Source organism: Phalangium opilio, unplaced genomic scaffold (assembly GCF_054372755.1).
Source record: "Phalangium opilio isolate 3A_F unplaced genomic scaffold, DU_Popi_V2 ptg000063l_1, whole genome shotgun sequence".
Classification (NCBI taxonomy): Eukaryota; Metazoa; Arthropoda; class Arachnida; order Opiliones; family Phalangiidae; genus Phalangium; species Phalangium opilio.
Genome location: NW_028324180.1, coordinates 7980969 through 8125147, shown reverse-complemented (window position 1 = coordinate 8125147; position 144179 = coordinate 7980969).

Genomic DNA, 144179 nt, shown 5'->3' with positions numbered 1-144179 from the left:
TCAAAGCTAAGTTGAACAATGTAATGATTTAAATCATTTTCGAGATATTTCCCAGGTTTCGTTTCTTTTAAGACTAGTTTAAAAGGCCGTTCCCAGTATACGCTAGATGGTTTCTGATAGTATTTTATAGGGCTATTAACATATTTAAACTAAATGAAGATCGTATGTGCCAGATTTAAGATATTCAACTTTCAAAGCTAAGTTGAACAATGTAATAATTTAAATCATTTTCGAGATGTTTCCCAGGTTTCGTTTCATTTATGACTTGTTTAAAAGGCCGTTCCCAGTATACGCTAGATGGTTTCTGATAGTATTTTATAGGGCTATTAACATATTTAAACTAAATGAAGATCGTATGTGCCAGATTTAAGATATTCAACTTTCAAAGCTAAGTTGAACAATGTAATGATTTAAATCATTTTCGAGATATTTCCCAGGTTTCGTTTCATTTAAGACTAGTTTAAAAGGCCGTTCCCAGTATACGCTAGATGGTTTCTGATAGTGTTTTATAGGGCTATTAACATATTTAAACTAAATGAAGATCGTATGTGCCAGATTTAAGATATTCAACTTTCAAAGCTAAGTTGGACAATGTAATAGTTTAATTCATTTTCGAGATTCTCCTCAGGTTTCATTCATATATGACTAATTTATATGGAAGTTCATGGTATACGCTAGACGGTTTCTGGTAGTGTTTTATAAGGCTAATTACATATTTAAACTAAATGAAGATCGTATGTGCCAGATTTAAGATATTCAACTTTCAAAGCTAAGTTGAACCATGTAATGATTTAAATCATTTTCGAGATATTTCCCAGGTTTCGTTTCATTTAAGACTAGTTTAAAAGGCCGTTCCCAGTATACGCTAGATGGTTTCTGATAGTGTTTTATAGGGCTATTAACATATTTAAACTAAATGAAGATCGTATGTGCCAGATTTAAGATATTCAACTTTCAAAGCTAAGTTGAACAATGTAATGATTTAAATCATTTTCGAGATATTTCCCAGGTTTCGTTTCATTTATGACTTGTTTAAAAGGCCGTTCCCAGTATACGCTAGATGGTTTCTGATAGTGTTTTATAGGGCTATTAACATATTTAAACTAAATGAAGATCGTATGTGCCAGATTTAAGATATTCAACTTTCAAAGCTAATTTGGACAATGTAATAATTTAAATCATTTTCGAGATTCTCCTCAGGTTTCATTCATATATGACTAATTTATATGGAAGTTCATGGTATACGCTAGACGGTTTCTGGTAGTGTTTTATAAGGCTAATTACATATTTAAACTAAATGAAGATCGTATGTGCCAGATTTAAGATATTCAACTTTCAAAGCTAAGTTGAACAATGTAATGATTTAAATCATTTTCGAGAAATTTCCCAGGTTTCGTTTCATTTATGACTAGTTTAAAAGGCCGTTCCCAGTATACGCTAGATGGTTTCTGATAGTGTTTTATAGGGCTATTAACATATTTAAACTAAATGAATATCGTATGTGCCAGATTTAAGATATTCAACTTTCAAAGCTAAGTTGAACAATGTAATAATTTAAATCATTTTCGAGATGTTTCCCAGGTTTCGTTTCATTTATGACTTGTTTAAAAGGCCGTTCCCAGTATACGCTAGATGGTTTCTGATAGTGTTTTATAGGGCTATTAACATATTTAAACTAAATGAAGATCGTATGTGCCAGATTTAAGATATTCAACTTTCAAAGCTAATTTGGACAATGTAATAATTTAAATCATTTTCGAGATTCTCCTCAGGTTTCATTCATATATGACTAATTTATATGGAAGTTCATGGTATACGCTAGACGGTTTCTGGTAGTGTTTTATAAGGCTAATTACATATTTAAACTAAATGAAGATCGTATGTGCCAGATTTAAGATATTCAACTTTCAAAGCTAAGTTGAACAATGTAATGATTTAAATCATTTTCGAGAAATTTCCCAGGTTTCGTTTCATTTATGACTAGTTTAAAAGGCCGTTCCCAGTATACGCTAGATGGTTTCTGATAGTGTTTTATAGGGCTATTAACATATTTAAACTAAATGAATATCGTATGTGCCAGATTTAAGATATTCAACTTTCAAAGCTAAGTTGAACAATGTAATGATTTAAATCATTTTCGAGATATTTCCCAGGTTTCGTTTCATTTATGACTTGTTTAAAAGGCCGTTCCCAGTATACGCTAGATGGTTTCTGATAGTGTTTTATAGGGCTATTAACATATTTAAACTAAATGAAGATCGTATGTGCCAGATTTAAGATATTCAACTTTCAAAGCTAAGTTGGACAATGTAATAGTTTAATTCATTTTCGAGATTCTCCTCAGGTTTCATTCATATATGACTAATTTATATGGAAGTTCATGGTATACGCTAGACGGTTTCTGGTAGTGTTTTATAAGGCTAATTACATATTTAAACTAAATGAAGATCGTATGTGCCAGATTTAAGATATTCAACTTTCAAAGCTAAGTTGAACCATGTAATGATTTAAATCATTTTCGAGATATTTCCCAGGTTTCGTTTCATTTAAGACTAGTTTAAAAGGCCGTTCCCAGTATACGCTAGATGGTTTCTGATAGTGTTTTATAGGGCTATTAACATATTTAAACTAAATGAAGATCGTATGTGCCAGATTTAAGATATTCAACTTTCAAAGCTAAGTTGAACAATGTAATGATTTAAATCATTTTCGAGATATTTCCCAGGTTTCGTTTCATTTATGACTTGTTTAAAAGGCCGTTCCCAGTATACGCTAGATGGTTTCTGATAGTGTTTTATAGGGCTATTAACATATTTAAACTAAATGAAGATCGTATGTGCCAGATTTAAGATATTCAACTTTCAAAGCTAATTTGGACAATGTAATAATTTAAATCATTTTCGAGATTCTCCTCAGGTTTCATTCATATATGACTAATTTATATGGAAGTTCATGGTATACGCTAGACGGTTTCTGGTAGTGTTTTATAAGGCTAATTACATATTTAAACTAAATGAAGATCGTATGTGCCAGATTTAAGATATTCAACTTTCAAAGCTAAGTTGAACAATGTAATGATTTAAATCATTTTCGAGAAATTTCCCAGGTTTCGTTTCATTTATGACTAGTTTAAAAGGCCGTTCCCAGTATACGCTAGATGGTTTCTGATAGTGTTTTATAGGGCTATTAACATATTTAAACTAAATGAATATCGTATGTGCCAGATTTAAGATATTCAACTTTCAAAGCTAAGTTGAACAATGTAATGATTTAAATCATTTTCGAGATATTTCCCAGGTTTCGTTTCATTTATGACTTGTTTAAAAGGCCGTTCCCAGTATACGCTAGATGGTTTCTGATAGTGTTTTATAGGGCTATTAACATATTTAAACTAAATGAAGATCGTATGTGCCAGATTTAAGATATTCAACTTTCAAAGCTAAGTTGGACAATGTAATAGTTTAATTCATTTTCGAGATTCTCCTCAGGTTTCATTCATATATGACTAATTTATATGGAAGTTCATGGTATACGCTAGACGGTTTCTGGTAGTGTTTTATAAGGCTAATTACATATTTAAACTAAATGAAGATCGTATGTGCCAGATTTAAGATATTCAACTTTCAAAGCTAAGTTGAACCATGTAATGATTTAAATCATTTTCGAGATATTTCCCAGGTTTCGTTTCATTTAAGACTAGTTTAAAAGGCCGTTCCCAGTATACGCTAGATGGTTTCTGATAGTGTTTTATAGGGCTATTAACATATTTAAACTAAATGAAGATCGTATGTGCCAGATTTAAGATATTCAACTTTCAAAGCTAAGTTGAACAATGTAATGATTTAAATCATTTTCGAGATATTTCCCAGGTTTCGTTTCATTTATGACTTGTTTAAAAGGCCGTTCCCAGTATACGCTAGATGGTTTCTGATAGTGTTTTATAGGGCTATTAACATATTTAAACTAAATGAAGATCGTATGTGCCAGATTTAAGATATTCAACTTTCAAAGCTAATTTGGACAATGTAATAATTTAAATCATTTTCGAGATTCTCCTCAGGTTTCATTCATATATGACTAATTTATATGGAAGTTCATGGTATACGCTAGACGGTTTCTGGTAGTGTTTTATAAGGCTAATTACATATTTAAACTAAATGAAGATCGTATGTGCCAGATTTAAGATATTCAACTTTCAAAGCTAAGTTGAACAATGTAATGATTTAAATCATTTTCGAGAAATTTCCCAGGTTTCGTTTCATTTATGACTAGTTTAAAAGGCCGTTCCCAGTATACGCTAGATGGTTTCTGATAGTGTTTTATAGGGCTATTAACATATTTAAACTAAATGAATATCGTATGTGCCAGATTTAAGATATTCAACTTTCAAAGCTAAGTTGAACAATGTAATAATTTAAATCATTTTCGAGATGTTTCCCAGGTTTCGTTTCATTTATGACTTGTTTAAAAGGCCGTTCCCAGTATACGCTAGATGGTTTCTGATAGTGTTTTATAGGGCTATTAACATATTTAAACTAAATGAAGATCGTATGTGCCAGATTTAAGATATTCAACTTTCAAAGCTAAGTTGGACAATGTAATAATTTAAATCATTTTCGAGATTCTCCTCAGGTTTCATTCATATATCTGACTAATTTATATGGAAGTTCATGGTATACGCTAGACGGTTTCTGGTAGTGTTTTATAAGGCTAATTACATATTTAAACTAAATGAATATCGTATGTGCCAGATTTAAGATATTCAACTTTCAAAGCTAAGTTGAACAATGTAATAATTTAAATCATTTTCGAGATGTTTCCCAGGTTTCGTTTCATTTATGACTTGTTTAAAAGGCCGTTCCCAGTATACGCTAGATGGTTTCTGATAGTGTTTTATAGGGCTATTAACATATTTAAACTAAATGAAGATCGTATGTGCCAGATTTAAGATATTCAACTTTCAAAGCTAAGTTGGACAATGTAATAATTTAAATCATTTTCGAGATTCTCCTCAGGTTTCATTCATATATCTGACTAATTTATATGGAAGTTCATGGTATACGCTAGACGGTTTCTGGTAGTGTTTTATAAGGCTAATTACATATTTAAACTAAATGAATATCGTATGTGCCAGATTTAAGATATTCAACTTTCAAAGCTAAGTTGAACAATGTAATAATTTAAATCATTTTCGAGATGTTTCCCAGGTTTCGTTTCATTTATGACTTGTTTAAAAGGCCGTTCCCAGTATACGCTAGATGGTTTCTGATAGTGTTTTATAGGGCTATTAACATATTTAAACTAAATGAAGATCGTATGTGCCAGATTTAAGATATTCAACTTTCAAAGCTAAGTTGAACAATGTAATGATTTAAATCATTTTCGAGATATTTCCCAGGTTTCGTTTCATTTATGACTTGTTTAAAAGGCCGTTCCCAGTATACGCTAGATGGTTTCTGATAGTGTTTTATAGGGCTATTAACATATTTAAACTAAATGAAGATCGTATGTGCCAGATTTAAGATATTCAACTTTCAAAGCTAAGTTGGACAATGTAATAATTTAAATCATTTTCGAGATTCTCCTCAGGTTTCATTCATATATGACTAATTTATATGGAAGTTCATGGTATACGCTAGACGGTTTCTGGTAGTGTTTTATAAGGCTAATTACATATTTAAACTAAATGAAGATCGTATGTGCCAGATTTAAGATATTCAACTTTCAAAGCTAAGTTGAACAATGTAATGATTTAAATCATTTTCGAGAAATTTCCCAGGTTTCGTTCATTTATGACTAGTTTAATAGGCCGTTCCCAGTATACGCTAGATGGTTTCTGATAGTGTTTTATAGGGCTATTAACATATTTAAACTAAATGAAGATCGTATGTGCCAGATTTAAGATATTCAACTTTCAAAGCTAAGTTGAACAATGTAATGATTTAAATCATTTTCGAGATATTTCCCAGGTTTCGTTTCATTTAAGACTAGTTTAAAAGGCCGTTCCCAGTATACGCTAGATGGTTTCTGATAGTATTTTATAGGGCTATTAACATATTTAAACTAAATGAAGATCGTATGTGCCAGATTTAAGATATTCAACTTTCAAAGCTAAGTTGAACAATGTAATAATTTAAATCATTTTCGAGATGTTTCCCAGGTTTCGTTTCATTTATGACTTGTTTAAAAGGCCGTTCCCAGTATACGCTAGATGGTTTCTGATAGTGTTTTATAGGGCTATTAACATATTTAAACTAAATGAAGATCGTATGTGCCAGATTTAAGATATTCAACTTTCAAAGCTAAGTTGAACAATGTAATGATTTAAATCATTTTCGAGATATTTCCCAGGTTTCGTTTCATTTATGACTTGTTTAAAAGGCCGTTCCCAGTATACGCTAGATGGTTTCTGATAGTGTTTTATAGGGCTATTAACATATTTAAACTAAATGAAGATCGTATGTGCCAGATTTAAGATATTCAACTTTCAAAGCTAAGTTGGACAATGTAATAGTTTAATTCATTTTCGAGATTCTCCTCAGGTTTCATTCATATATGACTAATTTATATGGAAGTTCATGGTATACGCTAGACGGTTTCTGGTAGTGTTTTATAAGGCTAATTACATATTTAAACTAAATGAAGAACGTATGTGCCAGATTTAAGATATTCAACTTTCAAAGCTAAGTTGAACCATGTAATGATTTAAATCATTTTCGAGATATTTCCCAGGTTTCGTTTCATTTAAGACTAGTTTAAAAGGCCGTTCCCAGTATACGCTAGATGGTTTCTGATAGTGTTTTATAGGGCTATTAACATATTTAAACTAAATGAAGATCGTATGTGCCAGATTTAAGATATTCAACTTTCAAAGCTAAGTTGAACAATGTAATGATTTAAATCATTTTCGAGATATTTCCCAGGTTTCGTTTCATTTATGACTTGTTTAAAAGGCCGTTCCCAGTATACGCTAGATGGTTTCTGATAGTGTTTTATAGGGCTATTAACATATTTAAACTAAATGAAGATCGTATGTGCCAGATTTAAGATATTCAACTTTCAAAGCTAAGTTGGACAATGTAATAGTTTAATTCATTTTCGAGATTCTCCTCAGGTTTCATTCATATATGACTAATTTATATGGAAGTTCATGGTATACGCTAGACGGTTTCTGGTAGTGTTTTATAAGGCTAATTACATATTTAAACTAAATGAAGATCGTATGTGCCAGATTTAAGATATTCAACTTTCAAAGCTAAGTTGAACCATGTAATGATTTAAATCATTTTCGAGAAATTTCCCAGGTTTCGTTCATTTATGACTAGTTTAATAGGCCGTTCCCAGTATACGCTAGATGGTTTCTGATAGTGTTTTATAGGGCTATTAACATATTTAAACTAAATGAAGATCGTATGTGCCAGATTTAAGATATTCAACTTTCAAAGCTAAGTTGAACAATGTAATGATTTAAATCATTTTCGAGATATTTCCCAGGTTTCGTTTCATTTAAGACTAGTTTAAAAGGCCGTTCCCAGTATACGCTAGATGGTTTCTGATAGTATTTTATAGGGCTATTAACATATTTAAACTAAATGAAGATCGTATGTGCCAGATTTAAGATATTCAACTTTCAAAGCTAAGTTGAACAATGTAATAATTTAAATCATTTTCGAGATGTTTCCCAGGTTTCGTTTCATTTATGACTTGTTTAAAAGGCCGTTCCCAGTATACGCTAGATGGTTTCTGATAGTGTTTTATAGGGCTATTAACATATTTAAACTAAATGAAGATCGTATGTGCCAGATTTAAGATATTCAACTTTCAAAGCTAAGTTGAACAATGTAATGATTTAAATCATTTTCGAGATATTTCCCAGGTTTCGTTTCATTTATGACTTGTTTAAAAGGCCGTTCCCAGTATACGCTAGATGGTTTCTGATAGTGTTTTATAGGGCTATTAACATATTTAAACTAAATGAAGATCGTATGTGCCAGATTTAAGATATTCAACTTTCAAAGCTAAGTTGGACAATGTAATAGTTTAATTCATTTTCGAGATTCTCCTCAGGTTTCATTCATATATGACTAATTTATATGGAAGTTCATGGTATACGCTAGACGGTTTCTGGTAGTGTTTTATAAGGCTAATTACATATTTAAACTAAATGAAGATCGTATGTGCCAGATTTAAGATATTCAACTTTCAAAGCTAAGTTGAACCATGTAATGATTTAAATCATTTTCGAGATATTTCCCAGGTTTCGTTTCATTTAAGACTAGTTTAAAAGGCCGTTCCCAGTATACGCTAGATGGTTTCTGATAGTGTTTTATAGGGCTATTAACATATTTAAACTAAATGAAGATCGTATGTGCCAGATTTAAGATATTCAACTTTCAAAGCTAAGTTGAACAATGTAATGATTTAAATCATTTTCGAGATATTTCCCAGGTTTCGTTTCATTTATGACTTGTTTAAAAGGCCGTTCCCAGTATACGCTAGATGGTTTCTGATAGTGTTTTATAGGGCTATTAACATATTTAAACTAAATGAAGATCGTATGTGCCAGATTTAAGATATTCAACTTTCAAAGCTAATTTGGACAATGTAATAATTTAAATCATTTTCGAGATTCTCCTCAGGTTTCATTCATATATGACTAATTTATATGGAAGTTCATGGTATACGCTAGACGGTTTCTGGTAGTGTTTTATAAGGCTAATTACATATTTAAACTAAATGAAGATCGTATGTGCCAGATTTAAGATATTCAACTTTCAAAGCTAAGTTGAACAATGTAATGATTTAAATCATTTTCGAGAAATTTCCCAGGTTTCGTTTCATTTATGACTAGTTTAAAAGGCCGTTCCCAGTATACGCTAGATGGTTTCTGATAGTGTTTTATAGGGCTATTAACATATTTAAACTAAATGAATATCGTATGTGCCAGATTTAAGATATTCAACTTTCAAAGCTAAGTTGAACAATGTAATAATTTAAATCATTTTCGAGATGTTTCCCAGGTTTCGTTTCATTTATGACTTGTTTAAAAGGCCGTTCCCAGTATACGCTAGATGGTTTCTGATAGTGTTTTATAGGGCTATTAACATATTTAAACTAAATGAAGATCGTATGTGCCAGATTTAAGATATTCAACTTTCAAAGCTAAGTTGGACAATGTAATAATTTAAATCATTTTCGAGATTCTCCTCAGGTTTCATTCATATATGACTAATTTATATGGAAGTTCATGGTATACGCTAGACGGTTTCTGGTAGTGTTTTATAAGGCTAATTACATATTTAAACTAAATGAATATCGTATGTGCCAGATTTAAGATATTCAACTTTCAAAGCTAAGTTGAACAATGTAATAATTTAAATCATTTTCGAGATGTTTCCCAGGTTTCGTTTCATTTATGACTTGTTTAAAAGGCCGTTCCCAGTATACGCTAGATGGTTTCTGATAGTGTTTTATAGGGCTATTAACATATTTAAACTAAATGAAGATCGTATGTGCCAGATTTAAGATATTCAACTTTCAAAGCTAAGTTGAACAATGTAATGATTTAAATCATTTTCGAGATATTTCCCAGGTTTCGTTTCATTTATGACTTGTTTAAAAGGCCGTTCCCAGTATACGCTAGATGGTTTCTGATAGTGTTTTATAGGGCTATTAACATATTTAAACTAAATGAAGATCGTATGTGCCAGATTTAAGATATTCAACTTTCAAAGCTAAGTTGGACAATGTAATAATTTAAATCATTTTCGAGATTCTCCTCAGGTTTCATTCATATATGACTAATTTATATGGAAGTTCATGGTATACGCTAGACGGTTTCTGGTAGTGTTTTATAAGGCTAATTACATATTTAAACTAAATGAAGATCGTATGTGCCAGATTTAAGATATTCAACTTTCAAAGCTAAGTTGAACAATGTAATGATTTAAATCATTTTCGAGAAATTTCCCAGGTTTCGTTCATTTATGACTAGTTTAATAGGCCGTTCCCAGTATACGCTAGATGGTTTCTGATAGTATTTTATAGGGCTATTAACATATTTAAACTAAATGAAGATCGTATGTGCCAGATTTAAGATATTCAACTTTCAAAGCTAAGTTGAACAATGTAATGATTTAAATCATTTTCGAGATATTTCCCAGGTTTCGTTTCATTTATGACTTGTTTAAAAGGCCGTTCCCAGTATACGCTAGATGGTTTCTGATAGTGTTTTATAGGGCTATTAACATATTTAAACTAAATGAAGATCGTATGTGCCAGATTTAAGATATTCAACTTTCAAAGCTAAGTTGGACAATGTAATAATTTAAATCATTTTCGAGATTCTCCTCAGGTTTCATTCATATATGACTAATTTATATGGAAGTTCATGGTATACGCTAGACGGTTTCTGGTAGTGTTTTATAAGGCTAATTACATATTTAAACTAAATGAAGATCGTATGTGCCAGATTTAAGATATTCAACTTTCAAAGCTAAGTTGAACAATGTAATGATTTAAATCATTTTCGAGAAATTTCCCAGGTTTCGTTTCATTTATGACTAGTTTAAAAGGCCGTTCCCAGTATACGCTAGATGGTTTCTGATAGTGTTTTATAGGGCTATTAACATATTTAAACTAAATGAAGATCGTATGTGCCAGATTTAAGATATTCAACTTTCAAAGCTAAGTTGAACAATGTAATGATTTAAATCATTTTCGAGATATTTCCCAGGTTTCGTTTCATTTAAGACTAGTTTAAAAGGCCGTTCCCAGTATACGCTAGATGGTTTCTGATAGTATTTTATAGGGCTATTAACATATTTAAACTAAATGAAGATCGTATGTGCCAGATTTAAGATATTCAACTTTCAAAGCTAAGTTGAACAATGTAATGATTTAAATCATTTTCGAGATATTTCCCAGGTTTCGTTTCATTTATGACTTGTTTAAAAGGCCGTTCCCAGTATACGCTAGATGGTTTCTGATAGTGTTTTATAGGGCTATTAACATATTTAAACTAAATGAAGATCGTATGTGCCAGATTTAAGATATTCAACTTTCAAAGCTAAGTTGGACAATGTAATAATTTAAATCATTTTCGAGATTCTCCTCAGGTTTCATTCATATATGACTAATTTATATGGAAGTTCATGGTATACGCTAGACGGTTTCTGGTAGTGTTTTATAAGGCTAATTACATATTTAAACTAAATGAAGATCGTATGTGCCAGATTTAAGATATTCAACTTTCAAAGCTAAGTTGAACAATGTAATGATTTAAATCATTTTCGAGAAATTTCCCAGGTTTCGTTTCATTTATGACTAGTTTAAAAGGCCGTTCCCAGTATACGCTAGATGGTTTCTGATAGTGTTTTATAGGGCTATTAACATATTTAAACTAAATGAAGATCGTATGTGCCAGATTTAAGATATTCAACTTTCAAAGCTAAGTTGAACAATGTAATGATTTAAATCATTTTCGAGATATTTCCCAGGTTTCGTTTCATTTATGACTAGTTTAAAAGGCCGTTCCCAGTATACAATAGATGGTTTCTGATAGTGTTTTATAGGGCTATTAACATATTTAAACTAAATGAAGATCGTATGTGCCAGATTTAAGATATTCAACTTTCAAAGCTAAGTTGGACAATGTAATAATTTAAATCATTTTCGAGATTCTCCTCAGGTTTCATTCATATATGACTAATTTATATGGAAGTTCATGGTATACGCTAGACGGTTTCTGGTAGTGTTTTATAAGGCTAATTACATATTTAAACTAAATGAATATCGTATGTGCCAGATTTAAGATATTCAACTTTCAAAGCTAAGTTGAACAATGTAATAATTTAAATCATTTTCGAGATGTTTCCCAGGTTTCGTTTCATTTATGACTTGTTTAAAAGGCCGTTCCCAGTATACGCTAGATGGTTTCTGATAGTGTTTTATAGGGCTATTAACATATTTAAACTAAATGAAGATCGTATGTGCCAGATTTAAGATATTCAACTTTCAAAGCTAAGTTGGACAATGTAATAATTTAATTCATTTTCGAGATTCTCCTCAGGTTTCATTCATATATGACTAATTTATATGGAAGTTCATGGTATACGCTAGACGGTTTCTGGTAGTGTTTTATAAGGCTAATTACATATATAAACTAAATGAAGATCGTATGTGCCAGATTTAAGATATTCAACTTTCAAAGCTAAGTTGAACCATGTAATGATTTAAATCATTTTCGAGATATTTCCCAGGTTTCGTTTCATTTAAGACTAGTTTAAAAGGCCGTTCCCAGTATACGCTAGATGGTTTCTGATAGTATTTTATAGGGCTATTAACATATTTAAACTAAATGAAGATCGTATGTGCCAGATTTAAGATATTCAACTTTCAAAGCTAAGTTGAACAATGTAATGATTTAAATCATTTTCGAGATATTTCCCAGGTTTCGTTTCATTTATGACTTGTTTAAAAGGCCGTTCCCAGTATACGCTAGATGGTTTCTGATAGTGTTTTATAGGGCTATTAACATATTTAAACTAAATGAAGATCGTATGTGCCAGATTTAAGATATTCAACTTTCAAAGCTAAGTTGAACAATGTAATGATTTAAATCATTTTCGAGATATTTCCCAGGTTTCGTTTCATTTATGACTAGTTTAAAAGGCCGTTCCCAGTATACAATAGATGGTTTCTGATAGTGTTTTATAGGGCTATTAACATATTTAAACTAAATGAAGATCGTATGTGCCAGATTTAAGATATTCAACTTTCAAAGCTAAGTTGGACAATGTAATAATTTAAATCATTTTCGAGATTCTCCTCAGGTTTCATTCATATATGACTAATTTATATGGAAGTTCATGGTATACGCTAGACGGTTTCTGGTAGTGTTTTATAAGGCTAATTACATATTTAAACTAAATGAATATCGTATGTGCCAGATTTAAGATATTCAACTTTCAAAGCTAAGTTGAACAATGTAATAATTTAAATCATTTTCGAGATGTTTCCCAGGTTTCGTTTCATTTATGACTTGTTTAAAAGGCCGTTCCCAGTATACGCTAGATGGTTTCTGATAGTGTTTTATAGGGCTATTAACATATTTAAACTAAATGAAGATCGTATGTGCCAGATTTAAGATATTCAACTTTCAAAGCTAAGTTGGACAATGTAATAATTTAATTCATTTTCGAGATTCTCCTCAGGTTTCATTCATATATGACTAATTTATATGGAAGTTCATGGTATACGCTAGACGGTTTCTGGTAGTGTTTTATAAGGCTAATTACATATATAAACTAAATGAAGATCGTATGTGCCAGATTTAAGATATTCAACTTTCAAAGCTAAGTTGAACCATGTAATGATTTAAATCATTTTCGAGATATTTCCCAGGTTTCGTTTCATTTAAGACTAGTTTAAAAGGCCGTTCCCAGTATACGCTAGATGGTTTCTGATAGTATTTTATAGGGCTATTAACATATTTAAACTAAATGAAGATCGTATGTGCCAGATTTAAGATATTCAACTTTCAAAGCTAAGTTGAACAATGTAATGATTTAAATCATTTTCGAGATATTTCCCAGGTTTCGTTTCATTTATGACTTGTTTAAAAGGCCGTTCCCAGTATACGCTAGATGGTTTCTGATAGTGTTTTATAGGGCTATTAACATATTTAAACTAAATGAAGATCGTATGTGCCAGATTTAAGATATTCAACTTTCAAAGCTAAGTTGAACAATGTAATGATTTAAATCATTTTCGAGATATTTCCCAGGTTTCGTTTCATTTATGACTAGTTTAAAAGGCCGTTCCCAGTATACAATAGATGGTTTCTGATAGTGTTTTATAGGGCTATTAACATATTTAAACTAAATGAAGATCGTATGTGCCAGATTTAAGATATTCAACTTTCAAAGCTAAGTTGGACAATGTAATAATTTAAATCATTTTCGAGATTCTCCTCAGGTTTCATTCATATATGACTAATTTATATGGAAGTTCATGGTATACGCTAGACGGTTTCTGGTAGTGTTTTATAAGGCTAATTACATATTTAAACTAAATGAATATCGTATGTGCCAGATTTAAGATATTCAACTTTCAAAGCTAAGTTGAACAATGTAATAATTTAAATCATTTTCGAGATGTTTCCCAGGTTTCGTTTCATTTATGACTTGTTTAAAAGGCCGTTCCCAGTATACGCTAGATGGTTTCTGATAGTGTTTTATAGGGCTATTAACATATTTAAACTAAATGAAGATCGTATGTGCCAGATTTAAGATATTCAACTTTCAAAGCTAAGTTGGACAATGTAATAATTTAATTCATTTTCGAGATTCTCCTCAGGTTTCATTCATATATGACTAATTTATATGGAAGTTCATGGTATACGCTAGACGGTTTCTGGTAGTGTTTTATAAGGCTAATTACATATATAAACTAAATGAAGATCGTATGTGCCAGATTTAAGATATTCAACTTTCAAAGCTAAGTTGAACCATGTAATGATTTAAATCATTTTCGAGATATTTCCCAGGTTTCGTTTCATTTAAGACTAGTTTAAAAGGCCGTTCCCAGTATACGCTAGATGGTTTCTGATAGTATTTTATAGGGCTATTAACATATTTAAACTAAATGAAGATCGTATGTGCCAGATTTAAGATATTCAACTTTTAAAGCTAAGTTGAACAATGTAATGATTTAAATCATTTTCGAGATATTTCCCAGGTTTCGTTTCATTTATGACTAGTTTAAAAGGCCGTTCCCAGTATACAATAGATGGTTTCTGATAGTGTTTTATAGGGCTATTAACATATTTAAACTAAATGAATATCGTATGTGCCAGATTTAAGATATTCAACTTTCAAAGCTAAGTTGAACAATGTAATAATTTAAATCATTTTCGAGATGTTTCCCAGGTTTCGTTTCATTTATGACTTGTTTAAAAGGCCGTTCCCAGTATACGCTAGATGGTTTCTGATAGTGTTTTATAGGGCTATTAACATATTTAAACTAAATGAAGATCGTATGTGCCAGATTTAAGATATTCAACTTTCAAAGCTAAGTTGGACAATGTAATAATTTAAATCATTTTCGAGATTCTCCTCAGGTTTCATTCATATATGACTAATTTATATGGAAGTTCATGGTATACGCTAGACGGTTTCTGGTAGTGTTTTATAAGGCTAATTACATATTTAAACTAAATGAAGATCGTATGTGCCAGATTTAAGATATTCAACTTTCAAAGCTAAGTTGAACAATGTAATGATTTAAATCATTTTCGAGAAATTTCCCAGGTTTCGTTTCATTTATGACTAGTTTAAAAGGCCGTTCCCAGTATACGCTAGATGGTTTCTGATAGTGTTTTATAGGGCTATTAACATATTTAAACTAAATGAAGATCGTATGTGCCAGATTTAAGATATTCAACTTTCAAAGCTAAGTTGAACAATGTAATGATTTAAATCATTTTCGAGATATTTCCCAGGTTTCGTTTCATTTATGACTAGTTTAAAAGGCCGTTCCCAGTATACAATAGATGGTTTCTGATAGTGTTTTATAGGGCTATTAACATATTTAAACTAAATGAAGATCGTATGTGCCAGATTTAAGATATTCAACTTTCAAAGCTAAGTTGGACAATGTAATAATTTAAATCATTTTCGAGATTCTCCTCAGGTTTCATTCATATATGACTAATTTATATGGAAGTTCATGGTATACGCTAGACGGTTTCTGGTAGTGTTTTATAAGGCTAATTACATATTTAAACTAAATGAATATCGTATGTGCCAGATTTAAGATATTCAACTTTCAAAGCTAAGTTGAACAATGTAATAATTTAAATCATTTTCGAGATGTTTCCCAGGTTTCGTTTCATTTATGACTTGTTTAAAAGGCCGTTCCCAGTATACGCTAGATGGTTTCTGATAGTGTTTTATAGGGCTATTAACATATTTAAACTAAATGAAGATCGTATGTGCCAGATTTAAGATATTCAACTTTCAAAGCTAAGTTGGACAATGTAATAATTTAATTCATTTTCGAGATTCTCCTCAGGTTTCATTCATATATGACTAATTTATATGGAAGTTCATGGTATACGCTAGACGGTTTCTGGTAGTGTTTTATAAGGCTAATTACATATATAAACTAAATGAAGATCGTATGTGCCAGATTTAAGATATTCAACTTTCAAAGCTAAGTTGAACCATGTAATGATTTAAATCATTTTCGAGATATTTCCCAGGTTTCGTTTCATTTAAGACTAGTTTAAAAGGCCGTTCCCAGTATACGCTAGATGGTTTCTGATAGTATTTTATAGGGCTATTAACATATTTAAACTAAATGAAGATCGTATGTGCCAGATTTAAGATATTCAACTTTCAAAGCTAAGTTGAACAATGTAATGATTTAAATCATTTTCGAGATATTTCCCAGGTTTCGTTTCATTTATGACTTGTTTAAAAGGCCGTTCCCAGTATACGCTAGATGGTTTCTGATAGTGTTTTATAGGGCTATTAACATATTTAAACTAAATGAAGATCGTATGTGCCAGATTTAAGATATTCAACTTTCAAAGCTAAGTTGAACAATGTAATGATTTAAATCATTTTCGAGATATTTCCCAGGTTTCGTTTCATTTATGACTAGTTTAAAAGGCCGTTCCCAGTATACAATAGATGGTTTCTGATAGTGTTTTATAGGGCTATTAACATATTTAAACTAAATGAAGATCGTATGTGCCAGATTTAAGATATTCAACTTTCAAAGCTAAGTTGGACAATGTAATAATTTAAATCATTTTCGAGATTCTCCTCAGGTTTCATTCATATATGACTAATTTATATGGAAGTTCATGGTATACGCTAGACGGTTTCTGGTAGTGTTTTATAAGGCTAATTACATATTTAAACTAAATGAATATCGTATGTGCCAGATTTAAGATATTCAACTTTCAAAGCTAAGTTGAACAATGTAATAATTTAAATCATTTTCGAGATGTTTCCCAGGTTTCGTTTCATTTATGACTTGTTTAAAAGGCCGTTCCCAGTATACGCTAGATGGTTTCTGATAGTGTTTTATAGGGCTATTAACATATTTAAACTAAATGAAGATCGTATGTGCCAGATTTAAGATATTCAACTTTCAAAGCTAAGTTGGACAATGTAATAATTTAATTCATTTTCGAGATTCTCCTCAGGTTTCATTCATATATGACTAATTTATATGGAAGTTCATGGTATACGCTAGACGGTTTCTGGTAGTGTTTTATAAGGCTAATTACATATATAAACTAAATGAAGATCGTATGTGCCAGATTTAAGATATTCAACTTTCAAAGCTAAGTTGAACCATGTAATGATTTAAATCATTTTCGAGATATTTCCCAGGTTTCGTTTCATTTAAGACTAGTTTAAAAGGCCGTTCCCAGTATACGCTAGATGGTTTCTGATAGTATTTTATAGGGCTATTAACATATTTAAACTAAATGAAGATCGTATGTGCCAGATTTAAGATATTCAACTTTCAAAGCTAAGTTGAACAATGTAATGATTTAAATCATTTTCGAGATATTTCCCAGGTTTCGTTTCATTTATGACTTGTTTAAAAGGCCGTTCCCAGTATACGCTAGATGGTTTCTGATAGTGTTTTATAGGGCTATTAACATATTTAAACTAAATGAAGATCGTATGTGCCAGATTTAAGATATTCAACTTTCAAAGCTAAGTTGAACAATGTAATGATTTAAATCATTTTCGAGATATTTCCCAGGTTTCGTTTCATTTATGACTAGTTTAAAAGGCCGTTCCCAGTATACAATAGATGGTTTCTGATAGTGTTTTATAGGGCTATTAACATATTTAAACTAAATGAAGATCGTATGTGCCAGATTTAAGATATTCAACTTTCAAAGCTAAGTTGGACAATGTAATAATTTAAATCATTTTCGAGATTCTCCTCAGGTTTCATTCATATATGACTAATTTATATGGAAGTTCATGGTATACGCTAGACGGTTTCTGGTAGTGTTTTATAAGGCTAATTACATATTTAAACTAAATGAATATCGTATGTGCCAGATTTAAGATATTCAACTTTCAAAGCTAAGTTGAACAATGTAATAATTTAAATCATTTTCGAGATGTTTCCCAGGTTTCGTTTCATTTATGACTTGTTTAAAAGGCCGTTCCCAGTATACGCTAGATGGTTTCTGATAGTGTTTTATAGGGCTATTAACATATTTAAACTAAATGAAGATCGTATGTGCCAGATTTAAGATATTCAACTTTCAAAGCTAAGTTGAACAATGTAATGATTTAAATCATTTTCGAGATATTTCCCAGGTTTCGTTTCATTTATGACTAGTTTAAAAGGCCGTTCCCAGTATACAATAGATGGTTTCTGATAGTGTTTTATAGGGCTATTAACATATTTAAACTAAATGAAGATCGTATGTGCCAGATTTAAGATATTCAACTTTCAAAGCTAAGTTGGACAATGTAATAATTTAAATCATTTTCGAGATTCTCCTCTGGTTTCATTCATATATGACTAATTTATATGGAAGTTCATGGTATACGCTAGACGGTTTCTGGTAGTGTTTTATAAGGCTAATTACATATTTAAACTAAATGAATATCGTATGTGCCAGATTTAAGATATTCAACTTTCAAAGCTAAGTTGAACAATGTAATAATTTAAATCATTTTCGAGATGTTTCCCAGGTTTCGTTTCATTTATGACTAGTTTAAAAGGCCGTTCCCAGTATACAATAGATGGTTTCTGATAGTGTTTTATAGGGCTATTAACATATTTAAACTAAATGAATATCGTATGTGCCAGATTTAAGATATTCAACTTTCAAAGCTAAGTTGAACAATGTAATAATTTAAATCATTTTCGAGATGTTTCCCAGGTTTCGTTTCATTTATGACTTGTTTAAAAGGCCGTTCCCAGTATACGCTAGATGGTTTCTGATAGTGTTTTATAGGGCTATTAACATATTTAAACTAAATGAAGATCGTATGTGCCAGATTTAAGATATTCAACTTTCAAAGCTAAGTTGGACAATGTAATAATTTAAATCATTTTCGAGATTCTCCTCAGGTTTCATTCATATATGACTAATTTATATGGAAGTTCATGGTATACGCTAGACGGTTTCTGGTAGTGTTTTATAAGGCTAATTACATATTTAAACTAAATGAAGATCGTATGTGCCAGATTTAAGATATTCAACTTTCAAAGCTAAGTTGAACAATGTAATGATTTAAATCATTTTCGAGAAATTTCCCAGGTTTCGTTTCATTTATGACTAGTTTAAAAGGCCGTTCCCAGTATACGCTAGATGGTTTCTGATAGTGTTTTATAGGGCTATTAACATATTTAAACTAAATGAAGATCGTATGTGCCAGATTTAAGATATTCAACTTTCAAAGCTAAGTTGAACAATGTAATGATTTAAATCATTTTCGAGATATTTCCCAGGTTTCGTTTCATTTATGACTAGTTTAAAAGGCCGTTCCCAGTATACAATAGATGGTTTCTGATAGTGTTTTATAGGGCTATTAACATATTTAAACTAAATGAAGATCGTATGTGCCAGATTTAAGATATTCAACTTTCAAAGCTAAGTTGGACAATGTAATAATTTAAATCATTTTCGAGATTCTCCTCAGGTTTCATTCATATATGACTAATTTATATGGAAGTTCATGGTATACGCTAGACGGTTTCTGGTAGTGTTTTATAAGGCTAATTACATATTTAAACTAAATGAATATCGTATGTGCCAGATTTAAGATATTCAACTTTCAAAGCTAAGTTGAACAATGTAATAATTTAAATCATTTTCGAGATGTTTCCCAGGTTTCGTTTCATTTATGACTTGTTTAAAAGGCCGTTCCCAGTATACGCTAGATGGTTTCTGATAGTGTTTTATAGGGCTATTAACATATTTAAACTAAATGAAGATCGTATGTGCCAGATTTAAGATATTCAACTTTCAAAGCTAAGTTGGACAATGTAATAATTTAATTCATTTTCGAGATTCTCCTCAGGTTTCATTCATATATGACTAATTTATATGGAAGTTCATGGTATACGCTAGACGGTTTCTGGTAGTGTTTTATAAGGCTAATTACATATATAAACTAAATGAAGATCGTATGTGCCAGATTTAAGATATTCAACTTTCAAAGCTAAGTTGAACCATGTAATGATTTAAATCATTTTCGAGATATTTCCCAGGTTTCGTTTCATTTAAGACTAGTTTAAAAGGCCGTTCCCAGTATACGCTAGATGGTTTCTGATAGTATTTTATAGGGCTATTAACATATTTAAACTAAATGAAGATCGTATGTGCCAGATTTAAGATATTCAACTTTCAAAGCTAAGTTGAACAATGTAATGATTTAAATCATTTTCGAGATATTTCCCAGGTTTCGTTTCATTTATGACTTGTTTAAAAGGCCGTTCCCAGTATACGCTAGATGGTTTCTGATAGTGTTTTATAGGGCTATTAACATATTTAAACTAAATGAAGATCGTATGTGCCAGATTTAAGATATTCAACTTTCAAAGCTAAGTTGAACAATGTAATGATTTAAATCATTTTCGAGATATTTCCCAGGTTTCGTTTCATTTATGACTAGTTTAAAAGGCCGTTCCCAGTATACAATAGATGGTTTCTGATAGTGTTTTATAGGGCTATTAACATATTTAAACTAAATGAAGATCGTATGTGCCAGATTTAAGATATTCAACTTTCAAAGCTAAGTTGGACAATGTAATAATTTAAATCATTTTCGAGATTCTCCTCAGGTTTCATTCATATATGACTAATTTATATGGAAGTTCATGGTATACGCTAGACGGTTTCTGGTAGTGTTTTATAAGGCTAATTACATATTTAAACTAAATGAATATCGTATGTGCCAGATTTAAGATATTCAACTTTCAAAGCTAAGTTGAACAATGTAATAATTTAAATCATTTTCGAGATGTTTCCCAGGTTTCGTTTCATTTATGACTTGTTTAAAAGGCCGTTCCCAGTATACGCTAGATGGTTTCTGATAGTGTTTTATAGGGCTATTAACATATTTAAACTAAATGAAGATCGTATGTGCCAGATTTAAGATATTCAACTTTCAAAGCTAAGTTGGACAATGTAATAATTTAATTCATTTTCGAGATTCTCCTCAGGTTTCATTCATATATGACTAATTTATATGGAAGTTCATGGTATACGCTAGACGGTTTCTGGTAGTGTTTTATAAGGCTAATTACATATATAAACTAAATGAAGATCGTATGTGCCAGATTTAAGATATTCAACTTTCAAAGCTAAGTTGAACCATGTAATGATTTAAATCATTTTCGAGATATTTCCCAGGTTTCGTTTCATTTAAGACTAGTTTAAAAGGCCGTTCCCAGTATACGCTAGATGGTTTCTGATAGTATTTTATAGGGCTATTAACATATTTAAACTAAATGAAGATCGTATGTGCCAGATTTAAGATATTCAACTTTTAAAGCTAAGTTGAACAATGTAATGATTTAAATCATTTTCGAGATATTTCCCAGGTTTCGTTTCATTTATGACTAGTTTAAAAGGCCGTTCCCAGTATACAATAGATGGTTTCTGATAGTGTTTTATAGGGCTATTAACATATTTAAACTAAATGAATATCGTATGTGCCAGATTTAAGATATTCAACTTTCAAAGCTAAGTTGAACAATGTAATAATTTAAATCATTTTCGAGATGTTTCCCAGGTTTCGTTTCATTTATGACTTGTTTAAAAGGCCGTTCCCAGTATACGCTAGATGGTTTCTGATAGTGTTTTATAGGGCTATTAACATATTTAAACTAAATGAAGATCGTATGTGCCAGATTTAAGATATTCAACTTTCAAAGCTAAGTTGGACAATGTAATAATTTAATTCATTTTCGAGATTCTCCTCAGGTTTCATTCATATATGACTAATTTATATGGAAGTTCATGGTATACGCTAGACGGTTTCTGGTAGTGTTTTATAAGGCTAATTACATATATAAACTAAATGAAGATCGTATGTGCCAGATTTAAGATATTCAACTTTCAAAGCTAAGTTGAACCATGTAATGATTTAAATCATTTTCGAGATATTTCCCAGGTTTCGTTTCATTTAAGACTAGTTTAAAAGGCCGTTCCCAGTATACGCTAGATGGTTTCTGATAGTATTTTATAGGGCTATTAACATATTTAAACTAAATGAAGATCGTATGTGCCAGATTTAAGATATTCAACTTTCAAAGCTAAGTTGAACAATGTAATGATTTAAATCATTTTCGAGATATTTCCCAGGTTTCGTTTCATTTATGACTTGTTTAAAAGGCCGTTCCCAGTATACGCTAGATGGTTTCTGATAGTGTTTTATAGGGCTATTAACATATTTAAACTAAATGAAGATCGTATGTGCCAGATTTAAGATATTCAACTTTCAAAGCTAATTTGGACAATGTAATAATTTAAATCATTTTCGAGATTCTCCTCAGGTTTCATTCATATATGACTAATTTATATGGAAGTTCATGGTATACGCTAGACGGTTTCTGGTAGTGTTTTATAAGGCTAATTACATATTTAAACTAAATGAAGATCGTATGTGCCAGATTTAAGATATTCAACTTTCAAAGCTAAGTTGAACCATGTAATGATTTAAATGATTTTCGAGATATTTCCCAGGTTTCGTTTCATTTAAGACTAGTTTAAAAGGCCGTTCCCAGTATACGCTAGATGGTTTCTGATAGTATTTTATAGGGCTATTAACATATTTAAACTAAATGAAGATCGTATGTGCCAGATTTAAGATATTCAACTTTCAAAGCTAAGTTGAACAATGTAATGATTTAAATCATTTTCGAGATATTTCCCAGGTTTCGTTTCATTTATGACTAGTTTAAAAGGCCGTTCCCAGTATACAATAGATGGTTTCTGATAGTGTTTTATAGGGCTATTAACATATTTAAACTAAATGAATATCGTATGTGCCAGATTTAAGATATTCAACTTTCAAAGCTAAGTTGAACAATGTAATAATTTAAATCATTTTCGAGATGTTTCCCAGGTTTCGTTTCATTTATGACTTGTTTAAAAGGCCGTTCCCAGTATACGCTAGATGGTTTCTGATAGTGTTTTATAGGGCTATTAATATATTTAAACTAAATGAAGATCGTATGTGCCAGATTTAAGATATTCAACTTTCAAATCTAAGTTGGAAAATGTATTAATTTAAATCATTTTCGAGATTCTCCTCAGGTTTCATTCATATATGACTAATTTATATGGAAGTTCATGGTATACGCTAGACGGTTTCTGGTAGTGTTTTATAAGGCTAATTACATATTTAAACTAAATGAAGATCGTATGTGCCAGATTTAAGATATTCAACTTTCAAAGCTAAGTTGAACCATGTAATGATTTAAATCATTTTAGAGATATTTCCCAGGTTTCGTTTCATTTAAGACTAGTTTAAAAGGCCGTTCCCAGTATACGCTAGATGGTTTCTGATAGTATTTTATAGGGCTATTAACATATTTAAACTAAATGAAGATCGTATGTGCCAGATTTAAGATATTCAACTTTCAAAGCTAAGTTGAACAATGTAATGATTTAAATCATTTTCGAGATATTTCCCAGGTTTCGTTTCATTTATGACTTGTTTAAAAGGCCGTTCCCAGTATACGCTAGATGGTTTCTGATAGTGTTTTATAGGGCTATTAACATATTTAAACTAAATGAAGATCGTATGTGCCAGATTTAAGATATTCAACTTTCAAAGCTAAGTTGGACAATGTAATAATTTAAATCATTTTCGAGATTCTCCTCAGGTTTCATTCATATATGACTAATTTATATGGAAGTTCATGGTATACGCTAGACGGTTTCTGGTAGTGTTTTATAAGGCTAATTACATATTTAAACTAAATGAAGATCGTATGTGCCAGATTTAAGATATTCAACTTTCAAAGCTAAGTTGAACCATGTAATGATTTAAATCATTTTCGAGATATTTCCCAGGTTTCGTTTCATTTAAGACTAGTTTAAAAGGCCGTTCCCAGTATACGCTAGATGGTTTCTGATAGTATTTTATAGGGCTATTAACATATTTAAACTAAATGAAGATCGTATGTGCCAGATTTAAGATATTCAACTTTCAAAGCTAAGTTGAACAATGTAATAATTTAATTCATTTTCGAGATTCTCCTCAGGTTTCATTCATATATGACTAATTTATATGGAAGTTCATGGTATACGCTAGACGGTTTCTGGTAGTGTTTTATAAGGCTAATTACATATTTAAACTAAATGAAGATCGTATGTGCCAGATTTAAGATATTCAACTTTCAAAGCTAAGTTGAACCATGTAATGATTTAAATCATTTTCGAGATATTTCCCAGGTTTCGTTTCATTTAAGACTAGTTTAAAAGGCCGTTCCCAGTATACGCTAGATGGTTTCTGATAGTATTTTATAGGGCTATTAACATATTTAAACTAAATGAAGATCGTATGTGCCAGATTTAAGATATTCAACTTTCAAAGCTAAGTTGAACAATGTAATGATTTAAATCATTTTCGAGATATTTCCCAGGTTTCGTTTCATTTATGACTAGTTCAAAAGGCCGTTCCCAGTATACAATAGATGGTTTCTGATAGTGTTTTATAGGGCTATTAACATATTTAAACTAAATGAATATCGTATGTGCCAGATTTAAGATATTCAACTTTCAAAGCTAAGTTGAACAATGTAATAATTTAAATCATTTTCGAGATGTTTCCCAGGTTTCGTTTCATTTATGACTTGTTTAAAAGGCCGTTCCCAGTATACGCTAGATGGTTTCTGATAGTGTTTTATAGGGCTATTAATATATTTAAACTAAATGAAGATCGTATGTGCCAGATTTAAGATATTCAACTTTCAAAGCTAAGTTGGAAAATGTATTAATTTAAATCATTTTCGAGATTCTCCTCAGGTTTCATTCATATATGACTAATTTATATGGAAGTTCATGGTATACGCTAGACGGTTTCTGGTAGTGTTTTATAAGGCTAATTACATATTTAAACTAAATGAAGATCGTATGTGCCAGATTTAAGATATTCAACTTTCAAAGCTAAGTTGAACCATGTAATGATTTAAATCATTTTCGAGATATTTCCCAGGTTTCGTTTCATTTAAGACTAGTTTAAAAGGCCGTTCCCAGTATACGCTAGATGGTTTCTGATAGTATTTTATAGGGCTATTAACATATTTAAACTAAATGAAGATCGTATGTGCCAGATTTAAGATATTCAACTTTCAAAGCTAAGTTGAACAATGTAATGATTTAAATCATTTTCGAGATATTTCCCAGGTTTCGTTTCATTTATGACTTGTTTAAAAGGCCGTTCCCAGTATACGCTAGATGGTTTCTGATAGTGTTTTATAGGGCTATTAACATATTTAAACTAAATGAAGATCGTATGTGCCAGATTTAAGATATTCAACTTTCAAAGCTAAGTTGGACAATGTAATAATTTAAATCATTTTCGAGATTCTCCTCAGGTTTCATTCATATATGACTAATTTATATGGAAGTTCATGGTATACAATAGACGGTTTCTGGTAGTGTTTTATAAGGCTAATTACATATTTAAACTAAATGAAGATCGTATGTGCCAGATTTAAGATATTCAATTTTCAAAGCTAAGTTGAACCATGTAATGATTTAAATCATTTTCGAGATATTTCCCAGGTTTCATTTCATTTAAGACTAGTTTAAAAGGCCGTTCCCAGTATACGCTAGATGGTTTCTGATAGTATTTTATAGGGCTATTAACATATGTAAACTAAATGAAGATCGTATGTGCCAGATTTAAGATATTCAACTTTCAAAGCTAAGTTGAACAATGTAATAATTTAATTCATTTTCGAGATTCACCTCAGGTTTCATTCATATATGACTAATTTATATGGAAGTTCATGGTATACGCTAGACGGTTTCTGGTAGTGTTTTATAAGGCTAATTACATATATAAACTAAATGAAGATCGTATGTGCCAGATTTAAGATATTCAACTTTCAAAGCTAAGTTGAACCATGTAATGATTTAAATCATTTTCGAGATATTTCCCAGGTTTCGTTTCATTTAAGACTAGTTTAAAAGGCCGTTCCCAGTATACGCTAGATGGTTTCTGATAGTATTTTATAGGGCTATTAACATATTTAAACTAAATGAAGATCGTATGTGCCAGATTTAAGATATTCAACTTTCAAAGTTAAGTTGAACAATGTAATGATTTAAATCATTTTCGAGATATTTCCCAGGTTTCGTTTCATTTATGACTTGTTTAAAAGGCCGTTCCCAGTATACGCTAGATGGTTTCTGATAGTGTTTTATAGGGCTATTAACATATTTAAACTAAATGAAGATCGTATGTGCCAGATTTAAGATATTCAACTTTCAAAGCTAAGTTGGACAATGTAATAATTTAAATCATTTTCGAGATTCTCCTCAGGTTTCATTCATATATGACTAATTTATATGGAAGTTCATGGTATACGCTAGACGGTTTCTGGTAGTGTTTTATAAGGCTAATTACATATTTAAACTAAATGAAGATCGTATGTGCCAGATTTAAGATATTCAACTTTCAAAGCTAAGTTGAACCATGTAATGATTTAAATCATTTTCGAGATATTTCCCAGGTTTCGTTTCATTTAAGACTAGTTTAAAAGGCCGTTCCCAGTATACACTAGATGGTTTCTGATAGTATTTTATAGGGCTATTAACATATTTAAACTAAATGAAGATCGTATGTGCCAGATTTAAGATATTCAACTTTCAAAGCTAAGTTGAACAATGTAATGATTTAAATCATTTTCGAGATATTTCCCAGGTTTCGTTTCATTTATGACTAGTTTAAAAGGCCGTTCCCAGTATACAATAGATGGTTTCTGATAGTGTTTTATAGGGCTATTAACATATTTAAACTAAATGAATATCGTATGTGCCAGATTTAAGATATTCAACTTTCAAAGCTAAGTTGAACAATGTAATAATTTAAATCATTTTCGAGATGTTTCCCAGGTTTCGTTTCATTTATGACTTGTTTAAAAGGCCGTTCCCAGTATACGCTAGATGGTTTCTGATAGTGTTTTATAGGGCTATTAATATATTTAAACTAAATGAAGATCGTATGTGCCAGATTTAAGATATTCAACTTTCAAAGCTAAGTTGGAAAATGTATTAATTTAAATCATTTTCGAGATTCTCCTCAGGTTTCATTCATATATGACTAATTTATATGGAAGTTCATGGTATACGCTAGACGGTTTCTGGTAGTGTTTTATAAGGCTAATTACATATTTAAACTAAATGAAGATCGTATGTGCCAGATTTAAGATATTCAACTTTCAAAGCTAAGTTGAACCATGTAATGATTTAAATCATTTTCGAGATATTTCCCAGGTTTCGTTTCATTTAAGACTAGTTTAAAAGGCCGTTCCCAGTATACGCTAGATGGTTTCTGATAGTATTTTATAGGGCTATTAACATATTTAAACTAAATGAAGATCGTATGTGCCAGATTTAAGATATTCAACTTTCAAAGCTAAGTTGAACAATGTAATGATTTAAATCATTTTCGAGATATTTCCCAGGTTTCGTTTCATTTATGACTTGTTTAAAAGGCCGTTCCCAGTATACGCTAGATGGTTTCTGATAGTGTTTTATAGGGCTATTAACATATTTAAACTAAATGAAGATCGTATGTGCCAGATTTAAGATATTCAACTTTCAAAGCTAAGTTGGACAATGTAATAATTTAAATCATTTTCGAGATTCTCCTCAGGTTTCATTCATATATGACTAATTTATATGGAAGTTCATGGTATACGCTAGACGGTTTCTGGTAGTGTTTTATAAGGCTAATTACATATTTAAACTAAATGAAGATCGTATGTGCCAGATTTAAGATATTCAACTTTCAAAGCTAAGTTGAACCATGTAATGATTTAAATCATTTTCGAGATATTTCCCAGGTTTCGTTTCATTTAAGACTAGTTTAAAAGGCCGTTCCCAGTATACGCTAGATGGTTTCTGATAGTGTTTTATAGGGCTATTAACATATTTAAACTAAATGAATATCGTATGTGCCAGATTTAAGATATTCAACTTTCAAAGCTAAGTTGAACAATGTAATAATTTAAATCATTTTCGAGATGTTTCCCAGGTTTCGTTTCATTTATGACTTGTTTAAAAGGCCGTTCCCAGTATACGCTAGATGGTTTCTGATAGTGTTTTATAGGGCTATTAATATATTTAAACTAATGAAGATCGTATGTGCCAGATTTAAGATATTCAACTTTCAAAGCTAAGTTGGACAATGTAATAATTTAAATCATTTTCGAGATTCTCCTCAGGTTTCATTTATATATGACTAATTTATATGGAAGTTCATGGTATACGCTAGACGGTTTCTGGTAGTGTTTTATAAGGCTAATTACATATTTAAACTAAATGAAGATCGTATGTGCCAGATTTAAGATATTCAACTTTCAAAGCTAAGTTGAACAATGTAATGATTTAAATCATTTTCGAGATATTTCCCAGGTTTCGTTTCATTTATGACTAGTTTAAAAGGCCGTTCCCAGTATACGCTAGATGGTTTCTGATAGTATTTTATAGGGCTATTAACATATTTAAACTAAATGAAGATCGTATGTGCCAGATTTAAGATATTCAACTTTCAAAGCTAAGTTGAACCATGTAATGATTTAAATCATTTTCGAGATATTTCCCAGGTTTCGTTTCATTTAAGACTAGTTTAAAAGGCCGTTCCCAGTATACGCTAGATGGTTTCTGATAGTATTTTATAGGGCTATTAACATATTTAAACTAAATGAATATCGTATGTGCCAGATTTAAGATATTCAACTTTCAAAGCTAAGTTGAACAATGTAATAATTTAAATCATTTTCGAGATGTTTCCCAGGTTTCGTTTCATTTATGACTTGTTTAAAAGGCCGTTCCCAGTATACGCTAGATGGTTTCTGATAGTGTTTTATAGGGCTATTAATATATTTAAACTAAATGAAGATCGTATGTGCCAGATTTAAGATATTCAACTTTCAAAGCTAAGTTGGAAAATGTATTAATTTAAATCATTTTCGAGATTCTCCTCAGGTTTCATTCATATATGACTAATTTATATGGAAGTTCATGGTATACGCTAGACGGTTTCTGGTAGTGTTTTATAAGGCTAATTACATATTTAAACTAAATGAAGATCGTATGTGCCAGATTTAAGATATTCAACTTTCAAAGCTAAGTTGAACAATGTAATGATTTAAATCATTTTCGAGATATTTCCCAGGTTTCGTTTCATTTATGACTAGTTTAAAAGGCCGTTCCCAGTATACGCTAGATGGTTTCTGATAGTATTTTATAGGGCTATTAACATATTTAAACTAAATGAAGATCGTATGTGCCAGATTTAAGATATTCAACTTTCAAAGCTAAGTTGAACAATGAAATGATTTAAATCATTTTCGAGATATTTCCCAGGTTTCGTTTCATTTATGACTTGTTTAAAAGGCCGTTCCCAGTATACGCTAGATGGTTTCTGATAGCGTTTTATAGGGCTATTAACATATTTAAACTAAATGAAGATCGTATGTGCCAGATTTAAGATATTCAACTTTCAAAGCTAAGTTGAACAATGTAATGATTTAAATCATTTTCGAGATATTTCCCAGGTTTCGTTTCATTTATGACTAGTTTAAAAGGCCGTTCCCAGTATACGCTAGATGGTTTCTGATAGTATTTTATAGGGCTATTAACATATTTAAACTAAATGAAGATCGTATGTGCCAGATTTAAGATATTCAACTTTCAAAGCTAAGTTGAACCATGTAATGATTTAAATCATTTTCGAGATATTTCCTAGGTTTCGTTTCATTTAAGACTAGTTTAAAAGGCCGTTCCCAGTATACGCTAGATGGTTTCTGATAGTATTTTATAGGGCTATTAACATATTTAAACTAAATGAAGATCGTATGTGCCAGATTTAAGATATTCAACTTTCAAAGCTAAGTTGAACAATGTAATGATTTAAATCATTTTCGAGATATTTCCCAGGTTTCGTTTCATTTATGACTTGTTTAAAAGGCCGTTCCCAGTATACGCTAGATGGTTTCTGATAGTGTTTTATAGGGCTATTAACATATTTAAACTAAATGAAGATCGTATGTGCCAGATTTAAGATATTCAACTTTCAAAGCTAAGTTGGACAATGTAATAATTTAAATCATTTTCGAGATTCTCCTCAGGTTTCATTCATATATGACTAATTTATATGGAAGTTCATGGTATACGCTAGACGGTTTCTGGTAGTGTTTTATAAGGCTAATTACATATTTAAACTAAATGAAGATCGTATGTGCCAGATTTAAGATATTCAACTTTCAAAGCTAAGTTGAACAATGTAATGATTTAAATCATTTTCGAGATATTTCCCAGGTTTCGTTTCATTTATGACTAGTTTAAAAGGCCGTTCCCAGTATACGCTAGATGGTTTCTGATAGTATTTAAAGGGCTATTAACATATTTAAACTAAATGAAGATCGTATGTGCCAGATTTAAGATATTCAACTTTCAAAGCTAAGTTGGACAATGTAATAATTTAAATCATTTTCGAGATTCTCCTCAGGTTTCATTTATATATGACTAATTTATATGGAAGTTCATGGTATACGCTAGACGGTTTCTGGTAGTGTTTTATAAGGCTAATTACATATTTAAACTAAATGAAGATCGTATGTGCCAGATTTAAGATATTCAACTTTCAAAGCTAAGTTGAACAATGTAATGATTTAAATCATTTTCGAGATATTTCCCAGGTTTCGTTTCATTTATGACTAGTTTAAAAGGCCGTTCCCAGTATACGCTAGATGGTTTCTGATAGTATTTTATAGGGCTATTAACATATTTAAACTAAATGAAGATCGTATGTGCCAGATTTAAGATATTCAACTTTTAAAGCTAAGTTGAACCATGTAATGATTTAAATCATTTTCGAGATATTTCCCAGGTTTCGTTTCATTTATGACTAGTTTAAAAGGCCGTTCCCAGTATACGCTAGATGGTTTCTGATAGTATTTTATAGGGCTATTAACATATTTAAACTAAATGAAGATCGTATGTGCCAGATTTAAGATATTCAACTTTCAAAGCTAAGTTGAACCATGTAATGATTTAAATCATTTTCGAGATATTTCCCAGGTTTCGTTTCATTTAAGACTAGTTTAAAAGGCCGTTCCCAGTATACGCTAGATGGTTTCTGATAGTATTTTATAGGGCTATTAACATATTTAAACTAAATGAATATCGTATGTGCCAGATTTAAGATATTCAACTTTCAAAGCTAAGTTGAACAATGTAATAATTTAAATCATTTTCGAGATGTTTCCCAGGTTTCGTTTCATTTATGACTTGTTTAAAAGGCCGTTCCCAGTATACGCTAGATGGTTTCTGATAGTGTTTTATAGGGCTATTAATATATTTAAACTAAATGAAGATCGTATGTGCCAGATTTAAGATATTCAACTTTCAAAGCTAAGTTGGAAAATGTATTAATTTAAATCATTTTCGAGATTCTCCTCAGGTTTCATTCATATATGACTAATTTATATGGAAGTTCATGGTATACGCTAGACGGTTTCTGGTAGTGTTTTATAAGGCTAATTACATATTTAAACTAAATGAAGATCGTATGTGCCAGATTTAAGATATTCAACTTTCAAAGCTAAGTTGAACAATGTAATGATTTAAATCATTTTCGAGATATTTCCCAGGTTTCGTTTCATTTATGACTAGTTTAAAAGGCCGTTCCCAGTATACGCTAGATGGTTTCTGATAGTATTTTATAGGGCTATTAACATATTTAAACTAAATGAAGATCGTATGTGCCAGATTTAAGATATTCAACTTTCAAAGCTAAGTTGAACAATGAAATGATTTAAATCATTTTCGAGATATTTCCCAGGTTTCGTTTCATTTATGACTTGTTTAAAAGGCCGTTCCCAGTATACGCTAGATGGTTTCTGATAGCGTTTTATAGGGCTATTAACATATTTAAACTAAATGAAGATCGTATGTGCCAGATTTAAGATATTCAACTTTCAAAGCTAAGTTGAACCATGTAATGATTTAAATCATTTTCGAGATATTTCCTAGGTTTCGTTTCATTTAAGACTAGTTTAAAAGGCCGTTCCCAGTATACGCTAGATGGTTTCTGATAGTATTTTATAGGGCTATTAACATATTTAAACTAAATGAATATCGTATGTGCCAGATTTAAGATATTCAACTTTCAAAGCTAAGTTGAACAATGTAATGATTTAAATCATTTTCGAGATATTTCCCAGGTTTCGTTTCATTTATGACTTGTTTAAAAGGCCGTTCCCAGTATACGCTAGATGGTTTCTGATAGTGTTTTATAGGGCTATTAACATATTTAAACTAAATGAAGATCGTATGTGCCAGATTTAAGATATTCAACTTTCAAAGCTAAGTTGGACAATGTAATAATTTAAATCATTTTCGAGATTCTCCTCAGGTTTCATTCATATATGACTAATTTATATGGAAGTTCATGGTATACGCTAGACGGTTTCTGGTAGTGTTTTATAAGGCTAATTACATATTTAAACTAAATGAAGATCGTATGTGCCAGATTTAAGATATTCAACTTTCAAAGCTAAGTTGAACCATGTAATGATTTAAATCATTTTCGAGATATTTCCCAGGTTTCGTTTCATTTAAGACTAGTTTAAAAGGCCGTTCCCAGTATACGCTAGATGGTTTCTGATAGTATTTTATAGGGCTATTAACATATTTAAACTAAATGAAGATCGTATGTGCCAGATTTAAGATATTCAACTTTCAAAGCTAAGTTGAACAATGTAATGATTTAAATCATTTTCGAGATATTTCCCAGGTTTCGTTTCATTTATGACTAGTTTAAAAGGCCGTTCCCAGTATACAATAGATGGTTTCTGATAGTGTTTTATAGGGCTATTAACATATTTAAACTAAATGAATATCGTATGTGCCAGATTTAAGATATTCAACTTTCAAAGCTAAGTTGAACAATGTAATAATTTAAATCATTTTCGAGATGTTTCCCAGGTTTCGTTTCATTTATGACTTGTTTAAAAGGCCGTTCCCAGTATACGCTAGATGGTTTCTGATAGTGTTTTATAGGGCTATTAATATATTTAAACTAAATGAAGATCGTATGTGCCAGATTTAAGATATTCAACTTTCAAAGCTAAGTTGGAAAATGTATTAATTTAAATCATTTTCGAGATTCTCCTCAGGTTTCATTCATATATGAGTAATTTATATGGAAGTTCATGGTATACGCTAGACGGTTTCTGGTAGTGTTTTATAAGGCTAATTACATATTTAAACTAAATGAAGATCGTATGTGCCAGATTTAAGATATTCAACTTTCAAAGCTAAGTTGAACAATGTAATGATTTAAATCATTTTCGAGATATTTCCCAGGTTTCGTTTCATTTATGACTAGTTTAAAAGGCCGTTCCCAGTATACGCTAGATGGTTTCTGATAGTATTTAAAGGGCTATTAACATATTTAAACAAAATGAAGATCGTATGTGCCAGATTTAAGATATTCAACTTTCAAAGCTAAGTTGGACAATGTAATAATTTAAATCATTTTCGAGATTCTCCTCAGGTTTCATTTATATATGACTAATTTATATGGAAGTTCATGGTATACGCTAGACGGTTTCTGGTAGTGTTTTATAAGGCTAATTACATATTTAAACTAAATGAAGATCGTATGTGCCAGATTTAAGATATTCAACTTTCAAAGCTAAGTTGAACAATGTAATGATTTAAATCATTTTCGAGATATTTCCCAGGTTTCGTTTCATTTATGACTAGTTTAAAAGGCCGTTCCCAGTATACGCTAGATGGTTTCTGATAGTATTTTATAGGGCTATTAACATATTTAAACTAAATGAAGATCGTATGTGCCAGATTTAAGATATTCAACTTTCAAAGCTAAGTTGAACCATGTAATGATTTAAATCATTTTCGAGATATTTCCCAGGTTTCGTTTCATTTATGACTAGTTTAAAAGGCCGTTCCCAGTATACGCTAGATGGTTTCTGATAGTATTTTATAGGGCTATTAACATATTTAAACTAAATGAAGATCGTATGTGCCAGATTTAAGATATTCAACTTTCAAAGCTAAGTTGAACCATGTAATGATTTAAATCATTTTCGAGATATTTCCCAGGTTTCGTTTCATTTAAGACTAGTTTAAAAGGCCGTTCCCAGTATACGCTAGATGGTTTCTTATAGTATTTTATAGGGCTATTAACATATTTAAACTAAATGAATATCGTATGTGCCAGATTTAAGATATTCAACTTTCAAAGCTAAGTTGAACAATGTAATAATTTAAATCATTTTCGAGATGTTTCCCAGGTTTCGTTTCATTTATGACTTGTTTAAAAGGCCGTTCCCAGTATACGCTAGATGGTTTCTGATAGTGTTTTATAGGGCTATTAATATATTTAAACTAAATGAAGATCGTATGTGCCAGATTTAAGATATTCAACTTTCAAAGCTAAGTTGGAAAATGTATTAATTTAAATCATTTTCGAGATTCTCCTCAGGTTTCATTCATATATGACTAATTTATATGGAAGTTCATGGTATACGCTAGACGGTTTCTGATAGTGTTTTATAAGGCTAATTACATATTTAAACTAAATGAAGATCGTATGTGCCAGATTTAAGATATTCAACTTTCAAAGCTAAGTTGAACAATGTAATGATTTAAATCATTTTCGAGATATTTCCCAGGTTTCGTTTCATTTATGACTAGTTTAAAAGGCCGTTCCCAGTATACGCTAGATGGTTTCTGATAGTATTTTATAGGGCTATTAACATATTTAAACTAAATGAAGATCGTATGTGCCAGATTTAAGATATTCAACTTTCAAAGCTAAGTTGAACAATGAAATGATTTAAATCATTTTCGAGATATTTCCCAGGTTTCGTTTCATTTATGACTTGTTTAAAAGGCCGTTCCCAGTATACGCTAGATGGTTTCTGATAGTATTTTATAGGGCTATTAACATATTTAAACTAAATGAAGATCGTATGTGCCAGATTTAAGATATTCAACTTTCAAAGCTAAGTTGAACAATGTAATGATTTAAATCATTTTCGAGATATTTCCCAGGTTTCGTTTCATTTAAGACTAGTTTAAAAGGCCGTTCCCAGTATACGCTAGATGGTTTCTGATAGTATTTTATAGGGCTATTAACATATTTAAACTAAATGAAGATCGTATGTGCCAGATTTAAGATATTCAACTTTCAAAGCTAAGTTGAACAATGTAATGATTTAAATCATTTTCGAGATATTTCCCAGGTTTCGTTTCATTTATGACTAGTTTAAAAGGCCGTTCCCAGTATACAATAGATGGTTTCTGATAGTGTTTTATAGGGCTATTAACATATTTAAACTAAATGAATATCGTATGTGCCAGATTTAAGATATTCAACTTTCAAAGCTAAGTTGAACAATGTAATAATTTAAATCATTTTCGAGATGTTTCCCAGGTTTCGTTTCATTTATGACTTGTTTAAAAGGCCGTTCCCAGTATACGCTAGATGGTTTCTGATAGTGTTTTATAGGGCTATTAATATATTTAAACTAAATGAAGATCGTATGTGCCAGATTTAAGATATTCAACTTTCAAAGCTAAGTTGGAAAATGTATTAATTTAAATCATTTTCGAGATTCTCCTCAGGTTTCATTCATATATGAGTAATTTATATGGAAGTTCATGGTATACGCTAGACGGTTTCTGGTAGTGTTTTATAAGGCTAATTACATATTTAAACTAAATGAAGATCGTATGTGCCAGATTTAAGATATTCAACTTTCAAAGCTAAGTTGAACAATGTAATGATTTAAATCATTTTCGAGATATTTCCCAGGTTTCGTTTCATTTATGACTAGTTTAAAAGGCCGTTCCCAGTATACGCTAGATGGTTTCTGATAGTATTTAAAGGGCTATTAACATATTTAAACAAAATGAAGATCGTATGTGCCAGATTTAAGATATTCAACTTTCAAAGCTAAGTTGGACAATGTAATAATTTAAATCATTTTCGAGATTCTCCTCAGGTTTCATTTATATATGACTAATTTATATGGAAGTTCATGGTATACGCTAGACGGTTTCTGGTAGTGTTTTATAAGGCTAATTACATATTTAAACTAAATGAAGATCGTATGTGCCAGATTTAAGATATTCAACTTTCAAAGCTAAGTTGAACAATGTAATGATTTAAATCATTTTCGAGATATTTCCCAGGTTTCGTTTCATTTATGACTAGTTTAAAAGGCCGTTCCCAGTATACGCTAGATGGTTTCTGATAGTATTTTATAGGGCTATTAACATATTTAAACTAAATGAAGATCGTATGTGCCAGATTTAAGATATTCAACTTTCAAAGCTAAGTTGAACCATGTAATGATTTAAATCATTTTCGAGATATTTCCCAGGTTTCGTTTCATTTATGACTAGTTTAAAAGGCCGTTCCCAGTATACGCTAGATGGTTTCTGATAGTATTTTATAGGGCTATTAACATATTTAAACTAAATGAAGATCGTATGTGCCAGATTTAAGATATTCAACTTTCAAAGCTAAGTTGAACCATGTAATGATTTAAATCATTTTCGAGATATTTCCCAGGTTTCGTTTCATTTAAGACTAGTTTAAAAGGCCGTTCCCAGTATACGCTAGATGGTTTCTTATAGTATTTTATAGGGCTATTAACATATTTAAACTAAATGAATATCGTATGTGCCAGATTTAAGATATTCAACTTTCAAAGCTAAGTTGAACAATGTAATAATTTAAATCATTTTCGAGATGTTTCCCAGGTTTCGTTTCATTTATGACTTGTTTAAAAGGCCGTTCCCAGTATACGCTAGATGGTTTCTGATAGTGTTTTATAGGGCTATTAATATATTTAAACTAAATGAAGATCGTATGTGCCAGATTTAAGATATTCAACTTTCAAAGCTAAGTTGGAAAATGTATTAATTTAAATCATTTTCGAGATTCTCCTCAGGTTTCATTCATATATGACTAATTTATATGGAAGTTCATGGTATACGCTAGACGGTTTCTGATAGTGTTTTATAAGGCTAATTACATATTTAAACTAAATGAAGATCGTATGTGCCAGATTTAAGATATTCAACTTTCAAAGCTAAGTTGAACAATGTAATGATTTAAATCATTTTCGAGATATTTCCCAGGTTTCGTTTCATTTATGACTAGTTTAAAAGGCCGTTCCCAGTATACGCTAGATGGTTTCTGATAGTATTTTATAGGGCTATTAACATATTTAAACTAAATGAAGATCGTATGTGCCAGATTTAAGATATTCAACTTTCAAAGCTAAGTTGAACAATGAAATGATTTAAATCATTTTCGAGATATTTCCCAGGTTTCGTTTCATTTATGACTTGTTTAAAAGGCCGTTCCCAGTATACGCTAGATGGTTTCTGATAGCGTTTTATAGGGCTATTAACATATTTAAACTAAATGAAGATCGTATGTGCCAGATTTAAGATATTCAACTTTCAAAGCTAAGTTGAACAATGTAATGATTTAAATCATTTTCGAGATATTTCCCAGGTTTCGTTTCATTTATGACTAGTTTAAAAGGCCGTTCCCAGTATACGCTAGATGGTTTCTGATAGTATTTTATAGGGCTATTAACATATTTAAACTAAATGAAGATCGTATGTGCCAGATTTAAGATATTCAACTTTCAAAGCTAAGTTGAACCATGTAATGATTTAAATCATTTTCGAGATATTTCCCAGGTTTCGTTTCATTTATGACTAGTTTAAAAGGCCGTTCCCAGTATACGCTAGATGGTTTCTGATAGTGTTTTATAGGGCTATTAACATATTTAAACTAAATGAAGATCGTATGTGCCAGATTTAAGATATTCAACTTTCAAAGCTAAGTTGAACAATGTAATGATTTAAATCATTTTCGAGATATTTCCCAGGTTTCGTTTCATTTATGACTTGTTTAAAAGGCCGTTCCCAGTATACGCTAGATGGTTTCTGATAGTGTTTTATAGGGCTATTAACATATTTAAACTAAATGAAGATCGTATGTGCCAGATTTAAGATATTCAACTTTCAAAGCTAAGTTGGACAATGTAATAATTTAAATCATTTTCGAGATTCTCCTCAGGTTTCATTCATATATGACTAATTTATATGGAATTTCATGGTATACGCTAGACGGTTTCTGGTAGTGTTTTATAAGGCTAATTACATATTTAAACTAAATGAAGATCGTATGTGCCAGATTTAAGATATTCAACTTTCAAAGCTAAGTTGAACCATGTAATGATTTAAATCATTTTCGAGATATTTCCCAGGTTTCGTTTCATTTAAGACTAGTTTAAAAGGCCGTTCCCAGTATACGCTAGATGGTTTCTGATAGTATTTTATAGGGCTATTAACATATTTAAACTAAATGAAGATCGTATGTGCCAGATTTAAGATATTCAACTTTCAAAGCTAAGTTGAACAATGTAATGATTTAAATCATTTTCGAGATATTTCCCAGGTTTCGTTTCATTTATGACTAGTTTAAAAGGCCGTTCCCAGTATACAATAGATGGTTTCTGATAGTGTTTTATAGGGCTATTAACATATTTAAACTAAATGAATATCGTATGTGCCAGATTTAAGATATTCAACTTTCAAAGCTAAGTTGAACAATGTAATAATTTAAATCATTTTCGAGATGTTTCCCAGGTTTCGTTTCATTTATGACTTGTTTAAAAGGCCGTTCCCAGTATACGCTAGATGGTTTCTGATAGTGTTTTATAGGGCTATTAATATATTTAAACTAAATGAAGATCGTATGTGCCAGATTTAAGATATTCAACTTTCAAAGCTAAGTTGGAAAATGTATTAATTTAAATCATTTTCGAGATTCTCCTCAGGTTTCATTCATATATGAGTAATTTATATGGAAGTTCATGGTATACGCTAGACGGTTTCTGGTAGTGTTTTATAAGGCTAATTACATATTTAAACTAAATGAAGATCGTATGTGCCAGATTTAAGATATTCAACTTTCAAAGCTAAGTTGAACAATGTAATGATTTAAATCATTTTCGAGATATTTCCCAGGTTTCGTTTCATTTATGACTAGTTTAAAAGGCCGTTCCCAGTATACGCTAGATGGTTTCTGATAGTATTTAAAGGGCTATTAACATATTTAAACTAAATGAAGATCGTATGTGCCAGATTTAAGATATTCAACTTTCAAAGCTAAGTTGGACAATGTAATAATTTAAATCATTTTCGAGATTCTCCTCAGGTTTCATTTATATATGACTAATTTATATGGAAGTTCATGGTATACGCTAGACGGTTTCTGGTAGTGTTTTATAAGGCTAATTACATATTTAAACTAAATGAAGATCGTATGTGCCAGATTTAAGATATTCAACTTTCAAAGCTAAGTTGAACAATGTAATGATTTAAATCATTTTCGAGATATTTCCCAGGTTTCGTTTCATTTATGACTAGTTTAAAAGGCCGTTCCCAGTATACGCTAGATGGTTTCTGATAGTATTTTATAGGGCTATTAACATATTTAAACTAAATGAAGATCGTATGTGCCAGATTTAAGATATTCAACTTTCAAAGCTAAGTTGAACCATGTAATGATTTAAATCATTTTCGAGATATTTCCCAGGTTTCGTTTCATTTATGACTAGTTTAAAAGGCCGTTCCCAGTATACGCTAGATGGTTTCTGATAGTATTTTATAGGGCTATTAACATATTTAAACTAAATGAAGATCGTATGTGCCAGATTTAAGATATTCAACTTTCAAAGCTAAGTTGAACCATGTAATGATTTAAATCATTTTCGAGATATTTCCCAGGTTTCGTTTCATTTAAGACTAGTTTAAAAGGCCGTTCCCAGTATACGCTAGATGGTTTCTGATAGTGTTTTATAGGGCTATTAATATATTTAAACTAAATGAAGATCGTATGTGCCAGATTTAAGATATTCAACTTTCAAAGCTAAGTTGGAAAATGTATTAATTTAAATCATTTTCGAGATTCTCCTCAGGTTTCATTCATATATGACTAATTTATATGGAAGTTCATGGTATACGCTAGACGGTTTCTGGTAGTGTTTTATAAGGCTAATTACATATTTAAACTAAATGAAGATCGTATGTGCCAGATTTAAGATATTCAACTTTCAAAGCTAAGTTGAACAATGTAATGATTTAAATCATTTTCGAGATATTTCCCAGGTTTCGTTTCATTTATGACTAGTTTAAAAGGCCGTTCCCAGTATACGCTAGATGGTTTCTGATAGTATTTTATAGGGCTATTAACATATTTAAACTAAATGAAGATCGTATGTGCCAGATTTAAGATATTCAACTTTCAAAGCTAAGTTGAACAATGAAATGATTTAAATCATTTTCGAGATATTTCCCAGGTTTCGTTTCATTTATGACTTGTTTAAAAGGCCGTTCCCAGTATACGCTAGATGGTTTCTGATAGCGTTTTATAGGGCTATTAACATATTTAAACTAAATGAAGATCGTATGTGCCAGATTTAAGATATTCAACTTTCAAAGCTAAGTTGAACAATGTAATGATTTAAATCATTTTCGAGATATTTCCCAGGTTTCGTTTCATTTATGACTAGTTTAAAAGGGCGTTCCCAGTATACGCTAGATGGTTTCTGATAGTATTTTATAGGGCTATTAACATATTTAAACTAAATGAAGATCGTATGTGCCAGATTTAAGATATTCAACTTTCAAAGCTAAGTTGAACAATGAAATGATTTAAATCATTTTCGAGATATTTCCCAGGTTTCGTTTCATTTATGACTTGTTTAAAAGGCCGTTCCCAGTATACGCTAGATGGTTTCTGATAGCGTTTTATAGGGCTATTAACATATTTAAACTAAATGAAGATCGTATGTGCCAGATTTAAGATATTCAACTTTCAAAGCTAAGTTGAACAATGTAATGATTTAAATCATTTTCGAGATATTTCCCAGGTTTCGTTTCATTTATGACTAGTTTAAAAGGCCGTTCCCAGTATACGCTAGATGGTTTCTGATAGTATTTTATAGGGCTATTAACATATTTAAACTAAATGAAGATCGTATGTGCCAGATTTAAGATATTCAACTTTCAAAGCTAAGTTGAACAATGTAATGATTTAAATCATTTTCGAGATATTTCCCAGGTTTCGTTTCATTTATGACTAGTTTAAAAGGCCGTTCCCAGTATACAATAGATGGTTTCTGATAGTGTTTTATAGGGCTATTAACATATTTAAACTAAATGAATATCGTATGTGCCAGATTTAAGATATTCAACTTTCAAAGCTAAGTTGAACAATGTAATAATTTAAATCATTTTCGAGATGTTTCCCAGGTTTCGTTTCATTTATGACTTGTTTAAAAGGCCGTTCCCAGTATACGCTAGATGGTTTCTGATAGTGTTTTATAGGGCTATTAATATATTTAAACTAAATGAAGATCGTATGTGCCAGATTTAAGATATTCAACTTTCAAAGCTAAGTTGGAAAATGTATTAATTTAAATCATTTTCGAGATTCTCCTCAGGTTTCATTCATATATGACTAATTTATATGGAAGTTCATGGTATACGCTAGACGGTTTCTGGTAGTGTTTTATAAGGCTAATTACATATTTAAACTAAATGAAGATCGTATGTGCCAGATTTAAGATATTCAACTTTCAAAGCTAAGTTGAACCATGTAATGATTTAAATCATTTTCGAGATATTTCCCAGGTTTCGTTTCATTTAAGACTAGTTTAAAAGGCCGTTCCCAGTATACGCTAGATGGTTTCTGATAGTATTTTATAGGGCTATTAACATATTTAAACTAAATGAAGATCGTATGTGCCAGATTTAAGATATTCAACTTTCAAAGCTAAGTTGAACAATGTAATGATTTAAATCATTTTCGAGATATTTCCCAGGTTTCGTTTCATTTATGACTTGTTTAAAAGGCCGTTCCCAGTATACGCTAGATGGTTTCTGATAGTGTTTTATAGGGCTATTAACATATTTAAACTAAATGAAGATCGTATGTGCCAGATTTAAGATATTCAACTTTCAAAGCTAAGTTGGACAATGTAATAATTTAAATCATTTTCGAGATTCTCCTCAGGTTTCATTCATATATGACTAATTTATATGGAAGTTCATGGTATACGCTAGACGGTTTCTGGTAGTGTTTTATAAGGCTAATTACATATTTAAACTAAATGAAGATCGTATGTGCCAGATTTAAGATATTCAACTTTCAAAGCTAAGTTGAACAATGTAATGATTTAAATCATTTTCGAGATATTTCCCAGGTTTCGTTTCATTTATGACTAGTTTAAAAGGGCGTTCCCAGTATACGCTAGATGGTTTCTGATAGTATTTTATAGGGCTATTAACATATTTAAACTAAATGAAGATCGTATGTGCCAGATTTAAGATATTCAACTTTCAAAGCTAAGTTGAACAATGAAATGATTTAAATCATTTTCGAGATATTTCCCAGGTTTCGTTTCATTTATGACTTGTTTAAAAGGCCGTTCCCAGTATACGCTAGATGGTTTCTGATAGCGTTTTATAGGGCTATTAACATATTTAAACTAAATGAAGATCGTATGTGCCAGATTTAAGATATTCAACTTTCAAAGCTAAGTTGAACAATGTAATGATTTAAATCATTTTCGAGATATTTCCCAGGTTTCGTTTCATTTATGACTAGTTTAAAAGGCCGTTCCCAGTATACGCTAGATGGTTTCTGATAGTATTTTATAGGGCTATTAACATATTTAAACTAAATGAAGATCGTATGTGCCAGATTTAAGATATTCAACTTTCAAAGCTAAGTTGAACAATGTAATGATTTAAATCATTTTCGAGATATTTCCCAGGTTTCGTTTCATTTATGACTAGTTTAAAAGGCCGTTCCCAGTATACAATAGATGGTTTCTGATAGTGTTTTATAGGGCTATTAACATATTTAAACTAAATGAATATCGTATGTGCCAGATTTAAGATATTCAACTTTCAAAGCTAAGTTGAACAATGTAATAATTTAAATCATTTTCGAGATGTTTCCCAGGTTTCGTTTCATTTATGACTTGTTTAAAAGGCCGTTCCCAGTATACGCTAGATGGTTTCTGATAGTGTTTTATAGGGCTATTAATATATTTAAACTAAATGAAGATCGTATGTGCCAGATTTAAGATATTCAACTTTCAAAGCTAAGTTGGAAAATGTATTAATTTAAATCATTTTCGAGATTCTCCTCAGGTTTCATTCATATATGACTAATTTATATGGAAGTTCATGGTATACGCTAGACGGTTTCTGGTAGTGTTTTATAAGGCTAATTACATATTTAAACTAAATGAAGATCGTATGTGCCAGATTTAAGATATTCAACTTTCAAAGCTAAGTTGAACCATGTAATGATTTAAATCATTTTCGAGATATTTCCCAGGTTTCGTTTCATTTAAGACTAGTTTAAAAGGCCGTTCCCAGTATACGCTAGATGGTTTCTGATAGTATTTTATAGGGCTATTAACATATTTAAACTAAATGAAGATCGTATGTGCCAGATTTAAGATATTCAACTTTCAAAGCTAAGTTGAACAATGTAATGATTTAAATCATTTTCGAGATATTTCCCAGGTTTCGTTTCATTTATGACTTGTTTAAAAGGCCGTTCCCAGTATACGCTAGATGGTTTCTGATAGTGTTTTATAGGGCTATTAACATATTTAAACTAAATGAAGATCGTATGTGCCAGATTTAAGATATTCAACTTTCAAAGCTAAGTTGGACAATGTAATAATTTAAATCATTTTCGAGATTCTCCTCAGGTTTCATTCATATATGACTAATTTATATGGAAGTTCATGGTATACGCTAGACGGTTTCTGGTAGTGTTTTATAAGGCTAATTACATATTTAAACTAAATGAATATCGTATGTGCCAGATTTAAGATATTCAACTTTCAAAGCTAAGTTGAACAATGTAATAATTTAAATCATTTTCGAGATGTTTCCCAGGTTTCGTTTCATTTATGACTTGTTTAAAAGGCCGTTCCCAGTATACGCTAGATGGTTTCTGATAGTGTTTTATAGGGCTATTAATATATTTAAACTAAATGAAGATCGTATGTGCCAGATTTAAGATATTCAACTTTCAAAGCTAAGTTGGAAAATGTATTAATTTAAATCATTTTCGAGATTCTCCTCAGGTTTCATTCATATATGAGTAATTTATATGGAAGTTCATGGTATACGCTAGACGGTTTCTGGTAGTGTTTTATAAGGCTAATTACATATTTAAACTAAATGAAGATCGTATGTGCCAGATTTAAGATATTCAACTTTCAAAGCTAAGTTGAACAATGTAATGATTTAAATCATTTTCGAGATATTTCCCAGGTTTCGTTTCATTTATGACTAGTTTAAAAGGCCGTTCCCAGTATACGCTAGATGGTTTCTGATAGTATTTAAAGGGCTATTAACATATTTAAACTAAATGAAGATCGTATGTGCCAGATTTAAGATATTCAACTTTCAAAGCTAAGTTGGACAATGTAATAATTTAAATCATTTTCGAGATTCTCCTCAGGTTTCATTTATATATGACTAATTTATATGGAAGTTCATGGTATACGCTAGACGGTTTCTGGTAGTGTTTTATAAGGCTAATTACATATTTAAACTAAATGAAGATCGTATGTGCCAGATTTAAGATATTCAACTTTCAAAGCTAAGTTGAACAATGTAATGATTTAAATCATTTTCGAGATATTTCCCAGGTTTCGTTTCATTTATGACTAGTTTAAAAGGCCGTTCCCAGTATACGCTAGATGGTTTCTGATAGTATTTTATAGGGCTATTAACATATTTAAACTAAATGAAGATCGTATGTGCCAGATTTAAGATATTCAACTTTCAAAGCTAAGTTGAACCATGTAATGATTTAAATCATTTTCGAGATATTTCCCAGGTTTCGTTTCATTTATGACTAGTTTAAAAGGCCGTTCCCAGTATACGCTAGATGGTTTCTGATAGTATTTTATAGGGCTATTAACATATTTAAACTAAATGAAGATCGTATGTGCCAGATTTAAGATATTCAACTTTCAAAGCTAAGTTGAACCATGTAATGATTTAAATCATTTTCGAGATATTTCCCAGGTTTCGTTTCATTTAAGACTAGTTTAAAAGGCCGTTCCCAGTATACGCTAGATGGTTTCTGATAGTATTTTATAGGGCTATTAACATATTTAAACTAAATGAATATCGTATGTGCCAGATTTAAGATATTCAACTTTCAAAGCTAAGTTGAACAATGTAATAATTTAAATCATTTTCGAGATGTTTCCCAGGTTTCGTTTCATTTATGACTTGTTTAAAAGGCCGTTCCCAGTATACGCTAGATGGTTTCTGATAGTGTTTTATAGGGCTATTAATATATTTAAACTAAATGAAGATCGTATGTGCCAGATTTAAGATATTCAACTTTCAAAGCTAAGTTGGAAAATGTATTAATTTAAATCATTTTCGAGATTCTCCTCAGGTTTCATTCATATATGACTAATTTATATGGAAGTTCATGGTATACGCTAGACGGTTTCTGGTAGTGTTTTATAAGGCTAATTACATATTTAAACTAAATGAAGATCGTATGTGCCAGATTTAAGATATTCAACTTTCAAAGCTAAGTTGAACAATGTAATGATTTAAATCATTTTCGAGATATTTCCCAGGTTTCGTTTCATTTATGACTAGTTTAAAAGGCCGTTCCCAGTATACGCTAGATGGTTTCTGATAGTATTTTATAGGGCTATTAACATATTTAAACTAAATGAAGATCGTATGTGCCAGATTTAAGATATTCAACTTTCAAAGCTAAGTTGAACAATGAAATGATTTAAATCATTTTCGAGATATTTCCCAGGTTTCGTTTCATTTATGACTTGTTTAAAAGGCCGTTCCCAGTATACGCTAGATGGTTTCTGATAGCGTTTTATAGGGCTATTAACATATTTAAACTAAATGAAGATCGTATGTGCCAGATTTAAGATATTCAACTTTCAAAGCTAAGTTGAACAATGTAATGATTTAAATCATTTTCGAGATATTTCCCAGGTTTCGTTTCATTTATGACTAGTTTAAAAGGCCGTTCCCAGTATACGCTAGATGGTTTCTGATAGTATTTTATAGGGCTATTAACATATTTAAACTAAATGAAGATCGTATGTGCCAGATTTAAGATATTCAACTTTCAAAGCTAAGTTGAACCATGTAATGATTTAAATCATTTTCGAGATATTTCCTAGGTTTCGTTTCATTTAAGACTAGTTTAAAAGGCCGTTCCCAGTATACGCTAGATGGTTTCTGATAGTATTTTATAGGGCTATTAACATATTTAAACTAAATGAAGATCGTATGTGCCAGATTTAAGATATTCAACTTTCAAAGCTAAGTTGAACAATGTAATGATTTAAATCATTTTCGAGATATTTCCCAGGTTTCGTTTCATTTATGACTTGTTTAAAAGGCCGTTCCCAGTATACGCTAGATGGTTTCTGATAGTGTTTTATAGGGCTATTAACATATTTAAACTAAATGAAGATCGTATGTGCCAGATTTAAGATATTCAACTTTCAAAGCAAAGTTGGACAATGTAATAATTTAAATCATTTTCGAGATTCTCCTCAGGTTTCATTCATATATGACTAATTTATATGGAAGTTCATGGTATACGCTAGACGGTTTCTGGTAGTGTTTTATAAGGCTAATTACATATTTAAACTAAATGAAGATCGTATGTGCCAGATTTAAGATATTCAACTTTCAAAGCTAAGTTGAACCATGTAATGATTTAAATCATTTTCGAGATATTTCCCAGGTTTCGTTTCATTTAAGACTAGTTTAAAAGGCCGTTCCCAGTATACGCTAGATGGTTTCTGATAGTATTTTATAGGGCTATTAACATATTTAAACTAAATGAAGATCGTATGTGCCAGATTTAAGATATTCAACTTTCAAAGCTAAGTTGAACAATGTAATGATTTAAATCATTTTCGAGATATTTCCCAGGTTTCGTTTCATTTATGACTAGTTTAAAAGGCCGTTCCCAGTATACAATAGATGGTTTCTGATAGTGTTTTATAGGGCTATTAACATATTTAAACTAAATGAATATCGTATGTGCCAGATTTAAGATATTCAACTTTCAAAGCTAAGTTGAACAATGTAATAATTTAAATCATTTTCGAGATGTTTCCCAGGTTTCGTTTCATTTATGACTTGTTTAAAAGGCCGTTCCCAGTATACGCTAGATGGTTTCTGATAGTGTTTTATAGGGCTATTAATATATTTAAACTAAATGAAGATCGTATGTGCCAGATTTAAGATATTCAACTTTCAAAGCTAAGTTGGAAAATGTATTAATTTAAATCATTTTCGAGATTCTCCTCAGGTTTCATTCATATATGAGTAATTTATATGGAAGTTCATGGTATACGCTAGACGGTTTCTGGTAGTGTTTTATAAGGCTAATTACATATTTAAACTAAATGAAGATCGTATGTGCCAGATTTAAGATATTCAACTTTCAAAGCTAAGTTGAACAATGTAATGATTTAAATCATTTTCGAGATATTTCCCAGGTTTCGTTTCATTTATGACTAGTTTAAAAGGCCGTTCCCAGTATACGCTAGATGGTTTCTGATAGTATTTAAAGGGCTATTAACATATTTAAACTAAATGAAGATCGTATGTGCCAGATTTAAGATATTCAACTTTCAAAGCTAAGTTGGACAATGTAATAATTTAAATCATTTTCGAGATTCTCCTCAGGTTTCATTTATATATGACTAATTTATATGGAAGTTCATGGTATACGCTAGACGGTTTCTGGTAGTGTTTTATAAGGCTAATTACATATTTAAACTAAATGAAGATCGTATGTGCCAGATTTAAGATATTCAACTTTCAAAGCTAAGTTGAACAATGTAATGATTTAAATCATTTTCGAGATATTTCCCAGGTTTCGTTTCATTTATGACTAGTTTAAAAGGCCGTTCCCAGTATACGCTAGATGGTTTCTGATAGTATTTTATAGGGCTATTAACATATTTAAACTAAATGAAGATCGTATGTGCCAGATTTAAGATATTCAACTTTCAAAGCTAAGTTGAACCATGTAATGATTTAAATCATTTTCGAGATATTTCCCAGGTTTCGTTTCATTTATGACTAGTTTAAAAGGCCGTTCCCAGTATACGCTAGATGGTTTCTGATAGTATTTTATAGGGCTATTAACATATTTAAACTAAATGAAGATCGTATGTGCCAGATTTAAGATATTCAACTTTCAAAGCTAAGTTGAACCATGTAATGATTTAAATCATTTTCGAGATATTTCCCAGGTTTCGTTTCATTTAAGACTAGTTTAAAAGGCCGTTCCCAGTATACGCTAGATGGTTTCTGATAGTATTTTATAGGGCTATTAACATATTTAAACTAAATGAATATCGTATGTGCCAGATTTAAGATATTCAACTTTCAAAGCTAAGTTGAACAATGTAATAATTTAAATCATTTTCGAGATGTTTCCCAGGTTTCGTTTCATTTATGACTTGTTTAAAAGGCCGTTCCCAGTATACGCTAGATGGTTTCTGATAGTGTTTTATAGGGCTATTAATATATTTAAACTAAATGAAGATCGTATGTGCCAGATTTAAGATATTCAACTTTCAAAGCTAAGTTGGAAAATGTATTAATTTAAATCATTTTCGAGATTCTCCTCAGGTTTCATTCATATATGACTAATTTATATGGAAGTTCATGGTATACGCTAGACGGTTTCTGGTAGTGTTTTATAAGGCTAATTACATATTTAAACTAAATGAAGATCGTATGTGCCAGATTTAAGATATTCAACTTTCAAAGCTAAGTTGAACAATGTAATGATTTAAATCATTTTCGAGATATTTCCCAGGTTTCGTTTCATTTATGACTAGTTTAAAAGGCCGTTCCCAGTATACGCTAGATGGTTTCTGATAGTATTTTATAGGGCTATTAACATATTTAAACTAAATGAAGATCGTATGTGCCAGATTTAAGATATTCAACTTTCAAAGCTAAGTTGAACAATGAAATGATTTAAATCATTTTCGAGATATTTCCCAGGTTTCGTTTCATTTATGACTTGTTTAAAAGGCCGTTCCCAGTATACGCTAGATGGTTTCTGATAGCGTTTTATAGGGCTATTAACATATTTAAACTAAATGAAGATCGTATGTGCCAGATTTAAGATATTCAACTTTCAAAGCTAAGTTGAACAATGTAATGATTTAAATCATTTTCGAGATATTTCCCAGGTTTCGTTTCATTTATGACTAGTTTAAAAGGCCGTTCCCAGTATACGCTAGATGGTTTCTGATAGTATTTTATAGGGCTATTAACATATTTAAACTAAATGAAGATCGTATGTGCCAGATTTAAGATATTCAACTTTCAAAGCTAAGTTGAACCATGTAATGATTTAAATCATTTTCGAGATATTTCCCAGGTTTCGTTTCATTTATGACTAGTTTAAAAGGCCGTTCCCAGTATACGCTAGATGGTTTCTGATAGTGTTTTATAGGGCTATTAACATATTTAAACTAAATGAAGATCGTATGTGCCAGATTTAAGATATTCAACTTTCAAAGCTAAGTTGAACAATGTAATGATTTAAATCATTTTCGAGATATTTCCCAGGTTTCGTTTCATTTATGACTTGTTTAAAAGGCCGTTCCCAGTATACGCTAGATGGTTTCTGATAGTGTTTTATAGGGCTATTAACATATTTAAACTAAATGAAGATCGTATGTGCCAGATTTAAGATATTCAACTTTCAAAGCTAAGTTGGACAATGTAATAATTTAAATCATTTTCGAGATTCTCCTCAGGTTTCATTCATATATGACTAATTTATATGGAAGTTCATGGTATACGCTAGACGGTTTCTGGTAGTGTTTTATAAGGCTAATTACATATTTAAACTAAATGAAGATCGTATGTGCCAGATTTAAGATATTCAACTTTCAAAGCTAAGTTGAACCATGTAATGATTTAAATCATTTTCGAGATATTTCCCAGGTTTCGTTTCATTTAAGACTAGTTTAAAAGGCCGTTCCCAGTATACGCTAGATGGTTTCTGATAGTATTTTATAGGGCTATTAACATATTTAAACTAAATGAAGATCGTATGTGCCAGATTTAAGATATTCAACTTTCAAAGCTAAGTTGAACAATGTAATGATTTAAATCATTTTCGAGATATTTCCCAGGTTTCGTTTCATTTATGACTAGTTTAAAAGGCCGTTCCCAGTATACAATAGATGGTTTCTGATAGTGTTTTATAGGGCTATTAACATATTTAAACTAAATGAATATCGTATGTGCCAGATTTAAGATATTCAACTTTCAAAGCTAAGTTGAACAATGTAATAATTTAAATCATTTTCGAGATGTTTCCCAGGTTTCGTTTCATTTATGACTTGTTTAAAAGGCCGTTCCCAGTATACGCTAGATGGTTTCTGATAGTGTTTTATAGGGCTATTAATATATTTAAACTAAATGAAGATCGTATGTGCCAGATTTAAGATATTCAACTTTCAAAGCTAAGTTGGAAAATGTATTAATTTAAATCATTTTCGAGATTCTCCTCAGGTTTCATTCATATATGACTAATTTATATGGAAGTTCATGGTATACGCTAGACGGTTTCTGGTAGTGTTTTATAAGGCTAATTACATATTTAAACTAAATGAAGATCGTATGTGCCAGATTTAAGATATTCAACTTTCAAAGCTAAGTTGAACAATGTAATGATTTAAATCATTTTCGAGATATTTCCCAGGTTTCGTTTCATTTATGACTAGTTTAAAAGGCCGTTCCCAGTATACGCTAGATGGTTTCTGATAGTATTTTATAGGGCTATTAACATATTTAAACTAAATGAAGATCGTATGTGCCAGATTTAAGATATTCAACTTTCAAAGCTAAGTTGAACAATGAAATGATTTAAATCATTTTCGAGATATTTCCCAGGTTTCGTTTCATTTATGACTTGTTTAAAAGGCCGTTCCCAGTATACGCTAGATGGTTTCTGATAGCGTTTTATAGGGCTATTAACATATTTAAACTAAATGAAGATCGTATGTGCCAGATTTAAGATATTCAACTTTCAAAGCTAAGTTGAACAATGTAATGATTTAAATCATTTTCGAGATATTTCCCAGGTTTCGTTTCATTTATGACTAGTTTAAAAGGCCGTTCCCAGTATACGCTAGATGGTTTCTGATAGTATTTTATAGGGCTATTAACATATTTAAACTAAATGAAGATCGTATGTGCCAGATTTAAGATATTCAACTTTCAAAGCTAAGTTGAACCATGTAATGATTTAAATCATTTTCGAGATATTTCCCAGGTTTCGTTTCATTTAAGACTAGTTTAAAAGGCCGTTCCCAGTATACGCTAGATGGTTTCTGATAGTATTTTATAGGGCTATTAACATATTTAAACTAAATGAAGATCGTATGTGCCAGATTTAAGATATTCAACTTTCAAAGCTAAGTTGAACAATGTAATGATTTAAATCATTTTCGAGATATTTCCCAGGTTTCGTTTCATTTATGACTAGTTTAAAAGGCCGTTCCCAGTATACAATAGATGGTTTCTGATAGTGTTTTATAGGGCTATTAACATATTTAAACTAAATGAATATCGTATGTGCCAGATTTAAGATATTCAACTTTCAAAGCTAAGTTGAACAATGTAATAATTTAAATCATTTTCGAGATGTTTCCCAGGTTTCGTTTCATTTATGACTTGTTTAAAAGGCCGTTCCCAGTATACGCTAGATGGTTTCTGATAGTGTTTTATAGGGCTATTAATATATTTAAACTAAATGAAGATCGTATGTGCCAGATTTAAGATATTCAACTTTCAAAGCTAAGTTGGAAAATGTATTAATTTAAATCATTTTCGAGATTCTCCTCAGGTTTCATTCATATATGAGTAATTTATATGGAAGTTCATGGTATACGCTAGACGGTTTCTGGTAGTGTTTTATAAGGCTAATTACATATTTAAACTAAATGAAGATCGTATGTGCCAGATTTAAGATATTCAACTTTCAAAGCTAAGTTGAACAATGTAATGATTTAAATCATTTTCGAGATATTTCCCAGGTTTCGTTTCATTTATGACTAGTTTAAAAGGCCGTTCCCAGTATACGCTAGATGGTTTCTGATAGTATTTAAAGGGCTATTAACATATTTAAACTAAATGAAGATCGTATGTGCCAGATTTAAGATATTCAACTTTCAAAGCTAAGTTGGACAATGTAATAATTTAAATCATTTTCGAGATTCTCCTCAGGTTTCATTTATATATGACTAATTTATATGGAAGTTCATGGTATACGCTAGACGGTTTCTGGTAGTGTTTTATAAGGCTAATTACATATTTAAACTAAATGAAGATCGTATGTGCCAGATTTAAGATATTCAACTTTCAAAGCTAAGTTGAACAATGTAATGATTTAAATCATTTTCGAGATATTTCCCAGGTTTCGTTTCATTTATGACTAGTTTAAAAGGCCGTTCCCAGTATACGCTAGATGGTTTCTGATAGTATTTTATAGGGCTATTAACATATTTAAACTAAATGAAGATCGTATGTGCCAGATTTAAGATATTCAACTTTCAAAGCTAAGTTGAACCATGTAATGATTTAAATCATTTTCGAGATATTTCCCAGGTTTCGTTTCATTTATGACTAGTTTAAAAGGCCGTTCCCAGTATACGCTAGATGGTTTCTGATAGTATTTTATAGGGCTATTAACATATTTAAACTAAATGAAGATCGTATGTGCCAGATTTAAGATATTCAACTTTCAAAGCTAAGTTGAACCATGTAATGATTTAAATCATTTTCGAGATATTTCCCAGGTTTCGTTTCATTTAAGACTAGTTTAAAAGGCCGTTCCCAGTATACGCTAGATGGTTTCTGATAGTATTTTATAGGGCTATTAACATATTTAAACTAAATGAATATCGTATGTGCCAGATTTAAGATATTCAACTTTCAAAGCTAAGTTGAACAATGTAATAATTTAAATCATTTTCGAGATGTTTCCCAGGTTTCGTTTCATTTATGACTTGTTTAAAAGGCCGTTCCCAGTATACGCTAGATGGTTTCTGATAGTGTTTTATAGGGCTATTAATATATTTAAACTAAATGAAGATCGTATGTGCCAGATTTAAGATATTCAACTTTCAAAGCTAAGTTGGAAAATGTATTAATTTAAATCATTTTCGAGATTCTCCTCAGGTTTCATTCATATATGACTAATTTATATGGAAGTTCATGGTATACGCTAGACGGTTTCTGGTAGTGTTTTATAAGGCTAATTACATATTTAAACTAAATGAAGATCGTATGTGCCAGATTTAAGATATTCAACTTTCAAAGCTAAGTTGAACAATGTAATGATTTAAATCATTTTCGAGATATTTCCCAGGTTTCGTTTCATTTATGACTAGTTTAAAAGGCCGTTCCCAGTATACGCTAGATGGTTTCTGATAGTATTTTATAGGGCTATTAACATATTTAAACTAAATGAAGATCGTATGTGCCAGATTTAAGATATTCAACTTTCAAAGCTAAGTTGAACAATGAAATGATTTAAATCATTTTCGAGATATTTCCCAGGTTTCGTTTCATTTATGACTTGTTTAAAAGGCCGTTCCCAGTATACGCTAGATGGTTTCTGATAGCGTTTTATAGGGCTATTAACATATTTAAACTAAATGAAGATCGTATGTGCCAGATTTAAGATATTCAACTTTCAAAGCTAAGTTGAACAATGTAATGATTTAAATCATTTTCGAGATATTTCTCAGGTTTCGTTTCATTTATGACTAGTTTAAAAGGCCGTTCCCAGTATACGCTAGATGGTTTCTGATAGTATTTTATAGGGCTATTAACATATTTAAACTAAATGAAGATCGTATGTGCCAGATTTAAGATATTCAACTTTCAAAGCTAAGTTGAACCATGTAATGATTTAAATCATTTTCGAGATATTTCCCAGGTTTCGTTTCATTTATGACTAGTTTAAAAGGCCGTTCCCAGTATACGCTAGATGGTTTCTGATAGTATTTTATAGGGCTATTAACATATTTAAACTAAATGAAGATCGTATGTGCCAGATTTAAGATATTCAACTTTCAAAGCTAAGTTGAACCATGTAATGATTTAAATCATTTTCGAGATATTTCCCAGGTTTCGTTTCATTTAAGACTAGTTTAAAAGGCCGTTCCCAGTATACGCTAGATGGTTTCTGATAGTATTTTATAGGGCTATTAACATATTTAAACTAAATGAATATCGTATGTGCCAGATTTAAGATATTCAACTTTCAAAGCTAAGTTGAACAATGTAATAATTTAAATCATTTTCGAGATGTTTCCCAGGTTTCGTTTCATTTATGACTTGTTTAAAAGGCCGTTCCCAGTATACGCTAGATAGTTTCTGATAGTGTTTTATAGGGCTATTAATATATTTAAACTAAATGAAGATCGTATGTGCCAGATTTAAGATATTCAACTTTCAAAGCTAAGTTGGAAAATGTATTAATTTAAATCATTTTCGAGATTCTCCTCAGGTTTCATTCATATATGACTAATTTATATGGAAGTTCATGGTATACGCTAGACGGTTTCTGGTAGTGTTTTATAAGGCTAATTACATATTTAAACTAAATGAAGATCGTATGTGCCAGATTTAAGATATTCAACTTTCAAAGCTAAGTTGAACAATGTAATGATTTAAATCATTTTCGAGATATTTCCCAGGTTTCGTTTCATTTATGACTAGTTTAAAAGGCCGTTCCCAGTATACGCTAGATGGTTTCTGATAGTATTTTATAGGGCTATTAACATATTTAAACTAAATGAAGATCGTATGTGCCAGATTTAAGATATTCAACTTTCAAAGCTAAGTTGAACAATGTAATGATTTAAATCATTTTCGAGATATTTCCCAGGTTTCGTTTCATTTATGACTTGTTTAAAAGGCCGTTCCCAGTATACGCTAGATGGTTTCTGATAGCGTTTTATAGGGCTATTAACATATTTAAACTAAATGAAGATCGTATGTGCCAGATTTAAGATATTCAATTTTCAAAGCTAAATTGGACAATGTAATAATTTAAATCATTTTCGAGATTCTCCTCAGGTTTCATTCATATATGACTAATTTATATGGAAGTTCATGGTATACGCTAGACGGTTTCTGGTAGTGTTTTATAAGGCTAATTACATATTTAAACTAAATGAAGATCGTATGTGCCAGATTTAAGATATTCAACTTTCAAAGCTAAGTTGAACCATGTAATGATTTAAATCATTTTCGAGATATTTCCCAGGTTTCGTTTCATTTAAGACTAGTTTAAAAGGCCGTTCCCAGTATACGCTAGATGGTTTCTGATAGCGTTTTATAGGGCTATTAACATATTTAAACTAAATGAAGATCGTATGTGCCAGATTTAAGATATTCAACTTTCAAAGCTAAGTTGGACAATGTAATAATTTAATTCATTTTCGAGATTCTCCTCAGGTTTCATTCATATATGACTAATTTATATGGAAGTTCATGGTATACGCTAGACGGTTTCTGGTAGTGTTTTATAAGGCTAATTACATATATAAACTAAATGAAGATCGTATGTGCCAGATTTAAGATATTCAACTTTCAAAGCTAAGTTGAACCATGTAATGATTTAAATCATTTTCGAGATATTTCCCAGGTTTCGTTTCATTTATGACTTGTTTAAAAGGCCGTTCCCAGTATACGCTAGATGGTTTCTGATAGTGTTTTATAGGGCTATTAACATATTTAAACTAAATGAAGATCGTATGTGCCAGATTTAAGATATTCAACTTTCAAAGCTAAGTTGGACAATGTAATAATTTAAATCATTTTCGAGATTCTCCTCAGGTTTCATTCATATATGACTAATTTATATGGAAGTTCATGGTATACGCTAGACGGTTTCTGGTAGTGTTTTATAAGGCTAATTACATATTTAAACTAAATGAAGATCGTATGTGCCAGATTTAAGATATTCAACTTTCAAAGCTAAGTTGAACCATGTAATGATTTAAATCATTTTCGAGATATTTCCCAGGTTTCGTTTCATTTAAGACTAGTTTAAAAGGCCGTTCCCAGTATACGCTAGATGGTTTCTGATAGTATTTTATAGGGCTATTAACATATTTAAACTAAATGAAGATCGTATGTGCCAGATTTAAGATATTCAACTTTCAAAGCTAAGTTGAACAATGTAATAATTTAAATCATTTTCGAGATGTTTCCCAGGTTTCGTTTCATTTATGACTTGTTTAAAAGGCCGTTCCCAGTATACGCTAGATGGTTTCTGATAGTGTTTTATAGGGCTATTAACATATTTAAACTAAATGAAGATCGTATGTGCCAGATTTAAGATATTCAACTTTCAAAGCTAAGTTGGACAATGTAATAATTTAATTCATTTTCGAGATTCTCCTCAGGTTTCATTCATATATGACTAATTTATATGGAAGTTCATGGTATACGCTAGACGGTTTCTGGTAGTGTTTTATAAGGCTAATTACATATATAAACTAAATGAAGATCGTATGTGCCAGATTTAAGATATTCAACTTTCAAAGCTAAGTTGAACCATGTAATGATTTAAATCATTTTCGAGATATTTCCCAGGTTTCGTTTCATTTATGACTTGTTTAAAAGGCCGTTCCCAGTATACGCTAGATGGTTTCTGATAGTGTTTTATAGGGCTATTAACATATTTAAACTAAATGAAGATCGTATGTGCCAGATTTAAGATATTCAACTTTCAAAGCTAAGTTGGACAATGTAATAATTTAAATCATTTTCGAGATTCTCCTCAGGTTTCATTCATATATGACTAATTTATATGGAAGTTCATGGTATACGCTAGACGGTTTCTGGTAGTGTTTTATAAGGCTAATTACATATTTAAACTAAATGAAGATCGTATGTGCCAGATTTAAGATATTCAACTTTCAAAGCTAAGTTGAACAATGTAATGATTTAAATCATTTTCGAGATATTTCCCAGGTTTCGTTTCATTTATGACTAGTTTAAAAGGCCGTTCCCAGTATACGCTAGATGGTTTCTGATAGTATTTTATAGGGCTATTAACATATTTAAACTAAATGAAGATCGTATGTGCCAGATTTAAGATATTCAACTTTCAAAGCTAAGTTGAACAATGTAATGATTTAAATCATTTTCGAGATATTTCCCAGGTTTCGTTTCATTTATGACTTGTTTAAAAGGCCGTTCCCAGTATACGCTAGATGGTTTCTGATAGCGTTTTATAGGGCTATTAACATATTTAAACTAAATGAAGATCGTATGTGCCAGATTTAAGATATTCAATTTTCAAAGCTAAGTTGGACAATGTAATAATTTAAATCATTTTCGAGATTCTCCTCAGGTTTCATTCATATATGACTAATTTATATGGAAGTTCATGGTATACGCTAGACGGTTTCTGGTAGTGTTTTATAAGGCTAATTACATATTTAAACTAAATGAAGATCGTATGTGCCAGATTTAAGATATTCAACTTTCAAAGCTAAGTTGAACCATGTAATGATTTAAATCATTTTCGAGATATTTCCCAGGTTTCGTTTCATTTAAGACTAGTTTAAAAGGCCGTTCCCAGTATACGCTAGATGGTTTCTGATAGTATTTTATAGGGCTATTAACATATTTAAACTAAATGAAGATCGTATGTGCCAGATTTAAGATATTCAACTTTCAAAGCTAAGTTGAACAATGTAATAATTTAAATCATTTTCGAGATGTTTCCCAGGTTTCGTTTCATTTATGACTTGTTTAAAAGGCCGTTCCCAGTATACGCTAGATGGTTTCTGATAGTGTTTTATAGGGCTATTAACATATTTAAACTAAATGAAGATCGTATGTGCCAGATTTAAGATATTCAACTTTCAAAGCTAAGTTGGACAATGTAATAATTTAATTCATTTTCGAGATTCTCCTCAGGTTTCATTCATATATGACTAATTTATATGGAAGTTCATGGTATACGCTAGACGGTTTCTGGTAGTGTTTTATAAGGCTAATTACATATTTAAACTAAAAGAAGATCGTATGTGCCAGATTTAAGATATTCAACTTTCAAAGCTAAGTTGAACAATGTAATGATTTAAATCATTTTCGAGATATTTCCCAGGTTTCGTTTCATTTATGACTAGTTTAAAAGGCCGTTCCCAGTATACGCTAGATGGTTTCTGATAGTATTTTATAGGGCCATTAACATATTTAAACTAAATGAAGATCGTATGTGCCAGATTTAAGATATTCAACTTTCAAAGCTAAGTTGAACAATGTAATGATTTAAATCATTTTCGAGATATTTCCCAGGTTTCGTTTCATTTAAGACTAGTTTAAAAGGCCGTTCCCAGTATACGCTAGATGGTTTCTGATAGTATTTTATAGGGCTATTAACATATTTAAACTAAATGAAGATCGTATGTGCCAGATTTAAGATATTCAACTTTCAAAGCTAAGTTGAACAATGTAATAATTTAAATCATTTTCGAGATGTTTCCCAGGTTTCGTTTCATTTATGACTTGTTTAAAAGGCCGTTCCCAGTATACGCTAGATGGTTTCTGATAGTGTTTTATAGGGCTATTAACATATTTAAACTAAATGAAGATCGTATGTGCCAGATTTAAGATATTCAACTTTCAAAGCTAAGTTGGACAATGTAATAATTTAATTCATTTTCGAGATTCTCCTCAGGTTTCATTCATATATGACTAATTTATATGGAAGTTCATGGTATACGCTAGACGGTTTCTGGTAGTGTTTTATAAGGCTAATTACATATTTAAACTAAATGAAGATCGTATGTGCCAGATTTAAGATATTCAACTTTCAAAGCTAAGTTGGACAATGTAATAATTTAATTCATTTTCGAGATTCTCCTCAGGTTTCATTCATATATGACTAATTTATATGGAAGTTCATGGTATACGCTAGACGGTTTCTGATAGTATTTTATAGGGCCATTAACATATTTAAACTAAATGAAGATCGTATGTGCCAGATTTAAGATATTCAACTTTTAAAGCTAAGTTGAACAATGTAATGATTTAAATCATTTTCGAGATATTTCCCAGGTTTCGTTTCATTTATGACTAGTTTAAAAGGCCGTTCCCAGTATACAATAGATGGTTTCTGATAGTGTTTTATAGGGCTATTAACATATTTAAACTAAATGAATATCGTATGTGCCAGATTTAAGATATTCAACTTTCAAAGCTAAGTTGAACAATGTAATAATTTAAATCATTTTCGAGATATTTCCCAGGTTTCGTTTCATTTATGACTTGTTTAAAAGGCCGTTCCCAGTATACGCTAGATGGTTTCTGATAGTGTTTTATAGGGCTATTAATATATTTAAACTAAATGAAGATCGTATGTGCCAGATTTAAGATATTCAACTTTCAAAGCTAAGTTGGACAATGTAATAATTTAAATCATTTTCGAGATTCTCCTCAGGTTTCATTCATATATGACTAATTTATATGGAAGTTCATGGTATACGCTAGACGGTTTCTGGTAGTGTTTTATAAGGCTAATTACATATTTAAACTAAATGAAGATCGTATGTGCCAGATTTAAGATATTCAACTTTCAAAGCTAAGTTGAACAATGTAATGATTTAAATCATTTTCGAGATATTTCCCAGGTTTCGTTTCATTTATGACTAGTTTAAAAGGCCGTTCCCAGTATACGCTAGATGGTTTCTGATAGTATTTTATAGGGCTATTAACATATTTAAACTAAATGAAGATCGTATGTGCCAGATTTAAGATATTCAACTTTCAAAGCTAAGTTGAACAATGTAATGATTTAAATCATTTTCGAGATATTTCCCAGGTTTCGTTTCATTTATGACTTGTTTAAAAGGCCGTTCCCAGTATACGCTAGATGGTTTCTGATAGCGTTTTATAGGGCTATTAACATATTTAAACTAAATGAAGATCGTATGTGCCAGATTTAAGATATTCAATTTTCAAAGCTAAGTTGGACAATGTAATAATTTAAATCATTTTCGAGATTCTCCTCAGGTTTCATTCATATATGACTAATTTATATGGAAGTTCATGGTATACGCTAGACGGTTTCTGGTAGTGTTTTATAAGGCTAATTACATATTTAAACTAAATGAAGATCGTATGTGCCAGATTTAAGATATTCAACTTTCAAAGCTAAGTTGAACCATGTAATGATTTAAATCATTTTCGAGATATTTCCCAGGTTTCGTTTCATTTAAGACTAGTTTAAAAGGCCGTTCCCAGTATACGCTAGATGGTTTCTGATAGTATTTTATAGGGCTATTAACATATTTAAACTAAATGAAGATCGTATGTGCCAGATTTAAGATATTCAACTTTCAAAGCTAAGTTGAACAATGTAATAATTTAAATCATTTTCGAGATGTTTCCCAGGTTTCGTTTCATTTATGACTTGTTTAAAAGGCCGTTCCCAGTATACGCTAGATGGTTTCTGATAGTGTTTTATAGGGCTATTAACATATTTAAACTAAATGAAGATCGTATGTGCCAGATTTAAGATATTCAACTTTCAAAGCTAAGTTGGACAATGTAATAATTTAATTCATTTTCGAGATTCTCCTCAGGTTTCATTCATATATGACTAATTTATATGGAAGTTCATGGTATACGCTAGACGGTTTCTGGTAGTGTTTTATAAGGCTAATTACATATTTAAACTAAAAGAAGATCGTATGTGCCAGATTTAAGATATTCAACTTTCAAAGCTAAGTTGAACAATGTAATGATTTAAATCATTTTCGAGATATTTCCCAGGTTTCGTTTCATTTATGACTAGTTTAAAAGGCCGTTCCCAGTATACGCTAGATGGTTTCTGATAGTATTTTATAGGGCCATTAACATATTTAAACTAAATGAAGATCGTATGTGCCAGATTTAAGATATTCAACTTTCAAAGCTAAGTTGAACAATGTAATGATTTAAATCATTTTCGAGATATTTCCCAGGTTTCGTTTCATTTAAGACTAGTTTAAAAGGCCGTTCCCAGTATACGCTAGATGGTTTCTGATAGTATTTTATAGGGCTATTAACATATTTAAACTAAATGAAGATCGTATGTGCCAGATTTAAGATATTCAACTTTCAAAGCTAAGTTGAACAATGTAATAATTTAAATCATTTTCGAGATGTTTCCCAGGTTTCGTTTCATTTATGACTTGTTTAAAAGGCCGTTCCCAGTATACGCTAGATGGTTTCTGATAGTGTTTTATAGGGCTATTAACATATTTAAACTAAATGAAGATCGTATGTGCCAGATTTAAGATATTCAACTTTCAAAGCTAAGTTGGACAATGTAATAATTTAATTCATTTTCGAGATTCTCCTCAGGTTTCATTCATATATGACTAATTTATATGGAAGTTCATGGTATACGCTAGACGGTTTCTGGTAGTGTTTTATAAGGCTAATTACATATTTAAACTAAATGAAGATCGTATGTGCCAGATTTAAGATATTCAACTTTCAAAGCTAAGTTGGACAATGTAATAATTTAATTCATTTTCGAGATTCTCCTCAGGTTTCATTCATATATGACTAATTTATATGGAAGTTCATGGTATACGCTAGACGGTTTCTGATAGTATTTTATAGGGCCATTAACATATTTAAACTAAATGAAGATCGTATGTGCCAGATTTAAGATATTCAACTTTTAAAGCTAAGTTGAACAATGTAATGATTTAAATCATTTTCGAGATATTTCCCAGGTTTCGTTTCATTTATGACTAGTTTAAAAGGCCGTTCCCAGTATACAATAGATGGTTTCTGATAGTGTTTTATAGGGCTATTAACATATTTAAACTAAATGAATATCGTATGTGCCAGATTTAAGATATTCAACTTTCAAAGCTAAGTTGAACAATGTAATAATTTAAATCATTTTCGAGATATTTCCCAGGTTTCGTTTCATTTATGACTTGTTTAAAAGGCCGTTCCCAGTATACGCTAGATGGTTTCTGATAGTGTTTTATAGGGCTATTAATATATTTAAACTAAATGAAGATCGTATGTGCCAGATTTAAGATATTCAACTTTCAAAGCTAAGTTGGAAAATGTATTAATTTAAATCATTTTCGAGATTCTCCTCAGGTTTCATTCATATATGACTAATTTATATGGAAGTTCATGGTATACGCTAGACGGTTTCTGGTAGTGTTTTATAAGGCTAATTACATATTTAAACTAAATGAAGATCGTATGTGCCAGATTTAAGATATTCAACTTTCAAAGCTAAGTTGAACAATGTAATAATTTAAATCATTTTCGAGATGTTTCCCAGGTTTCGTTTCATTTATGACTAGTTTAAAAGGCCGTTCCCAGTATACGCTAGATGGTTTCTGATAGCGTTTTATAGGGCTATTAACATATTTAAACTAAATGAATATCGTATGTGCCAGATTTAAGATATTCAACTTTCAAAGCTAAGTTGGACAATGTAATAATTTAAATCATTTTCGAGATGTTTCCCAGGTTTCGTTTCATTTATGACTAGTTTAAAAGGCCGTTCCCAGTATACGCTAGATGGTTTCTGATAGTATTTAAAGGGCTATTAACATATTTAAACTAAATGAAGATCGTATGTGCCAGATTTAAGATATTCAACTTTCAAAGCTAAGTTGGACAATGTAATAATTTAAATCATTTTCGAGATTCTCCTCAGGTTTCATTTATATATGACTAATTTATATGGAAGTTCATGGTATACGCTAGACGGTTTCTGGTAGTGTTTTATAAGGCTAATTACATATTTAAACTAAATGAAGATCGTATGTGCCAGATTTAAGATATTCAACTTTCAAAGCTAAGTTGAACAATGTAATGATTTAAATCATTTTCGAGATATTTCCTAGGTTTCGTTTCATTTATGACTAGTTTAAAAGGCCGTTCCCAGTATACGCTAGATGGTTTCTGATAGTATTTTATAGGGCTATTAACATATTTAAACTAAATGAAGATCGTATGTGCCAGATTTAAGATATTCAACTTTCAAAGCTAAGTTGAACCATGTAATGATTTAAATCATTTTCGAGATATTTCCCAGGTTTCGTTTCATTTATGACTAGTTTAAAAGGCCGTTCCCAGTATACGCTAGATGGTTTCTGATAGTATTTTATAGGGCTATTAACATATTTAAACTAAATGAAGATCGTATGTGCCAGATTTAAGATATTCAACTTTCAAAGCTAAGTTGAACCATGTAATGATTTAAATCATTTTCGAGATATTTCCCAGGTTTCGTTTCATTTAAGACTAGTTTAAAAGGCCGTTCCCAGTATACGCTAGATGGTTTCTGATAGTATTTTATAGGGCTATTAACATATTTAAACTAAATGAATATCGTATGTGCCAGATTTAAGATATTCAACTTTCAAAGCTAAGTTGAACAATGTAATAATTTAAATCATTTTCGAGATGTTTCCCAGGTTTCGTTTCATTTATGACTTGTTTAAAAGGCCGTTCCCAGTATACGCTAGATAGTTTCTGATAGTGTTTTATAGGGCTATTAATATATTTAAACTAAATGAAGATCGTATGTGCCAGATTTAAGATATTCAACTTTCAAAGCTAAGTTGGAAAATGTATTAATTTAAATCAATTTCGAGATTCTCCTCAGGTTTCATTCATATATGACTAATTTATATGGAAGTTCATGGTATACGCTAGACGGTTTCTGGTAGTGTTTTATAAGGCTAATTACATATTTAAACTAAATGAAGATCGTATGTGCCAGATTTAAGATATTCAACTTTCAAAGCTAAGTTGAACAATGTAATGATTTAAATCATTTTCGAGATATTTCCCAGGTTTCGTTTCATTTATGACTAGTTTAAAAGGCCGTTCCCAGTATACGCTAGATGGTTTCTGATAGTATTTTATAGGGCTATTAACATATTTAAACTAAATGAAGATCGTATGTGCCAGATTTAAGATATTCAACTTTCAAAGCTAAGTTGAACAATGTAATGATTTAAATCATTTTCGAGATATTTCCCAGGTTTCGTTTCATTTATGACTAGTTTAAAAGGCCGTTCCCAGTATACGCTAGATGGTTTCTGATAGTATTTTATAGGGCTATTAACATATTTAAACTAAATGAAGATCGTATGTGCCAGATTTAAGATATTCAACTTTCAAAGCTAAGTTGAACAATGTAATGATTTAAATCATTTTCGAGATATTTCCCAGGTTTCGTTTCATTTATGACTAGTTTAAAAGGCCGTTCCCAGTATACGCTAGATGGTTTCTGATAGTATTTTATAGGGCTATTAACATATTTAAACTAAATGAAGATCGTATGTGCCAGATTTAAGATATTCAACTTTCAAAGCTAAGTTGAACCATGTAATGATTTAAATCATTTTCGAGATATTTCCCAGGTTTCGTTTCATTTATGACTAGTTTAAAAGGCCGTTCCCAGTATACGCTAGATGGTTTCTGATAGTATTTTATAGGGCTATTAACATATTTAAACTAAATGAAGATCGTATGTGCCAGATTTAAGATATTCAACTTTCAAAGCTAAGTTGAACAATGTAATAATTTAAATCATTTTCGAGATGTTTCCCAGGTTTCGTTTCATTTATGACTTGTTTAAAAGGCCGTTCCCAGTATACGCTAGATGGTTTCTGATAGTGTTTTATAGGGCTATTAATATATTTAAACTAAATGAAGATCGTATGTGCCAGATTTAAGATATTCAACTTTCAAAGCTAAGTTGGAAAATGTATTAATTTAAATCATTTTCGAGATTCTCCTCAGGTTTCATTCATATATGACTAATTTATATGGAAGTTCATGGTATACGCTAGACGGTTTCTGGTAGTGTTTTATAAGGCTAATTACATATTTAAACTAAATGAAGATCGTATGTGCCAGATTTAAGATATTCAACTTTCAAAGCTAAGTTGAACAATGTAATGATTTAAATCATTTTCGAGATATTTCCCAGGTTTCGTTTCATTTATGACTAGTTTAAAAGGCCGTTCCCAGTATACGCTAGATGGTTTCTGATAGTATTTTATAGGGCTATTAACATATTTAAACTAAATGAAGATCGTATGTGCCAGATTTAAGATATTCAACTTTCAAAGCTAAGTTGAACAATGTAATGATTTAAATCATTTTCGAGATATTTCCCAGGTTTCGTTTCATTTATGACTTGTTTAAAAGGCCGTTCCCAGTATACGCTAGATGGTTTCTGATAGCGTTTTATAGGGCTATTAACATATTTAAACTAAATGAAGATCGTATGTGCCAGATTTAAGATATTCAACTTTCAAAGCTAAGTTGAACAATGTAATGATTTAAATCATTTTCGAGATATTTCCTAGGTTTCGTTTCATTTATGACTAGTTTAAAAGGCCGTTCCCAGTATACGCTAGATGGTTTCTGATAGTATTTTATAGGGCTATTAACATATTTAAACTAAATGAAGATCGTATGTGCCAGATTTAAGATATTCAACTTTCAAAGCTAAGTTGAACCATGTAATGATTTAAATCATTTTCGAGATATTTCCCAGGTTTCGTTTCATTTATGACTAGTTTAAAAGGCCGTTCCCAGTATACGCTAGATGGTTTCTGATAGTATTTTATAGGGCTATTAACATATTTAAACTAAATGAAGATCGTATGTGCCAGATTTAAGATATTCAACTTTCAAAGCTAAGTTGAACCATGTAATGATTTAAATCATTTTCGAGATATTTCCCAGGTTTCGTTTCATTTAAGACTAGTTTAAAAGGCCGTTCCCAGTATACGCTAGATGGTTTCTGATAGTATTTTATAGGGCTATTAACATATTTAAACTAAATGAATATCGTATGTGCCAGATTTAAGATATTCAACTTTCAAAGCTAAGTTGAACAATGTAATAATTTAAATCATTTTCGAGATGTTTCCCAGGTTTCGTTTCATTTATGACTTGTTTAAAAGGCCGTTCCCAGTATACGCTAGATAGTTTCTGATAGTGTTTTATAGGGCTATTAATATATTTAAACTAAATGAAGATCGTATGTGCCAGATTTAAGATATTCAACTTTCAAAGCTAAGTTGGAAAATGTATTAATTTAAATCAATTTCGAGATTCTCCTCAGGTTTCATTCATATATGACTAATTTATATGGAAGTTCATGGTATACGCTAGACGGTTTCTGGTAGTGTTTTATAAGGCTAATTACATATTTAAACTAAATGAAGATCGTATGTGCCAGATTTAAGATATTCAACTTTCAAAGCTAAGTTGAACAATGTAATGATTTAAATCATTTTCGAGATATTTCCCAGGTTTCGTTTCATTTATGACTAGTTTAAAAGGCCGTTCCCAGTATACGCTAGATGGTTTCTGATAGTATTTTATAGGGCTATTAACATATTTAAACTAAATGAAGATCGTATGTGCCAGATTTAAGATATTCAACTTTCAAAGCTAAGTTGAACAATGTAATGATTTAAATCATTTTCGAGATATTTCCCAGGTTTCGTTTCATTTATGACTAGTTTAAAAGGCCGTTCCCAGTATACGCTAGATGGTTTCTGATAGTATTTTATAGGGCTATTAACATATTTAAACTAAATGAAGATCGTATGTGCCAGATTTAAGATATTCAACTTTCAAAGCTAAGTTGAACAATGTAATGATTTAAATCATTTTCGAGATATTTCCCAGGTTTCGTTTCATTTATGACTTGTTTAAAAGGCCGTTCCCAGTATACGCTAGATGGTTTCTGATAGCGTTTTATAGGGCTATTAACATATTTAAACTAAATGAAGATCGTATGTGCCAGATTTAAGATATTCAACTTTCAAAGCTAAGTTGAACAATGTAATGATTTAAATCATTTTCGAGATATTTCCCAGGTTTCGTTTCATTTATGACTAGTTTAAAAGGCCGTTCCCAGTATACGCTAGATGGTTTCTGATAGTATTTTATAGGGCTATTAACATATTTAAACTAAATGAAGATCGTATGTGCCAGATTTAAGATATTCAACTTTCAAAGCTAAGTTGAACCATGTAATGATTTAAATCATTTTCGAGATATTTCCCAGGTTTCGTTTCATTTATGACTAGTTTAAAAGGCCGTTCCCAGTATACGCTAGATGGTTTCTGATAGTATTTTATAGGGCTATTAACATATTTAAACTAAATGAAGATCGTATGTGCCAGATTTAAGATATTCAACTTTCAAAGCTAAGTTGAACAATGTAATGATTTAAATCATTTTCGAGATATTTCCCAGGTTTCGTTTCATTTATGACTAGTTTAAAAGGCCGTTCCCAGTATACGCTAGATGGTTTCTGATAGTATTTTATAGGGCTATTAACATATTTAAACTAAATGAAGATCGTATGTGCCAGATTTAAGATATTCAACTTTCAAAGCTAAGTTGAACCATGTAATGATTTAAATCATTTTCGAGATATTTCCCAGGTTTCGTTTCATTTATGACTAGTTTAAAAGGCCGTTCCCAGTATACGCTAGATGGTTTCTGATAGTATTTTATAGGGCTATTAACATATTTAAACTAAATGAAGATCGTATGTGCCAGATTTAAGATATTCAACTTTCAAAGCTAAGTTGAACCATGTAATGATTTAAATCATTTTCGAGATATTTCCCAGGTTTCGTTTCATTTAAGACTAGTTTAAAAGGCCGTTCCCAGTATACGCTAGATGGTTTCTGATAGTATTTTATAGGGCTATTAACATATTTAAACTAAATGAATATCGTATGTGCCAGATTTAAGATATTCAACTTTCAAAGCTAAGTTGAACAATGTAATAATTTAAATCATTTTCGAGATGTTTCCCAGGTTTCGTTTCATTTATGACTTGTTTAAAAGGCCGTTCCCAGTATACGCTAGATAGTTTCTGATAGTGTTTTATAGGGCTATTAATATATTTAAACTAAATGAAGATCGTATGTGCCAGATTTAAGATATTCAACTTTCAAAGCTAAGTTGGAAAATGTATTAATTTAAATCAATTTCGAGATTCTCCTCAGGTTTCATTCATATATGACTAATTTATATGGAAGTTCATGGTATACGCTAGACGGTTTCTGGTAGTGTTTTATAAGGCTAATTACATATTTAAACTAAATGAAGATCGTATGTGCCAGATTTAAGATATTCAACTTTCAAAGCTAAGTTGAACAATGTAATGATTTAAATCATTTTCGAGATATTTCCCAGGTTTCGTTTCATTTATGACTAGTTTAAAAGGCCGTTCCCAGTATACGCTAGATGGTTTCTGATAGTATTTTATAGGGCTATTAACATATTTAAACTAAATGAAGATCGTATGTGCCAGATTTAAGATATTCAACTTTCAAAGCTAAGTTGAACAATGTAATGATTTAAATCATTTTCGAGATATTTCCCAGGTTTCGTTTCATTTATGACTTGTTTAAAAGGCCGTTCCCAGTATACGCTAGATGGTTTCTGATAGCGTTTTATAGGGCTATTAACATATTTAAACTAAATGAAGATCGTATGTGCCAGATTTAAGATATTCAATTTTCAAAGCTAAGTTGGACAATGTAATAATTTAAATCATTTTCGAGATTCTCCTCAGGTTTCATTCATATATGACTAATTTATATGGAAGTTCATGGTATACGCTAGATGGTTTCTGATAGTATTTTATAGGGCTATTAACATATTTAAACTAAATGAATATCGTATGTGCCAGATTTAAGATATTCAACTTTCAAAGCTAAGTTGAACAATGTAATAATTTAAATCATTTTCGAGATGTTTCCCAGGTTTCGTTTCATTTATGACTTGTTTAAAAGGCCGTTCCCAGTATACGCTAGATAGTTTCTGATAGTGTTTTATAGGGCTATTAATATATTTAAACTAAATGAAGATCGTATGTGCCAGATTTAAGATATTCAACTTTCAAAGCTAAGTTGGAAAATGTATTAATTTAAATCAATTTCGAGATTCTCCTCAGGTTTCATTCATATATGACTAATTTATATGGAAGTTCATGGTATACGCTAGACGGTTTCTGGTAGTGTTTTATAAGGCTAATTACATATTTAAACTAAATGAAGATCGTATGTGCCAGATTTAAGATATTCAACTTTCAAAGCTAAGTTGAACAATGTAATGATTTAAATCATTTTCGAGATATTTCCCAGGTTTCGTTTCATTTATGACTAGTTTAAAAGGCCGTTCCCAGTATACGCTAGATGGTTTCTGATAGTATTTTATAGGGCTATTAACATATTTAAACTAAATGAAGATCGTATGTGCCAGATTTAAGATATTCAACTTTCAAAGCTAAGTTGAACAATGTAATGATTTAAATCATTTTCGAGATATTTCCCAGGTTTCGTTTCATTTATGACTTGTTTAAAAGGCCGTTCCCAGTATACGCTAGATGGTTTCTGATAGCGTTTTATAGGGCTATTAACATATTTAAACTAAATGAAGATCGTATGTGCCAGATTTAAGATATTCAATTTTCAAAGCTAAGTTGGACAATGTAATAATTTAAATCATTTTCGAGATTCTCCTCAGGTTTCATTCATATATGACTAATTTATATGGAAGTTCATGGTATACGCTAGACGGTTTCTGGTAGTGTTTTATAAGGCTAATTACATATTTAAACTAAATGAAGATCGTATGTGCCAGATTTAAGATATTCAACTTTCAATGCTAAGTTGAACCATGTAATGATTTAAATCATTTTCGAGATATTTCCCAGGTTTCGTTTCATTTATGACTTGTTTAAAAGGCCGTTCCCAGTATACGCTAGATGGTTTCTGATAGCGTTTTATAGGGCTATTAACATATTTAAACTAAATGAAGATCGTATGTGCCAGATTTAAGATATTCAATTTTCAAAGCTAAGTTGGACAATGTAATAATTTAAATCATTTTCGAGATTCTCCTCAGGTTTCATTCATATATGACTAATTTATATGGAAGTTCATGGTATACGCTAGACGGTTTCTGGTAGTGTTTTATAAGGCTAATTACATATTTAAACTAAATGAAGATCGTATGTGCCAGATTTAAGATATTCAACTTTCAATGCTAAGTTGAACCATGTAATGATTTAAATCATTTTCGAGATATTTCCCAGGTTTCGTTTCATTTAAGACTAGTTTAAAAGGCCGTTCCCAGTATACGCTAGATGGTTTCTGATAGTATTTTATAGGGCTATTAACATATTTAAACTAAATGAAGATCGTATGTGCCAGATTTAAGATATTCAACTTTCAAAGCTAAGTTGAACAATGTAATAATTTAAATCATTTTCGAGATGTTTCCCAGGTTTCGTTTCATTTATGACTTGTTTAAAAGGCCGTTCCCATTATACGCTAGATGGTTTCTGATAGTGTTTTATAGGGCTATTAACATATTTAAACTAAATGAAGATCGTATGTGCCAGATTTAAGATATTCAACTTTCAAAGCTAAGTTGGACAATGTAATAATTTAATTCATTTTCGAGATTCTCCTCAGGTTTCATTCATATATGACTAATTTATATGGAAGTTCATGGTATACGCTAGACGGTTTCTGGTAGTGTTTTATAAGGCTAATTACATATATAAACTAAATGAAGATCGTATGTGCCAGATTTAAGATATTCAACTTTCAAAGCTAAGTTGAACCATGTAATGATTTAAATCATTTTCGAGATATTTCCCAGGTTTCGTTTCATTTATGACTTGTTTAAAAGGCCGTTCCCAGTATACGCTAGATGGTTTCTGATAGTGTTTTATAGGGCTATTAACATATTTAAACTAAATGAAGATCGTATGTGCCAGATTTAAGATATTCAACTTTCAAAGCTAAGTTGGACAATGTAATAATTTAAATCATTTTCGAGATTCTCCTCAGGTTTCATTCATATATGACTAATTTATATGGAAGTTCATGGTATACGCTAGACGGTTTCTGGTAGTGTTTTATAAGGCTAATTACATATTTAAACTAAATGAAGATCGTAAGTGCCAGATTTAAGATATTCAACTTTCAAAGCTAAGTTGAACAATGTAATGATTTAAATCATTTTCGAGATATTTCCCAGGTTTCGTTTCATTTATGACTAGTTTAAAAGGCCGTTCCCAGTATACGCTAGATGGTTTCTGATAGTATTTTATAGGGCTATTAACATATTTAAACTAAATGAAGATCGTATGTGCCAGATTTAAGATATTCAACTTTCAAAGCTAAGTTGAACAATGTAATGATTTAAATCATTTTCGAGATATTTCCCAGGTTTCGTTTCATTTATGACTTGTTTAAAAGGCCGTTCCCAGTATACGCTAGATGGTTTCTGATAGCGTTTTATAGGGCTATTAACATATTTAAACTAAATGAAGATCGTATGTGCCAGATTTAAGATATTCAACTTTCAAAGCTAAGTTGGACAATGTAATAATTTAATTCATTTTCGAGATTCTCCTCAGGTTTCATTCATATATGACTAATTTATATGGAAGTTCATGGTATACGCTAGACGGTTTCTGGTAGTGTTTTATAAGGCTAATTACATATTTAAACTAAATGAAGATCGTATGTGCCAGATTTAAGATATTCAACTTTCAAAGCTAAGTTGAACAATGTAATGATTTAAATCATTTTCGAGATATTTCCCAGGTTTCGTTTCATTTATGACTAGTTTAAAAGGCCGTTCCCAGTATACGCTAGATGGTTTCTGATAGTATTTTATAGGGCCATTAACATATTTAAACTAAATGAAGATCGTATGTGCCAGATTTAAGATATTCAACTTTCAAAGCTAAGTTGAACAATGTAATGATTTAAATCATTTTCGAGATATTTCCCAGGTTTCGTTTCATTTATGACTAGTTTAAAAGGCCGTTCCCAGTATACAATAGATGGTTTCTGATAGTGTTTTATAGGGCTATTAACATATTTAAACTAAATGAATATCGTATGTGCCAGATTTAAGATATTCAACTTTCAAAGCTAAGTTGGACAATGTAATAATTTAAATCATTTTCGAGATTCTCCTCAGGTTTCATTCATATATGACTAATTTATATGGAAGTTCATGGTATACGCTAGACGGTTTCTGGTAGTGTTTTATAAGGCTAATTACATATTTAAACTAAATGAAGATCGTAAGTGCCAGATTTAAGATATTCAACTTTCAAAGCTAAGTTGAACAATGTAATGATTTAAATCATTTTCGAGATATTTCCCAGGTTTCGTTTCATTTATGACTAGTTTAAAAGGCCGTTCCCAGTATACGCTAGATGGTTTCTGATAGTATTTTATAGGGCTATTAACATATTTAAACTAAATGAAGATCGTATGTGCCAGATTTAAGATATTCAACTTTCAAAGCTAAGTTGAACAATGTAATGATTTAAATCATTTTCGAGATATTTCCCAGGTTTCGTTTCATTTATGACTTGTTTAAAAGGCCGTTCCCAGTATACGCTAGATGGTTTCTGATAGCGTTTTATAGGGCTATTAACATATTTAAACTAAATGAAGATCGTATGTGCCAGATTTAAGATATTCAATTTTCAAAGCTAAGTTGGACAATGTAATAATTTAAATCATTTTCGAGATTCTCCTCAGGTTTCATTCATATATGACTAATTTATATGGAAGTTCATGGTATACGCTAGACGGTTTCTGGTAGTGTTTTATAAGGCTAATTACATATTTAAACTAAATGAAGATCGTATGTGCCAGATTTAAGATATTCAACTTTCAAAGCTAAGTTGAACCATGTAATGATTTAAATCATTTTCGAGATATTTCCCAGGTTTCGTTTCATTTAAGACTAGTTTAAAAGGCCGTTCCCAGTATACGCTAGATGGTTTCTGATAGTATTTTATAGGGCTATTAACATATTTAAACTAAATGAAGATCGTATGTGCCAGATTTAAGATATTCAACTTTCAAAGCTAAGTTGAACAATGTAATAATTTAAATCATTTTCGAGATGTTTCCCAGGTTTCGTTTCATTTATGACTTGTTTAAAAGGCCGTTCCCAGTATACGCTAGATGGTTTCTGATAGTGTTTTATAGGGCTATTAACATATTTAAACTAAATGAAGATCGTATGTGCCAGATTTAAGATATTCAACTTTCAAAGCTAAGTTGGACAATGTAATAATTTAATTCATTTTCGAGATTCTCCTCAGGTTTCATTCATATATGACTAATTTATATGGAAGTTCATGGTATACGCTAGACGGTTTCTGGTAGTGTTTTATAAGGCTAATTACATATTTAAACTAAATGAAGATCGTATGTGCCAGATTTAAGATATTCAACTTTCAAAGCTAAGTTGAACAATGTAATGATTTAAATCATTTTCGAGATATTTCCCAGGTTTCGTTTCATTTATGACTAGTTTAAAAGGCCGTTCCCAGTATACGCTAGATGGTTTCTGATAGTATTTTATAGGGCCATTAACATATTTAAACTAAATGAAGATCGTATGTGCCAGATTTAAGATATTCAACTTTCAAAGCTAAGTTGAACAATGTAATGATTTAAATCATTTTCGAGATATTTCCCAGGTTTCGTTTCATTTATGACTAGTTTAAAAGGCCGTTCCCAGTATACAATAGATGGTTTCTGATAGTGTTTTATAGGGCTATTAACATATTTAAACTAAATGAATATCGTATGTGCCAGATTTAAGATATTCAACTTTCAAAGCTAAGTTGGACAATGTAATAATTTAAATCATTTTCGAGATTCTCCTCAGGTTTCATTCATATATGTCTAATTTATATGGAAGTTCATGGTATACGCTAGACGGTTTCTGGTAGTGTTTTATAAGGCTAATTACATATTTAAACTAAATGAAGATCGTATGTGCCAGATTTAAGATATTCAACTTTCAAAGCTAAGTTGAACAATGTAATAATTTAAATCATTTTCGAGATGTTTCCCAGGTTTCGTTTCATTTATGACTTGTTTAAAAGGCCGTTCCCAGTATACGCTAGATGGTTTCTGATAGTGTTTTATAGGGCTATTAACATATTTAAACTAAATGAAGATCGTATGTGCCAGATTTAAGATATTCAACTTTCAAAGCTAAGTTGGACAATGTAATAATTTAATTCATTTTCGAGAAATTTCCCAGGTTTCGTTTCATTTATGACTAGTTTAAAAGGCCGTTCCCAGTATACGCTAGATGGTTTCTGATAGTATTTTATAGGGCTATTAACATATTTAAACTAAATGAAGATCGTATGTGCCAGATTTAAGATATTCAACTTTCAAAGCTAAGTTGAACAATGTAATGTTTAAATCATTTTCGAGATATTTCCCAGGTTTCGTTTCATTTATGACTTGTTTAAAAGGCCGTTCCCAGTATACGCTAGATGGTTTCTGATAGCGTTTTATAGGGCTATTAACATATTTAAACTAAATGAATATCGTATGTGCCAGATTTAAGATATTCAACTTTCAAAGCTAAGTTGGACAATGTAATAATTTAAATCATTTTCGAGATGTTTCCCAGGTTTCGTTTCATTTATGACTTGTTTAAAAGGCCGTTCCCAGTATACGCTAGATGGTTTCTGATAGTGTTTTATAGGGCTATTAACATATTTAAACTAAATGAAGATCGTATGTGCCAGATTTAAGATATTCAACTTTCAAAGCTAAGTTGGACAATGTAATAATTTAAATCATTTTCGAGATTCTCCTCAGGTTTCATTCATATATGACTAATTTATATGGAAGTTCATGGTATACGCTAGACGGTTTCTGGTAGTGTTTTATAAGGCTAATTACATATTTAAACTAAATGAATATCGTATGTGCCAGATTTAAGATATTCAACTTTCAAAGCTAAGTTGAACAATGTAATAATTTAAATCATTTTCGAGATGTTTCCCAGGTTTCGTTTCATTTATGACTTGTTTAAAAGGCCGTTCCCAGTATACGCTAGATGGTTTCTGATAGTGTTTTATAGGGCTATTAACATATTTAAACTAAATGAAGATCGTATGTGCCAGATTTAAGATATTCAACTTTCAAAGCTAAGTTGGACAATGTAATAATTTAATTCATTTTCGAGATTCTCCTCAGGTTTCATTCATATATGACTAATTTATATGGAAGTTCATGGTATACGCTAGACGGTTTCTGGTAGTGTTTTATAAGGCTAATTACATATTTAAACTAAATGAATATCGTATGTGCCAGATTTAAGATATTCAACTTTCAAAGCTAAGTTGAACAATGTAATAATTTAAATCATTTTCGAGATGTTTCCCAGGTTTCGTTTCATTTATGACTTGTTTAAAAGGCCGTTCCCAGTATACGCTAGATGGTTTCTGATAGTGTTTTATAGGGCTATTAACATATTTAAACTAAATGAAGATCGTATGTGCCAGATTTAAGATATTCAACTTTCAAAGCTAAGTTGGACAATGTAATAATTTAATTCATTTTCGAGATTCTCCTCAGGTTTCATTCATATATGACTAATTTATATGGAAGTTCATGGTATACGCTAGACGGTTTCTGGTAGTGTTTTATAAGGCTAATTACATATTTAAACTAAATGAAGATCGTATGTGCCAGATTTAAGATATTCAACTTTCAAAGCTAAGTTGGAAAATGTATTAATTTAAATCATTTTCGAGATATTTCCCAGGTTTCGTTTCATTTATGACTTGTTTAAAAGGCCGTTCCCAGTATACGCTAGATGGTTTCTGATAGTGTTTTATAGGGCTATTAACATATTTAAACTAAATGAAGATCGTATGTGCCAGATTTAAGATATTCAACTTTCAAAGCTAAGTTGAACAATGTAATGATTTAAATCATTTTCGAGATATTTCCCAGGTTTCGTTTCATTTAAGACTAGATTAAAAGGCCGTTCCCAGTATACGCTAGATGGTTTCTGATAGTATTTTATAGGGCTATTAACATATTTAAACTAAATGAAGATCGTATGTGCCAGATTTAAGATATTCAACTTTCAAAGCTAAGTTGAACAATGTAATAATTTAAATCATTTTCGAGATGTTTCCCAGGTTTCGTTTCATTTATGACTTGTTTAAAAGGCCGTTCCCAGTATACGCTAGATGGTTTCTGATAGTGTTTTATAGGGCTATTAACATATTTAAACTAAATGAAGATCGTATGTGCCAGATTTAAGATATTCAACTTTCAAAGCTAAGTTGGACAATGTAATAATTTAATTCATTTTCGAGAAATTTCCCAGGTTTCGTTTCATTTATGACTAGTTTAAAAGGCCGTTCCCAGTATACGCTAGATGGTTTCTGATAGTATTTTATAGGGCTATTAACATATTTAAACTAAATGAAGATCGTATGTGCCAGATTTAAGATATTCAACTTTCAAAGCTAAGTTGAACAATGTAATGATTTAAATCATTTTCGAGATATTTCCCAGGTTTCGTTTCATTTATGACTTGTTTAAAAGGCCGTTCCCAGTATACGCTAGATGGTTTCTGATAGCGTTTTATAGGGCTATTAACATATTTAAACTAAATGAAGATCGTATGTGCCAGATTTAAGATATTCAACTTTCAAAGCTAAGTTGGACAATGTAATAATTTAAATCATTTTCGAGATTCTCCTCAGGTTTCATTCATATATGACTAATTTATATGGAAGTTCATGGTATACGCTAGACGGTTTCTGGTAGTGTTTTATATGGCTAATTACATATTTAAACTAAATGAATATCGTATGTGCCAGATTTAAGATATTCAACTTTCAAAGCTAAGTTGAACAATGTAATAATTTAAATCATTTTCGAGATGTTTCCCAGGTTTCGTTTCATTTATGACTTGTTTAAAAGGCCGTTCCCAGTATACGCTAGATGGTTTCTGATAGTGTTTTATAGGGCTATTAACATATTTAAACTAAATGAAGATCGTATGTGCCAGATTTAAGATATTCAACTTTCAAAGCTAAGTTGGACAATGTAATAATTTAATTCATTTTCGAGATTCTCCTCAGGTTTCATTCATATATGACTAATTTATATGGAAGTTCATGGTATACGCTAGACGGTTTCTGGTAGTGTTTTATAAGGCTAATTACATATTTAAACTAAATGAAGATCGTATGTGCCAGATTTAAGATATTCAACTTTCAAAGCTAAGTTGGAAAATGTATTAATTTAAATCATTTTCGAGATATTTCCCAGGTTTCGTTTCATTTATGACTTGTTTAAAAGGCCGTTCCCAGTATACGCTAGATGGTTTCTGATAGTGTTTTATAGGGCTATTAACATATTTAAACTAAATGAAGATCGTATGTGCCAGATTTAAGATATTCAACTTTCAAAGCTAAGTTGAACAATGTAATGATTTAAATCATTTTCGAGATATTTCCCAGGTTTCGTTTCATTTAAGACTAGATTAAAAGGCCGTTCCCAGTATACGCTAGATGGTTTCTGATAGTATTTTATAGGGCTATTAACATATTTAAACTAAATGAAGATCGTATGTGCCAGATTTAAGATATTCAACTTTCAAAGCTAAGTTGAACAATGTAATAATTTAAATCATTTTCGAGATGTTTCCCAGGTTTCGTTTCATTTATGACTTGTTTAAAAGGCCGTTCCCAGTATACGCTAGATGGTTTCTGATAGTGTTTTATAGGGCTATTAACATATTTAAACTAAATGAAGATCGTATGTGCCAGATTTAAGATATTCAACTTTCAAAGCTAAGTTGGACAATGTAATAATTTAATTCATTTTCGAGAAATTTCCCAGGTTTCGTTTCATTTATGACTAGTTTAAAAGGCCGTTCCCAGTATACGCTAGATGGTTTCTGATAGTATTTTATAGGGCTATTAACATATTTAAACTAAATGAAGATCGTATGTGCCAGATTTAAGATATTCAACTTTCAAAGCTAAGTTGAACAATGTAATGATTTAAATCATTTTCGAGATATTTCCCAGGTTTCGTTTCATTTATGACTTGTTTAAAAGGCCGTTCCCAGTATACGCTAGATGGTTTCTGATAGCGTTTTATAGGGCTATTAACATATTTAAACTAAATGAAGATCGTATGTGCCAGATTTAAGATATTCAACTTTCAAAGCTAAGTTGAACAATGTAATGATTTAAATCATTTTCGAGATATTTCCCAGGTTTCGTTTCATTTAAGACTAGATTAAAAGGCCGTTCCCAGTATACGCTAGATGGTTTCTGATAGTATTTTATAGGGCTATTAACATATTTAAACTAAATGAAGATCGTATGTGCCAGATTTAAGATATTCAACTTTCAAAGCTAAGTTGAACAATGTAATAATTTAAATCATTTTCGAGATGTTTCCCAGGTTTCGTTTCATTTATGACTTGTTTAAAAGGCCGTTCCCAGTATACGCTAGATGGTTTCTGATAGTGTTTTATAGGGCTATTAACATATTTAAACTAAATGAAGATCGTATGTGCCAGATTTAAGATATTCAACTTTCAAAGCTAAGTTGGACAATGTAATAATTTAATTCATTTTCGAGAAATTTCCCAGGTTTCGTTTCATTTATGACTAGTTTAAAAGGCCGTTCCCAGTATACGCTAGATGGTTTCTGATAGTATTTTATAGGGCTATTAACATATTTAAACTAAATGAAGATCGTATGTGCCAGATTTAAGATATTCAACTTTCAAAGCTAAGTTGAACAATGTAATGATTTAAATCATTTTCGAGATATTTCCCAGGTTTCGTTTCATTTATGACTTGTTTAAAAGGCCGTTCCCAGTATACGCTAGATGGTTTCTGATAGCGTTTTATAGGGCTATTAACATATTTAAACTAAATGAAGATCGTATGTGCCAGATTTAAGATATTCAACTTTCAAAGCTAAGTTGGACAATGTAATAATTTAAATCATTTTCGAGATTCTCCTCAGGTTTCATTCATATATGACTAATTTATATGGAAGTTCATGGTATACGCTAGACGGTTTCTGGTAGTGTTTTATAAGGCTAATTACATATTTAAACTAAATGAAGATCGTATGTGCCAGATTTAAGATATTCAACTTTCAAAGCTAAGTTGAACAATGTAATGATTTAAATCATTTTCGAGATATTTCCCAGGTTTCGTTTCATTTATGACTAGTTTAAAAGGCCGTTCCCAGTATACGCTAGATGGTTTCTGATAGTATTTTATAGGGCCATTAACATATTTAAACTAAATGAAGATCGTATGTGCCAGATTTAAGATATTCAACTTTCAAAGCTAAGTTGAACAATGTAATGATTTAAATCATTTTCGAGATATTTCCCAGGTTTCGTTTCATTTATGACTAGTTTAAAAGGCCGTTCCCAGTATACAATAGATGGTTTCTGATAGTGTTTTATAGGGCTATTAACATATTTAAACTAAATGAATATCGTATGTGCCAGATTTAAGATATTCAACTTTCAAAGCTAAGTTGAACAATGTAATAATTTAAATCATTTTCGAGATATTTCCCAGGTTTCGTTTCATTTATGACTTGTTTAAAAGGCCGTTCCCAGTATACGCTAGATGGTTTCTGATAGTGTTTTATAGGGCTATTAATATATTTAAACTAAATGAAGATCGTATGTGCCAGATTTAAGATATTCAACTTTCAAAGCTAAGTTGGAAAATGTATTAATTTAAATCATTTTCGAGATTCTCCTCAGGTTTCATTCATATATGACTAATTTATATGGAAGTTCATGGTATACGCTAGACGGTTTCTGGTAGTGTTTTATAAGGCTAATTACATATTTAAACTAAATGAAGATCGTATGTGCCAGATTTAAGATATTCAACTTTCAAAGCTAAGTTGAACAATGTAATAATTTAAATCATTTTCGAGATGTTTCCCAGGTTTCGTTTCATTTATGACTTGTTTAAAAGGCCGTTCCCAGTATACGCTAGATGGTTTCTGATAGTGTTTTATAGGGCTATTAACATATTTAAACTAAATGAAGATCGTATGTGCCAGATTTAAGATATTCAACTTTCAAAGCTAAGTTGGACAATGTAATAATTTAATTCATTTTCGAGAAATTTCCCAGGTTTCGTTTCATTTATGACTAGTTTAAAAGGCCGTTCCCAGTATACGCTAGATGGTTTCTGATAGTATTTTATAGGGCTATTAACATATTTAAACTAAATGAAGATCGTATGTGCCAGATTTAAGATATTCAACTTTCAAAGCTAAGTTGAACAATGTAATGATTTAAATCATTTTCGAGATATTTCCCAGGTTTCGTTTCATTTATGACTTGTTTAAAAGGCCGTTCCCAGTATACGCTAGATGGTTTCTGATAGCGTTTTATAGGGCTATTAACATATTTAAACTAAATGAATATCGTATGTGCCAGATTTAAGATATTCAACTTTCAAAGCTAAGTTGGACAATGTAATAATTTAAATCATTTTCGAGATGTTTCCCAGGTTTCGTTTCATTTATGACTTGTTTAAAAGGCCGTTCCCAGTATACGCTAGATGGTTTGTGATAGTGTTTTATAGGGCTATTAACATATTTAAACTAAATGAAGATCGTATGTGCCAGATTTAAGATATTCAACTTTCAAAGCTAAGTTGGACAATGTAATAATTTAAATCATTTTCGAGATTCTCCTCAGGTTTCATTCATATATGACTAATTTATATGGAAGTTCATGGTATACGCTAGACGGTTTCTGGTAGTGTTTTATAAGGCTAATTACATATTTAAACTAAATGAATATCGTATGTGCCAGATTTAAGATATTCAACTTTCAAAGCTAAGTTGAACAATGTAATAATTTAAATCATTTTCGAGATGTTTCCCAGGTTTCGTTTCATTTATGACTTGTTTAAAAGGCCGTTCCCAGTATACGCTAGATGGTTTCTGATAGTGTTTTATAGGGCTATTAACATATTTAAACTAAATGAAGATCGTATGTGCCAGATTTAAGATATTCAACTTTCAAAGCTAAGTTGAACAATGTAATAATTTAAATCATTTTCGAGATGTTTCCCAGGTTTCGTTTCATTTATGACTTGTTTAAAAGGCCGTTCCCAGTATACGCTAGATGGTTTCTGATAGTGTTTTATAGGGCTATTAACATATTTAAACTAAATGAAGATCGTATGTGCCAGATTTAAGATATTCAACTTTCAAAGCTAAGTTGGACAATGTAATAATTTAATTCATTTTCGAGAAATTTCCCAGGTTTCGTTTCATTTATGACTAGTTTAAAAGGCCGTTCCCAGTATACGCTAGATGGTTTCTGATAGTATTTTATAGGGCTATTAACATATTTAAACTAAATGAAGATCGTATGTGCCAGATTTAAGATATTCAACTTTCAAAGCTAAGTTGAACAATGTAATGATTTAAATCATTTTCGAGATATTTCCCAGGTTTCGTTTCATTTATGACTTGTTTAAAAGGCCGTTCCCAGTATACGCTAGATGGTTTCTGATAGCGTTTTATAGGGCTATTAACATATTTAAACTAAATGAATATCGTATGTGCCAGATTTAAGATATTCAACTTTCAAAGCTAAGTTGGACAATGTAATAATTTAAATCATTTTCGAGATGTTTCCCAGGTTTCGTTTCATTTATGACTTGTTTAAAAGGCCGTTCCCAGTATACGCTAGATGGTTTGTGATAGTGTTTTATAGGGCTATTAACATATTTAAACTAAATGAAGATCGTATGTGCCAGATTTAAGATATTCAACTTTCAAAGCTAAGTTGGACAATGTAATAATTTAAATCATTTTCGAGATTCTCCTCAGGTTTCATTCATATATGACTAATTTATATGGAAGTTCATGGTATACGCTAGACGGTTTCTGGTAGTGTTTTATAAGGCTAATTACATATTTAAACTAAATGAATATCGTATGTGCCAGATTTAAGATATTCAACTTTCAAAGCTAAGTTGAACAATGTAATAATTTAAATCATTTTCGAGATGTTTCCCAGGTTTCGTTTCATTTATGACTTGTTTAAAAGGCCGTTCCCAGTATACGCTAGATGGTTTCTGATAGTGTTTTATAGGGCTATTAACATATTTAAACTAAATGAAGATCGTATGTGCCAGATTTAAGATATTCAACTTTCAAAGCTAAGTTGGACAATGTAATAATTTAATTCATTTTCGAGATTCTCCTCAGGTTTCATTCATATATGACTAATTTATATGGAAGTTCATGGTATACGCTAGACGGTTTCTGGTAGTGTTTTATAAGGCTAATTACATATTTAAACTAAATGAAGATCGTATGTGCCAGATTTAAGATATTCAACTTTCAAAGCTAAGTTGAACAATGTAATGATTTAAATCATTTTCGAGATATTTCCCAGGTTTCGTTTCATTTATGACTTGTTTAAAAGGCCGTTCCCAGTATACGCTAGATGGTTTTTGATAGTGTTTTATAGGGCTATTAACATATTTAAACTAAATGAAGATCGTATGTGCCAGATTTAAGATATTCAACTTTCAAAGCTAAGTTGAACAATGTAATGATTTAAATCATTTTCGAGATATTTCCCAGGTTTCGTTTCATTTATGACTTGTTTAAAAGGCCGTTCCCAGTATACGCTAGATGGTTTCTGATAGTGTTTTATAGGGCTATTAACATATTTAAACTAAATGAAGATCGTATGTGCCAGATTTAAGATATTCAACTTTCAAAGCTAAGTTGGACAATGTAATAATTTAAATCATTTTCGAGATTCTCCTCAGGTTTCATTCATATATGACTAATTTATATGGAAGTTCATGGTATACGCTAGACGGTTTCTGGTAGTGTTTTATAAGGCTAATTACATATTTAAACTAAATGAAGATCGTATGTGCCAGATTTAAGATATTCAACTTTCAAAGCTAAGTTGAACAATGTAATGATTTAAATCATTTTCGAGAAATTTCCCAGGTTTCGTTTCATTTATGACTAGTTTAAAAGGCCGTTCCCAGTATACGCTAGATGGTTTCTGATAGTGTTTTATAGGGCTATTAACATATTTAAACTAAATGAAGATCGTATGTGCCAGATTTAAGATATTCAACTTTCAAAGCTAAGTTGAACAATGTAATGATTTAAATCATTTTCGAGATATTTCCCAGGTTTCGTTTCATTTAAGACTAGATTAAAAGGCCGTTCCCAGTATACGCTAGATGGTTTCTGATAGTATTTTATAGGGCTATTAACATATTTAAACTAAATGAAGATCGTATGTGCCAGATTTAAGATATTCAACTTTCAAAGCTAAGTTGAACAATGTAATAATTTAAATCATTTTCGAGATGTTTCCCAGGTTTCGTTTCATTTATGACTTGTTTAAAAGGCCGTTCCCAGTATACGCTAGATGGTTTCTGATAGTGTTTTATAGGGCTATTAACATATTTAAACTAAATGAAGATCGTATGTGCCAGATTTAAGATATTCAACTTTCAAAGCTAAGTTGGACAATGTAATAATTTAAATCATTTTCGAGATTCTCCTCAGGTTTCATTCATATATGACTAATTTATATGGAAGTTCATGGTATACGCTAGACGGTTTCTGGTAGTGTTTTATAAGGCTAATTACATATTTAAACTAAATGAAGATCGTATGTGCCAGATTTAAGATATTCAACTTTCAAAGCTAAGTTGAACAATGTAATGATTTAAATCATTTTCGAGATATTTCCCAGGTTTCGTTTCATTTATGACTAGTTTAAAAGGCCGTTCCCAGTATACGCTAGATGGTTTCTGATAGTATTTTATAGGGCCATTAACATATTTAAACTAAATGAAGATCGTATGTGCCAGATTTAAGATATTCAACTTTCAAAGCTAAGTTGAACAATGTAATGATTTAAATCATTTTCGAGATATTTCCCAGGTTTCGTTTCATTTATGACTAGTTTAAAAGGCCGTTCCCAGTATACAATAGATGGTTTCTGATAGTGTTTTATAGGGCTATTAACATATTTAAACTAAATGAATATCGTATGTGCCAGATTTAAGATATTCAACTTTCAAAGCTAAGTTGAACAATGTAATAATTTAAATCATTTTCGAGATATTTCCCAGGTTTCGTTTCATTTATGACTTGTTTAAAAGGCCGTTCCCAGTATACGCTAGATGGTTTCTGATAGTGTTTTATAGGGCTATTAATATATTTAAACTAAATGAAGATCGTATGTGCCAGATTTAAGATATTCAACTTTCAAAGCTAAGTTGGAAAATGTATTAATTTAAATCATTTTCGAGATTCTCCTCAGGTTTCATTCATATATGACTAATTTATATGGAAGTTCATGGTATACGCTAGACGGTTTCTGGTAGTGTTTTATAAGGCTAATTACATATTTAAACTAAATGAAGATCGTATGTGCCAGATTTAAGATATTCAACTTTCAAAGCTAAGTTGAACAATGTAATAATTTAAATCATTTTCGAGATGTTTCCCAGGTTTCGTTTCATTTATGACTTGTTTAAAAGGCCGTTCCCAGTATACGCTAGATGGTTTCTGATAGTGTTTTATAGGGCTATTAACATATTTAAACTAAATGAAGATCGTATGTGCCAGATTTAAGATATTCAACTTTCAAAGCTAAGTTGGACAATGTAATAATTTAATTCATTTTCGAGAAATTTCCCAGGTTTCGTTTCATTTATGACTAGTTTAAAAGGCCGTTCCCAGTATACGCTAGATGGTTTCTGATAGTATTTTATAGGGCTATTAACATATTTAAACTAAATGAAGATCGTATGTGCCAGATTTAAGATATTCAACTTTCAAAGCTAAGTTGAACAATGTAATGATTTAAATCATTTTCGAGATATTTCCCAGGTTTCGTTTCATTTATGACTTGTTTAAAAGGCCGTTCCCAGTATACGCTAGATGGTTTCTGATAGTGTTTTATAGGGCTATTAACATATTTAAACTAAATGAAGATCGTATGTGCCAGATTTAAGATATTCAACTTTCAAAGCTAAGTTGAACAATGTAATGATTTAAATCATTTTCGAGATATTTCCCAGGTTTCGTTTCATTTATGACTTGTTTAAAAGGCCGTTCCCAGTATACGCTAGATGGTTTCTGATAGTGTTTTATAGGGCTATTAACATATATAAACTAAATGAAGATCGTATGTGCCAGATTTAAGATATTCAACTTTCAAAGCTAAGTTGGACAATGTAATAATTTAAATCATTTTCGAGATTCTCCTCAGGTTTCATTCATATATGACTAATTTATATGGAAGTTCATGGTATACGCTAGACGGTTTCTGGTAGTGTTTTATAAGGCTAATTACATATTTAAACTAAATGAAGATCGTATGTGCCAGATTTAAGATATTCAACTTTCAAAGCTAAGTTGAACAATGTAATGATTTAAATCATTTTCGAGAAATTTCCCAGGTTTCGTTTCATTTATGACTAGTTTAAAAGGCCGTTCCCAGTATACGCTAGATGGTTTCTGATAGTGTTTTATAGGGCTATTAACATATTTAAACTAAATGAAGATCGTATGTGCCAGATTTAAGATATTCAACTTTCAAAGCTAAGTTGAACAATGTAATGATTTAAATCATTTTCGAGATATTTCCCAGGTTTCGTTTCATTTAAGACTAGATTAAAAGGCCGTTCCCAGTATACGCTAGATGGTTTCTGATAGTATTTTATAGGGCTATTAACATATTTAAACTAAATGAAGATCGTATGTGCCAGATTTAAGATATTCAACTTTCAAAGCTAAGTTGAACAATGTAATAATTTAAATCATTTTCGAGATGTTTCCCAGGTTTCGTTTCATTTATGACTTGTTTAAAAGGCCGTTCCCAGTATACGCTAGATGGTTTCTGATAGTGTTTTATAGGGCTATTAACATATTTAAACTAAATGAAGATCGTATGTGCCAGATTTAAGATATTCAACTTTCAAAGCTAAGTTGGACAATGTAATAATTTAAATCATTTTCGAGATTCTCCTCAGGTTTCATTCATATATGACTAATTTATATGGAAGTTCATGGTATACGCTAGACGGTTTCTGGTAGTGTTTTATAAGGCTAATTACATATTTAAACTAAATGAAGATCGTATGTGCCAGATTTAAGATATTCAACTTTCAAAGCTAAGTTGAACAATGTAATGATTTAAATCATTTTCGAGATATTTCCCAGGTTTCGTTTCATTTATGACTAGTTTAAAAGGCCGTTCCCAGTATACGCTAGATGGTTTCTGATAGTGTTTTATAGGGCTATTAACATATTTAAACTAAATGAAGATCGTATGTGCCAGATTTAAGATATTCAACTTTCAAAGCTAAGTTGGACAATGTAATAATTTAATTCATTTTCGAGAAATTTCCCAGGTTTCGTTTCATTTATGACTAGTTTAAAAGGCCGTTCCCAGTATACGCTAGATGGTTTCTGATAGTATTTTATAGGGCTATTAACATATTTAAACTAAATGAAGATCGTATGTGCCAGATTTAAGATATTCAACTTTCAAAGCTAAGTTGAACAATGTAATGATTTAAATCATTTTCGAGATATTTCCCAGGTTTCGTTTCATTTATGACTTGTTTAAAAGGCCGTTCCCAGTATACGCTAGATGGTTTCTGATAGCGTTTTATAGGGCTATTAACATATTTAAACTAAATGAATATCGTATGTGCCAGATTTAAGATATTCAACTTTCAAAGCTAAGTTGGACAATGTAATAATTTAAATCATTTTCGAGATGTTTCCCAGGTTTCGTTTCATTTATGACTTGTTTAAAAGGCCGTTCCCAGTATACGCTAGATGGTTTCTGATAGTGTTTTATAGGGCTATTAACATATTTAAACTAAATGAAGATCGTATGTGCCAGATTTAAGATATTCAACTTTCAAAGCTAAGTTGGACAATGTAATAATTTAATTCATTTTCGAGATTCTCCTCAGGTTTCATTCATATATGACTAATTTATATGGAAGTTCATGGTATACGCTAGACGGTTTCTGGTAGTGTTTTATAAGGCTAATTACATATTTAAACTAAATGAAGATCGTATGTGCCAGATTTAAGATATTCAACTTTCAAAGCTAAGTTGAACAATGTAATGATTTAAATCATATTCGAGATATTTCCCAGGTTTCGTTTCATTTATGACTTGTTTAAAAGGTCGTTCCCAGTATACGCTAGATGGTTTCTGATAGTGTTTTATAGGGCTATTAACATATTTAAACTAAATGAAGATCGTATGTGCCAGATTTAAGATATTCAACTTTCAAAGCTAAGTTGAACAATGTAATGATTTAAATCATTTTCGAGATATTTCCCAGGTTTCGTTTCATTTATGACTTGTTTAAAAGGCCGTTCCCAGTATACGCTAGATGGTTTCTGATAGTGTTTTATAGGGCTATTAACATATATAAACTAAATGAAGATCGTATGTGCCAGATTTAAGATATTCAACTTTCAAAGCTAAGTTGGACAATGTAATAATTTAAATCATTTTCGAGATTCTCCTCAGGTTTCATTCATATATGACTAATTTATATGGAAGTTCATGGTATACGCTAGACGGTTTCTGGTAGTGTTTTATAAGGCTAATTACATATTTAAACTAAATGAAGATCGTATGTGCCAGATTTAAGATATTCAACTTTCAAAGCTAAGTTGAACAATGTAATGATTTAAATCATTTTCGAGAAATTTCCCAGGTTTCGTTTCATTTATGACTAGTTTAAAAGGCCGTTCCCAGTATACGCTAGATGGTTTCTGATAGTGTTTTATAGGGCTATTAACATATTTAAACTAAATGAAGATCGTATGTGCCAGATTTAAGATATTCAACTTTCAAAGCTAAGTTGAACAATGTAATGATTTAAATCATTTTCGAGATATTTCCCAGGTTTCGTTTCATTTAAGACTAGATTAAAAGGCCGTTCCCAGTATACGCTAGATGGTTTCTGATAGTATTTTATAGGGCTATTAACATATTTAAACTAAATGAAGATCGTATGTGCCAGATTTAAGATATTCAACTTTCAAAGCTAAGTTGAACAATGTAATAATTTAAATCATTTTCGAGATGTTTCCCAGGTTTCGTTTCATTTATGACTTGTTTAAAAGGCCGTTCCCAGTATACGCTAGATGGTTTCTGATAGTGTTTTATAGGGCTATTAACATATTTAAACTAAATGAAGATCGTATGTGCCAGATTTAAGATATTCAACTTTCAAAGCTAAGTTGGACAATGTAATAATTTAATTCATTTTCGAGAAATTTCCCAGGTTTCGTTTCATTTATGACTAGTTTAAAAGGCCGTTCCCAGTATACGCTAGATGGTTTCTGATAGTATTTTATAGGGCTATTAACATATTTAAACTAAATGAAGATCGTATGTGCCAGATTTAAGATATTCAACTTTCAAAGCTAAGTTGAACAATGTAATGATTTAAATCATTTTCGAGATATTTCCCAGGTTTCGTTTCATTTATGACTTGTTTAAAAGGCCGTTCCCAGTATACGCTAGATGGTTTCTGATAGCGTTTTATAGGGCTATTAACATATTTAAACTAAATGAAGATCGTATGTGCCAGATTTAAGATATTCAACTTTCAAAGCTAAGTTGGACAATGTAATAATTTAAATCATTTTCGAGATTCTCCTCAGGTTTCATTCATATATGACTAATTTATATGGAAGTTCATGGTATACGCTAGACGGTTTCTGGTAGTGTTTTATAAGGCTAATTACATATTTAAACTAAATGAAGATCGTATGTGCCAGATTTAAGATATTCAACTTTCAAAGCTAAGTTGAACAATGTAATGATTTAAATCATTTTCGAGAAATTTCCCAGGTTTCGTTTCATTTATGACTAGTTTAAAAGGCCGTTCCCAGTATACGCTAGATGGTTTCTGATAGTGTTTTATAGGGCTATTAACATATTTAAACTAAATGAAGATCGTATGTGCCAGATTTAAGATATTCAACTTTCAAAGCTAAGTTGAACAATGTAATGATTTAAATCATTTTCGAGATATTTCCCAGGTTTCGTTTCATTTAAGACTAGATTAAAAGGCCGTTCCCAGTATACGCTAGATGGTTTCTGATAGTATTTTATAGGGCTATTAACATATTTAAACTAAATGAAGATCGTATGTGCCAGATTTAAGATATTCAACTTTCAAAGCTAAGTAGAACAATGTAATAATTTAAATCATTTTCGAGATGTTTCCCAGGTTTCGTTTCATTTATGACTTGTTTAAAAGGCCGTTCCCAGTATACGCTAGATGGTTTCTGATAGTGTTTTATAGGGCTATTAACATATTTAAACTAAATGAAGATCGTATGTGCCAGATTTAAGATATTCAACTTTCAAAGCTAAGTTGGACAATGTAATAATTTAATTCATTTTCGAGAAATTTCCCAGGTTTCGTTTCATTTATGACTAGTTTAAAAGGCCGTTCCCAGTATACGCTAGATGGTTTCTGATAGTATTTTATAGGGCTATTAACATATTTAAACTAAATGAAGATCGTATGTGCCAGATTTAAGATATTCAACTTTCAAAGCTAAGTTGAACAATGTAATGATTTAAATCATTTTCGAGATATTTCCCAGGTTTCGTTTCATTTATGACTTGTTTAAAAGGCCGTTCCCAGTATACGCTAGATGGTTTCTGATAGCGTTTTATAGGGCTATTAACATATTTAAACTAAATGAAGATCGTATGTGCCAGATTTAAGATATTCAACTTTCAAAGCTAAGTTGGACAATGTAATAATTTAAATCATTTTCGAGATTCTCCTCAGGTTTCATTCATATATGACTAATTTATATGGAAGTTCATGGTATACGCTAGACGGTTTCTGGTAGTGTTTTATAAGGCTAATTACATATTTAAACTAAATGAAGATCGTATGTGCCAGATTTAAGATATTCAACTTTCAAAGCTAAGTTGAACAATGTAATGATTTAAATCATTTTCGAGAAATTTCCCAGGTTTCGTTTCATTTATGACTAGTTTAAAAGGCCGTTCCCAGTATACGCTAGATGGTTTCTGATAGTGTTTTATAGGGCTATTAACATATTTAAACTAAATGAAGATCGTATGTGCCAGATTTAAGATATTCAACTTTCAAAGCTAAGTTGAACAATGTAATGATTTAAATCATTTTCGAGATATTTCCCAGGTTTCGTTTCATTTATGACTTGTTTAAAAGGCCGTTCCCAGTATACGCTAGATGGTTTCTGATAGTGTTTTATAGGGCTATTAACATATATAAACTAAATGAAGATCGTATGTGCCAGATTTAAGATATTCAACTTTCAAAGCTAAGTTGGACAATGTAATAATTTAAATCATTTTCGAGATTCTCCTCAGGTTTCATTCATATATGACTAATTTATATGGAAGTTCATGGTATACGCTAGACGGTTTCTGGTAGTGTTTTATAAGGCTAATTACATATTTAAACTAAATGAAGATCGTATGTGCCAGATTTAAGATATTCAACTTTCAAAGCTAAGTTGAACAATGTAATGATTTAAATCATTTTCGAGAAATTTCCCAGGTTTCGTTTCATTTATGACTAGTTTAAAAGGCCGTTCCCAGTATACGCTAGATGGTTTCTGATAGTGTTTTATAGGGCTATTAACATATTTAAACTAAATGAAGATCGTATGTGCCAGATTTAAGATATTCAACTTTCAAAGCTAAGTTGAACAATGTAATGATTTAAATCATTTTCGAGATATTTCCCAGGTTTCGTTTCATTTAAGACTAGTTTAAAAGGCCGTTCCCAGTATACGCTAGATGGTTTCTGATAGTATTTTATAGGGCTATTAACATATTTAAACTAAATGAAGATCGTATGTGCCAGATTTAAGATATTCAACTTTCAAAGCTAAGTTGAACAATGTAATAATTTAAATCATTTTCGAGATGTTTCCCAGGTTTCGTTTCATTTATGACTTGTTTAAAAGGCCGTTCCCAGTATACGCTAGATGGTTTCTGATAGTGTTTTATAGGGCTATTAACATATTTAAACTAAATGAAGATCGTATGTGCCAGATTTAAGATATTCAACTTTCAAAGCTAAGTTGGACAATGTAATAATTTAATTCATTTTCGAGATTCTCCTCAGGTTTCATTCATATATGACTAATTTATATGGAAGTTCATGGTATACGCTAGACGGTTTCTGGTAGTGTTTTATAAGGCTAATTACATATTTAAACTAAATGAAGATCGTATGTGCCAGATTTAAGATATTCAACTTTCAAAGCTAAGTTGAACAATGTAATGATTTAAATCATTTTCGAGATATTTCCCAGGTTTCGTTTCATTTATGACTTGTTTAAAAGGCCGTTCCCAGTATACGCTAGATGGTTTCTGATAGTGTTTTATAGGGCTATTAACATATTTAAACTAAATGAAGATCGTATGTGCCAGATTTAAGATATTCAACTTTCAAAGCTAAGTTGAACAATGTAATAATTTAAATCATTTTCGAGATGTTTCCCAGGTTTCGTTTCATTTATGACTTGTTTAAAAGGCCGTTCCCAGTATACGCTAGATGGTTTCTGATAGTGTTTTATAGGGCTATTAACATATTTAAACTAAATGAAGATCGTATGTGCCAGATTTAAGATATTCAACTTTCAAAGCTAAGTTGGACAATGTAATAATTTAATTCATTTTCGAGATTCTCCTCAGGTTTCATTCATATATGACTAATATATATGGAAGTTCATGGTATACGCTAGACGGTTTCTGGTAGTGTTTTATAAGGCTAATTACATATTTAAACTAAATGAAGATCGTATGTGCCAGATTTAAGATATTCAACTTTCAAAGCTAAGTTGAACAATGTAATGATTTAAATCATTTTCGAGATATTTCCCAGGTTTCGTTTCATTTATGACTTGTTTAAAAGGCCGTTCCCAGTATACGCTAGATGGTTTCTGATAGTGTTTTATAGGGCTATTAACATATTTAAACTAAATGAAGATCGTATGTGCCAGATTTAAGATATTCAACATTCAAAGCTAAGTTGAACAATGTAATAATTTAAATCATTTTCGAGATGTTTCCCAGGTTTCGTTTCATTTATGACTTGTTTAGAAGGCCGTTCCCAGTATACGCTAGATGGTTTCTGATAGTGTTTTATAGGGCTATTAACATATTTAAACTAAATGAAGATCGTATGTGCCAGATTTAAGATATTCAACTTTCAAAGCTAAGTTGGACAATGTAATAATTTAATTCATTTTCGAGATTCTCCTCAGGTTTCATTCATATATGACTAATTTATATGGAAGTTCATGGTATACGCTAGACGGTTTCTGGTAGTGTTTTATAAGGCTAATTACATATTTAAACTAAATGAAGATCGTATGTGCCAGATTTAAGATATTCAACTTTCAAAGCTAAGTTGAACAATGTAATGATTTAAATCATTTTCGAGATATTTCCCAGGTTTCGTTTCATTTATGACTTGTTTAAAAGGCCGTTCCCAGTATACGCTAGATGGTTTCTGATAGTGTTTTATAGGGCTATTAACATATTTAAACTAAATGAAGATCGTATGTGCCAGATTTAAGATATTCAACTTTCAAAGCTAAGTTGAACAATGTAATAATTTAAATCATTTTCGAGATGTTTCCCAGGTTTCGTTTCATTTATGACTTGTTTAAAAGGCCGTTCCCAGTATACGCTAGATGGTTTCTGATAGTGTTTTATAGGGCTATTAACATATTTAAACTAAATGAAGATCGTATGTGCCAGATTTAAGATATTCAACTTTCAAAGCTAAGTTGGACAATGTAATAATTTAATTCATTTTCGAGATTCTCCTCAGGTTTCATTCATATATGACTAATATATATGGAAGTTCATGGTATACGCTAGACGGTTTCTGGTAGTGTTTTATAAGGCTAATTACATATTTAAACTAAATGAAGATCGTATGTGCCAGATTTAAGATATTCAACTTTCAAAGCTAAGTTGAACAATGTAATGATTTAAATCATTTTCGAGATATTTCCCAGGTTTCGTTTCATTTATGACTTGTTTAAAAGGCCGTTCCCAGTATACGCTAGATGGTTTCTGATAGTGTTTTATAGGGCTATTAACATATTTAAACTAAATGAAGATCGTATGTGCCAGATTTAAGATATTCAACTTTCAAAGCTAAGTTGAACAATGTAATAATTTAAATCATTTTCGAGATGTTTCCCAGGTTTCGTTTCATTTATGACTTGTTTAGAAGGCCGTTCCCAGTATACGCTAGATGGTTTCTGATAGTGTTTTATAGGGCTATTAACATATTTAAACTAAATGAAGATCGTATGTGCCAGATTTAAGATATTCAACTTTCAAAGCTAAGTTGGACAATGTAATAATTTAATTCATTTTCGAGATTCTCCTCAGGTTTCATTCATATATGACTAATTTATATGGAAGTTCATGGTATACGCTAGACGGTTTCTGGTAGTGTTTTATAAGGCTAATTACATATTTAAACTAAATGAAGATCGTATGTGCCAGATTTAAGATATTCAACTTTCAAAGCTAAGTTAAACAATGTAATAATTTAAATCATTTTCGAGATGTTTCCCAGGTTTCGTTTCATTTATGACTTGTTTAAAAGGCCGTTCCCAGTATACGCTAGATGGTTTCTGATAGTGTTTTATAGGGCTATTAACATATTTAAACTAAATGAAGATCGTATGTGCCAGATTTAAGATATTCAACTTTCAAAGCTAAGTTGGACAATGTAATAATTTAATTCATTTTCGAGATTCTCCTCAGGTTTCATTCATATATGACTAATTTATATGGAAGTTCATGGTATACGCTAGACGGTTTCTGGTAGTGTTTTATAAGGCTAATTACATATTTAAACTAAATGAAGATCGTATGTGCCAGATTTAAGATATTCAACTTTCAAAGCTAAGTTGAACAATGTAATGATTTAAATCATTTTCGAGATATTTCCCAGGTTTCGTTTCATTTATGACTTGTTTAAAAGGCCGTTCCCAGTATACGCTAGATGGTTTCTGATAGTGTTTTATAGGGCTATTAACATATTTAAACTAAATGAAGATCGTATGTGCCAGATTTAAGATATTCAACTTTCAAAGCTAAGTTGGACAATGTTATAATTTAAATCATTTTCGAGATTCTCCTCAGGTTTCATTCATATATGACTAATTTATATGGAAGTTCATGGTATACGCTAGACGGTTTCTGGTAGTGTTTTATAAGGCTAATTACATATTTAAACTAAATGAATATCGTATGTGCCAGATTTAAGATATTCAACTTTCAAAGCTAAGTTGAACAATGTAATAATTTAAATCATTTTCGAGATGTTTCCCAGGTTTCGTTTCATTTAAGACTAGTTTAAAAGGCCGTTCCCAGTATACGCTAGATGGTTTCTGATAGTATTTTATAGGGCTATTAACATATTTAAACTAAATGAAGATCGTATGTGCCAGATTTAAGATATTCAACTTTCAAAGCTAAGTTGAACAATGTAATGATTTAAATCATTTTCGAGATATTTCCCAGGTTTCGTTTCATTTATGACTTGTTTAAAAGGCCGTTCCCAGTATACGCTAGATGGTTTCTGATAGTGTTTTATAGGGCTATTAACATATTTAAACTAAATGAAGATCGTATGTGCCAGATTTAAGATATTCAACTTTCAAAGCTAAGTTGGACAATGTAATAATTTAATTCATTTTCGAGATTCTCCTCAGGTTTCATTCATATATGACTAATTTATATGGAAGTTCATGGTATACGCTAGACGGTTTCTGGTAGTGTTTTATAAGGCTAATTACATATTTAAACTAAATGAAGATCGTATAAGCCAGATTTAAGATATTCAACTTTCAAAGCTAAGTTGAACCATGTAATGATTTAAATCATTTTCGAGATATTTCCCAGGTTTCGTTTCATTTAAGACTAGTTTAAAAGGCCGTTCCCAGTATACGCTAGATGGTTTCTGATAGTATTTTATAGGGCTATTAACATATTTAAACTAAATGAAGATCGTATGTGCCAGATTTAAGATATTCAACTTTCAAAGCTAAGTTGAACAATGTAATGATTTAAATCATTTTCGAGATTCTCCTCAGGTTTCATTCATATATGACTAATTTATATGGAAGTTCATGGTATACGCTAGACGGTTTCTGGTAGTGTTTTATAAGGCTAATTACATATTTAAACTAAATGAAGATCGTATGTGCCAGATTTAAGATATTCAACTTTCAAAGCTAAGTTGAACAATGTAATGATTTAAATCATTTTCGAGAAATTTCCCAGGTTTCGTTTCATTTATGACTAGTTTAAAAGGCCGTTCCCAGTATACGCTAGATGGTTTCTGATAGTGTTTTATAGGGCTATTAACATATTTAAACTAAATGAATATCGTATGTGCCAGATTTAAGATATTCAACTTTCAAAGCTAAGTTGAACAATGTAATAATTTAAATCATTTTCGAGATGTTTCCCAGGTTTCGTTTCATTTATGACTTGTTTAAAAGGCCGTTCCCAGTATACGCTAGATGGTTTCTGATAGTGTTTTATAGGGCTATTAACATATTTAAACTAAATGAAGATCGTATGTGCCAGATTTAAGATATTCAACTTTCAAAGCTAAGTTGGACAATGTAATAATTTAAATCATTTTCGAGATTCTCCTCAGGTTTCATTCATATATGACTAATTTATATGGAAGTTCATGGTATACGCTAGACGGTTTCTGGTAGTGTTTTATAAGGCTAATTACATATTTAAACTAAATGAATATCGTATGTGCCAGATTTAAGATATTCAACTTTCAAAGCTAAGTTGAACAATGTAATAATTTAAATCATTTTCGAGATGTTTCCCAGGTTTCGTTTCATTTAAGACTAGTTTAAAAGGCCGTTCCCAGTATACGCTAGATGGTTTCTGATAGTATTTTATAGGGCTATTAACATATTTAAACTAAATGAAGATCGTATGTGCCAGATTTAAGATATTCAACTTTCAAAGCTAAGTTGAACAATGTAATGATTTAAATCATTTTCGAGATATTTCCCAGGTTTCGTTTCATTTATGACTTGTTTAAAAGGCCGTTCCCAGTATACGCTAGATGGTTTCTGATAGTGTTTTATAGGGCTATTAACATATTTAAACTAAATGAAGATCGTATGTGCCAGATTTAAGATATTCAACTTTCAAAGCTAAGTTGGACAATGTAATAATTTAAATCATTTTCGAGATTCTCCTCAGGTTTCATTCATATATGACTAATTTATATGGAAGTTCATGGTATACGCTAGACGGTTTCTGGTAGTGTTTTATAAGGCTAATTACATATTTAAACTAAATGAAGATCGTATGTGCCAGATTTAAGATATTCAACTTTCAAAGCTAAGTTGAACAATGTAATGATTTAAATCATTTTCGAGAAATTTCCCAGGTTTCGTTTCATTTATGACTAGTTTAAAAGGCCGTTCCCAGTATACGCTAGATGGTTTCTGATAGTGTTTTATAGGGCTATTAACATATTTAAACTAAATGAATATCGTATGTGCCAGATTTAAGATATTCAACTTTCAAAGCTAAGTTGAACAATGTAATAATTTAAATCATTTTCGAGATGTTTCCCAGGTTTCGTTTCATTTATGACTTGTTTAAAAGGCCGTTCCCAGTATACGCTAGATGGTTTCTGATAGTGTTTTATAGGGCTATTAACATATTTAAACTAAATGAAGATCGTATGTGCCAGATTTAAGATATTCAACTTTCAAAGCTAAGTTGGACAATGTAATAGTTTAATTCATTTTCGAGATTCTCCTCAGGTTTCATTCATATATGACTAATTTATATGGAAGTTCATGGTATACGCTAGACGGTTTCTGGTAGTGTTTTATAAGGCTATTAACATATTTAAACTAAATGAAGATCGTATGTGCCAGATTTAAGATATTCAACTTTCAAAGCTAAGTTGGACAATGTAATAATTTAATTCATTTTCGAGATTCTCCTCAGGTTTCATTCATATATGACTAATTTATATGGAAGTTCATGGTATACGCTAGACGGTTTCTGGTAGTGTTTTATAAGGCTAATTACATATTTAAACTAAATGAAGATCGTATGTGCCAGATTTAAGATATTCAACTTTCAAAGCTAAGTTGAACAATGTAATAATTTAAATCATTTTCGAGATGTTTCCCAGGTTTCGTTTCATTTATGACTTGTTTAAAAGGCCGTTCCCAGTATACGCTAGATGGTTTCTGATAGTGTTTTATAGGGCTATTAACATATTTAAACTAAATGAAGATCGTATGTGCCAGATTTAAGATATTCAACTTTCAAAGCTAAGTTGGACAATGTAATAATTTAATTCATTTTCGAGATTCTCCTCAGGTTTCATTCATATATGACTAATTTATATGGAAGTTCATGGTATACGCTAGACGGTTTCTGGTAGTGTTTTATAAGGCTAATTACATATTTAAACTAAATGAAGATCGTATGTGCCAGATTTAAGATATTCAACTTTCAAAGCTAAGTTGAACAATGTAATGATTTAAATCATTTTCGAGATATTTCCCAGGTTTCGTTTCATTTATGACTTGTTTAAAAGGCCGTTCCCAGTATACGCTAGATGGTTTCTGATAGTGTTTTATAGGGCTATTAACATATTTAAACTAAATGAAGATCGTATGTGCCAGATTTAAGATATTCAACTTTCAAAGCTAAGTTGGACAATGTAATAATTTAAATCATTTTCGAGATTCTCCTCAGGTTTCATTCATATATGACTAATTTATATGGAAGTTCATGGTATACGCTAGACGGTTTCTGGTAGTGTTTTATAAGGCTAATTACATATTTAAACTAAATGAAGATCGTATGTGCCAGATTTAAGATATTCAACTTTCAAAGCTAAGTTGAACAATGTAATGATTTAAATCATTTTCGAGAAATTTCCCAGGTTTCGTTTCATTTATGACTAGTTTAAAAGGCCGTTCCCAGTATACGCTAGATGGTTTCTGATAGTGTTTTATAGGGCTATTAACATATTTAAACTAAATGAAGATCGTATGTGCCAGATTTAAGATATTCAACTTTCAAAGCTAAGTTGAACAATGTAATGATTTAAATCATTTTCGAGATATTTCCCAGGTTTCGTTTCATTTAAGACTAGTTTAAAAGGCCGTTCCCAGTATACGCTAGATGGTTTCTGATAGTATTTTATAGGGCTATTAACATATTTAAACTAAATGAAGATCGTATGTGCCAGATTTAAGATATTCAACTTTCAAAGCTAAGTTGAACAATGTAATAATTTAAATCATTTTCGAGATTCTCCTCAGGTTTCATTCATATATGACTAATTTATATGGAAGTTCATGGTATACGCTAGACGGTTTCTGGTAGTGTTTTATAAGGCTAATTACACATTTAAACTAAATGAAGATCGTATGTGCCAGATTTAAGATATTCAACTTTCAAAGCTAAGTTGAACAATGTAATGATTTAAATCATTTTCGAGATATTTCCCAGGTTTCGTTTCATTTATGACTTGTTTAAAAGGCCGTTCCCAGTATACGCTAGATGGTTTCTGATAGTGTTTTATAGGGCTATTAACATATTTAAACTAAATGAAGATCGTATGTGCCAGATTTAAGATATTCAACTTTCAAAGCTAAGTTGAACAATGTAATAATTTAAATCATTTTCGAGATGTTTCCCAGGTTTCGTTTCATTTATGACTTGTTTAAAAGGCCGTTCCCAGTATACGCTAGATGGTTTCTGATAGTGTTTTATAGGGCTATTAACATATTTAAACTAAATGAAGATCGTATGTGCCAGATTTAAGATATTCAACTTTCAAAGCTAAGTTGGACAATGTAATAATTTAAATCATTTTCGAGATTCTCCTCAGGTTTCATTCATATATGACTAATTTATATGGAAGTTCATGGTATACGCTAGACGGTTTCTGGTAGTGTTTTATAAGGCTAATTACATATTTAAACTAAATGAAGATCGTATGTGCCAGATTTAAGATATTCAACTTTCAAAGCTAAGTTGAACAATGTAATGATTTAAATCATTTTCGAGAAATTTCCCAGGTTTCGTTTCATTTATGACTAGTTTAAAAGGCCGTTCCCAGTATACGCTAGATGGTTTCTGATAGTGTTTTATAGGGCTATTAACATATTTAAACTAAATGAAGATCGTATGTGCCAGATTTAAGATATTCAACTTTCAAAGCTAAGTTGAACAATGTAATGACTTAAATCATTTTCGAGATATTTCCCAGGTTTCGTTTCATTTAAGACTAGTTTAAAAGGCCGTTCCCAGTATACGCTAGATGGTTTCTGATAGTATTTTATAGGGCTATTAACATATTTAAACTAAATGAAGATCGTATGTGCCAGATTTAAGATATTCAACTTTCAAAGCTAAGTTGAACAATGTAATAATTTAAATCATTTTCGAGATGTTTCCCAGGTTTCGTTTCATTTATGACTTGTTTAAAAGGCCGTTCCCAGTATACGCTAGATGGTTTCTGATAGTGTTTTATAGGGCTATTAACATATTTAAACTAAATGAAGATCGTATGTGCCAGATTTAAGATATTCAACTTTCAAAGCTAAGTTGGACAATGTAATAATTTAATTCATTTTCGAGATTCTCCTCAGGTTTCATTCATATATGACTAATTTATATGGAAGTTCATGGTATACGCTAGACGGTTTCTGGTAGTGTTTTATAAGGCTAATTACATATTTAAACTAAATGAAGATCGTATGTGCCAGATTTAAGATATTCAACTTTCAAAGCTAAGTTGAACAATGTAATGATTTAAATCATTTTCGAGATATTTCCCAGGTTTCGTTTCATTTATGACTTGTTTAAAAGGCCGTTCCCAGTATACGCTAGATGGTTTCTGATAGTGTTTTATAGGGCTATTAACATATTTAAACTAAATGAAGATCGTATGTGCCAGATTTAAGATATTCAACTTTCAAAGCTAAGTTGGACAATGTAATAATTTAAATCATTTTCGAGATTCTCCTCAGGTTTCATTCATATATGACTAATTTATATGGAAGTTCATGGTATACGCTAGACGGTTTCTGGTAGTGTTTTATAAGGCTAATTACATATTTAAACTAAATGAAGATCGTATGTGCCAGATTTAAGATATTCAACTTTCAAAGCTAAGTTGAACAATGTAATGATTTAAATCATTTTCGAGATATTTCCCAGGTTTCGTTTCATTTATGACTTGTTTAAAAGGCCGTTCCCAGTATACGCTAGATGGTTTCTGATAGTGTTTTATAGGGCTATTAACATATTTAAACTAAATGAAGATCGTATGTGCCAGATTTAAGATATTCAACTTTCAAAGCTAAGTTGAACAATGTAATGATTTAAATCATTTTCGAGATATTTCCCAGGTTTCGTTTCATTTATGACTTGTTTAAAAGGCCGTTCCCAGTATACGCTAGATGGTTTCTGATAGTGTTTTATAGGGCTATTAACATATATAAACTAAATGAAGATCGTATGTGCCAGATTTAAGGTATTCAACTTTCAAAGCTAAGTTGGACAATGTAATAATTTAAATCATTTTCGAGATTCTCCTCAGGTTTCATTCATATATGACTAATTTATATGGAAGTTCATGGTATACGCTAGACGGTTTCTGGTAGTGTTTTATAAGGCTAATTACATATTTAAACTAAATGAAGATCGTATGTGCCAGATTTAAGATATTCAACTTTCAAAGCTAAGTTGAACAATGTAATGATTTAAATCATTTTCGAGAAATTTCCCAGGTTTCGTTTCATTTATGACTAGTTTAAAAGGCCGTTCCCAGTATACGCTAGATGGTTTCTGATAGTGTTTTATAGGGCTATTAACATATTTAAACTAAATGAAGATCGTATGTGCCAGATTTAAGATATTCAACTTTCAAAGCTAAGTTGAACAATGTAATGATTTAAATCATTTTCGAGATATTTCCCAGGTTTCGTTTCATTTAAGACTAGTTTAAAAGGCCGTTCCCAGTATACGCTAGATGGTTTCTGATAGTATTTTATAGGGCTATTAACATATTTAAACTAAATGAAGATCGTATGTGCCAGATTTAAGATATTCAACTTTCAAAGCTAAGTTGAACAATGTAATAATTTAAATCATTTTCGAGATGTTTCCCAGGTTTCGTTTCATTTATGACTTGTTTAAAAGGCCGTTCCCAGTATACGCTAGATGGTTTCTGATAGTGTTTTATAGGGCTATTAACATATTTAAACTAAATGAAGATCGTATGTGCCAGATTTAAGATATTCAACTTTCAAAGCTAAGTTGGACAATGTAATAATTTAATTCATTTTTGAGATTCTCCTCAGGTTTCATTCATATATGACTAATTTATATGGAAGTTCATGGTATACGCTAGACGGTTTCTGGTAGTGTTTTATAAGGCTAATTACATATTTAAACTAAATGAAGATCGTATGTGCCAGATTTAAGATATTCAACTTTCAAAGCTAAGTTGAACAATGTAATGATTTAAATCATTTTCGAGATATTTCCCAGGTTTCGTTTCATTTATGACTTGTTTAAAAGGCCGTTCCCAGTATACGCTAGATGGTTTCTGATAGTGTTTTATAGGGCTATTAACATATTTAAACTAAATGAAGATCGTATGTGCCAGATTTAAGATATTCAACTTTCAAAGCTAAGTTGAACAATGTAATGATTTTAATCATTTTCGAGATATTTCCCAGGTTTCGTTTCATTTATGACTTGTTTAAAAGGCCGTTCCCAGTATACGCTAGATGGTTTCTGATAGTGTTTTATAGGGCTATTAACATATATAAACTAAATGAAGATCGTATGTGCCAGATTTAAGATATTCAACTTTCAAAGCTAAGTTGGACAATGTAATAATTTAAATCATTTTCGAGATTCTCCTCAGGTTTCATTCATATATGACTAATTTATATGGAAGTTCATGGTATACGCTAGACGGTTTCTGGTAGTGTTTTATAAGGCTAATTACATATTTAAACTAAATGAAGATCGTATGTGCCAGATTTAAGATATTCAACTTTCAAAGCTAAGTTGAACAATGTAATGATTTAAATCATTTTCGAGAAATTTCCCAGGTTTCGTTTCATTTATGACTAGTTAAAAAGGCCGTTCCCAGTATACGCTAGATGGTTTCTGATAGTGTTTTATAGGGCTATTAACATATTTAAACTAAATGAAGATCGTATGTGCCAGATTTAAGATATTCAACTTTCAAAGCTAAGTTGAACAATGTAATGATTTAAATCATTTTCGAGATATTTCCCAGGTTTCGTTTCATTTAAGACTAGTTTAAAAGGCCGTTCCCAGTATACGCTAGATGGTTTCTGATAGTATTTTATAGGGCTATTAACATATTTAAACTAAATGAAGATCGTATGTGCCAGATTTAAGATATTCAACTTTCAAAGCTAAGTTGGACAATGTAATAATTTAAATCATTTTCGAGATTCTCCTCAGGTTTCATTCATATATGACTAATTTATATGGAAGTTCATGGTATACGCTAGACGGTTTCTGGTAGTGTTTTATAAGGCTAATTACATATTTAAACTAAATGAAGATCGTATGTGCCAGATTTAAGATATTCAACTTTCAAAGCTAAGTTGAACAATGTAATGATTTAAATCATTTTCGAGAAATTTCCCAGGTTTCGTTTCATTTATGACTAGTTTAAAAGGCCGTTCCCAGTATACGCTAGATGGTTTCTGATAGTGTTTTATAGGGCTATTAACATATTTAAACTAAATGAAGATCGTATGTGCCAGATTTAAGATATTCAACTTTCAAAGCTAAGTTGAACAATGTAATGATTTAAATCATTTTCGAGATATTTCCCAGGTTTCGTTTCATTTAAGACTAGTTTAAAAGGCCGTTCCCAGTATACGCTAGATGGTTTCTGATAGTATTTTATAGGGCTATTAACATATTTAAACTAAATGAAGATCGTATGTGCCAGATTTAAGATATTCAACTTTCAAAGCTAAGTTGAACAATGTAATAATTTAAATCATTTTCGAGATGTTTCCCAGGTTTCGTTTCATTTATGACTTGTTTAAAAGGCCGTTCCCAGTATACGCTAGATGGTTTCTGATAGTGTTTTATAGGGCTATTAACATATTTAAACTAAATGAAGATCGTATGTGCCAGATTTAAGATATTCAACTTTCAAAGCTAAGTTGGACAATGTAATAATTTAATTCATTTTTGAGATTCTCCTCAGGTTTCATTCATATATGACTAATTTATATGGAAGTTCATGGTATACGCTAGACGGTTTCTGGTAGTGTTTTATAAGGCTAATTACATATTTAAACTAAATGAAGATCGTATGTGCCAGATTTAAGATATTCAACTTTCAAAGCTAAGTTGAACAATGTAATGATTTAAATCATTTTCGAGATATTTCCCAGGTTTCGTTTCATTTATGACTTGTTTAAAAGGCCGTTCCCAGTATACGCTAGATGGTTTCTGATAGTGTTTTATAGGGCTATTAACATATTTAAACTAAATGAAGATCGTATGTGCCAGATTTAAGATATTCAACTTTCAAAGCTAAGTTGAACAATGTAATGATTTAAATCATTTTCGAGATATTTCCCAGGTTTCGTTTCATTTATGACTTGTTTAAAAGGCCGTTCCCAGTATACGCTAGATGGTTTCTGATAGTGTTTTATAGGGCTATTAACATATATAAACTAAATGAAGATCGTATGTGCCAGATTTAAGATATTCAACTTTCAAAGCTAAGTTGGACAATGTAATAATTTAAATCATTTTCGAGATTCTCCTCAGGTTTCATTCATATATGACTAATTTATATGGAAGTTCATGGTATACGCTAGACGGTTTCTGGTAGTGTTTTATAAGGCTAATTACATATTTAAACTAAATGAAGATCGTATGTGCCAGATTTAAGATATTCAACTTTCAAAGCTAAGTTGAACAATGTAATGATTTAAATCATTTTCGAGAAATTTCCCAGGTTTCGTTTCATTTATGACTAGTTAAAAAGGCCGTTCCCAGTATACGCTAGATGGTTTCTGATAGTGTTTTATAGGGCTATTAACATATTTAAACTAAATGAAGATCGTATGTGCCAGATTTAAGATATTCAACTTTCAAAGCTAAGTTGAACAATGTAATGATTTAAATCATTTTCGAGATATTTCCCAGGTTTCGTTTCATTTAAGACTAGTTTAAAAGGCCGTTCCCAGTATACGCTAGATGGTTTCTGATAGTATTTTATAGGGCTATTAACATATTTAAACTAAATGAAGATCGTATGTGCCAGATTTAAGATATTCAACTTTCAAAGCTAAGTTGAACAATGTAATAATTTAAATCATTTTCGAGATGTTTCCCAGGTTTCGTTTCATTTATGACTTGTTTAAAAGGCCGTTCCCAGTATACGCTAGATGGTTTCTGATAGTGTTTTATAGGGCTATTAACATATTTAAACTAAATGAAGATCGTATGTGCCAGATTTAAGATATTCAACTTTCAAAGCTAAGTTGGACAATGTAATAATTTAATTCATTTTTGAGATTCTCCTCAGGTTTCATTCATATATGACTAATTTATATGGAAGTTCATGGTATACGCTAGACGGTTTCTGGTAGTGTTTTATAAGGCTAATTACATATTTAAACTAAATGAAGATCGTATGTGCCAGATTTAAGATATTCAACTTTCAAAGCTAAGTTGAACAATGTAATGATTTAAATCATTTTCGAGATATTTCCCAGGTTTCGTTTCATTTATGACTTGTTTAAAAGGCCGTTCCCAGTATACGCTAGATGGTTTCTGATAGTGTTTTATAGGGCTATTAACATATTTAAACTAAATGAAGATCGTATGTGCCAGATTTAAGATATTCAACTTTCAAAGCTAAGTTGAACAATGTAATAATTTAAATCATTTTCGAGATGTTTCCCAGGTTTCGTTTCATTTATGACTTGTTTAAAAGGCCGTTCCCAGTATACGCTAGATGGTTTCTGATAGTGTTTTATAGGGCTTTTAACATATTTAAACTAAATGAAGATCGTATGTGCCAGATTTAAGATATTCAACTTTCAAAGCTAAGTTGGACAATATAATAATTTAAATCATTTTCGAGATTCTCCTCAGGTTTCATTCATATATGACTAATTTATATGGAAGTTCATGGTATACGCTAGACGGTTTCTGGTAGTGTTTTATAAGGCTAATTACATATTTAAACTAAATGAAGATCGTATGTGCCAGATTTAAGATATTCAACTTTCAAAGCTAAGTTGAACAATGTAATGATTTAAATCATTTTCGAGAAATTTCCCAGGTTTCGTTTCATTTATGACTAGTTTAAAAGGCCGTTCCCAGTATACGCTAGATGGTTTCTGATAGTGTTTTATAGGGCTATTAACATATTTAAACTAAATGAAGATCGTATGTGCCAGATTTAAGATATTCAACTTTCAAAGCTAAGTTGAACAATGTAATGATTTAAATCATTTTCGAGATATTTCCCAGGTTTCGTTTCATTTAAGACTAGTTTAAAAGGCCGTTCCCAGTATACGCTAGATGGTTTCTGATAGTATTTTATAGGGCTATTAACATATTTAAACTAAATGAAGATCGTATGTGCCAGATTTAAGATATTCAACTTTCAAAGCTAAGTTGAACAATGTAATAATTTAAATCATTTTCGAGATGTTTCCCAGGTTTCGTTTCATTTATGACTTGTTTAAAAGGCCGTTCCCAGTATACGCTAGATGGTTTCTGATAGTGTTTTATAGGGCTATTAACATATTTAAACTAAATGAAGATCGTATGTGCCAGATTTAAGATATTCAACTTTCAAAGCTAAGTTGGACAATGTAATAATTTAATTCATTTTCGAGATTCTCCTCAGGTTTCATTCATATATGACTAATTTATATGGAAGTTCATGGTATACGCTAGACGGTTTCTGGTAGTGTTTTATAAGGCTAATTACATATTTAAACTAAAGGAAGATCGTATGTGCCAGATTTAAGATATTCAACTTTCAAAGCTAAGTTGAACAATGTAATGATTTAAATCATTTTCGAGATATTTCCCAGGTTTCGTTTCATTTATGACTTGTTTAAAAGGCCGTTCCCAGTATACGCTAGATGGTTTCTGATAGTGTTTTATAGGGCTATTAACATATTTAAACTAAATGAAGATCGTATGTGCCAGATTTAAGATATTCAACTTTCAAAGCTAAGTTGAACAATGTAATAATTTAAATCATTTTCGAGATGTTTCCCAGGTTTCGTTTCATTTATGACTTGTTTAAAAGGCCGTTCCCAGTATACTCTAGATGGTTTCTGATAGTGTTTTATAGGGCTATTAACATATTTAAACTAAATGAAGATCGTATGTGCCAGATTTAAGATATTCAACTTTCAAAGCTAAGTTGGACAATGTAATAATTTAATTCATTTTCGAGATTCTCCTCAGGTTTCATTCATATATGACTAATTTATATGGAAGTTCATGGTATACGCTAGACGGTTTCTGGTAGTGTTTTATAAGGCTAATTACATATTTAAACTAAATGAAGATCGTATGTGCCAGATTTAAGATATTCAACTTTCAAAGCTAAGTTGAACAATGTAATGATTTAAATCATTTTCGAGATATTTCCCAGGTTTCGTTTCATTTATGACTTGTTTAAAAGGCCGTTCCCAGTATACGCTAGATGGTTTCTGATAGTGTTTTATAGGGCTATTAACATATTTAAACTAAATGAAGATCGTATGTGCCAGATTTAAGATATTCAACTTTCAAAGCTAAGTTGAACAATGTAATAATTTAAATCATTTTCGAGATGTTTCCCAGGTTTCGTTTCATTTATGACTTGTTTAAAAGGCCGTTCCCAGTATACGCTAGATGGTTTCTGATAGTGTTTTATAGGGCTATTAACATATTTAAACTAAATGAAGATCGTATGTGCCAGATTTAAGATATTCAACTTTCAAAGCTAAGTTGGACAATGTAATAATTTAATTCATTTTCGAGATTCTCCTCAGGTTTCATTCATATATGACTAATTTATATGGAAGTTCATGGTATACGCTAGACGGTTTCTGGTAGTGTTTTATAAGGCTAATTACATATTTAAACTAAATGAAGATCGTATGTGCCAGATTTAAGATATTCAACTTTCAAAGCTAAGTTGAACAATGTAATGATTTAAATCATTTTCGAGATATTTCCCAGGTTTCGTTTCATTTATGACTTGTTTAAAAGGCCGTTCCCAGTATACGCTAGATGGTTTCTGATAGTGTTTTATAGGGCTATTAACATATTTAAACTAAATGAAGATCGTATGTGCCAGATTTAAGATATTCAACTTTCAAAGCTAAGTTGAACAATGTAATAATTTAAATCATTTTCGAGATGTTTCCCAGGTTTCGTTTCATTTATGACTTGTTTAAAAGGCCGTTCCCAGTATACGCTAGATGGTTTCTGATAGTGTTTTATAGGGCTATTAACATATTTAAACTAAATGAAGATCGTATGTGCCAGATTTAAGATATTCAACTTTCAAAGCTAAGTTGGACAATGTAATAATTTAAATCATTTTCGAGATTCTCCTCAGGTTTCATTCATATATGACTAATTTATATGGAAGTTCATGGTATACGCTAGACGGTTTCTGGTAGTGTTTTATAAGGCTAATTACATATTTAAACTAAATGAAGATCGTATGTGCCAGATTTAAGATATTCAACTTTCAAAGCTAAGTTGAACAATGTAATGATTTAAATCATTTTCGAGAAATTTCCCAGGTTTCGTTTCATTTATGACTAGTTTAAAAGGCCGTTCCCAGTATACGCTAGATGGTTTCTGATAGTGTTTTATAGGGCTATTAACATATTTAAACTAAATGAAGATCGTATGTGCCAGATTTAAGATATTCAACTTTCAAAGCTAAGTTGAACAATGTAATGATTTAAATCATTTTCGAGATATTTCCCAGGTTTCGTTTCATTTAAGACTAGTTTAAAAGGCCGTTCCCAGTATACGCTAGATGGTTTCTGATAGTATTTTATAGGGCTATTAACATATTTAAACTAAATGAAGATCGTATGTGCCAGATTTAAGATATTCAACTTTCAAAGCTAAGTTGAACAATGTAATAATTTAAATCATTTTCGAGATGTTTCCCAGGTTTCGTTTCATTTATGACTTGTTTAAAGGCCGTTCCCAGTATACGCTAGATGGTTTCTGATAGTGTTTTATAGGGCTATTAACATATTTAAACTAAATGAAGATCGTATGTGCCAGATTTAAGATATTCAACTTTCAAAGCTAAGTTGGACAATGTAATAATTTAATTCATTTTCGAGATTCTCCTCAGGTTTCATTCATATATGACTAATTTATATGGAAGTTCATGGTATACGCTAGACGGTTTCTGGTAGTGTTTTATAAGGCTAATTACATATTTAAACTAAATGAAGATCGTATGTGCCAGATTTAAGATATTCAACTTTCAAAGCTAAGTTGAACAATGTAATGATTTAAATCATTTTCGAGATATTTCCCAGGTTTCGTTTCATTTATGACTTGTTTAAAAGGCCGTTCCCAGTATACGCTAGATGGTTTCTGATAGTGTTTTATAGGGCTATTAACATATTTAAACTAAATGAAGATCGTATGTGCCAGATTTAAGATATTCAACTTTCAAAGCTAAGTTGAACAATGTAATAATTTAAATCATTTTCGAGATGTTTCCCAGGTTTCGTTTCATTTATGACTTGTTTAAAAGGCCGTTCCCAGTATACGCTAGATGGTTTCTGATAGTGTTTTATAGGGCTATTAACATATTTAAACTAAATGAAGATCGTATGTGCCAGATTTAAGATATTCAACTTTCAAAGCTAAGTTGGACAATGTAATAATTTAATTCATTTTCGAGATTCTCCTCAGGTTTCATTCATATATGACTAATTTATATGGAAGTTCATGGTATACGCTAGACGGTTTCTGGTAGTGTTTTATAAGGCTAATTACATGTTTAAACTAAATGAAGATCGTATGTGCCAGATTTAAGATATTCAACTTTCAAAGCTAAGTTGAACAATGTAATGATTTAAATCATTTTCGAGATATTTCCCAGGTTTCGTTTCATTTATGACTTGTTTAAAAGGCCGTTCCCAGTATACGCTAGATGGTTTCTGATAGTGTTTTATAGGGCTATTAACATATTTAAACTAAATGAAGATCGTATGTGCCAGATTTAAGATATTCAACTTTCAAAGCTAAGTTGGACAATGTAATAATTTAAATCATTTTCGAGATTCTCCTCAGGTTTCATTCATATATGACTAATTTATATGGAAGTTCATGGTATACGCTAGACGGTTTCTGGTAGTGTTTTATAAGGCTAATTACATATTTAAACTAAATGAATATCGTATGTGCCAGATTTAAGATATTCAACTTTCAAAGCTAAGTTGAACAATGTAATAATTTAAATCATTTTCGAGATGTTTCCCAGGTTTCGTTTCATTTATGACTTGTTTAAAAGGCCGTTCCCAGTATACGCTAGATGGTTTCTGATAGTGTTTTATAGGGCTATTAACATATTTAAACTAAATGAAGATCGTATGTGCCAGATTTAAGATATTCAACTTTCAAAGCTAAGTTGGATAATGTAATAATTTAATTCATTTTCGAGATTCTCCTCAGGTTTCATTCATATATGACTAATTTATATGGAAGTTCATGGTATACGCTAGACGGTTTCTGGTAGTGTTTTATAAGGCTAATTACATATTTAAACTAAATGAAGATCGTATGTGCCAGATTTAAGATATTCAACTTTCAAAGCTAAGTTGAACAATGTAATGATTTAAATCATTTTCGAGATATTTCCCAGGTTTCGTTTCATTTATGACTTGTTTAAAAGGCCGTTCCCAGTATACGATAGATGGTTTCTGATAGTGTTTTATAGGGCTATTAACATATTTAAACTAAATGAAGATCGTATGTGCCAGATTTAAGATATTCAACTTTCAAAGCTAAGTTGAACAATGTAATGATTTAAATCATTTTCGAGATATTTCCCAGGTTTCGTTTCATTTATGACTTGTTTAAAAGGCCGTTCCCAGTATACGCTAGATGGTTTCTGATAGTGTTTTATAGGGCTATTAACATATTTAAACTAAATGAAGATCGTATGTGCCAGATTTAAGATATTCAACTTTCAAAGCTAAGTTGGACAATGTAATAATTTAAATCATTTTCGAGATTCTCCTCAGGTTTCATTCATATATGACTAATTTATATGGAAGTTCATGGTATACGCTAGACGGTTTCTGGTAGTGTTTTATAAGGCTAATTACATATTTAAACTAAATGAAGATCGTATGTGCCAGATTTAAGATATTCAACTTTCAAAGCTAAGTTGAACAATGTAATGATTTAAATCATTTTCGAGAAATTTCCCAGGTTTCGTTTCATTTAAGACTAGTTTAAAAGGCCGTTCCCAGTATACGCTAGATGGTTTCTGATAGTATTTTATAGGGCTATTAACATATTTAAACTAAATGAAGATCGTATGTGCCAGATTTAAGATATTCAACTTTCAAAGCTAAGTTGAACAATGTAATAATTTAAATCATTTTCGAGATGTTTCCCAGGTTTCGTTTCATTTATGACTTGTTTAAAGGCCGTTCCCAGTATACGCTAGATGGTTTCTGATAGTGTTTTATAGGGCTATTAACATATTTAAACTAAATGAAGATCGTATGTGCCAGATTTAAGATATTCAACTTTCAAAGCTAAGTTGGACAATGTAATAATTTAATTCATTTTCGAGATTCTCCTCAGGTTTCATTCATATATGACTAATTTATATGGAAGTTCATGGTATACGCTAGACGGTTTCTGGTAGTGTTTTATAAGGCTAATTACATATTTAAACTAAATGAAGATCGTATGTGCCAGATTTAAGATATTCAACTTTCAAAGCTAAGTTGAACAATGTAATGATTTAAATCATTTTCGAGATATTTCCCAGGTTTCGTTTCATTTATGACTTGTTTAAAAGGCCGTTCCCAGTATACGCTAGATGGTTTCTGATAGTGTTTTATAGGGCTATTAACATATTTAAACTAAATGAAGATCGTATGTGCCAGATTTAAGATATTCAACTTTCAAAGCTAAGTTGAACAATGTAATAATTTAAATCATTTTCGAGATGTTTCCCAGGTTTCGTTTCATTTATGACTTGTTTAAAAGGCCGTTCCCAGTATACGCTAGATGGTTTCTGATAGTGTTTTATAGGGCTATTAACATATTTAAACTAAATGAAGATCGTATGTGCCAGATTTAAGATATTCAACTTTCAAAGCTAAGTTGGACAATGTAATAATTTAATTCATTTTCGAGATTCTCCTCAGGTTTCATTCATATATGACTAATTTATATGGAAGTTCATGGTATACGCTAGACGGTTTCTGGTAGTGTTTTATAAGGCTAATTACATGTTTAAACTAAATGAAGATCGTATGTGCCAGATTTAAGATATTCAACTTTCAAAGCTAAGTTGAACAATGTAATGATTTAAATCATTTTCGAGATATTTCCCAGGTTTCGTTTCATTTATGACTTGTTTAAAAGGCCGTTCCCAGTATACGCTAGATGGTTTCTGATAGTGTTTTATAGGGCTATTAACATATTTAAACTAAATGAAGATCGTATGTGCCAGATTTAAGATATTCAACTTTCAAAGCTAAGTTGGACAATGTAATAATTTAAATCATTTTCGAGATTCTCCTCAGGTTTCATTCATATATGACTAATTTATATGGAAGTTCATGGTATACGCTAGACGGTTTCTGGTAGTGTTTTATAAGGCTAATTACATATTTAAACTAAATGAATATCGTATGTGCCAGATTTAAGATATTCAACTTTCAAAGCTAAGTTGAACAATGTAATAATTTAAATCATTTTCGAGATGTTTCCCAGGTTTCGTTTCATTTATGACTTGTTTAAAAGGCCGTTCCCAGTATACGCTAGATGGTTTCTGATAGTGTTTTATAGGGCTATTAACATATTTAAACTAAATGAAGATCGTATGTGCCAGATTTAAGATATTCAACTTTCAAAGCTAAGTTGGATAATGTAATAATTTAATTCATTTTCGAGATTCTCCTCAGGTTTCATTCATATATGACTAATTTATATGGAAGTTCATGGTATACGCTAGACGGTTTCTGGTAGTGTTTTATAAGGCTAATTACATATTTAAACTAAATGAAGATCGTATGTGCCAGATTTAAGATATTCAACTTTCAAAGCTAAGTTGAACAATGTAATGATTTAAATCATTTTCGAGATATTTCCCAGGTTTCGTTTCATTTATGACTTGTTTAAAAGGCCGTTCCCAGTATACGATAGATGGTTTCTGATAGTGTTTTATAGGGCTATTAACATATTTAAACTAAATGAAGATCGTATGTGCCAGATTTAAGATATTCAACTTTCAAAGCTAAGTTGAACAATGTAATGATTTAAATCATTTTCGAGATATTTCCCAGGTTTCGTTTCATTTATGACTTGTTTAAAAGGCCGTTCCCAGTATACGCTAGATGGTTTCTGATAGTGTTTTATAGGGCTATTAACATATTTAAACTAAATGAAGATCGTATGTGCCAGATTTAAGATATTCAACTTTCAAAGCTAAGTTGGACAATGTAATAATTTAAATCATTTTCGAGATTCTCCTCAGGTTTCATTCATATATGACTAATTTATATGGAAGTTCATGGTATACGCTAGACGGTTTCTGGTAGTGTTTTATAAGGCTAATTACATATTTAAACTAAATGAAGATCGTATGTGCCAGATTTAAGATATTCAACTTTCAAAGCTAAGTTGAACAATGTAATGATTTAAATCATTTTCGAGAAATTTCCCAGGTTTCGTTTCATTTATGACTAGTTTAAAAGGCCGTTCCCAGTATACGCTAGATGGTTTCTGATAGTATTTTATAGGGCTATTAACATATTTAAACTAAATGAAGATCGTATGTGCCAGATTTAAGATATTCAACTTTCAAAGCTAAGTTGAACAATGTAATGATTTAAATCATTTTCGAGATATTTCCCAGGTTTCGTTTCATTTATGACTTGTTTAAAAGGCCGTTCCCAGTATACGCTAGATGGTTTCTGATAGTGTTTTATAGGGCTATTAACATATTTAAACTAAATGAAGATCGTATGTGCCAGATTTAAGATATTCAACTTTCAAAGCTAAGTTGAACAATGTAATGATTTAAATCATTTTCGAGATATTTCCCAGGTTTCGTTTCATTTAAGACTAGTTTAAAAGGCCGTTCCCAGTATACGCTAGATGGTTTCTGATAGTGTTTTATAGGGCTATTAACATATTTAAACTAAATGAAGATCGTATGTGCCAGATTTAAGATATTCAACTTTCAAAGCTAAGTTGAACAATGTAATAATTTAAATCATTTTCGAGATGTTTCCCAGGTTTCGTTTCATTTATGACTTGTTTAAAGGCCGTTCCCAGTATACGCTAGATGGTTTCTGATAGTGTTTTATAGGGCTATTAACATATTTAAACTAAATGAAGATCGTATGTGCCAGATTTAAGATATTCAACTTTCAAAGCTAAGTTGGACAATGTAATAATTTAATTCATTTTCGAGATTCTCCTCAGGTTTCATTCATATATGACTAATTTATATGGAAGTTCATGGTATACGCTAGACGGTTTTGGTAGTGTTTTATAAGGCTAATTACATATTTAAACTAAATGAAGATCGTATGTGCCAGATTTAAGATATTCAACTTTCAAAGCTAAGTTGAACAATGTAATGATTTAAATCATTTTCGAGATATTTCCCAGGTTTCGTTTCATTTATGACTTGTTTAAAAGGCCGTTCCCAGTATACGCTAGATGGTTTCTGATAGTGTTTTATAGGGCTATTAACATATTTAAACTAAATGAAGATCGTATGTGCCAGATTTAAGATATTCAACTTTCAAAGCTAAGTTGAACAATGTAATAATTTAAATCATTTTCGAGATGTTTCCCAGGTTTCGTTTCATTTATGACTTGTTTAAAAGGCCGTTCCCAGTATACGCTAGATGGTTTCTGATAGTGTTTTATAGGGCTATTAACATATTTAAACTAAATGAAGATCGTATGTGCCAGATTTAAGATATTCAACTTTCAAAGCTAAGTTGGACAATGTAATAATTTAATTCATTTTCGAGATTCTCCTCAGGTTTCATTCATATATGACTAATTTATATGGAAGTTCATGGTATACGCTAGACGGTTTCTGGTAGTGTTTTATAAGGCTAATTACATATTTAAACTAAATGAAGATCGTATGTGCCAGATTTAAGATATTCAACTTTCAAAGCTAAGTTGAACAATGTAATGATTTAAATCATTTTCGAGATATTTCCCAGGTTTCGTTTCATTTATGACTTGTTTAAAAGGCCGTTCCCAGTATACGCTAGATGGTTTCTGATAGTGTTTTATAGGGCTATTAACATATTTAAACTAAATGAAGATCGTATGTGCCAGATTTAAGATATTCAACTTTCAAAGCTAAGTTGGACAATGTAATAATTTAAATCATTTTCGAGATTCTCCTCAGGTTTCATTCATATATGACTAATTTATATGGAAGTTCATGGTATACGCTAGACGGTTTCTGGTAGTGTTTTATAAGGCTAATTACATATTTAAACTAAATGAATATCGTATGTGCCAGATTTAAGATATTCAACTTTCAAAGCTAAGTTGAACAATGTAATAATTTAAATCATTTTCGAGATGTTTCCCAGGTTTCGTTTCATTTATGACTTGTTTAAAAGGCCGTTCCCAGTATACGCTAGATGGTTTCTGATAGTGTTTTATAGGGCTATTAACATATTTAAACTAAATGAAGATCGTATGTGCCAGATTTAAGATATTCAACTTTCAAAGCTAAGTTGGACAATGTAATAATTTAATTCATTTTCGAGATTCTCCTCAGGTTTCATTCATATATGACTAATTTATATGGAAGTTCATGGTATACGCTAGACGGTTTCTGGTAGTGTTTTATAAGGCTAATTACATATTTAAACTAAATGAAGATCGTATGTGCCAGATTTAAGATATTCAACTTTCAAAGCTAAGTTGAACAATGTAATGATTTAAATCATTTTCGAGATATTTCCCAGGTTTCGTTTCATTTATGACTTGTTTAAAAGGCCGTTCCCAGTATACGATAGATGGTTTCTGATAGTGTTTTATAGGGCTATTAACATATTTAAACTAAATGAAGATCGTATGTGCCAGATTTAAGATATTCAACTTTCAAAGCTAAGTTGAACAATGTAATGATTTAAATCATTTTCGAGATATTTCCCAGGTTTCGTTTCATTTATGACTTGTTTAAAAGGCCGTTCCCAGTATACGCTAGATGGTTTCTGATAGTGTTTTATAGGGCTATTAACATATTTAAACTAAATGAAGATCGTATGTGCCAGATTTAAGATATTCAACTTTCAAAGCTAAGTTGGACAATGTAATAATTTAAATCATTTTCGAGATTCTCCTCAGGTTTCATTCATATATGACTAATTTATATGGAAGTTCATGGTATACGCTAGACGGTTTCTGGTAGTGTTTTATAAGGCTAATTACATATTTAAACTAAATGAAGATCGTATGTGCCAGATTTAAGATATTCAACTTTCAAAGCTAAGTTGAACAATGTAATGATTTAAATCATTTTCGAGAAATTTCCCAGGTTTCGTTTCATTTATGACTAGTTTAAAAGGCCGTTCCCAGTATACGCTAGATGGTTTCTGATAGTATTTTATAGGGCTATTAACATATTTAAACTAAATGAAGATCGTATGTGCCAGATTTAAGATATTCAACTTTCAAAGCTAAGTTGAACAATGTAATGATTTAAATCATTTTCGAGATATTTCCCAGGTTTCGTTTCATTTATGACTTGTTTAAAAGGCCGTTCCCAGTATACGCTAGATGGTTTCTGATAGTGTTTTATAGGGCTATTAACATATTTAAACTAAATGAAGATCGTATGTGCCAGATTTAAGATATTCAACTTTCAAAGCTAAGTTGGACAATGTAATAATTTAAATCATTTTCGAGATTCTCCTCAGGTTTCATTCATATATGACTAATTTATATGGAAGTTCATGGTATACGCTAGACGGTTTCTGGTAGTGTTTTATAAGGCTAATTACATATTTAAACTAAATGAATATCGTATGTGCCAGATTTAAGATATTCAACTTTCAAAGCTAAGTTGAACAATGTAATAATTTAAATCATTTTCGAGATGTTTCCCAGGTTTCGTTTCATTTATGACTTGTTTAAAAGGCCGTTCCCAGTATACGCTAGATGGTTTCTGATAGTGTTTTATAGGGCTATTAACATATTTAAACTAAATGAAGATCGTATGTGCCAGATTTAAGATATTCAACTTTCAAAGCTAAGTTGGACAATGTAATAATTTAATTCATTTTCGAGATTCTCCTCAGGTTTCATTCATATATGACTAATTTATATGGAAGTTCATGGTATACGCTAGACGGTTTCTGGTAGTGTTTTATAAGGCTAATTACATATTTAAACTAAATGAAGATCGTATGTGCCAGATTTAAGATATTCAACTTTCAAAGCTAAGTTGAACAATGTAATGATTTAAATCATTTTCGAGATATTTCCCAGGTTTCGTTTCATTTATGACTTGTTTAAAAGGCCGTTCCCAGTATACGATAGATGGTTTCTGATAGTGTTTTATAGGGCTATTAACATATTTAAACTAAATGAAGATCGTATGTGCCAGATTTAAGATATTCAACTTTCAAAGCTAAGTTGAACAATGTAATGATTTAAATCATTTTCGAGATATTTCCCAGGTTTCGTTTCATTTATGACTTGTTTAAAAGGCCGTTCCCAGTATACGCTAGATGGTTTCTGATAGTGTTTTATAGGGCTATTAACATATTTAAACTAAATGAAGATCGTATGTGCCAGATTTAAGATATTCAACTTTCAAAGCTAAGTTGGACAATGTAATAATTTAAATCATTTTCGAGATTCTCCTCAGGTTTCATTCATATATGACTAATTTATATGGAAGTTCATGGTATACGCTAGACGGTTTCTGGTAGTGTTTTATAAGGCTAATTACATATTTAAACTAAATGAAGATCGTATGTGCCAGATTTAAGATATTCAACTTTCAAAGCTAAGTTGAACAATGTAATGATTTAAATCATTTTCGAGAAATTTCCCAGGTTTCGTTTCATTTATGACTAGTTTAAAAGGCCGTTCCCAGTATACGCTAGATGGTTTCTGATAGTATTTTATAGGGCTATTAACATATTTAAACTAAATGAAGATCGTATGTGCCAGATTTAAGATATTCAACTTTCAAAGCTAAGTTGAACAATGTAATGATTTAAATCATTTTCGAGATGTTTCCCAGGTTTCGTTTCATTTATGACTTGTTTAAAGGCCGTTCCCAGTATACGCTAGATGGTTTCTGATAGTGTTTTATAGGGCTATTAACATATTTAAACTAAATGAAGATCGTATGTGCCAGATTTAAGATATTCAACTTTCAAAGCTAAGTTGGACAATGTAATAATTTAATTCATTTTCGAGATTCTCCTCAGGTTTCATTCATATATGACTAATTTATATGGAAGTTCATGGTATACGCTAGACGGTTTCTGGTAGTGTTTTATAAGGCTAATTACATATTTAAACTAAATGAAGATCGTATGTGCCAGATTTAAGATATTCAACTTTCAAAGCTAAGTTGAACAATGTAATGATTTAAATCATTTTCGAGATATTTCCCAGGTTTCGTTTCATTTATGACTTGTTTAAAAGGCCGTTCCCAGTATACGCTAGATGGTTTCTGATAGTGTTTTATAGGGCTATTAACATATTTAAACTAAATGAAGATCGTATGTGCCAGATTTAAGATATTCAACTTTCAAAGCTAAGTTGAACAATGTAATAATTTAAATCATTTTCGAGATGTTTCCCAGGTTTCGTTTCATTTATGACTTGTTTAAAAGGCCGTTCCCAGTATACGCTAGATGGTTTCTGATAGTGTTTTATAGGGCTATTAACATATTTAAACTAAATGAAGATCGTATGTGCCAGATTTAAGATATTCAACTTTCAAAGCTAAGTTGGACAATGTAATAATTTAATTCATTTTCGAGATTCTCCTCAGGTTTCATTCATATATGACTAATTTATATGGAAGTTCATGGTATACGCTAGACGGTTTCTGGTAGTGTTTTATAAGGCTAATTACATATTTAAACTAAATGAAGATCGTATGTGCCAGATTTAAGATATTCAACTTTCAAAGCTAAGTTGAACAATGTAATGATTTAAATCATTTTCGAGATATTTCCCAGGTTTCGTTTCATTTATGACTTGTTTAAAAGGCCGTTCCCAGTATACGCTAGATGGTTTCTGATAGTGTTTTATAGGGCTATTAACATATTTAAACTAAATGAAGATCGTATGTGCCAGATTTAAGATATTCAACTTTCAAAGCTAAGTTGGACAATGTAATAATTTAAATCATTTTCGAGATTCTCCTCAGGTTTCATTCATATATGACTAATTTATATGGAAGTTCATGGTATACGCTAGACGGTTTCTGGTAGTGTTTTATAAGGCTAATTACATATTTAAACTAAATGAATATCGTATGTGCCAGATTTAAGATATTCAACTTTCAAAGCTAAGTTGAACAATGTAATAATTTAAATCATTTTCGAGATGTTTCCCAGGTTTCGTTTCATTTATGACTTGTTTAAAAGGCCGTTCCCAGTATACGCTAGATGGTTTCTGATAGTGTTTTATAGGGCTATTAACATATTTAAACTAAATGAAGATCGTATGTGCCAGATTTAAGATATTCAACTTTCAAAGCTAAGTTGGACAATGTAATAATTTAATTCATTTTCGAGATTCTCCTCAGGTTTCATTCATATATGACTAATTTATATGGAAGTTCATGGTATACGCTAGACGGTTTCTGGTAGTGTTTTATAAGGCTAATTACATATTTAAACTAAATGAAGATCGTATGTGCCAGATTTAAGATATTCAACTTTCAAAGCTAAGTTGAACAATGTAATGATTTAAATCATTTTCGAGATATTTCCCAGGTTTCGTTTCATTTATGACTTGTTTAAAAGGCCGTTCCCAGTATACGATAGATGGTTTCTGATAGTGTTTTATAGGGCTATTAACATATTTAAACTAAATGAAGATCGTATGTGCCAGATTTAAGATATTCAACTTTCAAAGCTAAGTTGAACAATGTAATGATTTAAATCATTTTCGAGATATTTCCCAGGTTTCGTTTCATTTATGACTTGTTTAAAAGGCCGTTCCCAGTATACGCTAGATGGTTTCTGATAGTGTTTTATAGGGCTATTAACATATTTAAACTAAATGAAGATCGTATGTGCCAGATTTAAGATATTCAACTTTCAAAGCTAAGTTGGACAATGTAATAATTTAAATCATTTTCGAGATTCTCCTCAGGTTTCATTCATATATGACTAATTTATATGGAAGTTCATGGTATACGCTAGACGGTTTCTGGTAGTGTTTTATAAGGCTAATTACATATTTAAACTAAATGAAGATCGTATGTGCCAGATTTAAGATATTCAACTTTCAAAGCTAAGTTGAACAATGTAATGATTTAAATCATTTTCGAGAAATTTCCCAGGTTTCGTTTCATTTATGACTAGTTTAAAAGGCCGTTCCCAGTATACGCTAGATGGTTTCTGATAGTATTTTATAGGGCTATTAACATATTTAAACTAAATGAAGATCGTATGTGCCAGATTTAAGATATTCAACTTTCAAAGCTAAGTTGAACAATGTAATGATTTAAATCATTTTCGAGATATTTCCCAGGTTTCGTTTCATTTATGACTTGTTTAAAAGGCCGTTCCCAGTATACGCTAGATGGTTTCTGATAGTGTTTTATAGGGCTATTAACATATTTAAACTAAATGAAGATCGTATGTGCCAGATTTAAGATATTCAACTTTCAAAGCTAAGTTGGACAATGTAATAATTTAAATCATTTTCGAGATTCTCCTCAGGTTTCATTCATATATGACTAATTTATATGGAAGTTCATGGTATACGCTAGACGGTTTCTGGTAGTGTTTTATAAGGCTAATTACATATTTAAACTAAATGAATATCGTATGTGCCAGATTTAAGATATTCAACTTTCAAAGCTAAGTTGAACAATGTAATAATTTAAATCATTTTCGAGATGTTTCCCAGGTTTCGTTTCATTTATGACTTGTTTAAAAGGCCGTTCCCAGTATACGCTAGATGGTTTCTGATAGTGTTTTATAGGGCTATTAACATATTTAAACTAAATGAAGATCGTATGTGCCAGATTTAAGATATTCAACTTTCAAAGCTAAGTTGGACAATGTAATAATTTAATTCATTTTCGAGATTCTCCTCAGGTTTCATTCATATATGACTAATTTATATGGAAGTTCATGGTATACGCTAGACGGTTTCTGGTAGTGTTTTATAAGGCTAATTACATATTTAAACTAAATGAAGATCGTATGTGCCAGATTTAAGATATTCAACTTTCAAAGCTAAGTTGAACAATGTAATGATTTAAATCATTTTCGAGATATTTCCCAGGTTTCGTTTCATTTATGACTTGTTTAAAAGGCCGTTCCCAGTATACGATAGATGGTTTCTGATAGTGTTTTATAGGGCTATTAACATATTTAAACTAAATGAAGATCGTATGTGCCAGATTTAAGATATTCAACTTTCAAAGCTAAGTTGAACAATGTAATGATTTAAATCATTTTCGAGATATTTCCCAGGTTTCGTTTCATTTATGACTTGTTTAAAAGGCCGTTCCCAGTATACGCTAGATGGTTTCTGATAGTGTTTTATAGGGCTATTAACATATTTAAACTAAATGAAGATCGTATGTGCCAGATTTAAGATATTCAACTTTCAAAGCTAAGTTGGACAATGTAATAATTTAAATCATTTTCGAGATTCTCCTCAGGTTTCATTCATATATGACTAATTTATATGGAAGTTCATGGTATACGCTAGACGGTTTCTGGTAGTGTTTTATAAGGCTAATTACATATTTAAACTAAATGAAGATCGTATGTGCCAGATTTAAGATATTCAACTTTCAAAGCTAAGTTGAACAATGTAATGATTTAAATCATTTTCGAGAAATTTCCCAGGTTTCGTTTCATTTATGACTAGTTTAAAAGGCCGTTCCCAGTATACGCTAGATGGTTTCTGATAGTATTTTATAGGGCTATTAACATATTTAAACTAAATGAAGATCGTATGTGCCAGATTTAAGATATTCAACTTTCAAAGCTAAGTTGAACAATGTAATGATTTAAATCATTTTCGAGATATTTCCCAGGTTTCGTTTCATTTATGACTTGTTTAAAAGGCCGTTCCCAGTATACGCTAGATGGTTTCTGATAGTGTTTTATAGGGCTATTAACATATTTAAACTAAATGAAGATCGTATGTGCCAGATTTAAGATATTCAACTTTCAAAGCTAAGTTGGACAATGTAATAATTTAAATCATTTTCGAGATTCTCCTCAGGTTTCATTCATATATGACTAATTTATATGGAAGTTCATGGTATACGCTAGACGGTTTCTGGTAGTGTTTTATAAGGCTAATTACATATTTAAACTAAATGAAGATCGTATGTGCCAGATTTAAGATATTCAACTTTCAAAGCTAAGTTGAATAATGTAATGATTTAAATCATTTTCGAGAAATTTCCCAGGTTTCGTTTCATTTATGACTAGTTTAAAAGGCCGTTCCCAGTATACGCTAGATGGTTTCTGATAGTGTTTTATAGGGCAATTAACATATTTAAACTAAATGAAGATCGTATGTGCCAGATTTAAGATATTCAACTTTCAAAGCTAAGTTGAACAATGTAATGATTTAAATCATTTTCGAGATATTTCCCAGGTTTCGTTTCATTTATGACTTGTTTAAAAGGCCGTTCCCAGTATACGCTAGATGGTTTCTGATAGTGTTTTATAGGGCTATTAACATATTTAAACTAAATGAAGATCGTATGTGCCAGATTTAAGATATTCAACTTTCAAAGCTAAGTTGGACAATGTAATAATTTAAATCATTTTCGAGATTCTCCTCAGGTTTCATTCATATATGACTAATTTATATGGAAGTTCATGGTATACGCTAGACGGTTTCTGGTAGTGTTTTATAAGGCTAATTACATATTTAAACTAAATGAAGATCGTATGTGCCAGATTTAAGATATTCAACTTTCAAAGCTAAGTTGAACAATGTAATGATTTAAATCATTTTCGAGAAATTTCCCAGGTTTCGTTTCATTTATGACTAGTTTAAAAGGCCGTTCCCAGTATACGCTAGATGGTTTCTGATAGTGTTTTATAGGGCTATTAACATATTTAAACTAAATGAAGATCGTATGTGCCAGATTTAAGATATTCAACTTTCAAAGCTAAGTTGGACAATGTAATAATTTCAATCATTTTCGAGATTCTCCTCAGGTTTCATTCATATATGACTAATTTATATGGAAGTTCATGGTATACGCTAGACGGTTTCTGGTAGTGTTTTATAAGGCTAATTACATATTTAAACTAAATGAAGATCGTATGTGCCAGATTTAAGATATTCAACTTTCAAAGCTAAGTTGAACCATGTAATGATTTAAATCATTTTCGAGATATTTCCCAGGTTTCGTTTCATTTATGACTAGTTTAAAAGGCCGTTCCCAGTATACGCTAGATGGTTTCTGATAGTATTTTATAGGGCTATTAACATATTTAAACTAAATGAAGATCGTATGTGCCAGATTTAAGATATTCAACTTTCAAAGCTAAGTTGAACAATGTAATGATTTAAATCATTTTCGAGATATTTCCCAGGTTTCGTTTCATTTATGACTTGTTTAAAAGGCCGTTCCCAGTATACGCTAGATGGTTTCTGATAGTGTTTTATAGGGCTATTAACATATTTAAACTAAATGAAGATCGTATGTGCCAGATTTAAGATATTCAACTTTCAAAGCTAAGTTGGACAATGTAATAATTTAAATTATTTTCGAGATTCTCCTCAGGTTTCATTCATATATGACTAATTTATATGGAAGTTCATGGTATACGCTAGACGGTTTCTGGTAGTGTTTTATAAGGCTAATTACATATTTAAACTAAATGAAGATCGTATGTGCCAGATTTAAGATATTCAACTTTCAAAGCTAAGTTGAACAATGTAATGATTTAAATCATTTTCGAGATATTTCCCAGGTTTCGTTTCATTTATGACTAGTTTAAAAGGCCGTTCCCAGTATACGCTAGATGGTTTCTGATAGTGTTTTATAGGGCTATTAACATATTTAAACTAAATGAAGATCGTATGTGCCAGATTTAAGATATTCAACTTTCAAAGCTAAGTTGGACAATGTAATAATTTAAATCATTTTCGAGATTCTCCTCAGGTTTCATTCATATATGACTAATTTATATGGAAGTTCATGGTATACGCTAGACGGTTTCTGGTAGTGTTTTATAAGGCTAATTACATATTTAAACTAAATGAATATCGTATGTGCCAGATTTAAGATATTCAACTTTCAAAGCTAAGTTGAACAATGTAATAATTTAAATCATTTTCGAGATGTTTCCCAGGTTTCGTTTCATTTATGACTTGTTTAAAAGGCCGTTCCCAGTATACGCTAGATGGTTTCTGATAGTGTTTTATAGGGCTATTAACATATTTAAACTAAATGAAGATCGTATGTGCCAGATTTAAGATATTCAACTTTCAAAGCTAAGTTGGACAATGTAATAATTTAATTCATTTTCGAGATTCTCCTCAGGTTTCATTCATATATGACTAATTTATATGGAAGTTCATGGTATACGCTAGACGGTTTCTGGTAGTGTTTTATAAGGCTAATTACATATTTAAACTAAATGAAGATCGTATGTGCCAGATTTAAGATATTCAACTTTCAAAGCTAAGTTGAACAATGTAATGATTTAAATCATTTTCGAGATATTTCCCAGGTTTCGTTTCATTTATGACTTGTTTAAAAGGCCGTTCCCAGTATACGATAGATGGTTTCTGATAGTGTTTTATAGGGCTATTAACATATTTAAACTAAATGAAGATCGTATGTGCCAGATTTAAGATATTCAACTTTCAAAGCTAAGTTGAACAATGTAATGATTTAAATCATTTTCGAGATATTTCCCAGGTTTCGTTTCATTTATGACTTGTTTAAAAGGCCGTTCCCAGTATACGCTAGATGGTTTCTGATAGTGTTTTATAGGGCTATTAACATATTTAAACTAAATGAAGATCGTATGTGCCAGATTTAAGATATTCAACTTTCAAAGCTAAGTTGGACAATGTAATAATTTAAATCATTTTCGAGATTCTCCTCAGGTTTCATTCATATATGACTAATTTATATGGAAGTTCATGGTATACGCTAGACGGTTTCTGGTAGTGTTTTATAAGGCTAATTACATATTTAAACTAAATGAAGATCGTATGTGCCAGATTTAAGATATTCAACTTTCAAAGCTAAGTTGAACAATGTAATGATTTAAATCATTTTCGAGAAATTTCCCAGGTTTCGTTTCATTTATGACTAGTTTAAAAGGCCGTTCCCAGTATACGCTAGATGGTTTCTGATAGTATTTTATAGGGCTATTAACATATTTAAACTAAATGAAGATCGTATGTGCCAGATTTAAGATATTCAACTTTCAAAGCTAAGTTGAACAATGTAATGATTTAAATCATTTTCGAGATATTTCCCAGGTTTCGTTTCATTTATGACTTGTTTAAAAGGCCGTTCCCAGTATACGCTAGATGGTTTCTGATAGTGTTTTATAGGGCTATTAACATATTTAAACTAAATGAAGATCGTATGTGCCAGATTTAAGATATTCAACTTTCAAAGCTAAGTTGGACAATGTAATAATTTAAATCATTTTCGAGATTCTCCTCAGGTTTCATTCATATATGACTAATTTATATGGAAGTTCATGGTATACGCTAGACGGTTTCTGGTAGTGTTTTATAAGGCTAATTACATATTTAAACTAAATGAAGATCGTATGTGCCAGATTTAAGATATTCAACTTTCAAAGCTAAGTTGAATAATGTAATGATTTAAATCATTTTCGAGAAATTTCCCAGGTTTCGTTTCATTTATGACTAGTTTAAAAGGCCGTTCCCAGTATACGCTAGATGGTTTCTGATAGTGTTTTATAGGGCAATTAACATATTTAAACTAAATGAAGATCGTATGTGCCAGATTTAAGATATTCAACTTTCAAAGCTAAGTTGAACAATGTAATGATTTAAATCATTTTCGAGATATTTCCCAGGTTTCGTTTCATTTATGACTTGTTTAAAAGGCCGTTCCCAGTATACGCTAGATGGTTTCTGATAGTGTTTTATAGGGCTATTAACATATTTAAACTAAATGAAGATCGTATGTGCCAGATTTAAGATATTCAACTTTCAAAGCTAAGTTGGACAATGTAATAATTTAAATCATTTTCGAGATTCTCCTCAGGTTTCATTCATATATGACTAATTTATATGGAAGTTCATGGTATACGCTAGACGGTTTCTGGTAGTGTTTTATAAGGCTAATTACATATTTAAACTAAATGAAGATCGTATGTGCCAGATTTAAGATATTCAACTTTCAAAGCTAAGTTGAACAATGTAATGATTTAAATCATTTTCGAGAAATTTCCCAGGTTTCGTTTCATTTATGACTAGTTTAAAAGGCCGTTCCCAGTATACGCTAGATGGTTTCTGATAGTGTTTTATAGGGCTATTAACATATTTAAACTAAATGAAGATCGTATGTGCCAGATTTAAGATATTCAACTTTCAAAGCTAAGTTGGACAATGTAATAATTTCAATCATTTTCGAGATTCTCCTCAGGTTTCATTCATATATGACTAATTTATATGGAAGTTCATGGTATACGCTAGACGGTTTCTGGTAGTGTTTTATAAGGCTAATTACATATTTAAACTAAATGAAGATCGTATGTGCCAGATTTAAGATATTCAACTTTCAAAGCTAAGTTGAACCATGTAATGATTTAAATCATTTTCGAGATATTTCCCAGGTTTCGTTTCATTTATGACTAGTTTAAAAGGCCGTTCCCAGTATACGCTAGATGGTTTCTGATAGTATTTTATAGGGCTATTAACATATTTAAACTAAATGAAGATCGTATGTGCCAGATTTAAGATATTCAACTTTCAAAGCTAAGTTGAACAATGTAATGATTTAAATCATTTTCGAGATATTTCCCAGGTTTCGTTTCATTTATGACTTGTTTAAAAGGCCGTTCCCAGTATACGCTAGATGGTTTCTGATAGTGTTTTATAGGGCTATTAACATATTTAAACTAAATGAAGATCGTATGTGCCAGATTTAAGATATTCAACTTTCAAAGCTAAGTTGGACAATGTAATAATTTAAATTATTTTCGAGATTCTCCTCAGGTTTCATTCATATATGACTAATTTATATGGAAGTTCATGGTATACGCTAGACGGTTTCTGGTAGTGTTTTATAAGGCTAATTACATATTTAAACTAAATGAAGATCGTATGTGCCAGATTTAAGATATTCAACTTTCAAAGCTAAGTTGAACAATGTAATGATTTAAATCATTTTCGAGATATTTCCCAGGTTTCGTTTCATTTATGACTAGTTTAAAAGGCCGTTCCCAGTATACGCTAGATGGTTTCTGATAGTGTTTTATAGGGCTATTAACATATTTAAACTAAATGAAGATCGTATGTGCCAGATTTAAGATATTCAACTTTCAAAGCTAAGTTGGACAATGTAATAATTTAAATCATTTTCGAGATTCTCCTCAGGTTTCATTCATATATGACTAATTTATATGGAAGTTCATGGTATACGCTAGACGGTTTCTGGTAGTGTTTTATAAGGCTAATTACATATTTAAACTAAATGAAGATCGTATGTGCCAGATTTAAGATATTCAACTTTCAAAGCTAAGTTGAATAATGTAATGATTTAAATCATTTTCGAGAAATTTCCCAGGTTTCGTTTCATTTATGACTAGTTTAAAAGGCCGTTCCCAGTATACGCTAGATGGTTTCTGATAGTGTTTTATAGGGCAATTAACATATTTAAACTAAATGAAGATCGTATGTGCCAGATTTAAGATATTCAACTTTCAAAGCTAAGTTGAACAATGTAATGATTTAAATCATTTTCGAGATATTTCCCAGGTTTCGTTTCATTTAAGACTAGTTTTAAAGGCCGTTCCCAGTATACGCTAGATGGTTTCTGATAGTATTTTATAGGGCTATTAACATATTTAAACTAAATGAAGATCGTATGTGCCAGATTTAAGATATTCAACTTTCAAAGCTAAGTTGAACAATGTAATGATTTAAATCATTTTCGAGATATTTCCCAGGTTTCGTTTCATTTAAGACTAGTTGAAAAGGCCGTTCCCAGTATACGCTAGATGGTTTCTGATAGTATTTTATAGGGCTATTAACATATTTAAACTAAATGAAGATCGTATGTGCCAGATTTAAGATATTCAACTTTCAAAGCTAAGTTGAACAATGTAATGATTTAAATCATTTTCGAGATATTTCCCAGGTTTCGTTTCATTTATGACTTGTTTAAAAGGCCGTTCCCAGTATACGCTAGATGGTTTCTGATAGTGTTTTATAGGGCTATTAACATATTTAAACTAAATGAAGATCGTATGTGCCAGATTTAAGATATTCAACTTTCAAAGCTAAGTTGGACAATGTAATAATTTAAATCATTTTCGAGATTCTCCTCAGGTTTCATTCATATATGACTAATTTATATGGAAGTTCATGGTATACGCTAGACGGTTTCTGGTAGTGTTTTATAAGGCTAATTACATATTTAAACTAAATGAAGATCGTATGTGCCAGATTTAAGATATTCAACTTTCAAAGCTAAGTTGAACAATGTAATGATTTAAATCATTTTCGAGAAATTTCCCAGGTTTCGTTTCATTTATGACTAGTTTAAAAGGCCGTTCCCAGTATACGCTAGATGGTTTCTGATAGTATTTTATAGGGCTATTAACATATTTAAACTAAATGAAGATCGTATGTGCCAGATTTAAGATATTCAACTTTCAAAGCTAAGTTGAACAATGTAATGATTTAAATCATTTTCGAGATATTTCCCAGGTTTCGTTTCATTTATGACTTGTTTAAAAGGCCGTTCCCAGTATACGCTAGATGGTTTCTGATAGTGTTTTATAGGGCTATTAACATATTTAAACTAAATGAAGATCGTATGTGCCAGATTTAAGATATTCAACTTTCAAAGCTAAGTTGGACAATGTAATAATTTAAATCATTTTCGAGATTCTCCTCAGGTTTCATTCATATATGACTAATTTATATGGAAGTTCATGGTATACGCTAGACGGTTTCTGGTAGTGTTTTATAAGGCTAATTACATATTTAAACTAAATGAAGATCGTATGTGCCAGATTTAAGATATTCAACTTTCAAAGCTAAGTTGAATAATGTAATGATTTAAATCATTTTCGAGAAATTTCCCAGGTTTCGTTTCATTTATGACTAGTTTAAAAGGCCGTTCCCAGTATACGCTAGATGGTTTCTGATAGTGTTTTATAGGGCTATTAACATATTTAAACTAAATGAAGATCGTATGTGCCAGATTTAAGATATTCAACTTTCAAAGCTAAGTTGAACAATGTAATGATTTAAATCATTTTCGAGATATTTCCCAGGTTTCGTTTCATTTAAGACTAGTTTTAAAGGCCGTTCCCAGTATACGCTAGATGGTTTCTGATAGTATTTTATAGGGCTATTAACATATTTAAACTAAATGAAGATCGTATGTGCCAGATTTAAGATATTCAACTTTCAAAGCTAAGTTGAACAATGTAATGATTTAAATCATTTTCGAGATATTTCCCAGGTTTCGTTTCATTTATGACTTGTTTAAAAGGCCGTTCCCAGTATACGCTAGATGGTTTCTGATAGTGTTTTATAGGGCTATTAACATATTTAAACTAAATGAAGATCGTATGTGCCAGATTTAAGATATTCAACTTTCAAAGCTAAGTTGAACAATGTAATGATTTAAATCATTTTCGAGATATTTCCCAGGTTTCGTTTCATTTAAGACTAGTTTAAAAGGCCGTTCCCAGTATACGCTAGATGGTTTCTGATAGTATTTTATAGGGCTATTAACATATTTAAACTAAATGAAGATCGTATGTGCCAGATTTAAGATATTCAACTTTCAAAGCTAAGTTGAACAATGTAATGATTTAAATCATTTTCGAGATATTTCCCAGGTTTCGTTTCATTTATGACTTGTTTAAAAGGCCGTTCCCAGTATACGCTAGATGGTTTCTGATAGTGTTTTATAGGGCTATTAACATATTTAAACTAAATGAAGATCGTATGTGCCAGATTTAAGATATTCAACTTTCAAAGCTAAGTTGGACAATGTAATAATTTAAATCATTTTCGAGATTCTCCTCAGGTTTCATTCATATATGACTAATTTATATGGAAGTTCATGGTATACGCTAGACGGTTTCTGGTAGTGTTTTATAAGGCTAATTACATATTTAAACTAAATGAAGATCGTATGTGCCAGATTTAAGATATTCAACTTTCAAAGCTAAGTTGAACAATGTAATGATTTAAATCATTTTCGAGATATTTCCCAGGTTTCGTTTCATTTATGACTTGTTTAAAAGGCCGTTCCCAGTATACGCTAGATGGTTTCTGATAGTGTTTTATAGGGCTATTAACATATTTAAACTAAATGAAGATCGTATGTGCCAGATTTAAGATATTCAACTTTCAAAGCTAAGTTGGACAATGTAATAATTTAAATCATTTTCGAGATTCTCCTCAGGTTTCATTCATATATGACTAATTTATATGGAAGTTCATGGTATACGCTAGACGGTTTCTGGTAGTGTTTTATAAGGCTAATTACATATTTAAACTAAATGAAGATCGTATGTGCCAGATTTAAGATATTCAACTTTCAAAGCTAAGTTGAACAATGTAATGATTTAAATCATTTTCGAGAAATTTCCCAGGTTTCGTTTCATTTATGACTAGTTTAAAAGGCCGTTCCCAGTATACGCTAGATGGTTTCTGATAGTGTTTTATAGGGCTATTAACATATTTAAACTAAATGAAGATCGTATGTGCCAGATTTAAGATATTCAACTTTCAAAGCTAAGTTGAACAATGTAATGATTTAAATCATTTTCGAGATATTTCCCAGGTTTCGTTTCATTTAAGACTAGTTTTAAAGGCCGTTCCCAGTATACGCTAGATGGTTTCTGATAGTATTTTATAGGGCTATTAACATATTTAAACTAAATGAAGATCGTATGTGCCAGATTTAAGATATTCAACTTTCAAAGCTAAGTTGAACAATGTAATGATTTAAATCATTTTCGAGATATTTCCCAGGTTTCGTTTCATTTATGACTTGTTTAAAAGGCCGTTCCCAGTATACGCTAGATGGTTTCTGATAGTGTTTTATAGGGCTATTAACATATTTAAACTAAATGAAGATCGTATGTGCCAGATTTAAGATATTCAACTTTCAAAGCTAAGTTGAACAATGTAATGATTTAAATCATTTTCGAGATATTTCCCAGGTTTCGTTTCATTTAAGACTAGTTTAAAAGGCCGTTCCCAGTATACGCTAGATGGTTTCTGATAGTATTTTATAGGGCTATTAACATATTTAAACTAAATGAAGATCGTATGTGCCAGATTTAAGATATTCAACTTTCAAAGCTAAGTTGAACAATGTAATGATTTAAATCATTTTCGAGATATTTCCCAGGTTTCGTTTCATTTATGACTTGTTTAAAAGGCCGTTCCCAGTATACGCTAGATGGTTTCTGATAGTGTTTTATAGGGCTATTAACATATTTAAACTAAATGAAGATCGTATGTGCCAGATTTAAGATATTCAACTTTCAAAGCTAAGTTGGACAATGTAATAATTTAAATCATTTTCGAGATTCTCCTCAGGTTTCATTCATATATGACTAATTTATATGGAAGTTCATGGTATACGCTAGACGGTTTCTGGTAGTGTTTTATAAGGCTAATTACTTATTTAAACTAAATGAAGATCGTATGTGCCAGATTTAAGATATTCAACTTTCAAAGCTAAGTTGAACAATGTAATGATTTAAATCATTTTCGAGAAATTTCCCAGGTTTCGTTTCATTTATGACTAGTTTAAAAGGCCGTTCCCAGTATACGCTAGATGGTTTCTGATAGTGTTTTATAGGGCTATTAACATATTTAAACTAAATGAAGATCGTATGTGCCAGATTTAAGATATTCAACTTTCAAAGCTAAGTTGAACAATGTAATGATTTAAATCATTTTCGAGATATTTCCCAGGTTTCGTTTCATTTATGACTATTTTAAAAGGCCGTTCCCAGTATACAATAGATGGTTTCTGATAGTGTTTTATAGGGCTATTAACATATTTAAACTAAATGAATATCGTATGTGCCAGATTTAAGATATTCAACTTTCAAAGCTAAGTTGAACAATGTAATAATTTAAATCATTTTCGAGATGTTTCCCAGGTTTCGTTTCATTTATGACTTGTTTAAAAGGCCGTTCCCAGTATACGCTAGATGGTTTCTGATAGTGTTTTATAGGGCTATTAACATATTTAAACTAAATGAAGATCGTATGTGCCAGATTTAAGATATTCAACTTTCAAAGCTAAGTTGGACAATGTAATAATTTAAATCATTTTCGAGATTCTCCTCAGGTTTCATTCATATATGACTAATTTATATGGAAGTTCATGGTATACGCTAGACGGTTTCTGGAAGTGTTTTATAAGGCTAATTACATATTTAAACTAAATGAATATCGTATGTGCCAGATTTAAGATATTCAACTTTCAAAGCTAAGTTGAACAATGTAATAATTTAAATCATTTTCGAGATGTTTCCCAGGTTTCGATTCATTTATGACTTGTTTAAAAGGCCGTTCCCAGTATACGATAGATGGTTTCTGATAGTGTTTTATAGGGCTATTAACATATTTAAACTAAATGAAGATCGTATGTGCCAGATTTAAGATATTCAACTTTCAAAGCTAAGTTGGACAATGTAATAATTTAATTCATTTTCGAGATTCTCCTCAGGTTTCATTCATATATGACTAATTTATATGGAAGTTCATGGTATACGCTAGACGGTTTCTGGTAGTGTTTTATAAGGCTAATTACATATATAAACTAAATGAAGATCGTATGTGCCAGATTTAAGATATTCAACTTTCAAAGCTAAGTTGAACCATGTAATGATTTAAATCATTTTCGAGATATTTCCCAGGTTTCGTTTCATTTAAGACTAGTTTAAAAGGCCGTTCCCAGTATACGCTAGATGGTTTCTGATAGTATTTTATAGGGCTATTAACATATTTAAACTAAATGAAGATCGTATGTGCCAGATTTAAGATATTCAACTTTCAAAGCTAAGTTGAACCATGTAATGATTTAAATCATTTTCGAGATATTTCCCAGGTTTCGTTTCATTTATGACTTGTTTAAAAGGCCGTTCCCAGTATACGCTAGATGGTTTCTGATAGTGTTTCATAGGGCTATTAACATATTTAAACTAAATGAAGATCGTATGTGCCAGATTTAAGATATTCAACTTTCAAAGCTAAGTTGGACAATGTAATAATTTAAATCATTTTCGAGATTCTCCTCAGGTTTAATTCATATATGACTAATTTATATGGAAGTTCATGGTATACGCTAGACGGTTTCTGGTAGTGTTTTATAAGGCTAATTACATATTTAAACTAAATGAAGATCGTATGTGCCAGATTTAAGATATTCAACTTTCAAAGCTAAGTTGAACAATGTCATGATTTAAATCATTTTCGAGATATTTCCCAGGTTTCGTTTCATTTATGACTAGTTTAAAAGGCCGTTCCCAGTATACAATAGATGGTTTCTGATAGTGTTTTATAGGGCTATTAACATATTTAAACTAAATGAATATCGTATGTGCCAGATTTAAGATATTCAACTTTCAAAGCTAAGTTGAACAATGTAATAATTTAAATCATTTTCGAGATGTTTCCCAGGTTTCGATTCATTTATGACTTGTTTAAAAGGCCGTTCCCAGTATACGCTAGATGGTTTCTGATAGTGTTTTATAGGGCTATTAACATATTTAAACTAAATGAAGATCGTATGTGCCAGATTTAAGATATTCAACTTTCAAAGCTAAGTTGGACAATGTAATAATTTAATTCATTTTCGAGATTCTCCTCAGGTTTCATTCATATATGACTAATTTATATGGAAGTTCATGGTATACGCTAGACTGTTTCTGGTAGTGTTTTATAAGGCTAATTACATATATAAACTAAATGAAGATCGTATGTGCCAGATTTAAGATATTCAACTTTCAAAGCTAAGTTGAACCATGTAATGATTTAAATCATTTTCGAGATATTTCCCAGGTTTCGTTTCATTTAAGACTAGTTTAAAAGGCCGTTCCCAGTATACGCTAGATGGTTTCTGATAGTATTTTATAGGGCTATTAACATATTTAAACTAAATGAAGATCGTATGTGCCAGATTTAAGATATTCAACTTTCAAAGCTAAGTTGAACCATGTAATGATTTAAATCATTTTCGAGATATTTCCCAGGTTTCGTTTCATTTATGACTTGTTTAAAAGGCCGTTCCCAGTATACGCTAGATGGTTTCTGATAGTGTTTCATAGGGCTATTAACATATTTAAACTAAATGAAGATCGTATGTGCCAGATTTAAGATATTCAACTTTCAAAGCTAAGTTGGACAATGTAATAATTTAAATCATTTTCGAGATTCTCCTCAGGTTTAATTCATATATGACTAATTTATATGGAAGTTCATGGTATACGCTAGACGGTTTCTGGTAGTGTTTTATAAGGCTAATTACATATTTAAACTAAATGAAGATCGTATGTGCCAGATTTAAGATATTCAACTTTCAAAGCTAAGTTGAACAATGTAATGATTTAAATCATTTTCGAGATATTTCCCAGGTTTCGTTTCATTTATGACTAGTTTAAAAGGCCGTTCCCAGTATACGCTAGATGGTTTCTGATAGTATTTTATAGGGCTATTAACATATTTAAACTAAATGAAGATCGTATGTGCCAGATTTAAGATATTCAAATTTCAAAGCTAAGTTGAACAATGTAATGATTTAAATCATTTTCGAGATATTTCCCAGGTTTCGTTTCATTTATGACTAGTTTAAAAGGCCGTTCCCAGTATACAATAGATGGTTTCTGATAGTGTTTTATAGGGCTATTAACATATTTAAACTAAATGAATATCGTATGTGCCAGATTTAAGATATTCAACTTTCAAAGCTAAGTTGAACAATGTAATAATTTAAATCATTTTCGAGATGTTTCCCAGGTTTCGATTCATTTATGACTTGTTTAAAAGGCCGTTCCCAGTATACGCTAGATGGTTTCTGATAGTGTTTTATAGGGCTATTAACATATTTAAACTAAATGAAGATCGTATGTGCCAGATTTAAGATATTCAACTTTCAAAGCTAAGTTGGACAATGTAATAATTTAATTCATTTTCGAGATTCTCCTCAGGTTTCATTCATATATGACTAATTTATATGGAAGTTCATGGTATACGCTAGACGGTTTCTGGTAGTGTTTTATAAGGCTAATTACATATATAAACTAAATGAAGATCGTATGTGCCAGATTTAAGATATTCAACTTTCAAAGCTAAGTTGAACCATGTAATGATTTAAATCATTTTCGAGATATTTCCCAGGTTTCGTTTCATTTAAGACTAGTTTAAAAGGCCGTTCCCAGTATACGCTAGATGGTTTCTGATAGTATTTTATAGGGCTATTAACATATTTAAACTAAATGAAGATCGTATGTGCCAGATTTAAGATATTCAACTTTCAAAGCTAAGTTGAACCATGTAATGATTTAAATCATTTTCGAGATATTTCCCAGGTTTCGTTTCATTTATGACTTGTTTAAAAGGCCGTTCCCAGTATACGCTAGATGGTTTCTGATAGTGTTTCATAGGGCTATTAACATATTTAAACTAAATGAAGATCGTATGTGCCAGATTTAAGATATTCAACTTTCAAAGCTAAGTTGAACAATGTAATAATTTAAATCATTTTCGAGATGTTTCCCAGGTTTCGATTCATTTATGACTTGTTTAAAAGGCCGTTCCCAGTATACGCTAGATGGTTTCTGATAGTGTTTTATAGGGCTATTAACATATTTAAACTAAATGAAGATCGTATGTGCCAGATTTAAGATATTCAACTTTCAAAGCTAAGTTGGACAATGTAATAATTTAATTCATTTTCGAGATTCTCCTCAGGTTTCATTCATATATGACTAATTTATATGGAAGTTCATGGTATACGCTAGACGGTTTCTGGTAGTGTTTTATAAGGCTAATTACATATATAAACTAAATGAAGATCGTATGTGCCAGATTTAAGATATTCAACTTTCAAAGCTAAGTTGAACCAAGTAATGATTTAAATCATTTTCGAGATATTTCCCAGGTTTCGTTTCATTTAAGACTAGTTTAAAAGGCCGTTCCCAGTATACGCTAGATGGTTTCTGATAGTATTTTATAGGGCTATTAACATATTTAAACTAAATGAAGATCGTATGTGCCAGAATTAAGATATTCAACTTTCAAAGCTAAGTTGAACAATGTAATGATTTAAATCATTTTCGAGATATTTCCCAGGTTTCGTTTCATTTAAGACTAGTTTAAAAGGCCGTTCCCAGTATACGCTAGATGGTTTCTGATAGTATTTTATAGGGCTATTAACATATTTAAACTAAATGAAGATCGTATGTGCCAGATTTAAGATATTCAACTTTCAAAGCTAAGTTGAACAATGTAATGATTTAAATCATTTTCGAGATATTTCCCAGGTTTCGTTTCATTTATGACTTGTTTAAAAGGCCGTTCCCAGTATACGCTAGATGGTTTCTGATAGTGTTTTATAGGGCTATTAACATATTTAAACTAAATGAAGATCGTATGTGCCAGATTTAAGATATTCAACTTTCAAAGCTAAGTTGGACAATGTAATAATTTAAATCATTTTCGAGATTCTCCTCAGGTTTAATTCATATATGACTAATTTATATGGAAGTTCATGGTATACGCTAGACGGTTTCTGGTAGTGTTTTATAAGGCTAATTACATATTTAAACTAAATGAAGATCGTATGTGCCAGATTTAAGATATTCAACTTTCAAAGCTAAGTTGAACAATGTCATGATTTAAATCATTTTCGAGATATTTCCCAGGTTTCGTTTCATTTATGACTAGTTTAAAAGGCCGTTCCCAGTATACAATAGATGGTTTCTGATAGTGTTTTATAGGGCTATTAACATATTTAAACTAAATGAATATCGTATGTGCCAGATTTAAGATATTCAACTTTCAAAGCTAAGTTGAACAATGTAATAATTTAAATCATTTTCGAGATGTTTCCCAGGTTTCGATTCATTTATGACTTGTTTAAAAGGCCGTTCCCAGTATACGCTAGATGGTTTCTGATAGTGTTTTATAGGGCTATTAACATATTTAAACTAAATGAAGATCGTATGTGCCAGATTTAAGATATTCAACTTTCAAAGCTAAGTTGGACAATGTAATAATTTAATTCATTTTCGAGATTCTCCTCAGGTTTCATTCATATATGACTAATTTATATGGAAGTTCATGGTATACGCTAGACTGTTTCTGGTAGTGTTTTATAAGGCTAATTACATATATAAACTAAATGAAGATCGTATGTGCCAGATTTAAGATATTCAACTTTCAAAGCTAAGTTGAACCATGTAATGATTTAAATCATTTTCGAGATATTTCCCAGGTTTCGTTTCATTTAAGACTAGTTTAAAAGGCCGTTCCCAGTATACGCTAGATGGTTTCTGATAGTATTTTATAGGGCTATTAACATATTTAAACTAAATGAAGATCGTATGTGCCAGATTTAAGATATTCAACTTTCAAAGCTAAGTTGAACCATGTAATGATTTAAATCATTTTCGAGATATTTCCCAGGTTTCGTTTCATTTATGACTTGTTTAAAAGGCCGTTCCCAGTATACGCTAGATGGTTTCTGATAGTGTTTCATAGGGCTATTAACATATTTAAACTAAATGAAGATCGTATGTGCCAGATTTAAGATATTCAACTTTCAAAGCTAAGTTGGACAATGTAATAATTTAAATCATTTTCGAGATTCTCCTCAGGTTTAATTCATATATGACTAATTTATATGGAAGTTCATGGTATACGCTAGACGGTTTCTGGTAGTGTTTTATAAGGCTAATTACATATTTAAACTAAATGAAGATCGTATGTGCCAGATTTAAGATATTCAACTTTCAAAGCTAAGTTGAACAATGTAATGATTTAAATCATTTTCGAGATATTTCCCAGGTTTCGTTTCATTTATGACTAGTTTAAAAGGCCGTTCCCAGTATACGCTAGATGGTTTCTGATAGTATTTTATAGGGCTATTAACATATTTAAACTAAATGAAGATCGTATGTGCCAGATTTAAGATATTCAAATTTCAAAGCTAAGTTGAACAATGTAATGATTTAAATCATTTTCGAGATATTTCCCAGGTTTCGTTTCATTTATGACTAGTTTAAAAGGCCGTTCCCAGTATACAATAGATGGTTTCTGATAGTGTTTTATAGGGCTATTAACATATTTAAACTAAATGAATATCGTATGTGCCAGATTTAAGATATTCAACTTTCAAAGCTAAGTTGAACAATGTAATAATTTAAATCATTTTCGAGATGTTTCCCAGGTTTCGATTCATTTATGACTTGTTTAAAAGGCCGTTCCCAGTATACGCTAGATGGTTTCTGATAGTGTTTTATAGGGCTATTAACATATTTAAACTAAATGAAGATCGTATGTGCCAGATTTAAGATATTCAACTTTCAAAGCTAAGTTGGACAATGTAATAATTTAATTCATTTTCGAGATTCTCCTCAGGTTTCATTCATATATGACTAATTTATATGGAAGTTCATGGTATACGCTAGACGGTTTCTGGTAGTGTTTTATAAGGCTAATTACATATATAAACTAAATGAAGATCGTATGTGCCAGATTTAAGATATTCAACTTTCAAAGCTAAGTTGAACCATGTAATGATTTAAATCATTTTCGAGATATTTCCCAGGTTTCGTTTCATTTAAGACTAGTTTAAAAGGCCGTTCCCAGTATACGCTAGATGGTTTCTGATAGTATTTTATAGGGCTATTAACATATTTAAACTAAATGAAGATCGTATGTGCCAGATTTAAGATATTCAACTTTCAAAGCTAAGTTGAACCATGTAATGATTTAAATCATTTTCGAGATATTTCCCAGGTTTCGTTTCATTTATGACTTGTTTAAAAGGCCGTTCCCAGTATACGCTAGATGGTTTCTGATAGTGTTTCATAGGGCTATTAACATATTTAAACTAAATGAAGATCGTATGTGCCAGATTTAAGATATTCAACTTTCAAAGCTAAGTTGAACAATGTAATAATTTAAATCATTTTCGAGATGTTTCCCAGGTTTCGATTCATTTATGACTTGTTTAAAAGGCCGTTCCCAGTATACGCTAGATGGTTTCTGATAGTGTTTTATAGGGCTATTAACATATTTAAACTAAATGAAGATCGTATGTGCCAGATTTAAGATATTCAACTTTCAAAGCTAAGTTGGACAATGTAATAATTTAATTCATTTTCGAGATTCTCCTCAGGTTTCATTCATATATGACTAATTTATATGGAAGTTCATGGTATACGCTAGACGGTTTCTGGTAGTGTTTTATAAGGCTAATTACATATATAAACTAAATGAAGATCGTATGTGCCAGATTTAAGATATTCAACTTTCAAAGCTAAGTTGAACCAAGTAATGATTTAAATCATTTTCGAGATATTTCCCAGGTTTCGTTTCATTTAAGACTAGTTTAAAAGGCCGTTCCCAGTATACGCTAGATGGTTTCTGATAGTATTTTATAGGGCTATTAACATATTTAAACTAAATGAAGATCGTATGTGCCAGAATTAAGATATTCAACTTTCAAAGCTAAGTTGAACAATGTAATGATTTAAATCATTTTCGAGATATTTCCCAGGTTTCGTTTCATTTATGACTTGTTTAAAAGGCCGTTTCCAGTATACGCTAGATGGTTTCTGATAGTGTTTTATAGGGCTATTAACGTATTTAAACTAAATGAAGATCGTATGTGCCAGATTTAAGATATTCAACTTTCAAAGCTAAGTTGGACAATGTAATAATTTAAATCATTTTCGAGATTCTCCTCAGGTTTCATTCATATATGACTAATTTATATGGAAGTTCATGGTATACGCTAGACGGTTTCTGGTAGTGTTTTATAAGGCTAATTACATATTTAAACTAAATGAAGATCGTATGTGCCAGATTTAAGATATTCAACTTTCAAAGCTAAGTTGAACCATGTAATGATTTAAATCATTTTCGAGATATTTCCCAGGTTTCGTTTCATTTAAGACTAGTTTAAAAGGCCGTTCCCAGTATACGCTAGATGGTTTCTGATAGTATTTTATAGGGCTATTAACATATTTAAACTAAATGAAGATCGTATGTGCCAGATTTAAGATATTCAACTTTCAAAGCTAAGTTGAACAATGTAATGATTTAAATCATTTTCGAGATATTTCCCAGGTTTCGTTTCATTTATGACTTGTTTAAAAGGCCGTTCCCAGTATACGCTAGATGGTTTCTGATAGTGTTTTATAGGGCTATTAACATATTTAAACTAAATGAAGATCGTATGTGCCAGATTTAAGATATTCAACTTTCAAAGCTAAGTTGGACAATGTAATAATTTAATTCATTTTCGAGATTCTCCTCAGGTTTCATTCATATATGACTAATTTATATGGAAGTTCATGGTATACGCTAGACGGTTTCTGGTAGTGTTTTATAAGGCTAATTACATATATAAACTAAATGAAGATCGTATGTGCCAGATTTAAGATATTCAACTTTCAAAGCTAAGTTGAACCAAGTAATGATTTAAATCATTTTCGAGATATTTCCCAGGTTTCGTTTCATTTAAGACTAGTTTAAAAGGCCGTTCCCAGTATACGCTAGATGGTTTCTGATAGTATTTTATAGGGCTATTAACATATTTAAACTAAATGAAGATCGTATGTGCCAGAATTAAGATATTCAACTTTCAAAGCTAAGTTGAACAATGTAATGATTTAAATCATTTTCGAGATATTTCCCAGGTTTCGTTTCATTTATGACTTGTTTAAAAGGCCGTTTCCAGTATACGCTAGATGGTTTCTGATAGTGTTTTATAGGGCTATTAACGTATTTAAACTAAATGAAGATCGTATGTGCCAGATTTAAGATATTCAACTTTCAAAGCTAAGTTGGACAATGTAATAATTTAAATCATTTTCGAGATTCTCCTCAGGTTTCATTCATATATGACTAATTTATATGGAAGTTCATGGTATACGCTAGACGGTTTCTGGTAGTGTTTTATAAGGCTAATTACATATTTAAACTAAATGAAGATCGTATGTGCCAGATTTAAGATATTCAACTTTCAAAGCTAAGTTGAACCATGTAATGATTTAAATCATTTTCGAGATATTTCCCAGGTTTCGTTTCATTTAAGACTAGTTTAAAAGGCCGTTCCCAGTATACGCTAGATGGTTTCTGATAGTATTTTATAGGGCTATTAACATATTTAAACTAAATGAAGATCGTATGTGCCAGATTTAAGATATTCAACTTTCAAAGCTAAGTTGAACAATGTAATGATTTAAATCATTTTCGAGATATTTCCCAGGTTTCGTTTCATTTATGACTTGTTTAAAAGGCCGTTTCCAGTATACGCTAGATGGTTTCTGATAGTGTTTTATAGGGCTATTAACGTATTTAAACTAAATGAAGATCGTATGTGCCAGATTTAAGATATTCAACTTTCAAAGCTAAGTTGGACAATGTAATAATTTAAATCATTTTCGAGATTCTCCTCAGGTTTCATTCATATATGACTAATTTATATGGAAGTTCATGGTATACGCTAGACGGTTTCTGGTAGTGTTTTATAAGGCTAATTACATATTTAAACTAAATGAAGATCGTATGTGCCAGATTTAAGATATTCAACTTTCAAAGCTAAGTTGAACCATGTAATGATTTAAATCATTTTCGAGATATTTCCCAGGTTTCGTTTCATTTAAGACTAGTTTAAAAGGCCGTTCCCAGTATACGCTAGATGGTTTCTGATAGTATTTTATAGGGCTATTAACATATTTAAACTAAATGAAGATCGTATGTGCCAGATTTAAGATATTCAACTTTCAAAGCTAAGTTGAACAATGTAATGATTTAAATCATTTTCGAGATATTTCCCAGGTTTCGTTTCATTTATGACTTGTTTAAAAGGCCGTTCCCAGTATACGCTAGATGGTTTCTGATAGTGTTTTATAGGGCTATTAACATATTTAAACTAAATGAAGATCGTATGTGCCAGATTTAAGATATTCAACTTTCAAAGCTAAGTTGGACAATGTAATAATTTAAATCATTTTCGAGATTCTCCTCAGGTTTCATTCATATATGACTAATTTATATGGAAGTTCATGGTATACGCTAGACGGTTTCTGGTAGTGTTTTATAAGGCTAATTACATATTTAAACTAAATGAAGATCGTATGTGCCAGATTTAAGATATTCAACTTTCAAAGCTAAGTTGAACAATGTAATGATTTAAATCATTTTCGAGATATTTCCCAGGTTTCGTTTCATTTATGACTAGTTTAAAAGGCCGTTCCCAGTATACGCTAGATGGTTTCTGATAGTATTTTATAGGGCTATTAACATATTTAAACTAAATGAAGATCGTATGTGCCAGATTTAAGATATTCAACTTTCAAAGCTAAGTTGAACAATGTAATGATTTAAATCATTTTCGAGATATTTCCCAGGTTTCGTTTCATTTATGACTAGTTTAAAAGGCCGTTCCCAGTATACAATAGATGGTTTCTGATAGTGTTTTATAGGGCTATTAACATATTTAAACTAAATGAATATCGTATGTGCCAGATTTAAGATATTCAACTTTCAAAGCTAAGTTGAACAATGTAATAATTTAAATCATTTTCGAGATGTTTCCCAGGTTTCGTTTCATTTATGACTTGTTTAAAAGGCCGTTCCCAGTATACGCTAGATGGTTTCTGATAGTGTTTTATAGGGCTATTAATATATTTAAACTAAATGAAGATCGTATGTGCCAGATTTAAGATATTCAACTTTCAAAGCTAAGTTGGAAAATGTATTAATTTAAATCATTTTCGAGATTCTCCTCAGGTTTCATTCATATATGACTAATTTATATGGAAGTTCATGGTATACGCTAGACGGTTTCTGGTAGTGTTTTATAAGGCTAATTACATATTTAAACTAAATGAAGATCGTATGTGCCAGATTTAAGATATTCAACTTTCAAAGCTAAGTTGAACAATGTAATGATTTAAATCATTTTCGAGATATTTCCCAGGTTTCGTTTCATTTATGACTAGTTTAAAAGGCCGTTCCCAGTATACGCTAGATGGTTTCTGATAGTATTTTATAGGGCTATTAACATATTTAAACTAAATGAAGATCGTATGTGCCAGATTTAAGATATTCAACTTTCAAAGCTAAGTTGAACAATGTAATGATTTAAATCATTTTCGAGATATTTCCCAGGTTTCGTTTCATTTATGACTTGTTTAAAAGGCCGTTCCCAGTATACGCTAGATGGTTTCTGATAGCGTTTTATAGGTCTATTAACATATTTAAACTAAATGAAGATCGTATGTGCCAGATTTAAGATATTCAACTTTCAAAGCTAAGTTGGACAATGTAATAATTTAAATCATTTTCGAGATTCTCCTCAGGTTTCATTCATATATGACTAATTTATATGGAAGTTCATGGTATACGCTAGACGGTTTCTGGTAGTGTTTTATAAGGCTAATTACATATTTAAACTAAATGAAGATCGTATGTGCCAGATTTAAGATATTCAACTTTCAAAGCTAAGTTGAACCATGTAATGATTTAAATCATTTTCGAGATATTTCCCAGGTTTCGTTTCATTTAAGACTAGTTTAAAAGGCCGTTCCCAGTATACGCTAGATGGTTTCTGATAGTATTTTATAGGGCTATTAACATATTTAAACTAAATGAAGATCGTATGTGCCAGATGTAAGATATTCAACTTTCAAAGCTAAGTTGAACAATG